A 144,179-nucleotide genomic window follows, 5' to 3' on the forward strand; every position below is an offset into this window, starting at 1 on the left:
ATTATTAGTATGGCTATATAGATTGATTTATGAGGACATGATTGGATTCCACCATGAGTCCGCTTATCATTTGATGAGCAAAATTGAAAGTTTTATGTATTTTCAAAAAAGTTAGTACATTTTTTTCTTTACACTTAATACCACAACAACATGCAATATCAATGATATAATCAAAGAGTGTCATGTTATCCGAGAATTAGGGTAGATGGTCAACAATAAAAAAATTAGAAACACGATGTTTGATTTGGAAGAAAAAAACAGAATGTAAAAGTTGGAATAAAAATATAAAATATAATGTCTTTTATAATATTCACGTTGTGTTTAATGTTCATATTTGCAAATGATACTTCTAATTGGAATTAATATTATTTTTTAATATCCCTGCTTATTCTATTCATATGAAAAATGAAGCTTTACTGAAATAAAATACTTTATTATAAAACTCTGTTTGCGTATTAGTTGAAAAGCTAATTGTTAGCTGAAGAACTAGTTGCTAACTTATAAGGTAATTGATAAAAAAAATAACGTTTGGTAAAAACTAGTTGATAAACGACTAAAAGATATAAAATGACATAAAAGGTAATTGAAAAAAATATGATGTTTATAATTAATTAATGGTATATTTAGAAAAAGACCTATGAAAACTTAGTCTAAATAGTTTTTGAAAAGCTAGCTTTTGAGTTATTTTTTGACTTGTCAAATATAATATCTTAAAATAACTCAAAAATAAGTTAGCTTCTCAGATAGTATGACGTACCAAACATAGCCTAAATATCCAAACACTCCTTAAGGCTATAGGGAGTGGAGATGTTAATGGAGGTGCTAAGGATGCTACACAACTCCCTATCTTATGCTAAGGAAGGTGTTAAGAAAGAGTTGTTATAGGTGTAACAAGATGAGAGAGGAGAGAGAAAATATGAAGGTGTGTTGTGATCGGTTGATTTGTATTTCTTTATATATTTTATTTTTTTTCTTTAAATTAAACCTATTAAATTGTCACACTTCCACTTCCTACCTTTTTTATGCTAGACATAATAAGTCTGTGGCATAAAAAAAACTAAAAAAAATTTATGTGACAACATGTTAAGAGTGTTATCACCCTCTCCAGCCTAATAAATAAGAATACAATTGCTATATGTCATTCTTTCATTCAATTTGTCAAATGTCAATTTGTGGTAATTTAGAGATATTTGTTTTCCACTTGTCATTTAGTGGGAAAACAAGGTCTATCACTCCAAGTGAGCTTGCCCTGACATCTTTGTCAAGTGAATTCAAAACAATTAGAAAAAAAGCCCGTCTTAAAATGTTGAAAGTAAGGCTTTAAGCGAATTAAGATAGACAATACAATAGGTATACAGTTCGATAGATCAGTATTGAAGTGAGATATTCAATCATCTTTCTATTGAATGGTATTTCACTGCCTTTCATGTACAAGTATTGCAACTGAGACTGAGAGACAAGGGAGATCCCATTGAACTTTTATTTTTCATTTTCCAATTTTTAATATATTATTAATTTATTTTCCATAAATTAAATATACCATAATAAATATATTAATTTCAAATTTTAATTTATAATAAATTACAGTTTAAACTTTCATATTTTAACATTTTGTTATAATTAACCTATTACACGAGTCTGACAACTAAACATGTAATTTTAATTTATTTATTTTTCGCATGTTTATTTTTAAAATTTTTTTTTCTGATAATTTTCACTTATTTTAAATTTCAAATACAAAACAACTTCCGGTTTAATTATCGTATTTAACTAGATTATAGTCCGCGTTAAACGCGGGAAACGCATAAAAAAACATATAATCGTTTATAGATATTTTATAATGATTATAAAAAAAATATATGGTTATTGGTATTATTGAAATGTGTAGAAAATACATTGAACACGATAAATATATATAATCATTGAAAGATCTCTTTTTAGACATCATTTTTTGTTTTATTAGTTGAACGACTTTCCTCGTCTCATATAGTTATGATATTTATATATTTATAAGCATTTTAATTAGACGTTCCTTGCATAATAATGTTACCTAATTTAAACATATATTGACAACCAATATACTGTTTTTTCTATTGCATTAAATATTGACATGTATTTCATTTATTCAAATAAAGTTATGCAATATAATTTATAAAATGTTAAATGTTATATAGATTTAATTTTAGTATATCATCAATGAAGATTCTTTTCTAAATCATGATTGGTTTATTTTAAATTGATTATAAATATAAATGTTAGCTTTTATGTTTGTTCTTATTTATTTGGTGTTCGCAAAAATTTTGCATTAGTTTTTGCGCAACTTTGAATAATTTTAGTATATCATCAATGTAATTTGATATATCTTTCAATTATATGAAATATCAAATAATGACATTTCATTACTATTGTGATAATTTAGTTTATATATTGTATTTTCAATAATCTTAACGGTCTTATTTTTTCTAATAACCGTAACGCTTTTAGTAAATGTACTTTTTACAAATCTCCTAATATCTTATAATTTTTATCTTACTTTATAATTTTTCATAACTATGTTATTTTCAAGATTGACTGCTTTAATAGTGTTTTTTTTCAGTCTATTCAATTTTATATTTCATTATACAACATCATCGTTTGTATTTATTCTGAAATTTCACTTTAAAAATGTGTAATGTTTACACTTTGATATTAATTTTTTTAATAAACTCATGTAATAATTATGGAACATATATCTCATTTTAATTAACATTCACTTCCTTTATTATATCAAATTCCTCATTAAACGGATATACTTTTGGAAAAAAATAATTATAACAGGGCAGCATTATTTAAGACGTAAATGTTTGATATACTTTTGAAGAAAAAAAATCAGGATCATTAAAAAAAATTTATATAAAGAAAATACAAATTTAAATTTGTTGAAATTATGGATGAAATTACTGACGAAAATTTATTTTGGAGGGAATTGTATTTTGTAAGGTATAATAATATTACAAAATTTGAAATATCTATATTTGTTGTGTAAATTAATAAATTTCATTGTTACTATACAAAGATAAAAAAAGTAGGTTGATATGATATATACAAAAACATAATAATTTCAATGATATTTTAAAATCATGCCAAAATTAACCGGATTCTTATGACATAAAAATTAAAAAAAAATCATAATCATCTCTAATATATAAAAGTAACATTTTCGTAATTAATGTCAGTTCCCAAGATAGTTAATTTTTGTTTTGTTAAAGGTACATAATATCTTTTCATGTTTATTTGAAAAGTTTCAGAAAAGTAGTTAACTGATTTCATGTAATTTGTGACAAAGAAAATCGAAATATATGAATACATACATTTGATATAGGAACAAAAAATAATCGAAAAAAATATAAAAAGCGAAAGAATGTACCGACCTTCTAGCGCACAAGAGCGAATGTTTATAGCAGAGAATGATGATGGAAGTTATAAGCAATATTAACGATGTTGTAGGAGAAGGTTTGAAGAAAAGAAACGATTGAAAATAAATGTGAGTCGCAGATTCAATGATGAATCGTATATGTAATAATTTGAATATGATTTTTCGGTATTAATGATTTCCTAATAAAAAAAAATTTTATATTAATGGTTTACTAATATAAACGGATTTATATTAATGGTTGATATTAAGGCCTTGATTGAAATGATTTGTTAGTAATATGTTTTTAAAATTGACCATATTAAAATCTTCATAACTGAAAATTCAAGATGTAAAATATGGAAAACTTTTACTGGAATTAAATACATTCCATTTCAACGAATGTAAGTTATTGATTCATGATTGGAAAACATTTATTGGAATTAAATACATTCCATATGGGGTGGAAAAATAAGATAAAAATACAATAAATGGTCCAGATTATTTAAGATGATGTCATAAGATTTCTCTTTTAGTAATATTTAAGATAGTAGTTATGTAAAATATCGAACGATTTTTATTTAAAATCGGATCCCCTATTTGATAATGAAAATATCATATGGTTTTTTTGAAATAAAAAATGCTACTTCTTGGATATCGGCGATAGTTTATAAATATGAAGCTAAAATCGTTCAAATGATGGTTTGGAAATAACCCTAAAAATCAACCCTAACTCCACTGCGGCAAGAAGGGCATCTCTATTCCCTCCGTCTCTTCTCTCGCGCGCCTACAAAACCATCGTAACGGTGATTATTCCGGTGCCCAACTATTGATTTCGATGAATTGAATTGACATAGAATTCTAATTCTGTGAAAGAAGCCCGACGAATTGTAACGATCTTGTTGAAACCCTCGTGGTGGTAGTACTATCAGGATCTAATGGAAGACGATGACGAATTCGGGGATCTGTACACCGATGTACTCCAGCCCCTTCAGATGTCGTCTGCACCTCCTCAACAGCCGATACAATCAATACCGCAGCCGCCTAGCCGTTCGATCGATCTCAACGATAGAATTCCCAGCGATGATGAGGAGATTCTCTATGGCGCTAAGAATTCTGGGAAGTTGAAATGCGATCAACCTAGTCCAAATCTGAATTTGAATAAAAGAGATGGAGCTGCTGAGAAAAATGAAAAGTATTGGGGGGAGGAGGCTGCGCCGCCGGCGGATTCAGGAGGCAGGGTTTTTGGGGGTAGTAGTGGTTTGGTGAAAGTAGAAGATAAGGGTTTTGAACAAGATCCAAATTTTTTGGATGATGTTAAAGGCGAATTTTCGCAGATTAAGGAGGAGAGGCTGGAGGAAAATTTTGGGATTGAAGATGCCGGGGAGGAGGATGAGTTTTTGATTCCGGGTTTATCATCTTCTGGAGCTAGGGTTTTGGAACGCAGTGGCACAGAAGGGGGCGGTGGCGACGACTGGGATGATAGTGACAGCGAGGATGATTTACAAATTGTGTTGAACGATAACACCGGAGGTGGGATCATGGGAATGGACGTCGGTGGTGGTCAAGATGAAGAAGATGATGAAGACGGAGACAATTTGGTGATTGTTACTGGTAATGCTGATCCAAATCATCATCATCATCCACCAATGGATGATCTTCAAGATTGGGGCGAAGATCCTAGTCAGGCTGCTGAAGGGGCGGGAGAAAGAAAAGATTTACTGGGGGGTGAGGCTGGGAGACCTGAAGTAGGCGGAGCTACGGCTGCTCAGAAGGTTGGATACGGAAGTCATGGGTATCATCCGTTTCATTCTCAGTTCAAGGTCAGTGATAACTGTAATACATGTAGGGTGATCCTCACATGTAACTTATTGTACCATAGATTTGTATTTAGCTAGAAAAAGATGGTAAATGTACTTCTTTTTTGACACATTAGTATCAAGGATTAAATCAGGACTGCCACTAAAAGTGGTTATATTGTTGTACTGACACTTTACATTGATCAATGAAAATACTTTCTTCCTTGATGGAAATTTCTTCATACTTTATGCATTCTAATCTTGTTTATCACCATGCAACTGCAAGTATCTGTAGAGAGTGTCAATTTCTTGATATATTATAATCTTCTGTTCACAAAATTTGTAGTATGTGAGACCTGGTGCTGCACCAATGCCTGGAGCAGGTCCTGTAGCAAGTGGAGGAGTCCCAGGGCAAATTCGTCCACCTGCAAATATGTTACCTTTTGCTGGTCGAGGTAGGGCTGAATGGCGTCCACCTGGCATAAAAAATGCTGCCCCCATGCAGAAAAATTTCCATCCAGGTTATGGGGCCCAGGGTTGGGGAAACAATGGAGGAGCAGGGCGTGGATTTGGCAGTGGACTCGATTTCACACTTCCTTCACATAAGTAAATGACCATATTAACCTTTTAGAATAAACATCACATATAAGTTATAACTAGAGTTATAAGTTTATGCTTTTATACTAAGTTCTACCATTCTTTTGTCTTTAGGACTATATTTGAAGTGGACATTGATGGGTTTGAGGAAAAGCCTTGGAGACTTCAAGGTATTGATGTATCAGACTTTTTCAATTTTGGTATGAATGAGGAAAGCTGGAAGGAATATTGCAAACAGCTGGTGGGTATTTGTCCTTTTTTTTTTTCTGAAAGCTTTGGTTACATGAACATATATGGAGCTTAATAGGTAGTATGCAATGTATAATTTAAACAATGGTTATATTTTTGTTTGTAGGAACAACATAGGCTGGAGGCTACAATGCAAAGCAAAATTCGTGTCTATGAAAGTGGGAGGACTGAACAGGTATGTGATGCTTCTGAAACATACTAGCATGCAGTTTATATAAGTCAAGATGATAAAGAAATAATAAAGAAACAATTTTTTAATCTTATTTTATGGTTTTTTTAGGAGTATGATCCGGATCTTCCACCAGAACTAGCAGCAGCAGCAGGTCATGACATATCTGAAAACCGTAACATGGGAAAAACTGATTTGCAAAATGACTTAGCTAAGGGATCTGCACGTGGTCGAATGCAATTGGTATGGGTTAATAATATTTTTTGATTTTTCTAATTGAAGATCCTTAAAGGATCATACTTTAAAATGTCACCTTCATAAAACAAAAACAGAAGTCTATAACTAATTGACATTGTTGGAAACTACAGCCAACTGGAAAAGCAATACAAGTGGAAACTGGTTTTGGAGAAAGACTTCCATCCATTGATACAAGGCCACCACGTGTTCGTGATTCTGATGCAATCATCGAGGCAAGTGGTCAAATTTAGTCAAATCTACTTTTCAGTTTCTCAATATCGGAATCTGAATCTGACTTTGTTTGTAAACAGATTGTGTTGCAGAGATCTCCAGAGCCTGAATCTGTTCCAGAACATGATGATGAGCCTGAAGAAGATGATGTCAGAGAATCCCTTGAGGTTGAAGATGACATTGTATCTGAAAATGATCATTTTGATAATAGACCACAATCACAACCACAAGCTTATAACAGTAGGAAACGAGAATCTTCGGGAAGACCACCTTCCATGGTAGGTGCAATAGATAAAAGGGTATCCTCACATTACTCAGAACAAGAAGCTGAAGATCATCAAGATTCAAGAGGCAAGAAGGTCAACTCTCTTCCTTCATCTCCTCCTACAAGCTTTGACCAAACCGATGCCATCAAAGATGAGACTGCAGCTGTTGACCGAAAGTCAACGGAAAGAGAAGGAAGAGGTTTAGATACAAACATGAATGATAATAATACCAAAAGTAGACGTACAATGAAAAAACAAAAACATTCTTCTGTTGAAAGAGACGATTCAAAAGCTGGAAAAAGCAGTGAAAACAGCAAAGCAAGATCAGATCAAAACATGAGAGATAGTGTGGAGCAAGAAGTCATTCAAGGTGGAGACGATCGAATGGTTAGAAGACAAGATAAGGAAAGACACCAAAGTGATCAGTATTCTCATAGAAAGTGGGACCCGAATACCCATCGGCCACATGTGAAATCCGAAAACTTTGATAGGAAAAAAGGGAGAGAATCTGAAGGAGGAGGGGTATGGCAAGATGAAGATCCACATATTGGAAGAATGAGAATTGAAGATGTAAGGAAACGGAATCATGATGAACACCGGAATAAAGTTCGGGAAAATGAAAGAATCGATAAAAACGAACACCGGTCAAGAAAAGCATCAGAAAACGGATTAAAAACTCGGCATGACATTTCAGACAAAAGAGAAGAAGTTTCACATGTTCATAGAGAAAGCACTACAAGTAGACGCAAGAGAGAAAGAGATGATAATTTAGATCAACATAAAAGAGACGATGAACCACAAGCACAACACTCTTTTAGGTATAAAGAAGAGGGTAATGCTAATAATCGGTTGCAAAAACGGGAACGAGATGAGTGGAAAGAAAGAGATGGGCATAGAGGAGGAATCGGAATGGGGCATTCCAGAGTAAAGGAGGATTACAGAAGTTCAGAAAAAGAATATCAGTTCAAAGAACAAAGTAGTAGAAGAGATAGAGGAGTTGAAAATGAAAGTGTTTCCAGACATCGTGGGGGACGTGAAGATCCATATGCACATGGAAATAAAGTTAATAATAATAATAGTAATGAAGAAAGAATAATATCAAGGCATGAAAGAGGGTATACTGGTAAAGACGTGCAAGATAAGAAGCAGAAGGAAAGTGTAAGGAAAGGAAAGGAAAGTGATGGTGGAATCCACAATTCCGTTTCCGTTGCTAGTTCAAGACGGAATCGAGAAGATCATAGCAGTCAGAGAAGTGAGCGGGTACGTAAATCACTGGACACCATAGTATAAATATACCTACTTTTTTTAGAAAAGAAAAAAACATAAAAAGGACCTTATGTTAATGTTACTTAGCCTCTAATTGGTTGTCTCGGACTGTGGGAAGCCAACAAATATGTGTCATCCATATAAAATTCCTCTCTTATTATTATTTTTTTCCCTCCATTTCCATGAGTAGATAACTTTTGCATATTTTCAAGATAATCTAGTTTCAGTTTTCGTTATGTATAAAATTTTCTTATAAAAATTAAAGAAATCTAAATTTCCAGAGTGTTTTACTTTTTTGAGCCATTTTGGGCATCAAATCTACATTTTATTTCATATTTTTTTTTTGACATAAGCATTCAATTTCGATCCTGTCCTATTCTTCGATGTTTTATTCAACATATTCACTTTCTCATTTATTAACAAAATTGTTGCATCCTTACCTGTTTAAATAGTTAATAGTAGTTTCAGTTGACATTATGTTTGTTTGATGCCACAAAGTAAGTAAACATGAGCATAGTGCGTATACACTCAAGGATTTGATTTAACTACCATTTGCTGGATGTGGCTGGTAATTGCTATTGCTAGTTATTATTAAACTTACCAAACATGTGCATGATATGATCTTCAAAGGAGTTGAAGAGGAGAGGGTAAAACCGTAACAAAAAAAAAAAGAACATACGCTATCAACTTAACTATCTATTTTGCTCAAAAATTATATTTCCATTTGGTTTGATTAGGCGAGGCTTGAGCAAAACCAACCATTGGTGACACGAAGATCTTCAAAAAAACACAACGCCAACGCCTCATCAGAAGACGAACAACAAGAATCAAGAAAAGGCCGCTCAAAACTCGAAAGATGGACAAGCCACAAAGATCGCGATTTCGGTGTAATAAAAGAACCCGACAACAACAACAACGGGGCCCACACAAAAATTCCCGAAATACCCTCCTCAAAGCCTCCTCCTCCTCCTCCTCAAGAAACCACCATTGATAATTCTTCAAAACCAGAAGAAGACAAAGAAACGAGCGAGGATCCAAATAAGCATTTGGATACGGTTGAGAAGTTGAAGAAACGAAGCGAGCGCTTCAAACTCCCGATGCCGAGTGAGAAAGAAGCTTTGGCCATCAAAAAGATGGAAAACGAACCGTTGCCGGGCCCGCCTGAAGCCCGACCCGACTCCGAGGCCAAACCGGAGCGGCCCGCCCGGAAACGCCGGTGGACAAGTGGCTGAAATGTTATATTTTACAGGTTTATGAATGTAACGGAATGTGTAACAATGATGTAGTGGGATTTATGGTTTGTTTTTGTTTTTTTGTTTTTTTTTTTTTGTTATAAAGGTGCGGAAATTGTAACGATATAGTTTGACACAGAACATGTTATATCAAGTGACAGTTATTATAGTTGTTGATCTTGCAACAACTTTGTTCCACCAGTGCGGTGGCAGGAGATGGTGGTGATCGGTTGCTTTTATAGTTTTACTTGTTGTATATTGAATTGAATTCTTGATCAAGTAAAAGCCTCCAAAAGACGTATAGGTTTTACCTTTTTTTGTTACAGGAACATTTAGTTTTAATAGTTTCGATTTGAAGTTATTTGATAGAGAATTTGAATCCATGTGATATTTTTATGGATCTCATTGTTTTGACTTGCAACTGTTCAGAAACTGGCAGTTGTACAACTAATACGACCTGAATTAAAAACTTATCCTTCAAATATATAAGAGGAACTACAAAGGAAAATTGTTTGACAACCTTAACCAATTTTATTTTATTTTTATTTTTATTAATTTTTTTGAAAGAGAACCTCGACCAATCTTGTTTATGACATCATAAATAAAATTCCTCATGTAAACACTTCAAAATGGAGTGATATTAGGCTCGGAGCGCATAAAATTCAACCTCGAGTATCTCGTCGTTCAAAAAAAGTCATCATTTCCAAAAGTTGATCTTCATAGTCAAATACATAAATGCTAAAGAAAGAGTATTACATGGAAAAATAGAGAGAATATGCACAAAATGACAGCTTTTGTTTTTATAAACAAGTTTGAGACATTTTAAAACATGACCATCATGTATGTATGAAATGAAAATTTTTGGATGAACGTTATGTCTCTTTAAAATACATATACCTAACAAAAATTACATTTTGGGATTGCAGACAACCAATCTCAAACACTTATTCAGAAGAATAATGGCGATGAACTATTCTCCCAAACTCACACATTTAAACAAATAAATCAACCATTTCATATATGCAACTATGCCATTCAAGCTAATTTTTAGTTTTTTAGATTGATAAAACCCATTTAGGCATTACTTTTGTTGTCCCTATTTTTCATATAATGATCAAGATTGAGGGTATTTTGAGTGGTGTGATGAAAAATTACTGTAAGTCCCTAATCTGTCTGTGTATCAATCAAATCCGTTTGATGGTGCGGAATTCCAATCAAACGGATGATGTCAGATCAAATAGAAGAGAAGGAGAAGAAGGATAGTATGAATCTTCGTATGAATTGATATGAATTAACGTTCCAGATACAAAAGATTCACACACATACGCTCCTTATTCTCTCTGGCCGAAAACTCTCTACTGTTCATCAATCTCTACTCCTCACCCTAACACCTCTATTTATACAAGGGAACATGGGCCGGAAACAAATGGGCCGTAAATGAGTTTACGACCGTAAGGTGTTTACGGCCGTAAACTCAGCCGTAAACTAGACCATAAATTCATAAAATATTACACAAAAATACAACTGCCCAGAAAAGTAAAGTATAAACTATATTTTGACCCAACAATCTCCCCTTTGGTTTATAGCTTTCTTTTCTTAATTGACCCAACAAGCTCCCCCTAAAAAGTAGTTGGCTTTCTTGATAATCTTCATTGGGAACTTGGCTTCAGCATTAATCTTCAAATTCTTCACGACTTCAAGATGAACTTGATGAATCTTCAATGAATGACTTCATCTTGAGCAGTTGGGCTATTCTTCATAATTTGGCATTGAACGCACGTTGGGTGAGGAAGCTTGATGTACTGATTCTTGAAAGATAGCGCTTTCAGCTTGAGAATCTTTAGAGAGAACAAATCTTCTGGATCATTTCAGCAGGTACAAAGATAGCAGCAGACTGATTGAGGAGGCTTCAATGCAATCCGTCACATAATCTTCAATTTCAGCTTCACCTTGCTTCTGGGGTTGAAAGATTGAATGTCGAAAGAATAATATTCATTTCTTGCTCCTTCGAATGAGAATTCTTCGATGCTCACGGACGAGGCTTTGGCTCAGAAATCTTCAACACAAACTCCATGAGTCTTATCTATACCTGAAATCACTTTTCAAGACAAAACAAAACTAAAAGAAAACTTAGCACACAAACAGAAACAGAAATATTTTTTGGATTTTTTTTTATTTTTCTGAACAAGAAATAAAACAGAAATAACACTATTTTTGGATTTTTTATTAATTTTTTTTATTTTTCTTTGATTTTTGAATTTTTTATTTTTAATTTTTAATTCTCCCCTAATATTTAAATTAGAAGAAACTATGACAAATTTAACAAAAATAAAAATGATATCTAACTTTAAGAGTGATTTGGGATCAAAGTTTTTAGACAACCTTTATCCACTTGTCGGTACCTTTCATATTCACATCTTTGTCTAGTCGATCGTCGGTATTGTTGTCCACTTAAACACGAAAAATTGTGACAAATTTAGGACATACTATTTGTTACAAGACAAGGTGAACTTAAGTTCCTAGATATTATATCTGATCCTAATTTCTTAGATACTATATCTTAAGGACCATTCAACTGACGACGACCAGGGATATTGTTGTCCACCTAAATTGAGCAGCGAGATCTACAGACAATCTGTATGTGTTCAATTTTTAAGTGTACTAGAACGTGTTTCCCGCTTCCTGATATGCCCCAACCATCAAGAACTTCCAGAGTACTCCTTACACCGGGTGAGCAGACAACCATTCAGAGAGAGAAGAGATTCAGAATTCTCTTGCTAACTACTGCAGAGGGGTTGAGAAGAAGAAGGTTGCATATGCTATGTACCAGGTCGGATTAGAAGTCGCACAAAGGAGACAACATATGGCTAACAGATAAGAAGTATTTCACACACACACACACACACACATATATATATATATATATATATATATATATATATATATATATATATATATATATATATATATATATATATATATATAGCCTGCAGAGAAATAGAGTTGCATATGTTGTGTACCAGGTCGGATTGGAAGTCACGCAAAGGAGACAACATATGACTAACAAACAGAAAGAAAGAAAATGATATTCTACAGACCTAATTTATCAGAATTTACCAGTCGCCCCATCCAACCGGAATTAAGGACATAATCTGTACATCGAGGAAAAGCTAAACCACGGTTCCAAGTACGGGTTCAATTAATGTGATGAGTAGATTCCCATATATATCTCCCTGCTCAACCTATCCGAGCGTCATATTGTCAGGCTGAACGTATCTAACTAGGTCAAGATTTGTCAAGTCTATAAATTTCCTAAGTTCAACTCTGCCTAGTCATGTCCATTTAAAATTTTTCGTGCCTACTGACGCATCAAACCAGAGCATAAACCCTTCAACTTCGGGTACGTTACGCAAACTCAGGTTGCCTGTTATCACTTGATAATATCACTTCCCAAAACATCTCCCTCAAGCAGCACATTTCATAACCAACAATTTTTTTTTTGATTTTTTGATTTTCTAATGTTTTTGGATTTTGAAAATTTTCTAATTTTTGTTTTGTTTTTATTTCTCCCCCTAAATTTGTGCATAGGAGAGAAACAAAAATAAATGCGCAAATTTAAACTATCCTAAAACAAAAATTAGTCTTTAAAACGAATCAGAGTAAGATAAACTCAAGAGTATAGAGAAGAAAACGCAAACCGTAAGTCACTGATTGAATTTGCATTCAGAAGGTCTGAGAACAACAAGCATAATCTCAGAACACATCCGAAAATTCTTCATATCATTAAGCACTAACCCCATGTGATCCTTTCTTTTCTTCGTTTCCCGCAACAAGACACATACTCTCAAACAAAGGTCTGAATGTTGTACAGTTGAGAGATGTCCCCTATCATGTACCTGGAACAGCCACTACCAACAAATCGAAGTTTGATGATATGCCTCCATAGCTGCTCCGACACAAAGCGGGATTAGTTGGTCTTTGGAACCCAGTCCATTTTAAAACTGGGTCGACCTTTGTCATCCTTGCACGTTACTCTCTCCCATGACATGTCCTGTTTATCACAAACAGAATACATAGAAATATTAGAATTGTTAGTTGATTTGGGAGATTGAGCATTCGGAACCCATTTGTAGTTGGGTTTAACCCATTTCTTGTTCGATCCAATGGGTGCCTTGGCACTTGCTTTGGAACTTGAATCCAACTGCCGAGATGACTTTGACCTAACCGGTCTTGGCTTCACAGGAGCATCTCTTGAACTGGGCTTGTTGGCTGACATTTCCTTCTTGCCCTTTGGATTTGGATGCTTAGCCTTGTGTGCATTCCAGTCATCATGGTCTGAACGTGACCTTGAGGGGTTTCTTTTGGAGTATCTCCCTCTTGGTGCGTTCTGCCACCCTTGTGCATATTAGGGAACGTATGCGCAATTAGGACAATTTCTGGCAATGTGTCCAGGTGTTCCACAGTGAAAACAAGTCCTTTTCTTCACTGTGAAGTTGTTTCTTCCTGCCCCTGGTGGCGTATCCTTTCCTTGTCTCTTGTTGTTCCCACATGCACAGTTGCAACAGGCACTCTGTTTAGCTTGAAATGGTGGCCTGTATTTACCAACGACGGGTTGATTAGAAGCAACAAATTTAGAGTTCAAGGGGTCGTTTGTTTGTTCAGAAGAACTCTCATTGTTCTCATCCTCTGCTACTTTACCTGCACATGTAACAGAAGCATCAATATTTTCAACATTAATAACTCCTCCTGACACAAATCTAGCTCGTTTGCCATATCGAAGATGTGGCTCCCTGTCAGTTTCGTCCTGTGTTATAGGGATGGATGTGTAGTTATGATTATAAGGAGGAGGTACACTATCATACCCTAGACCCTTGTTTTGATTTTCTTTGAATCTTAACTGGGTTTCATATAAGGACTCGACTGTCTGACTTGACGCAATATAATTTTTGAAACTGACATCAGTTTTTCCACACTTAATTTTTAAAGCGTCAAGTTCTTCAATTACAACAACAAGTTGTCTCTTAACATGATCATAATTTTCACACTTGTTGCTGTACTCTTCCTGAAGTTTCCTAAAGTCCTTGGTTTTTGCTTCCAACTCAGCCTTCAGGGGTTTCTGTCCTTTCTTGAGTTGATATCCTTCATATCGCAGGTCCTCAACTTCTCTTTTAAATAAATCAATTTGATCCCGAAGAAATTTAATTGTATCTTCACATGATTGAGAACATGAAACTTCACATGAATGAGAACATGACACTTCATTGACCGGAAGGTTTACAGAACTCTTTAAAGCGTCAAGCTCTTCAATTACTTCAGCAGTACTAAGACGATTGAGATCTTTTGTCTTCTTGATGACAACTACATTCATATCCCACGATTTTGGAAGTGAATTCAATAGCCTTTTGTTTATCTCAGATTTGGTCAAAAAGATCCCAACAATATTCATCTCAGTAGTGAGTGTGGTAAATCGCTGCAACTGAGCTTCCAGGGTTTCTCCAGGGATATAATCGAACATGTTGAAATTTTGTCTTAAGATATCCTGACGACTCTCTTTCATGTTTTCAACTCCCTCGTAGATCTTAAAATCAATTAAAAAACACAACTAGAAGATAAGATAAAAATTAAACGTCAAATTTAAAATGCCTTTTTTTTTAAAGTTAACCTTAAAAGTCAAATTTAAAAAATCAAACTCAAAAGTCAAACTTGAAAAGTCAAACTGAAAAGCTAAATTTGAAATTTTAAAAGTTAAACGAAAAAGTCAAAGCTTAATATCACACCCCAAAACCGGAACGGCGGAAACGTTCTGGGGTGGATGACGTCATGTCAAGTATCACAACACATGAATATAGTAATCAAAGTACAGCAAAACATTGCATTAATAGTAATAATTTTACATGGTTACATTACATAATAACAAAGTAATACAAGCAAAATATATAAAGTGCAGCAAGGTACTTAAGCCATCTTCATCAGCAGTTCCGGGGATGTACCTGTCTAATTGCTGACCTGAGATTACAAGTTATTTGAAAAGCGAGTATCAGCATTTTTTACAAATGCTGGTGAGTTCATAAGTATTTAATGTCATTTAGTCAAATAACTTTAATAAGTAGTTGTTTAAGTGTTTTCGTTGCTTCAGTGTTCCTTCCAGAAAATCCTATATTTTCTTTAAAAAAAACAGCCTTCTACCAAGACTGTTTCAGTGTATTGTGGTAAGAGGTAGTTTTCCCTTAATTGCTATTGTTATCAAAATACTGAATTTGATTATTAAAGAAGCAGGAGACATCAGGGAATAACGTATGCCTCAGCAGTGAGGACTGCTGACTAAGGCAAAGAGTCATAGACTCCAGGAGGGTATCGAACTGACGACACGCCTGGTTCAGTCTAACTAAGGGGAGGCATAGACCCCAGGAGGTACCAAATGAAAGGTAAAGTCTAAAACGGTGAATATAGACCGAAGACGATACTAAATGAAAAGTACATCTCGCAGGGTCAAAACAAAGACTACAGACCCCAGACAGTATCCAACGAAAGATACAGCTAGCAAGGTCGAAACAGAGACTATAGACCCCAGACAGTATCAAATGAAAGATACAGCTAGCAAGGTCGAAATAGAGACTATAGACCCCAGACAGTATCGAATGAAAGATACAGCTAGCAAGGTCGAAACAGAGACTATAGACCCCATACAGTATCAAATGAAAGATACAGCTAGCAAGGTCGAAACAGAGACTATAGACCCCAGACAGTATCAAATGAAAGATACAGCTAGCAAGGTCGAAACAGAGACTATAGACCCCAGACAGTATCAAATGGAAGATACAGCTAGCAAGGTCAAAACAGTGTGAATCTGAAAAGTGACATCAGCATACAGTGTAAATTGCTGACGAAATACCGTTACCTTAAAGCCATGAATTATAAGGCAACCCAGGATACTCGTAACCATACTGACTAGAGTTCCAGACGCCCTACAAGCATCTATATAATGTGACATTTGTCACCCCTTGGCTTGGTGGGCCGTGGACTGTAGCTAGCAGTCAGGGTGCGGGGTTGTCAATCCCGTATAGGCCTATACACATAATGTCCGCTCTCCCTACAGGAGACTCTGGTTACCAACTAGACGACGGAGAAGGCCGCATCCCGAAGATGCATCCCAAATAGAGGATAGTGTTTTTCTAGAGGGGAGTGGGTTTCTAATGTAAGTGATATTCTAGAGGTAAAGACTTTCAAACAGTGGGTATTGTGTTTCTAAAGTAAGTGTAGAATGGAGGTTGAGATTCTTAACTGACTTGACTAGAGAATTTTCATGTATGTCCATACTCATATACATAGTATTTAACTAATGAACCAAACGACCTTCGGACGGCTACCCGATCCCACCAGACCACATCTCAACGAAGAAAAGGAAATAGGGCCGACGAGCCTTCCTAAGTCTTTCAATCATTACTTATATATACCTATATAAGCACGGACATACCTCTAATTATGACTGAGTGCGTTTTAAGTAGAAGTGATCCTTGTGAAGTAGTAGCGCCTAATAAGTGAAGTAAAAGCGTTCGCAAGTGAAGTAGAAGTGTCGCACAAGTATAAGCGTATCATGAAGTAGAGGCGACAATAAGTGAAGCGAAAGCGTATCAAGTATAAGTGAAGTATAGTTGTTATCAAGTATAAGCGAAGAAGAAATCGTATCACTAAGTAAGAGCATGAATAAGTATAAGCGTCATCAGGTATAAGCGACTATCAGTATAAGTGGAAGCATTACAGAGTAGGAATATGGAATAAGTATAAGCGAATCAGCAATAACTTCCAATAAAAATATATGTAAAAAGGAATCTTAATGAAAAGCCTTTATGAACAGAAAATTTCACACTTAGTATTCTTTTATAAAATATGCTTGAAAATCTTGGGAAAATCTTTCACAAACCAGTTTAGAATGAATTTAGTTTAAAAGGGTATAAGTAAAAGTTTTGAAACAATTGAAAAGCGTTATAGCGTCCTACTCGGTAAAAACAGTGTATAGTGGCAAAATCTTGTGCATGCGGGTTATCAACCACATGTGGTTGATATGATAACTGGCATGTTTAACTTGTAATCCCCCCCTATAAAACATTTAAAAGCATTTAAAAGGTTCATTCAGGGGTATGAACTCACCTGGTGTAAGTAGGTCCGACGGTAGTGCCGTTTAGGCGTTCGGGGTCACGCAAGGACTTGAACACACACAAGGACCTATTTTAACATATGATAACATATGTTCACATACAATTAGCATATAATATACTAATTAAACAATTATACACACTCAAAGGAGTGGAAAACACTCCCGGTTGAGTGTTTGGGGTCCCGGGTAGCGTTTAAGGGTGCTAAGGGTCTCCTATCAGCTGTGGGACTTTGCTATACTCACATATCTAGTGTGTAAAGGGGTTTAAAGCATCAATATGGACCAAACAAGGAGTTTACGGCCCAACCTAAGGGAGTTTACGACCGTAAACTCCCAAGGTCAATTTCTTGGGTGTTTGATGCTTCTAGCTTGTTCATAGAATTATTCTAAGCACTTTTCCTCAAAGGCATGATTGGATTTGAGGCTTCTAAGGGTACTTTATAGGAGTTTACGGCCTAGGAACTCTCCCAAGGGAGTTCACGGCCGTAAACTCTCAATCTTTGAGTTTAGTGAAGTTTTAAGCCCCTAATGCCTTTCTAGTGATTTCTAATGAAGTGTGATGCCATTTTGGGTGATTAAAACCAATATTTGAGGGGGGTTTTTGGGGAGTTTACGGCCTAGATAATGCTTGGGCCGTAAACTCCAAGAAATCCCTCATTTTTCTTGTGTTTAAGCCCTTAATTCCATTCTAGCATTTTATAGAAATAGCCTATGGTCATTTGGGGGGCAAAAACTACAATTTTGGGCATGAATTAGGGTGTTTACGGCCTTGACCATGTCTGGGCCGTAAACTCCTTTCTTTAATTCATTTTGGAGTGTTTCAAGGGTCTAAACTCAAAGGAATAAGTCCCTAAATTATGTAATAAGCCCTAGGATGAGTTTGGTGCACATTTGGGACCATGACTTGTGGAGTTTACGGCCTAAGCATGTGCTTGGGCCGTAAACTCTTCTTTGAGTCCTAAATCCATGCATTTTAGTGTTTAAACACCCCTAGGCTATATCCCCTAATAGTTTCTAAGCTTATGGTCAAGTTTAAAGGCATATTTGGCACCTTTTTAGGGGTTTACGGCCCTAGAATGTTCTTGGGCCGTAAACTCCTTATCCTATGCCTTCTTGGATGGTTTTTGGGCTTTAAACATAAATCAATACGCTTAGAATAAGCTAGGGTAAGCGGACTTACAATATGGAAGCGTTTGGTTGCGAATTCGGGGCGAAAACGGGTCTAGAGAGAGAGTTTAGAGAGAGAGAGTGTAAAAAGTCTCCAATGGACTCCACTCATCCATATATAGGTTTCACAGTCAGGGCTCAGTGAAATGTTACCCGATACTGCCGTTAAACGGGGCTTTTGGTCGCACCCGATTTAGGGGTCGTAATATTAATACTTGACATTTTCCAATTGAATGAAAATGTGTGTCCTGTGTTTTTATTTCCTTTTATTACGACTTAACGGCATGTTAAAGGTAATCAAATGGAATTTTTATTAAATTGATGCCCTCTAATTAACGGAACTTTTATACAGTGGAATATTCCGTTAACGGTAACGGGGAAATGTAACGGGGCAACTTGGGTTGTCACATCATCCCCCCGTTAGAGGGAATTTCGTCCCGAAATTCAAGTCTAGACAAGGAAGTAGGCTTGAATGGCCAAGTAGAGATGAGGGAGTACTTCCTATACGGTTTCCCTTGCATTCCCAAGTGATTTCTAGTCTGTGTTTGTCATTCTCACAGATCTTCACATACGGGATGCGCATTTCGTCTAGTGTAGCTAGCAGTTTCCGACTGGTGTATCTATGAAGTCAGGGTTCTCGATGGATTCTATCAAGATGAGTGAGGTACGAAAAGTGTTGTCGGATAATCGCATATCAAGTCTAAGAAGTGGATCGATCGGGTGTGAATCTGGTGGCATATCCGAAGGTAGTGGCAGCCTGGAAAGGGTTGGACCAAGTCTCCATGAGTATTCTCGGATGGTCCTACGCTCCCTGAAGGGTAGAGCCTTTCAGTACTTAGAACATAGTGTACTTCTATGGCAAGATCATCACTGGCGTGATCGCCATTCCGAAGTTCCTAACGTTCTCTCTCGTACTGGTAGTGTAGTCCTTCGGGTTGGTTCTTAGGAATCTCAAGTGGTCTTCAGTTTCGTGTTTTCTGCCAACTGGCTGATAGAGGCTTCCTAGATCGTCAAGTAGGTTGAGCGATTATGGTTATCGGTTTGGTATAGAGTGTCTATCCCAAGCTTGTGCAAAATGGACCTGCACCAACGACGCTTGAGATACGGAACCCTGAGAATCGGGGAGATAGGGTTTCACCAGACGAGTGTTGGACTATCTCCGGAGGTGGTTCTACTATCTCTGCTTGAGATAGTATTCGGGGAACACCTATTAGTCCAAGGAATCTCTAAGACTGTGGTTTATTCTAGCGTGGAAAGTGCGTGCTCCTGCGTAATCTCTCGACTAACACCAAGGCTGGTGTCGAGTCTATAATTCTTTCGGGATCCGGGTCATGAGATTTAATGCAACTACCTTCGCACTTGACCAAGTATTCTTGGCTGCGAAGGTTACCCTGTGGTTCTCGGTATCCTAGTGTTTACTTCGGAAAATATAATTCATCGTCTATAGGGCGACGACGATTTCCTCCTTGCGAGAGGGTGGAGGATGATAAGCACCACTTGTCTATAACTGGGTGGACAAGGTGCCTGAGTAGTTAGAGCATCAGTTGCAACTACTCTTCCGAAGGTTCTAAGTTTTCTCGGCTTAAGTCAAATCTAGTAGGTATAGGGTCTTCATCACTCGGGACTTTACTAGTTCATCCCGCAGTGTTTCTCTCGACTCCGGCTCCTATGTTATGAAATAGGGTGAAAGCGTTTTGCGAAGAGGTTCGTGGTAGAGTTCATGCTTGGCTTAACCGTTAATACTTGATGGATGCCAGCAGTATACCTGGTTATAGTGGTCAGCCTCATGAGTTCTATTCTCTGGGTTCACGAACCTGAGGTGTGAGGTGAGAAGGGTCACCCAGGGGACTCTACGGAGTACGCCTCGGATAGTTGTCATTTTCTGAGGTATCTGCAGTGCCTTTCACTTCGGTGTTCATCTGACTACGAGGGGTCGGTCCACAGCACGGGGTACCCTCACTTGGGTACTTCGGAAAGTTTGAGATAAGAGGGACGATTGACGGATTGCATTAGATGCGATTATTTGTGTTAGGTTCGAGTTCGGAGGAACCTTTATTTGCCGATATGGCTATGGAGGAAGCTCACAGCACTAAGAATGTACACATGGTTGCACGAAGTCTAACCATGATCAATAGAGTCGTCGAAGTTGGCACACTCCGACATGATATAATGTGAAGATTGGTAGAGTCATGTGCCGAACAGGCACACAAGTTCTAGGTGTCTCGAGTTTCGTCCTATATATCGCTACCGCAGATACTTGGACCGATAGAGTCGACGCGGAACTATAGAGAGTTCTAAGTGTTTCCGAATAGAGTATCTTTTCTTGAATGGATTCTCACGAGGCATTTCTACAATCGCCTCACATATACTAGTCATGTATATTTAAGGTGGGCAGGACTGTTGACTGAGCGACCCCGCCCTAAATCCACAACCAAACGAGGAACAGGAAATGAGGCGGCATTCGCTCACTCTAGGTCTGTCCATCTCAAATATACATGGCCGTAACGTATATGTTTAGCCATCATAGTTTTACCTAATGAATTTTAAATTTTATAGCAGTGCTGCGACTTTCGCCTTACTGGAAAGAATTTATACTTGAATTAGTCTTTTATTGTTCTTAGCTTAGTTATCCGGGATCGAGAGACGTACCAAAAATCTAACGAGTTTCCTTGCTGCTTCTTCCTAAGCAGTAGTGTCAGGCTCCTTCTGTGTCTTTGTCTTTCTCTTTAGTTGGGCAGTCCCTCTTAAAGTGTCCCATTTTACCACATAGGTGGCAAGCTCTACGGGTCGCCACATTGGTGGTTGGTGTAATGAACTCAACCGGGGTTCTGCAGACACGAGCAGTATGCCCCAGCATGTGGCACCTAGCACAATAGAGTTCCCTGCAGGTACCATGATGATGGTAGCTACACTTGCTGCAGTGGGGAAGGTCTCCTAGGTATGGTCTTCTTGAGGTCGGGGGGGGGGGGGGGGGAAGGATTGACAGGGGTATAGACCGCCTCGGCTCGTTGCCCTTCGAAAGGTCCTTGAGCTGAGGTACTTCCCTCCTCCAACTTGAGTTTTCTCTTTAGTGGGTTCAGTGGAGGTTCTTGGGTGGCTGAGTGTGGAAGAGTGGGTTGCTGCCGTCCATTGCCAGAATTGGAAATCCCGACAGGGCCCTTGCTAACATTGGCGTTGTTAGCATTCAGGTGAGCCATGACAACTGCTACGGCTGCTGAGACCGCAGCTTGGAACGTAGCTTCATCGAATAAGAGAGTAGGTTTCTTGCTTGGGGGCTGATTGCGCTTCTTCGGTGGCATGGTTTTCCTACATGGAAAAGAATACAAGATGATAAGAGGCTATAGCTAACCCTGGACATTTCTGTCCTAAATGGGTCAGGCCTAAATTTTCCCGTGCCTCGGGTACTGGTTGTTTGAACGTTGACCTACATCCCTATGATGTAGTCCTGGTAATCGAGGTAGGAGTATGAGTATCGGAAAAAGGCCATAAGATGCGAGTCGTTCCTACTAAGTTACCTTTTATACTGGGATAAGTTTCACTCTCCGGCCTGGAGAGATATGAGAACAGTTCGGAACGAAACTTGCGGAAGGAGAGACTCTCAAGGGCAGATGGCTAAAATTCTCTCATTAGAGATGCGGGGATCTGCCCTATTCGTGTAACTGGCAACGGGAAACAGTGATTTACCTAACACATAGCGTGAGTAGTGTAGACACTAACTCACTAATTTATATTATTTTAAGGGTGTATTAGCGTGAGGAACACGAGGAAAAGACAATTCCCGGGTTCCATTTACTGGCTCCCTCGGTCTGCCTCGTGTTTTTGAATGGAATCGGCGTTGGTTTCCTCCGGGTAGTTTCCTAGGGTTCTCTTCTCGTATGGACATATTGAACTTCTATTCCGCCTTCCTTCTAATTCCAACTGCGGGTGTCATCACTTCATGATGGATGACTGGGAATCTCCGAAGTTTAGGCAAATCTCTTACCACTGTCCCTAAGAGGATATGGGCACTTGATGCATTCAATAGTCTCGACCCAGTTCATTCATTTCCGAATAGGAAATCTTCTCAATGAATCTTCTCGAGGTCGGAATTAACTCTTCTGTCAAGCACTGGAGTGGGTAGGGTTTTCTACAGGGCTCGCGCGAGAATGGAAATGTCTAAGGAATCCTAAGGGATTATTAACATTTCACTGTATGATCCATATCGAGTCCTGCTACGATTACACAGGGTATACAAATCATATATAGCTTAGACCTGATAGGCCTTCGAATATGTGATACTACTCCAGAACCACATCCCAACGAGGAAAAGGAAATAGAGCGAAACCACACATTCTCAGCCTATGGGGTCCTTATTATATATAACCTTGGGAGTACACCCTCTGTAGTTGTAGGTATATCGATAAGGATCTTTTTAGTTATTCACGCAAGGTTGCTTATGTAATCTAAAATACCCATATGGTATTTTAACTCTTGTTTGTGTTCTTATCTTCTGAATATGACTTCTGGGATTAGTGTGGATCTTTTAGCGTTCCAAAATACTCCTATCGTATTTTAACTTTATGTTTGGCTCTAGCATTCCTAGTTGGTAAGTTTCAGACCTGCTGCACACCACTATCACTCCCGAGCACACGTTCATCGGATCTCGGATAAATGTAGTTGATCAGGTTACATTTATCCCAGCTTACGATTACATAACTGCCCAGGTTTGACTGTAGTGCTCAACATCCGAAGAATTTTATTATTGTTCTTCTTGTGATACTTTTGTTCGAGTGTTTAGATTCTGGATGTTATTATACTTTGGTAAAATATGGTTATATTTTAAAGTATAATTCTTGGTCAGAGTGTTTTATCCCATTGTATTTATAGGCTGTATATCTTTTATGAATTGATATACTTAGCTCACTATAAACAATGCTCTGATACCAATCTATCACACCCCAAAACCGGAACGGCGGAAACGTTCTGGGGTGGATGACGTCATGTCAAGTATCACAACACATGAATATAGTAATCAAAGTACAGCAAAACATTGCATTAATAGTAATAATTTTACATGGTTACATTACATAATAACAAAGTAATACAAGCAAAATATATAAAGTGCAGCAAGGTACTTAAGCCATCTTCATCAGCAGTTCCGGGGATGTACCTGTCTAATTGCTGACCTGAGATTACAAGTTATTTGAAAAGCGAGTATCAGCATTTTTTACAAATGCTGGTGAGTTCATAAGTATTTAATGTCATTTAGTCAAATAACTTTAATAAGTAGTTGTTTAAGTGTTTTCGTTGCTTCAGTGTTCCTTCCAGAAAATCCTATATTTTCTTTAAAAAAAACAGCCTTCTACCAAGACTGTTTCAGTGTATTGTGGTAAGAGGTAGTTTTCCCTTAATTGCTATTGTTATCAAAATACTGAATTTGATTATTAAAGAAGCAGGAGACATCAGGGAATAACCTATGCCTCAGCAGTGAGGACTGCTGACTAAGGCAAAGAGTCATAGACTCCAGGAGGGTATCGAACTGACGACACGCCTGGTTCAGTCTAACTAAGGGGAGGCATAGACCCCAGGAGGTACCAAATGAAAGGTAAAGTCTAAAACAGTGAATATAGACCGAAGACGATACTAAATGAAAAGTACATCTCGCAGGGTCAAAACAAAGACTACAGACCCCAGACAGTATCCAACGAAAGATACAGCTAGCAAGGTCGAAACAGAGACTATAGACCCCAGACAGTATCAAATGAAAGATACAGCTAGCAAGGTCGAAATAGAGACTATAGACCCCAGACAGTATCGAATGAAAGATACAGCTAGCAAGGTCGAAACAGAGACTATAGACCCCATACAGTATCAAATGAAAGATACAGCTAGCAAGGTCGAAACAGAGACTATAGACCCCAGACAGTATCAAATGAAAGATACAGCTAGCAAGGTCGAAACAGAGACTATAGACCCCAGACAGTATCAAATGGAAGATACAGCTAGCAAGGTCAAAACAGTGTGAATCTGAAAAGTGACATCAGCATACAGTGTAAATTGCTGACGAAATACCGTTACCTTAAAGCCATGAATTATAAGGCAACCCAGGATACTCGTAACCATACTGACTAGAGTTCCAGACGCCCTACAAGCATCTATATAATGTGACATTTGTCACCCCTTGGCTTGGTGGGCCGTGGACTGTAGCTAGCAGTCAGGGTGCGGGGTTGTCAATCCCGTATAGGCCTATACACATAATGTCCGCTCTCCCTACAGGAGACTCTGGTTACCAACTAGACGACGGAGAAGGCCGCATCCCGAAGATGCATCCCAAATAGAGGATAATGTTTTTCTAGAGGGGAGGGGTTTCTAATGTAAGTGATATTCTAGAGGTAAAGACTTTCAAACAATGGGTATTGTGTTTCTAAAGTAAGTGTAGAATGGAGGTTGAGATTCTTAACTGACTTGACTAGAGAATTTTCATGTATGTCCATACTCATATACATAGTATTTAACTAATGAACCAAACGACCTTCGGACGGCTACCCGATCCCACCAGACCAAATCTCAACGAAGAAAAGGAAATAGGGCCGACGAGCCTTCCTAAGTCTTTCAATCATTACTTATATATACCTATATAAGCACGGACATACCTCTAATTATGACTGAGTGCGTTTTAAGTAGAAGTGATCCTTGTGAAGTAGTAGCGCCTAATAAGTGAAGTAAAAGCGTTCGCAAGTGAAGTAGAAGTGTCGCACAAGTATAAGCGTATCATGAAGTAGAGGCGACAATAAGTGAAGCGAAAGCGTATCAAGTATAAGTGAAGTATAGTTGTTATCAAGTATAAGCGAAGAAGAAATCGTATCACTAAGTAAGAGCATGAATAAGTATAAGCGTCATCAGGTATAAGCGACTATCAGTATAAGTGGAAGCATTACAGAGTAGGAATATGGAATAAGTATAAGCGAATCAGCAATAACTTCCAATAAAAATATATGTAAAAAGGAATCTTAATGAAAAGCCTTTATGAACAGAAAATTTCACACTTAGTATTCTTTTATAAAATATGCTTGAAAATCTTGGGAAAATCTTTCACAAACCAGTTTAGAATGAATTTAGTTTAAAAGGGTATAAGTAAAAGTTTTGAAACAATTGAAAAGCGTTATAGCGTCCTACTCGGTAAAAACAGTGTATAGTGGCAAAATCTTGTGCATGCGGGTTATCAATCACATGTGGTTGATATGATAACTGGCATGTTTAACTTGTAATCCCCCCTATAAAACATTTAAAAGCATTTAAAAGGTTCATTCAGGGGTATGAACTCACCTGGTGTAAGTAGGTCCGACGGTAGTGCCGTTTAGGCGTTCGGGGTCACGCAAGGACTTGAACACACACAAGGACCTATTTTAACATATGATAACATATGTTCACATACAATTAGCATATAATATACTAATTAAACAATTATACACACTCAAAGGAGTGGAAAACACTCCCGGTTGAGTGTTTGGGGTCCCGGGTAGCGTTTAAGGGTGCTAAGGGTCTCCTATCAGCTGTGGGACTTTGCTATACTCACATATCTAGTGTGTAAAGGGGTTTAAAGCATCAATATGGACCAAACAAGGAGTTTACGGCCCAACCTAAGGGAGTTTACGACCGTAAACTCCCAAGGTCAATTTCTTGGGTGTTTGATGCTTCTAGCTTGTTCATAGAATTATTCTAAGCACTTTTCCTCAAAGGCATGATTGGATTTGAGGCTTCTAAGGGTACTTTATAGGAGTTTACGGCCTAGGAACTCTCCCAAGGGAGTTCACGGCCGTAAACTCTCAATCTTTGAGTTTAGTGAAGTTTTAAGCCCCTAATGCCTTTCTAGTGATTTCTAATGAAGTGTGATGCCATTTTGGGTGATTAAAACCAATATTTGAGGGGGGTTTTTGGGGAGTTTACGGCCTAGATAATGCTTGGGCCGTAAACTCCAAGAAATCCCTCATTTTTCTTGTGTTTAAGCCCTTAATTCCATTCTAGCATTTTATAGAAATAGCCTATGGTCATTTGGGGGGCAAAAACTACAATTTTGGGCATGAATTAGGGTGTTTACGGCCTTGACCATGTCTGGGCCGTAAACTCCTTTCTTTAATTCATTTTGGAGTGTTTCAAGGGTCTAAACTCAAAGGAATAAGTCCCTAAATTATGTAATAAGCCCTAGGATGAGTTTGGTGCACATTTGGGACCATGACTTGTGGAGTTTACGGCCTAAGCATGTGCTTGGGCCGTAAACTCTTCTTTGAGTCCTAAATCCATGCATTTTAGTGTTTAAACACCCCTAGGCTATATCCCCTAATAGTTTCTAAGCTTATGGTCAAGTTTAAAGGCATATTTGGCACCTTTTTAGGGGTTTACGGCCCTAGAATGTTCTTGGGCCGTAAACTCCTTATCCTATGCCTTCTTGGATGGTTTTTGGGCTTTAAACATAAATCAATACGCTTAGAATAAGCTAGGGTAAGCGGACTTACAATATGGAAGCGTTTGGTTGCGAATTCGGGGCGAAAACGGGTCTAGAGAGAGAGTTTAGAGAGAGAGAGTGTAAAAAGTCTCCAATGGACTCCACTCATCCATATATAGGTTTCACAGTCAGGGCTCAGTGAAATTTTACCCGATACTGCCGTTAAACGGGGCTTTTGGTCGCACCCGATTTAGGGGTCGTAATATTAATACTTGACATTTTCCAATTGAATGAAAATGTGTGTCCTGTGTTTTTATTTCCTTTTATTACGACTTAACGGCATGTTAAAGGTAATCAAATGGAATTTTTATTAAATTGATGCCCTCTAATTAACGGAACTTTTATACAGTGGAATATTCCGTTAACGGTAACGGAGAAAGGTAACGGGGCAACTTGGGTTGTCACACTTAAAATCAAAGGTCAAACCTGAAAGTCAAAATCAAAATTTGAAATAAAAAGTCAAAAATAAAAGAAAAAAAATAAAAACAATTTATTATTATTATTATTATTTTATTATATATATATATATTTTTATTTTATTATAGAATTTAAAAATTCAAAAATTTAAAAATTAAAATTTTTGGTTTAAAAAGAACTTTAAAAATGAATGAACTTGATAGGGTTAAAAGTGTTAAAATGCGAAATTTGGTGCGACTGGGAGTGATTAAGTTTAATATTTCGGGGATAAGTCACAAAGGATTTGATGGTGGAGTTGGCAATCTGCGCTCTCTGATGAACGGAAAGACGTGGGTTCGATCCCCGCCTCCTCCTTACTTCGCGTCCCCCCCCCCCCTTTTTTTTTAATTTGAAACGCGCCTACTGATGCTACCGAGCCGAGCCAAGCCGTGATTCACCAAGCCACAAGCTCGGAAACCTTAGCCGCAAACACGAACTCCGCCGCCGGCCGTGAACAGTTTTCGGCCGTAAACTGTTTCCGGCAGTAAGCTCCGGCCGAAAACCCTTCAACGATTACGTGAAAAACAACAATTTTTCGACTTTGAAGCTCCAAAACTCGATCAAAAACCTTTTTTTATGAAAAACACGAAGAATAAACCCCCCTTATTTTTGCGAGATCTATCGAAAAACGCAAAAATATTTCGAAAATAAGATCAAATAATGCCCCAAAATAGGGTTTACGGCCCAAGAACTCGGTGTTTACGGCCGTAAGCTTGGACCGGAAACACCAATTATTCAGATTCCAGACGAAACAATAAATCCTTTTGACTGATACAACCAGGCTCTGATACCAATTGTAAGTCCCTAATCTGCCTGTGTATCAATCAAATCCGTTTGATGGTGCGGAATCCCAATCAAACGGATGATGTCAGATCAAATAGAAGAGAAGGAGAAGAAGGATAATATGAATCTTTGTATGAATTGATATGGATTAACGTTCCAGATACAAAAGATTTACACACATACGCTCCTTATTCTCTCTGGCCGAAAACTCTCTATTGTTCATCAATCTCTACTCCTCACCCTAACACCTCTATTTATACAAGGGAACATGGGCCGGAAACAAATGGGCAGTAAATGAGTTTATGGCCGTAAACTCAGCCGTAAACTAGACCATAAATTCATAAAATATTACACAAAAATACAACTGCCCAGAAAAGTAAAGTATAAACTATATTTTGACCCAACAATTACCTAGCAATTGGTACAAAGAGAGTTTACTGAAAAGATTTTATAACCTAGCAATTACCTAGCAAATGTGTAACACCCTAAAAATTTTAAACTTTTTCAAAGCTATGGTTATAGAATCTTTTCGGGATTTAACTTGCATTTAATAAAAACTCGGTCTCATAAAAACATTTACAATTAAACACATTGGGTGTTATAATTAAGCATCAATATAACCATAGTTAGCAAAAATAATTACATCAATATAACTATTAAGGAGCTTAACAAGTTCCACTCAATTCTCTATCTCTTGACTTTTAACTTCCATCTATCATATTTTCTCCTTAAGCGCAATGTCACACCCCCAAACCGGAACGGCGGAAACGTTCGGGGGTGGTTGACGTCACGCGTAGTATCACAACAGTTGTATCATAGAAAACATAGTAAACACAACCAAACATTGAATACATATATGAAAAAGGTTTACATTCTCTTAATACAAAGTTTTGTTCTTATCAAAAAGTAAAATGGAAAGACGTGACTCTAACATGCCGACTTCTCCAAAATCCTGGAAGTACCTGTCTACTAAATCCCTGAGAATACAAACAGTTTTGAAAGAATATCAACATAAAGCTGGTGAGTTCATAATCATTTAGTTTTGATGGAAAATGTTTCCTTGAATCCTTTTGAAAAGTGTTCCTCAAGAAAATCTTATATTTTCTTATGAAAAGCGTGTTTGAAAAACCATTCCTTCCATGACTTCCAGATTCTTACAAGGTATGTACAATCCAAGGAGTCGTGGAATAAATATGAATATCCGTTAGTTACATGTAAAAACAATGTTAGGAGTGTCAAACCCAACAAATAATAGGGGTACAATAGACTCCAAATACACTGCTTTAATGCACTAAAAAGTAGTACAAGGCAAGCAGGGTCGAACCACAGAGACACGGGACAAAAGTCTATACCTTTTTGCACAAGGTACTTTGGTCACAAAGGGGGGGTTTGTTTGCAAAAGTAAATAACTAAATAACAATCTACTTTAAAAGCATGCACAAAATGAAATAAATTTGTAAACAAATTGTTTGAATGGTTCTAGTTCTAGTTCTCAATGTTGTTGTTCAACTTGATTATGACTTGATGTAATTCAAGATTGCTATTCTATGTTGGCACTGAAAGATATTAACACGCTCTAATAACTCTCGCTTGCCAAATTATCTAACCAAAACACGCTCTTTGATTGGACTTAGCTTTACTAATTCAACCTAAACACGCTCTTAGATTGTATTGAAAAACTGCATTAAGTTTTGTACAAGCTTCCCAACAATGTTCATTTCTTCTCATACGCTCGGAAGTGTGAAAACATGTGATATATGTTTTACAATAAGAAAACTTATTGCTTGTTACCAATTATTAACTCAATAGAACGATTAGGTGCCCTAAAAGTTAATTAACTGCACAAAAATTCAATTCATGAAAGTGGTCAATCAAACACAAATCAAATTCAAGGATTCTAGTTAAACAAAAACATAATCATTAGAATAGAATCACAAATCAAACATCAAATCATATGCTTCAAGTCAAGCAATCAACATGTTTTTAACAAGAACTAGAAACTAGGGTTTCTTAGCCACACATGGCTAAGAACAAATCAAACAAGAATAAAGATGGAATTGGAATGTTTAATCCTTACAAAAATGAAATCCAAATGTTTGCAATTATTAAGTCTTCTCAAAAGCTCCAAGAATTCTCCCAAAATTGCCCTAGATCGCCAGAAACTACTCCCAAAACCGTTCTGTTTTCAAATTGACGTCTCCTGCTCTTTTATTAAAGTTCACGTGACATGCCATAAGGCCATGCGTTTTTAGCATGGCCATGCCTTTTGCCCATGTGTTTTTTTTGGCAAGGCCATTTGTCTTGACCATGTGTTTTTTTGGCATGGCCCATGCTTTTTGCTAAAATTCCAAAAAGTCTTCACTGTTGGCTCCATCTTCAGTCCAGCTTCACCACGCGTCATGTTGCTCAAATATGAGATGATAAAGGACAAACACGACCCGTGTCAAAGTGACAAGAACCGCATTTCAAACGTAATCCTTTGCTATGAAGATAATGCAACAACGACTCGGGTTATGTCTTCATGCTTTCCTCCATGGAATGACCGATTCATCTTCTCTGCATGCTCCAAAGCTCCAAGAATCCAAACTCCATGCATCCATGCATCCAAGATCCACGTTCCATGCTCCATAATGCCTGCAAAATAAATCAAAAATAGTGAAGTACCAGACATTCTTAACGAAATATGCAACTACCCTAATAATCAACTAAATGCAAGAATTATGAAGTAGAATGCTATAAAAAGACGGAAATAAACATGCAAAATAGGTGCATAAAATGCACCTATCAAACAATCCATTTATAAATAGCTGAGTTATCCCGGGAAAATCCTATATTTTCCCTAAAACTAGTTATCCGTCCTTGAAGTAGAGATGCAAGTTTAGAAATCCGTGATTTCTATCAGTACATATATAAAAGTAGTTTTATTACTTAAAATAAAATAAATGAAGGGTAGAGTCCGTAAACCAAAGTTAGTTTATACTTATTTGCGAGTCGTATAACCATACTTGATATAACCGAGAAACCTTTATAACATTCTTCAGGCGTTAAACTAAATGACATTTGTTTACCCCAGGCATGCCTGCCTAACTGTAGCTAGCAGTTCAGGTGTGATATTGTCAGTCCCAAATAGATCTATTTAAAAATCGCACGCTCTCCCTCCAGGAGACTCTGATTATACTAAAAGGATTTATCCCTGTACACCTAAGGGTGTAATATTGAAGTCGTGCCTCACAATTCTGTATAATCTAGTTTACAAGCTAGAGACAGTATAAAACAGTATTTATCCTTGAATAAATGTACTTTATACTCCTGAGAAAATATATAACATAAACTAAATCTGCCATAGTTTATACATATTCATCCATGAAATCTGATTTGGTAGTAATTTCCTAGAGGGTTATCCCAAACTATACCCATTATAGTTTATTAGAGTTGATATGGAAAATGCTTTGTGAAAACCTTTATGAAAGTCATGAAGTTAGATTTCCAAATTAAAAGTTTCCCTTATGCTCAACATATTACAAAAAGGAATAAAATATCCGAATATGTTATTAAACATGGAAATCATTGGACTGTATTAATTAGTTTAAAACTTAATAAAATACTCTGAGTTTGGCTTGTATTCACCCCCTGAAAACATTAAAAACACGGAAAATGTAGGGGTATGAACTCACCTCGGGCGATTTGAATGAAGGATCGATACGAATGCGGGATGTTCAAGTGAAGCCTTGAACATGATTTGATCCTAATTAACATGTAATGACACATAAAGGAGTCAAATGAAGGTATTTACTTACTAAATGTGATGGAGAACCCCTATAAGAACTTGGGACTACTTACACTAGGTGCTAGGACCTTAAAGGATTGCATGAGGGAGGTGTATGGCCACCTTAAAGGTGTGTACGGTCATAGGTGTACGGTCCATGAGTGTACGGCCGTACACTCATGATGAGAGGTGTTTTTGAGGTGTTTCCAAGGTTCTACAAGCATCCAAGGAGTGTTCTAGGTCCCATACTTAGTGGTTTTGCAAGTTTAAGGCCAAATATGAACATCAAAGCAGGTGTAAGGCCATAAGAGTATGTGTGCGGCCGTACATAGGAGTGTGTGGCCGTACAGAGTGTGTATGCGGCCGTACATAGGGGTGTGCGGCCGTACACTCTTCATTTAAGCCCAACATGTCGATTTTCAGGTATTTCAAGGTTAATACCAAGTCCAAGCTACTAGATGAGGGCTAAACTCTCACTTTGGAGAGTCTTTTAAGTGTGTACGGCCACCTTATGAAGGTGTGCGACCGTACACCTTCAAAGGATGAAGATCATGATGAATTAAAGCTTAAATCAAGATATCTTACAAGTATATCAAGTTAGATGATATAATACTCACGTTTTTGAAGCCTTTGAAGTGTTCTTGGATGAAGATTCTAGAGAGAGAAAGTAGAGTGCAGCCAAAGAGGGAAAAGAATGAGTGAAGGGTCTCCCTTATTTATAGGGGTGAGTGTGCGACTTGGGGGGGGGGGGGGGGTTGGGTGTGCATCCGCACACCCATGTGTACGGCCGTACACTCCACCTAAGAGTGTGTATGGCCTGATTTTGCTACTATACGACTTGATAGCTCATCCCTAATCTCGACCTTGGTTGTATTCAAGCTTAGAACGCTTAAACGAACCCTTAATCAATGCTAGGAGTTAACAGAAATGAGTTTAACTTAGACTAACTGACTAGATGTACCAGGTAGAAGTTTCGGGTTGTCACATGTAACTTGGAATACATGACACTAAAAAGATATACGTAAGACAAAATGTCTCGTGAGATACGTAGATTTGTGACCCAAAACCTTTATCACATTTTTATCAAAAAACATTTCAAATGTTTTCATGAAAATCATTTCATACATATCATAACACATCATATCATATGACTTCATAAGACATTTATCCACATTCCATTTTCTTTTATCATTAAGGGCTAATTCTGGTATAAAACACATTGCCATTTTTATACTTAGGTTCTACTTCTAATAAAGAAACCACTCCAAAGTCTAAACCAATATGGAAATAACAAATCAATCTATCAATGCATCATTTCCATTATGACATCTATCTTGCTAACGAGAGGCACCATCCTGATATATTCCTCCAGATCCCGTTACGGGGACATCATGGCTCGAGCAATATATATTCTTGTCTTTACTTTCTGTTTCTTATCACTACTTTCCATGTTTCACATATTTCATATGTTAGTATCAAAATACTCATTTCAAACGTAAAATATATATATCCCAAAACATTTCAAACATGTTATCAAAACATTCATTCTTTCAAAACATTATTTACTTTCAAAACATTTTTGTTTTCAAAACATTCTTTTCAAAAATATTTAAAACATTCATCTCAAAACATTTCATATATCAAATTATTGATATTACATTATCATAAAATCATTTTTCCATGTACCCCAAAGTGGAAAAATGTCAACACATACTCACCTAATTCTCCAATGTAGATTGCTACCCCCTTCAAATCAACTTAACAAGCAATTACGCCTTAGAGAAAACCTATACAATGTAGGTGGAGGTAAAAAATGACCAAAATACCCTTAAGGGTCTTAAAAAGTATAAACTACTCTAAAAATCATTATTTAATCATCCCTAACTAATGTAACTAGAACTAGGTCAAAACGATGAACCAAGTTCAAGTTAGAAAATTATGTGGATCCTTAACAGTGAATTCCACGACCATGTTTATTAATGCATGTAAAAAAACAGTCGTGTTTTCATGCCTGCACACACACAACTCGTTTTTTTTCTCAAAACAACAGTCTACTTTGCATAGTTCTTGAAGACCCTTTCCAATTCACTTCGTGTCATTTATATAGGTTCTCACACATGATCAAGAGTTTTTTAATCATTAAATAATATCCCACTTAATCCATTAAGTTCTCATTCACCCTCTATTTGTTTACTTTATTAATTTAATAATCTATTCTTAAATTTAGGATATTATACAATGCATATGTAACTACTCCCAAATCCAAGTAAATCTTGAGTCAACCTGAAATGACCCAAAATACGACCCAAAAAAATTGTTTAATCATTACTAAAATCATGAGTTCAATACCATAAAATAAAAACCCATACGACAATATCTCAAACCATAACAACGTATCAAGAGAAAACTGTATCAAGACTGTATCAAATCATATCTATGAAAAGCTAAATCGACTCCCAAGACAAAAACTGAAGCTGTGGTGTGTGCGATGCCATCATCCCGAGCTCTTCCCTTTACTTGCAGAAGTACCTGAAACCAAAACTGAAACTGTAAGCACGAAGCTTAGTGAGCTCCCACAAACTACCACATACCATACAATAACATATAAACACATACTGGGCCTTGCCCACTGCATCGGACCGAAGTCCGGAAACTGCATCGGACCGAAGTCCGGAACTAACCAGGGCCTTGCCCTCTGCATCGGACCGTGGTCCGGAATCTGCATCGGACCGAAGTCTGAAACTGACTGGGACCTTGTCCCTTGCATCGGACCGTAGTCCGGAACTAACTGCATCAGACTGAAGTCCGGAACTGACTGGGACCTTGTCCCTTGCATCGGACCGAAGTCCGGAACTGACTGAACATAGCATAGCATAAACATATATCAACTAGCATAAACACATATACTGCATACTTCATTAGACTGAAGTCCGGAACACATAACACATATACATGCTTGAATCACAAAGACATCAAACACCCTGAACTACTGCATCGGACCGAAGTCCGGAACTAACTGCTAACTTAAACGGGCCGACATTGTGGCTGTAGACCCGTTCCTACTGGAAGGAAACTCACCTTGTGATGCTGACGGCTGAACTCCTGAATGAGAAATCCCTGACTGCTGCTCCGACTGCTTCCCGGCTATCAAGGGTAATAAAATACTAAATCAGAATAAGGATTCTCCTATGGGTAAAATGACCATTTTTACCCCTGCTATGGCATGGGTCACAACATGGCCCAAACCCTCAATTCCTTCCAAGTCCATCCATGGCCCCACTATAGGCCCACTAATGGCCCAATTTTTCTAGATTGGGCCTATGTCCTCGTATGGGCCCTACCAGCCCACAATAATCTTGGCCCATAATCTAACTTCTGAAGATCCAACAACAAGATAGGCTTTCCAAGCTTACTGTTGGCCCATTAATGGCCCAACTTGCTATATTGGGCCCAAAGCCCTTTATTGGGCCTTACTCAAGTCCAATACTAAATCCTTGGTCCTTAGTAACTGAATTCTGATGGACCATTAAGGCCCAAGGACCCTAAGTATGGAACTCAGCCCACACCGAGGCCCAAAACACTCGAAGCCCAAACTAGCAGCGTATGTGGGGCGTACACCAAGGTACGCTGAGCGTACAAACTGCTGGCTTGTACGCGGCACGTACCTCCTTGTACGCCCAACGTACAACCCTGTTAAGCCAAAATCTCAATAAGTGCTTAATAATCCGATCCAGAAGCTACAAATCTAGATCCTAAGCTTGTTCCATGTCTTAAGCCATAAAGTTGCCTACTTGATGGCTTACAAGTCTCATAAAGGCTCAAACTTCCATAAATAACATTCTACTTCCTTGGAGCTAACTAGATCTCATGCATGGTTCCATATAAGCCACAAAGATTGCAACTTTATTACTAGGAAGATGTTTCTGAGCCTTAAGGATGGCAACCCAAGCTCCAAAACCGACTTACAAGATCAAGACTCAACCTTTGGACTTAAAAAGGTCCAAACTTCCATAACCTAGATCTAGAAGGAAAGAGGAAGAAAGTTCAGAACTTTATACCTTCCTTTGCTGACCAAGAGGGTGCTAAGTCCAGATCCCTGAGCTCAAGCTTCTTCTCTAACTTCTTCCCTTTTTTCTTCACTACTTCCTTTCCTTGAAACACTCACAAAAACTTCTTCACACACAAAGAGAGGATAAGAACGGATTAGGGTTTTCTTGAGAGTGAGGAGGTTGATGGGAAAACAGGGAAGGAGGCTATAATGGGGTTTATATAGCCTTAAACCCCTAAAATTAGGGTTTTTCCTCTGGCCGCGTACGCTGGGCGTACCATATGGTACGCTGCGCGTACGCTTCTCCTCCCCGCGCTTCATTTAATCAATACGCCCAGCGTACAACGGGTTACGCCCCGCGTACGACTTATGGGCAGACTATGACTCGGCCCAAAACAAAGAGGCCCACTTCAATATACAATTCTATTATAGCCCAAAATAAAACTTGAGAATTCAAATAAATTTATACCTCGGAAGATGATCGTTACACAACCTTTAAAACAATGGCAATGATATATATATATATATATATATATATATATATATATATATATATATATATATATATATATATATATATATATATATATATCATAATTTAGTTTTTTTTATCATTCACCCTCTATTTGTAATACATAATTCAGTTAGTATATATTATAATACATAACTTTTGCCTATATCCAAATCTATGCACTAGTTGTCATCACACTAGAACACATGTAAGTTAGTAGGACCACACATACACATGGGAACATTCTAGAATGCTACTTATAAAAACAACCTTGTTATAGGCAAAACAAACACTAAATTATAGGGCAACTAAAACTTAAGGATCCCAAAGACAAGTGCCACCCTTAAGTCAATCCATCCTTGAATTCTCAACCGCCTCTTTTCCTTTCCATCGACACATCATATGGCTTTTGAACCCTCACCTTCTAACCACTCATGCCCTTTGTCGACTCCACCCTCCGATGAGCGTATCAATGTAAAACTACCTGCTAATAGCATTGAGGTAAATGATACTTTGTTTTTTTTATCTTGTTGTATTATTTTTGATTAAATAGATAGAGATCGTGATACCTTACTTTACAATTTTTAGTTTTTCATTTTATTTTGATCTTGCTTTCCGGTTTTAAGAACATGAGTTGATGTTGTTATGCGATTAAGTGTAAAATGGTCCTTTCGTTATTCAACAAAACATTTAAAGGTCTAACCAAACAACATGTATTCATTAAGCCTCTAAATTATTCATACATTTGAATTATTTAGAGATTGTGAAAAAGTTGTTTAGTTAATGAAATTTATTACATATTTTTATTATAATATTTAATCATTTTTTACAAGTCTTTTTATGTCATTTATATTTTACAGTTAGATTGTCAACTATTTTTTTTTTTTTACCAACTGTGACTATTTTAAGTTATTTTCAACTATCAATTAGTTTGTCCAATATAACCAATAATATGATAATGTTACACTAATGTCATACATATAACTTATAAATCATAAAATACCCACCAAAATAGTTAGTAATTTTAAACATTTAATCTTCACTGTTAGAAACTCTAACATATAATGAACACTTATATAATATTGATTTGACATGATCTCAATTTTCTAATGAATAAAACTAGGATTGTTATAATAAAAAACCTCGCTAGCAATTGGGGATGAATTACGTATCAGAAAAAAGAATATCCTTTACTTGTTTTAAGCCGTTGTATAAGTTATAGGCTTATAGCATTATTTTTAATATTTATATATGAATATATTGTTGTAAATTATCCTAAGAAAATATATGTTTATTATCTCACTCATTCGACACCCCACGTTCTTTTCGCAAAGTCATCACTCATTAGACACTTGGAACACGAAATTCCCAAGTTCCCCTGCAAAAAGTTTCATTCCTCTTACCTCCTTCAATCACCCCTTTCACATCCCAAAAAACCTGAAACTAATTGATCAAAAATGGCAAAGCTTATAGAGACGTACGCCTGCGTACCATCGACGGAGCGCGGCCGAGGAATATTAATATCCGGTGATCCGAAAACAAATGCATTTATGTACTGTAATGGCCGATCGGTGATTATCCGGTACCTCGACAGACCATTGGATGTCGAGGTGTACGCAGAACATGCTTATCAAACCACCGTTGCGAGGTTCTCGCCTAACGGAGAGTGGATCGCTTCCGCTGACGTGTCCGGGACGATAAGGATCTACGGTACCCACAACGGATTCGTGTTGAAAAATGAGTTTCGGGTCTTGTCGGGTCGAATTGATGATATCCAGTGGTCTGCTGATGGGATGAGGATCGTGGCTTCGGGTGATGGCAAGGGCAAGTCGTTCGTTCGAGCTTTCATGTGGGTTTGTTTTTCTCGATCACAACTGTTTGTTGAAATGCGCCAATGACATCTTTTCAACTTTTCCCTTTCTCTACCTTATTTACACAATTTGGGGATATTGGTCTAAAATCTGTCCAAATCATACAAACACTTTTGATTTTGATGATTTCTCGTCATTTTCAAATCAGAAATCATTTGGGGGTGAGGCAGGGCCCCATGACATCCTTGCTTCATTGTCACCCCTAAGTCCAATTATTCAAAATCGACATCTTTCTTTATCTGGAAAAATTATGAAAATGTCAACCTTTTGATCTTCTACCATTATAGACACTCATTTCAACAGTCTTATACAGGTGGGATTCTGGAAGCAATGTTGGAGAATTTGATGGGCATTCAAGGAGAGTTCTAAGCTGTGCATTCAAACCCACAAGACCATTTCGCATAGTCTCATGTGGAGAGGACTTCTTGGTCAACTTCTATGAAGGACCACCATTCAAGTTCAAGCAATCACATAGGTCTGTAACAGATAACAGATTCCATCAAACACATAAACTTTCTACTCAAATAAACTTACAGTATCACATGACACAAATCCTTATGTCACATTTATTTAGTACAATTCTAGTGTTCATTGGTATTCTCACATGCAGGGATCACTCGAATTTTGTCAACTGTGTAAGGTTTTCACCTGATGGCAACAAATTCATCACTGTAAGCTCTGACAAAAGAGGGCTGTTATATGATGGAAAAACTGCAGAGGTCAAGGGTGAATTGTCTAAAGAGGACGCCCACACAGGTAGTATATATGCTGTAAGCTGGAGTCCCGATAGCAAACAGGTAGTTAATCTTCTTTTCTTTTCTAAATTCCACAAAAAATGCTCATTTATCTATGCTTTGAGTTCAAATTTAGGGTTCTTTTTATTTCCTTTATAATTGTAGGTGCTAACTGTATCTGCTGACAAAACTGCAAAAATATGGACAATATCAGATGATTTCAATGGAACACTCTCAAAGACTTTAACTTGTCCAGGATCTGGTGGAGTTGAGGACATGTTAGTTGGGTGTCTATGGCAAAATGATTATATAGTTACTGTTTCTCTTGGTGGGACCATATATTTATACTCTGCAAGTGATCTTGATAAAGATCCAACAATTCTTTGTGGACACATGAAGAATGTTAATTCACTAGCTGTGCTTACAAAAGGCCCAGAAAAAGCCATTCTTTCTAGCAGCTATGATGGCTTAATATTCAAATGGCTTCGAGGATTTGGCTACAATGGTAAGTTAGAAAGAGGCGACAAAAATCAAATCAAATGTCTCGCTGCTGTTGATGAAGAAATCATGTCTTCTGGATTCGACAATAAGGTAATTCAATTTCTTTCAAGATTTAGGATTTAGGGTTTAGGGTTTGTTATCTGACAAGATGTTGTAACGAACAGATATGGAGGATTCCGTTAAATGGAGAAGAATGTTCAGAAGCAGATATTATTGACATCGGGAGTCAACCGAAGGATTTGAGTTTGGCTATTAATAATCATGAACTTGCATTGATTTCAATTGAGACAGGTGTCGTTCTTCTGAAAGGTACGCAGGTGTTGGCAAGTGTTGAGCTTGGATTTACTGTGAGTGCATGCGCTATTTCGCCTGATGGAGATGAAGCGATTGTGGGAGGGCAAGATGGTAAATTGCACATGTATTCAGTGAAGGGAGATACTCTTTCAGAAGAAGCTGTTCTTGAGAAACATCGAGGGGCTATTACTGTGATTCGTTACTCTCCTGATGTTTCCATGTTTGCGTCTGCTGATGCAAATAGAGAAGCTGTTGTATGGGATCGGGCCTCCAGAGAGGTACTAGAAATTCCAATTTACAAATTCTAATTTACTAAATTGAAAGAAGAAAAAAAAACGTTTATGATTTATTATGAACTTATGATGTTGTTATAAATAGGTGAAGCTGAAGAACATGTTATATCATACAGCTCGTATAAACAGCTTAGCGTGGTCTCCTGATAACAAAATGGTGGCAACAGGATCTCTTGACACGTGTGTAATTGTTTATGAAATAGATAAGCCAGCTTCAAGCAGAACAACTGTAAAAGGAGCTAACCTTGGTGGGGTCTACTCAGTGGCATTTGTTGATGAAAAAACTGTCATAAGTTCTGGTGAAGACGCGTGTATTCGTTTATGGGAGATAACTCCACAATAAATAAACAATCAAAAACTTACAAACAAACGTTTCTTCATGTCTTTTTCTTCTACTTTTTGTGAAGCTGGTTTTGCAAGTAGGCCAAGGTTTTTAGTGGAGGACTTATTGGATTAAAAGTAAGGTTTTGGTGGACAAATTCGTATGTTTTGCTAAGAGCTTTCAGGGAAATGGAGGATTGGGTCGAATGGAAAAGAGATGCTTCTTGGAAGCTTGATGATCGAAATCTTTTTTTTTTTTTTTTTTTTAAAATGTAATAAATGTGTTTTGGGTGTGTTTTTTATGATGAATGATGAAACCTTTTGGTTTGATTCTCAAGTGGTTTAAGTTGTGTTTTGAGACTTGAGTTTCCACTTTGTTTATGAAATATCATTTGGTGTTTTGAGTTTCCACTTTTCCACCAATTGAACACAACTTTAAAATTGTGTTTCATCTTTTCAACTTTCATTATGGTTATACGCTTCCATAATAAACCCATGACATAAATGATAAATTGTTTATATAGAATACAAACACATACATGAATTTGGACCCAATTTACTTTCATTCAGATTCAGTATGTAGTTTATCAAGTTCATCTTGAACTTTAACATACACACCAGCGTTAGGTGTATCACATGTAACTTCTACAATCCATATAAAACGTCGCCATCACTTGTAAGAGAGCTACAAGACATTTTGTTTGTAACCTTTTTTGATTTTGTCTTTATTAAAATACAAATTAAACATTTAGTTAATAATCAAATAGTTTAGTTTAATTATGGAAATATATAATCACATGCTCCAGTTTTAAATGGAGTAGTAAATTTGAGTAAGTTGTAAACATGAAGTCCACGACCCAAATCCTAATAGTCACCAAGTCAGTGTCTCAAGTAGCAAAATTGCAAGTTGGAGGTAGAAAATGAGATACTTGAAAGTACAAGGTTGGTGAAGTATCAACTTTTAAAAGTAAATTCCCCATTTTCTCTAAACTCTGTATCTCGGAAATCATGTTGATCCATCCGTTACTTGTTTGATTTCCCGTCGCCGCTGCGGCCTTCTTCCGCCGGGACGCTGCCGCAGTCACTGTTCATCAGAAACTCCTCCATTTTGCTTGACTTCTGAAGAATAAGGTGTGCTTACTGTTCTATGTTTCATGATTTCGATGCCGTTATCTGTTGACCTTTCACTAATTGCCATCTGAATACCTGATTGACTGAAACTGCACAAACAATAACAAGTAAAAAAAACTATGTGTCTGTTAAGAAAAAATCGTTGTGTGTTCTTACTGTGTAAAGTCATGCAGTCTATCTGTTTGATCAAATGCCTCTGAGAACTTTTCGTAGCGTATGCAGCTTTTCGATCTAAGAAAATAGAAAACGCTTTGATTCTTCCATGGCAGGTTTTTTCTCTTGAACGACCTTCAATGTCTTTACGCAGACCTCCACTTCCTCGATTACTTCTCAACAACGTTTCTTGCATGAGAAACGCTCAACAAATCTTACGCCATACAAACATCTCAATTCACGATGGTGGAGCCCTAGTACTCACCGGAGCAAATGGCTCCGGCAAGTCTACCTTCTTACGAATGCTGGCCGGATTCTCCAAACCATCAGCCGGTGAGATCCTATGGAATGGCCATGACATAACTGAGTCAGGAGTTTTCCACCAATACAAACTTCAACTCAACTGGCTCTCACTCAAAGAAGCCATTAAATCCAACTTCACTGTTCTTGACAATGTTCAATGGTTTGAAGTTCTTGAAAGTAAACAAGGAAAATCTTTACCTGCTCTTGAGTTCATGGGGCTTGGAAGACTTGCCAATGAGAAAGCACGGATGCTTTCAATGGGTCAAAGAAAAAGATTGCAGCTTGCAAGAGTTATGGCCATGGATAGACCGATTTGGCTGCTTGATGAACCTTCTGTTGCTTTAGATGATGAAGGTGTGAAGCTTTTGGAACAGATGATTGCAGATCATAGGAGCCAGGGTGGAATAGTCATTGTAGCTACACATCTCCCCATTGAGATTCAAGATGCTATGATCTTGAGATTGCCTCCCAGGTTTCCAAGAAGGATAACTTTAGTAGACATGCTTCCTCATTGAGGTGAGTTGACGAATTTACCCTTTTGAGCTTTACATTATTTCATGCAATTGTTTCTCATAATGATATCATAGGTCAATCACTTCTCTTCATGCCTCTATTGTTTGATTCCATGAAGTAGAAACTGAAAAAAAAAAATACTAGTATTCCTCCATGACTCTTGTGTTTCATAATGATAGATGAATAGCAATCGATTTTAGAGTCTCATATGGCTTCTAGCATTATCTTTAAATAGGTGATGATGTTGTGAGTTGTGACTTAAATTAAGCAAATAGGAAAGTTTCCATTATATTATATAATGAAAGGTTTCTTATTATTGTTTGATTAGGATGGTTTCAAATACTATTGTTTTTTCTTTACTATGAAGCCTTTTGGGTTCATTGTTTTATTTTTAACATCCATAAATCAAGATTATATGTTTTAGCCTTACAGTGAATAAATACTTATTCTTATTATTAAATTAATTTATGGTGTTATTTGGTTTTTTGGATGTAGGTAATTAATCAATGATGTTAGTGATTTGAGGGGATAATATCCCTAGTCGTAAACTTTAATAAGGTATGACGAAAAACCTAAGCTATTTTAGAGTTTTTGTCCTTAATTGGTGAATTTATGTCATTGGAGTTAATTGGCACTTATGACCATTCGGATGGGTTTTGGTGGAAATTGAGGATTTAAGCAACTATATTATTAAATAAATTAATTGGTAATAGAAGTTATAATTAAAGACATTAAAACCCTAATTGGCTTCCTTTGTCAAAATCAAATTTAGAGGGAAGAAAGCTTACGATTTTAAGTTCACGGTGGAGGAAGGTTTCACTTTTGCTTGGCGATCGTTCATGTGGCGGCGATTAAGAACACATATCATCGGCTTAAACATAGTTTTGAAAACCATTTACATAGTAAATTGTGGATAAAGTCCCATAAACTTCAAAGTCAATTAACAAATTGAAAAATAAGTTGTCAAAAGAGTATTCAAGGGCATCACAATCCAAAAAAAGAAAAATAAATAAGTTGTCTAAACTATATCAAAATAGTGTATTAGGATTGGGAAACATGATGAGTAATGATGAAGTTAGACTTACACAAGTAGAAATAGAAGTAGGTTCATTCAAGAACACCAAAAAGGTTTGAAGAACCGAGCTATTTTTAAGATGTCATTTGTGTAAAGTTTAAAACTAAAATAATTAATTTGTTATTTTTAAATTAATGTTAATTGTTAAGGGTATTGAAGTAATTTTATTTTTATTTGTTTCCATGAAATCATGTAATTTAATTAAGATTAAACTATAATCCCATATATATATATATATATATATATATATATATATATATATATATATATATATATATATATATAGCATTTAATCTAGAACATTTCTTATCTCGAGAACATTTGAGAACAAATTTGGACCACACAATTTCTTAATTAAAATTATAAAATAATATTCATATAAATCAAAAAATTGTTACAAACAATTAAAAAATCCACTAACTAACATCACTCACCACCCAACACCACCCACCACCACCACTACCCACCACCAATCACTACCCACCATCCACCACCAATCACCACCAATCACTACCCACCATCCACCATCAATCACTACCCATCACCCACCATCACCAGCCACCACCCGCCACTACCATCACCACCCACCAACACCGCCCTTACCCCACTTACAAAAACCATCACCATCCACCAACCACCACCAAACATCACCACATGCCACTACTAACCATCATCACCGCCGCCACCACCTACCCATCAACACCACCACCACCTACCACCCACCAACCACACAATTAGATACATATAATCACATATGATTATATGTATATAATCACATATAATTTATGTGGACAAAATTTGCGGACTCAATTATATATCTGCGCTTGTTTACTTAATCATCGACTATAATAAATGAAGGTTTTTTTTGCCACATGTTACACTCTCATTCAATTTGTCAAATATCATTTTTTGGTTATTTTGAATTAATTTTTTTTCCACATGTCATTTTATGAGTTTTTCTATTTTAATAAATTCCACTTAATATTTTAATATAATAATTATATTAAATATAGTAATAAATGATATCAATTTAATTAATGGACTTACCTTTTATTTCAAAATTAAAGTTCATTAGTTTATTTTGTTAAATTATTTAAATTTAAAAGAAAAATCAATTTTAATAATTCATTATTTTTCTTATTTTATTATAAATTCAAAGTTCTTAAATATTTAGATTTTTATATTTACTTTTTTTTAATTAACCCATGTGATACATGGGTCTTACACCTAGTATATGATTATATGTATCTAATCATAAATGAGTTATATGGACAAGATTCGTTTTCGTATTTTCTATTCAATAAATTTTCTCATGTATTTATTAATATATGATTGTATGTATTTAATCACATATGATTCAATATTTGTTCTCGTATATACAATCACATGTGATTATATGTATCTAATCACATATGATTTATATGGACAATATTCTTTTTTGTCCATATATATCACATGTGATTAGATACATATAATCACATGTGATTAGATATATTTAATCACATATGATTAAAGTTGAGAAAAAACAATAATTGAATCGACAACATGATAACGAATCTTGTCCATATAAATCATATGTGATTGGATACCTATAATCACATGTGATTATATGTATATAATCACATATGATTTGAGATGAACAAGATTCATTTTTGCCTTCTCAATTCAATAGTTGTGCTCATGTACTTAATCACATACGATTATACATATAATCACATGTGATAAAATAAATGAGAACAACTATTGAATCGACAAAGCAAAAATGAATTGTGTCCACATAAATCATATGTGATTAGATTCATATAATCACATGTGATTATATATATTTAATCACATATGATTAATTTGGATAAATATTTGTTTTCGTGTTCTTGGTTCAATATTTGTTATCGTGTATATAATCACATGTGATTATATGTATATAATCACATATAATTTTTACAGACAAGATTTGTTTTTTCCAAATAAAATCATATGTGATTAGAAACATATAATCACATCCGATTAACACCCCGCTCCCGAGTTGAGGCAAAGAAAAGAAGAGAAGAGAAAAGAAAGTAAGGAGAGAAAAAAAGAGAAAAGAAAGGAAAACAAATTTGTCTTTTGTGCTCCCGAGTTGGAGAGAAATGGAAGGAAAGTTAAACATTTTATTCTTTCTTTTCAAATACTCCCAAATCGGAAGGAAAGTTAGGAGGGAAAGTGATCCTTCCATTTCCTTCCACTTCCTTACTTTAATGAAACTCGGGAGCATCAATCTCTCTTACTTTCCTCTCATTTCTGCCCATTAACTTTCTTTTCTCTCCTTAAGTTGAACTCGGGAGTGGGGTGTAAATGTATTTAATCACATATGATTAAAGTGGGAAAAAAAACAATTAGTGAAACTTGTGTGGCACCTATTATCTTAAGTAGACTCGAGTGGAGTCTCGGGCTTGGTTTGTTGGGATCCTGGTTACGAAGGGTTGCATATGATTCATAGATGTAGTGTGTGTTGCATTTCATATACGATGTATCTCTTTGCATAACATGACATTACATTCACATTATGAGTACATTATTTATACTTAATGTAATATTGAGGATTAAATCTTCTTATTAGATATTATCATTGTTACTCACTAATCTATATGCTTGTTGTTCCTATGTTGAAATGTGGTGTAGGAACGAGGCTTGGTATGAAAGGGAAGGGGTCGGCTTGGACCAAGAGTAAAAGATTTATAATGTTTATCTTTTATGTTCATCTTGGTAGCTTGACTCATGCTCTTAGTAATGTTTTTGTATGTATGTGTTGAGCATGTGGTACAAATATGTAGTCTCTTATGAGGAAAAGTTCAATATATTTGAGAATGATTTACTATATATTGTAACCTTATCAAAGAATTTTTTTGGATGTATTTTTCGATTATTGTGGTGTTATGTGTTCTTTAGTTTCTTGTGATAGTTTATCATGTAATAAACTTCATTTCATTGAATTGATGTCATGTTTGTCAATTAGGAAAATGTGTTTGTTTACCTTTTTATACTTATGATTCTTATTCATGTTCCCTTTGATGCTATTCATCCGATTATGGACTTCATGGATTTTTAGTTTTAGTCGCATTAAAATTGTGTTTTATTTCTTGATCACCTCTCCCATTTTTTTGTGGGTATACCCATCACGCAATAAAATATACACTACAAACATATACATTTTTGCCCCTTTATCCAAAAACAATTTAACCTTGACATTTAAAAGTTCCAATATGTGACCATGGTGGTGAATTTAACAATTTGTTATTTTGTTTTTTTTATGCCAATGATATTCAATTTTATTTTTCATATCCTCAAACCTCTCAACAAAATGGTAAATTCAATCCCATAACTTCCTATATTGATCTATGTCATGTTGTTCCATGCACACATGCCTCCCGAATATTGGGTCAAGGCATTCCATATGACCACCTACTTACTATCTTCTACCATTAATAAATCCACCATGTTTCACCGCGTTGCCAAGGGTAAACCATAATGCTCTCACTTATGAGTTTTTAGGTGCCTATGCTACCCTCACGTCTCGAACCCACATAAACTTGCCCCTCGTTCCACCCTATGTGCCTTTCTTGGCTACCATTCCCAACACAAAGTCTTTCGATGACTTCATCTCTAATCCAAGAAAATCATTCTCTCGTGACATGTTGTCATTGACAAGACCATGTCCCTCTTTGGCTCCATGCCCCCATCACTCTCCCCATCCCAGATCAAATCGCCTCCTTTTTACTCGTTCTCGCACACGTTTGAGCCTACCATCCGCCACCCTTCTCCTTTGACCCATTCGCCTACCTTGACCCGACAACCCATCCCTCATCTCTAACGACCCAAACACAACCCCATTCTATTTTAGCATATTTGTCTCGAAATTACAAATTGACCCTCTTTATGCCCCTAGTCTGTAACTTTTTAACCCACACCGACCCCTATCCGACCCCATTCAACCCATGCAAACATGTTCAAAGCATGACATTTATAAACCAATTCAACAACTTAAGATTATACTAAAGTCGAGTCACATATTCCAAAGTCCTACCTATAAGCCTTTGAAAATCCAGATTGGTCCACTTCCATAAAAGAAGAATATAATGCCCTTATCAACAATAGTACATGGGTACTTGTACCTCAACCAATAACAATAATATTATTTGCTCTAGTTGGTTATTTAAAAAGAAAGTTAATGCGGACGACTCTCTCGCTTGCTAGAAGTGAGACTTGTTGCCAACGGGAGGATTTAATGTTTGGGAATTAATTGCTATGAAGCATTTAGTCCTATTGTTAAACTGACAACCGTTTGTGTGATCTTTAGTTTGGTCATATATTGCCATTGGATGGTCCACTAGTTGGATGTCAAGAATTATTTTTTTCATGGGGATCTTAGCGAGATCGTTTACATGCACTAGCCTTTGGGTTCTCTTTACGCCACCCACCTTGATTTCACATGTCACCCAAGTAAGTCCCTCTAGGGACTAAAGTAGGCCACTCGAGCATGATTTCACAAGTTTCCCCTCTTTGTGTCATGAATCAGGTTTAAACATAGAAGATATGCTTCTTCTCTTTTAATCTATAAACTTGGCTTATCAGTTTCCCACCTTCTTTTCTACATGGATGATATTGTTCTTGTAAGTCCCAAATTTTGCCTGATGTATCAATCAGATCCACTTGATGGTGCGGAGTCCCAATCAAGTAGATAATGCAAGATCAAATGGAGAAGAAGAAGAAGAAGAATAAGAAGAATATGAATCTATGATGCATTGATGATAAGATTGATGCTCCAACACAAGATTCACACACACATACACTCTTCTTCTCTCTAACTTTCTCTCTCTAGAACACCTTGATTTACACACACTTAGCACATACTCTTGTGTTCTCCCCTCAAGGCCTACAACCACTCCTCACCCCTACTTCTATATAAATATGGACCGCAAACCCAAGGCCCAAACCTAATGCTAGACCAAAACACATGGGTTTTCGGTCCAAGCTATAATTAAACACAAAACTATTTTCGCCCAAGACTAAAAACACTAAATGCTTAGAAAAGCAAAGTATAAACCATATTTTTGACCCAACAATCTCCCCCTTGGTTTATAGCTTTCTTTTCTTTTACCCAACAAACTCCCCCTAGGATTGTAGCTTGCCTTTCTTGTCAATATTCAATATGAGCTTGGCTTCGATTTCTTCACAGCTTCAAAATGAACAAATGAATCTTCTAAGTGAGTGACTTCATCTTGAATAGTCGGGCATTTCTTCAAAATTTGACATTGAACGCACGTTGGGTGTGGAGGATTTATGTAGAGATTCTTGAAAATCAATAGTTTCAGCTTGAGAATCCTCAGAGAGAATATCAGAGAGAACGAATCTTCTAGATCACTTCAGCATGTACATAGATAGCAGCATGAATGAGGAAGCTTCAACGCAATCTGTCAGATAATCTTCAAGTACAACTTCACCTTGCTTCTGGGGTTGAAAGATTGAATGTTGAAAGAATAATCTTCATTTCTTGTTCCTTCGAATGAGAATTCTTCGACAATCATGGATGAAGCTTTGACTCAAAAAATCTCGATATAGTCTCTATGAGTCCCATCTACATCTGAATTCACTTTTCGAGATAAATAAATTTGAGATAAAAACAAATATAAAAAACAAACTTAGCACACAATATTTTTGGATTTTTCATATTTTCTGAAAAAAATAAAACAGTAACAAAAATATTTTTGGATTTTTGATTTTTCTGAAAAAGAAATAAAACAGAAATAACAATATTTTTGAATTTTTGGTTTTCTGATTTTTTTAAAAAATTTTAATTATCCCCCTAAATTTGTGCATAGAGGAAAACTACGAAAAAATTTAACAAAAACAAAAATATTTGGGATCAAAGCTGTAAGGCAATCCAATATCGTTTATCAGCACACGCCTGCATGTCTAGATCTGGTCAATCACCGGTATTATGATCCACTTAAACAGAAAGGATATTGAGAAATTGGACATATTATGAGTGACAAATCATTACTCTTAAAATCTTAAATGGATCACTTAACTGACGACGACCAAGGATATTGTTGTCCACTTAAATTAAGCAGTAAGATATACAGACAACCTATTAAATGATTCAATTTAGATGCACTAGAATGTATTTCCCACTTCCCGATATACCCCGGTAATCAAGAACTTCCAAAGAACTCCTTACTTTAGGGGAATATTCAATCATTAAGAAAGAAGTCAGATATAGAAGTGCATATGTTGTATCCCAGGTCAGATGTTTTCCAATCACACAGAGGGAACAACATATGACTAACATAGATAGAGGGTTAGAGAGATAGTAGGGTACATATGCTATGTCCCAGGTCGGATCTTTCGATCATGCAGAGGGGACAACATATGACTAACAGATAGAAAGAATTTCATAGATAAGGGGAAGCATAGAGATAGATTTGCATATGTTGCATTTATAACATCCATAAATTTTACGCCAAATTTAAACTTTTTCAATCATAACTAAAACCCAATGGTATTGTTTACAGAAAATTTTTTCAAATTATTATTCAATCAGAGTGCCCCAAAAGCCAGATCATAAGGATGAAGAGCGGTACGGTCATGCCTTCGCCTTGCCATGATCTCCTGAAGTACCTGAAACAATAACTGAAAACTATAAGCCCGAGGGCTTAGTGAGCTACCCCTAAAATACCAATACCACACTGAAAATACCATATCACTAATAATCAATCAATCAACATGCATACTGGGCCATCGGCCTGACTGGACCGCCCTACAGGGCCTAAAGTCTAACTGAATCTATACTGAGCCTTCGACATGACTGGACCTCCACGTGGGCCTACAGTCTCCTCGGACTGCTCATAGGGTATGTTGACCTTCAGCACAAAGCAGGACCGCCTCAACCCAACCAACGAGCAAATAATCATGTGCGCATAACTAACATATACCGCCATATACAGACATAAAATATATCTATCTTACTGATCATCAATCATAGCAATCTATCATAACTAGAGTACCAACCTAGCAGGCCACTAACATACCAATCCCTAAGGATCATAAAAACATAATATACTGTCTATCCTGATTCTGATCTATCAGATCATAACCACATATATCATATCATAACCATAACATCTAAAGGGCCGATCTTGGTGCCTTAGACCATTTTGATATAGTGAGGATAACTCACCTTGCAGATGTCGACTTGGTAGATAAACTCCAACTCTCGGATCACTTGCCAAAGACTCCACCACCTATTACCATAATACAAATATACCCATAAGTCCTCAACCTTACAAGGTACTCCATAAACCAACTAGTCAACCCTTGGTTAAAGTCAAAGTACTCAGTCAAGGTTAATAGTCCATGTTGACCCTAACTCGTCGAGTACCCTCGGCTACTCGCCGAGTTCCTTGAAGTACTTGCCCACTCGCCAAGTCACCGGGGTGACTCGTCGAGTTCCTTTGGTTTACAATCAAAACTCTACGGCCACTCGTCGAGTTTTCTTCATGAAACTCGACGGATACGCGCGCATACATAACTTAGGGAAATCTCATCCGACTCGCCGAGCTGTTCATACAACTCGTCGAATCTATGGCAATCTCCAACGGACTCGCCGAGTTGTTCTTCCAACTCATCGTGTTCATGCCTATCTTCATATGACTCTCCTAGTCGACCATGCGACTCGCCGAGTCCCTTCAATCCTTTTTGCCATACAGACTCATTTGAGCCATGCAGCGGCTCCAAACTACAGATCCAAGCTTCTAAGGCATGCTTTTCACATAAAGTTGTAAACTTTACGTGCATGCATAGCTATAAAGGCTCCAAATGTCTAATACAAGCCTGTAATGGGGTTTCCTACCAAAGGAAGGTTTCATTCATGCCCAAACAAGAAACTTTATGACTCTAAAGGGATAAGATGACAAAATGATGACTCAGGCGGGAGTCCAATCGCTCTGATTTCAAACGGTGCCACAGGGAAAAGCGTGCGAATAGGAACCGTTTCATCTCCAAACGGCGCCTGATGGGAAGGCGTGTGATTAGGGACTGACACTCTCTCTCCTGCGTGATCATCGGCACACCCAACTGTCACGCGTCAGTCACTTCCGAAAAACCCTTCGTTTTTCAATCGAAGATTTGGGAAAAATTTTTCTCTCTCCTTTACCCACAGTATAAAAGGCAATGTGATCCACCGTTTACCTCTTTACTGCACCTATATTCCCAGAGAGCAAGAAAATCCTCTAACCCTCTACTGTTCATCATCTCTCCCACTTTCATCTCAACAATGGCAGATTCTTCTTCTGTTCACGCAACTTCTCACATCTTGCCCATTCGTCCCCAGCAGAGTTTGATCATTGATCTCACTCCTCAGGCGTACGACGCTTTCATGTTTCCCATCATCGAATGCCTGAAGTTCTCGCCAATCGCTCCTGCTCTCACCAGGGCTGAAGCTGTTCCCATGGAGTTCCTGTCACAAATCTTTGCCATGGCTCACTACGACAAGGTCGTTGACAGAATTTTCTTCGATGTCTTTGAGCACAAGGCGTCGATTTCTAAGCAAAGGTTTTGTACGTTGTTAGGGTTTGAACCTGATTCTTCGAGGGTTAATCCGGAAACCATTCCAATGGGTCATCTGTTCAACATGTTCTACAACATGGGGTACACTTAGGTGCTCACTACTGTCACGAAATTTAAGAAGTCGTGCCTGCCCCCTCAGTGGAATGGGATGTTCACTGTTCTTTTCAAGGGCTTATCTGAACGAAGTGTTGGATCCGATGGGGCAAGTCGTTTATTTCTCTCCATCATGTACGGGATCTACAATGGCATCAATATGGACTACGGGTCGGTCCTATGGCAACAACTCATTCAGAGTCTCTCTTCTACTTCTCGACACTTAGAGATTTCTTATGCCCGGTTCTGGACTATTGTCACGAAATGGGTGATGGACAAGTACCACGTCCCCATTGTCACTGGTGCTCCAATGTCTTCGGTTGGTACTTTCCATACCATGAAGATCATTGTGTCGGATGCTTCGAAATTTCCCTTCAACGGGTCTATCCCGGAAACGATGTATGCTGACGTTCCTGCTGACAGCCGAATCATTCAAACGTACAAGGAGTTCAGACGTTCTGGTCCGAGGGATCTTACTCCAGAGATGTTGAAATCAATTCATGACGTCGACAAGCCTGCTCCTAGAGGCAAGAAGGCTGATAAGGGAAAACAGGTAGCAAAGGGAGAAAAATGCCCATCTCCCAAGAAAAGGAAAACCACTAAGGCTGCTCAGTCTCCACCACAGAAGAGGAGAAAAACCCAACCGAGACGAAAGCTGATTATCGCTTCATCCTCAAGCGAATATGAGGACGAGGGTTCTGATTCGGATGGATCTCAACGTGGCAACACTCCACCACGTTCGCCTACCCCAGAGATACATATTTCTACTTCTCCTATCTCTTCTCCACCCGTTACAATTCCTTTTTTTATTCCCCCCATAACCTCCACCACTCAAATACCACCTACTTCCATCCCAATACCGCCACCAATCTTTACCGAAGCAACAACCACCACCACTGTAGATGTTAGAACCAACGTATCTGATACGGGGGTTCATACTGACGCACCAAAATCCACCTCAGCACCCAGACCCACACCAACAACCAAACACACCACCCAACCCGAACCTACTACTACTGCTACCGAGCCTCCAGTTTCACCACCACCATCTTCTCCTGCTCATGCTTCAGAGGAAGAAGAACCTCTCCTTGGCGGGGAGAATTTGACTTTTGATTCAGTCTATTACAGTCTGTTTCAAGTTCAAAGTGACGACGATGATGATGCTCCTGTCACAAAGAGGCATCTCAAGGAGCTACATGACAAAATCGATTTGCTCATCGCTTCGTCTTCCACATCTCAGTCCTCCATATCTGAAGCTGCCATTCAGAAAATTGTTGAGGCTTTCTCCAAAGCTCATCAAGTTTCTATCGATTCCGCCACTGCAGCTATAGATGCCTCAACCAAAGCTTGTGAGGCAGCGACCGAAAAAGTCGATAAACTATTCACTGATGCTTCTTTCTTGTTGATATCTTTACAGGAAAGTGCTGAAGCCACCAAGACTACGCTGGAACCCATTATCAACCAGTTGGCTACATCAGTCGCTTCTGAGTTGAAGTCGTTCGCTTCACTTAGACAATCTATTTCTGATGACAACTCAGCTTTCAGAACAACCATTGAGGAACGTCTCTCCAAGCTTCAAGAAGACTTAGCTTCCGAGAACACTCTAATGGATGCTCTCGCAAGGAAGACTACCGCTCTGAAGGTCAAGAGTACTCAACTCTCCAACTGTCAACAGGAGATTGACTCTCTTCGATCTGAAAGAGAGGTGGTTAAATCGTGTGTTTCGGATGTCCACTCTGCTATCTCAAACATCCTTGAAGCACATGACCTAATCATCAATTATTCAGTACGCCGTACCCTTGCAGAGAAGCTTGCTCCCGGCCTTTCTCTACTGAGCAAACTTGAAGGGCTCCTTGATTTCGTGTCCATTCCGAAACAAGGGAGAGAAAAAAACAAGTGTCTCAACCACCTCCTACATCAACAGCAACTCACACAACCGAACCTCCTCCAGTAGGCCAAGCCTCAGGTTCCGGTGTGAAAGACAACGGCAAAAATATTGCTGAGGAGAGTGACGATGATGATAAAGAGACAATTGCCGACCTTCTGAAGCGTCAAGGTCGAGATAAAGAGGCTGACATCAGTGCTCGTGTGGCTAGAGAGGCTGAAGAAGCCGAAAGAAGACAAAAAGAAGCCCACGATCTTCTCGAGAGCAGGAAAACTCTTTTTCCTCCGTGGACTCTTGAGAGGCTGATTAAAGAAGCCATTGACACACCAAGTATCTTGTGGCTAGAACCTGTGATCTCTTTAGATCGTTCTAACACTGTCGACTCTCAGTTCGATATGCCACTGACCCGAAAGGCGTTTATGCCTTTGACAACATTGCAGAGTTCCCCCATCCTCATTCACAGGTTGATCGGGACTTAATCGAATTTTATCTGAAGGCAGCTCAACCCCAATACCAGACTTGGAGCGCTCATAAAATTGTCAATGTTCAGGTCCTGAAGCCGTATAGGGAAGGCAACTTCACCAACGTTCGGTTCAAGGTACTAAGGGGATCTGCCAAAGCCGAACATGCTATATCACTTGCAGATCTTCCCAAACTTAATCCCCATGATTGGATTATCTTGCACAACATCCTTCTTACAAACGAAGCTGAATATGGTCCGATCATTGACCACTTTAAGAGGATGCTTGTATGCTATATCATTGAAGTTGATCTGATGGATCAGGAGATTGCGAGCGTATTCAAGAAGAAGCCTACCATATCTCCTGTTGGCTCTGCCAGTGATCTCAATATGATCCAGATGGGGAAGATTGACCCAAAGAGAAACTCTGTCATGTTTACCAGGAACGAAGGACAAAAATGTCTTTTCGCCTTAGCAGACAAACATCTCTACACCACTACATGTTTGGAACACGTTTTAGGGATCATCCATCGATGCAAGCAGAACACAGCGGATGATGTAAAGTACTTTGATGATATGATTCAATGGTACATTCGGTTCAGACAGACTATCCTTGCTCTTATCATACGTTTGTTTGATACAGTAAAGAAGGCTCCCCCTGCTGGCCCAAGCAAGACGAAGAAGTAGTCTCGCTCCAATTTGACGCAAATGGGGAGATTGTTGGGTCGTATTTTGTGTTGCGTCTATTGGGCTCGTTAGCTAGTCCAATATGTATCTCCGGTATGGGCCTGTCCATCTGTGAGTTTTGTAGGGTTTAGTGTAAATAGATGCTTGCATGCATCCTAGAACGGGAGAATGATTAGAAACGATTAGAGATTTATTGTTCAACAAATTTATCATTCTTGTTTTGTAACCCTAGAATCCTCTACAATGGAAGTTCTTAGTCGAGCTCTGCTGAGGATCGAGTAATCTAATCATTCGACACATCTTGATTCATACCTGTATTTTGTTTACTGTTTTTACGTTCATCGCATACCTGTTACAAAGATCTAATCGATCAAAGAGTTGATTAATAACTCATCAGCCTTCCAAGTTCCTTCTCTCCAAATATCTTCCTCCCAAGCTTAATACACGTATAATAGAGCACCACACAAATTAGGGTTTCTTAAGAGCTCTTAAGAACTGTAAAGAGGCCAAAGGAGGCTTAAGCCTCTTTAAATAGGGTGCAAAACCCCAGGATTTAGGGTTTCAAATGCTAGCTCCTACTTGTCGAGTCCCTTCATGGACTCGGCGAGTAGGTCACTAAACACGCAAATGATGCAACATATGACTGACAGATAGAAAGCAAGAAAATAATTTCCTACAGACCGACTTTATCAGAACCCCCCAGTTGTCCTATAAGTACCAGAATTAAGGACATAAGTCTGTACATCGAAGAAGTGTTGAGCCACAGTTCTATATAATTAACTTTAATGTATCCTGCAAGTTCCCATGCTTATCTCACTACTCAATCTACCCAAGCGTCGTATGGTTAGTCCAAATGAAACTGTCTAAGTCCACACTGTCAAGTCCTTTCATTTTCAATCAATATCTAGTCCTTTTGAATCCTTTGTGCCTACCAGCACATTGAACACATAGTCCAGACAATTTGGATTCGGTGCATTACATGAATTTCATATTGCCATTTAGCACTAGACTTCATATCACTTCCCAATTAACTAAACTTTCAAATGAAAAACTAAAAAAAAATGTCCTTGAAACAAATCATTGTAAGAGAAAACTAAGGAGTATTGAGAAGAAAAAATCAAACTGTAAGTCATCGATTGAATTTGCATCCAGAAGGTTTGAGAATAGCACACATATTTCAATCTCAGAACAGATCCGAAAATTCTTCACATCGTTAAGCACAGACCACATGTATGATCCTTTCCTTTCTTCCTTTCCCGCAAAGGACACATACTCTCAAACAAAGTTCTGAGTGTTGTACAGTTGAGAGACGCCTCCTATCATGTGCCTGGAACAACCACTGCCAACAAACTGAAGTCTGATGATATTCCTCCATAGCTGTTCCGACACAGAGCGGGATCAGTTGGTCTATGGAACCTAGTTCATTTTGAAACTGGGTTGATATTTGTCATCTTTGCAAGGTACTCTATCCCGTGACATGTCCTGTTTATCACAAACAGAAGATGAAGAAATGTTAGAATCATTAGAAGATTTGGGAGATTAAACCTTTGGTACCAATCTGTAGTTGGGTTTAACCCATTTCTTGTTCGATCGGATGGGTGCCTTGTCACTTGCTTTTGAACTTGAAGCTGGTTGTCGAGATGGATTTTTCCTAACTGGTCTTGGTTTTACTAGAGCATCTTTTGAATTTTTCTTCTTGGCCGACATTTCCTTCTTGACCTTGGGAGTTGGATTCTTGGCCTTTGTCGCATTCCAGTCGCCATTGTTTGAACGTGACCTCGAAGGATTTCTTTTGATCTCCCTCTTTTCGTATTCTGCCAACCTTGTGCATAGTAGGGAACGTATGCGCGATTTGGACAATTTATGGCAATGTGTCAAGGTGTTTCACAGTGAAAACATGTCTTTTTCTTCACGTAGGTATTGTTTCTTCATGCCCTTGGTGGCGTGCCATTGCCTTGTTTCTTATTGTTCCTGCATGCACACATATAACAGGCACTTTGATTCTCTTGTTTTGTCGGCTTGTATTTATGAACAACAGGTTGATTAGAAGCAACTGAGTTAGAAGCAACATATTCAAAGTTCAAGGATATATTGGTTTGTTCAATAGTGTCCTGCTTGTTCCCATCTTCCGCTATTTTACCTGCACATGAAGTAGAATCATCAAAAACGTTCACCTCAACATCCTCAGTTGGCTCAGATTGTTTAGTATTAACTGAAGCTTGTTTAGGGAGTGGGCCAAACTGAGCAGGAATTTCTTCCTCATTGGTCTCAAGGGGTGAGTTATAGTTGTCATTGAAGGAAGGTGGTATACTGTGATACCCTAGACCCTTAGTTTGATTATCTTTAAATGTTAATTGTTTCTCTATCATGGATGCAACTACCTCACTCGACACATCGAATTTCTTAAAGTTGAATTCATCATCTTTATATTTAGCTTTTAATGCATGAAGTTCGGTAGTCAAGTTAGCAAGTTGTTCCTTAACATAGTCGTAATTCACACATTTATTACTGTATTCTTCCTGAAGTTTCCTAAAGTCCTTTGTTTTGGACTCTAGTTGTGCTTTTAAGGGTTTTTGACCTTTCCTAAGGGTATATCCTTCATATTTAAGGTCCTTATTTTCTTTTGTTAATAAATCGATTTGATCTCGGAGAAATTTAATAGTAGTTTCACAAGATTGAGAGCATGAAACTTCATTGACCGGGATGTTTGCGGAACTTATTGTTTACCAAAAAAAACCCTTTGACTATAAACAATCAAGATTAAAAAGTCGAACTTAAAAGTCAAGCCTGAAAAAGTCAAACTTAGAAGTCAAACCGAAAAGCTAAAAGTGAAAATTTGAAGGTAAAACAAGAAAGTCAAAGGTCAAACTTGAAAGTTAAAGTCAATTTTTAGGGTCAAAAGTCAATTTAAAAAGCCAAAAATTAAAAGTCAAGGTTTTGGGTTGAAAATGAAATTTTAAAATAAAAAAAGTTTACTTTTGGGCTAAAAATGTCAAAATTCCGAAAATAAGATCGAAATCGCGAGGCTATATGAACTAAAACGGGAAGACGTATAACATGTGGCTTGCTAGATGGATTGGTAAGGGCGTGGGTTGTGTGCGTGAGAGATCCAGGTTCGAACCTTATTCCACCTTGAATTTTTGAATATAGCTGCTGACCGAGAACTCCAACACGCGAGGACTGCAAACGAAGACAGCCGAACACGTGCGAGACGAAAACTTGCGAACCGAAAATCTTCCGAGGCTGAACACGTGCGCGACCTCGCACCGCAAACGGCTTGCGACTGTAAACACCTCAGACTGCAAACCCTGCTGACTGCAAATCGTTTCCGACTGTAAACGCTTCGGAAACCCTAGCTGCTGACCGAAAACCGCCGCCACACCCTCGTAGATTACGACCAAAAACAACGTTTTTCTCACTTTTTATCCCCAAAACTCGATCAAAACTCATTTTTATGAAAAACACGAAGAACAAACCCCCAATATTTTGTCAAAAACTATCCAAAAATACAAAATTCTTCAAGAAAAATGCAAAAAACAATCCAAACTCTGATACCAATTGTAAGTCCCAAATTTTGTCTGATGTATCAATCAGATCCACTTGATGGTGCGGAATCCCAATCAAGTGGATGATACAAGATCAAATGAAGAAGAAGAAGAAGAAGAATATGAATGTATGATGTATTTGTTGGATTAGGTGTCTAAGCCCATAACTATAATTGGTATGTACTTGAATTGATAGCAACACAGTCCTTTTGGGTTGCCCTCAAACCTAGCAACCAGACAAGGAAATTATGAAAGGAGAGATATTGATTTATTATAAGATTAATAAAGTAATATAAATGATTTATTAATATGTTAAAAGATTAATATATTGGTTAGAAATCATAATGTTTAATTAATAGTTAGTCAGAAATTAATTAGAATTAATTTTAGGGTTAACTGTATTAATTATAAAGTGCAGGGACTAGTTTGAAATTATCTAATAGTTGAGTGGAAGGTTCCAGAACCTTCTTGGGAGGGGGTGGACGAAATCTATAGGGGAAACCCTAATGATTTCGTCCAAGGGGCTTGGATAAGGCCTTTAGAAAAGCTTAGGCCCCAAGCAAAGGAACATTAGGGTTTTCCCTAAACCCTAGATCCCTCAGCTATATAAGGAGCCTCCTGGCTCTCAACCTACCTTGGAAGAAACCCTAGGCCGATTTTTGCACACCCTACCCTCTTTCCTTCAAGTTTCCTTCTTGCTAGTTCTTGGGTGTGATTCCATTAGAGGCATTGCATTTATGGTGCTAGGCTTCCAAGAAGATCAAGTTCAAGAGGATTATCAATTGTTTACTATAACAATTGAAAGGTATGTAACTCTTAAACCATAGTTAGTTATTTTCGAAAATAGCCTCTCTCCTCTAGGGCTCTTGTTTGCAATTCAAAGTTATATGTTCAATAGTTAAAACATAGATCCAAAGTAGGTTGTATGTGAACTTAGGAATTGTTTTCTAGTTTATTTGTTTTACCTAAAACCCATCAGTATTGATGATAAGATTGATGCTCCAACACAAGATTCACACACACACACACACACACACACACTCTCTCTCTCTCTCTCCCTCTCTCTTCTTCTCTCTAACTTTCTCTCTCTAGAACACCTTGATTTACACACACTTAGCACCTACTCTTGTGTTCTCCCGTGAAGGCCTACACCCACTCCTCACCCCTACTTCTGTATAAACATGGACTGCAAACCCAAGGCCCAAACCCAATACTAGACCGAAAACACATGGGTTTTCGGTCCAAGCTACAACTAAACCTAAAACTATTTTTGTCCAAGACTAAAAACAATAAATGCTTAGAAAATCAAAGTATAAAACATATTTTTGACCCAACAGTTCACATTGTCTTGTATCATGCTCTTTTGTAGCACATGATTCAATCTCTCAGCGGTGAGTTCGTCATGATCGATCTTGGTCGGTTGACATATTTTCTTGGCATCTTCACTACTAGAATGACTCGCTGCATGTTTTATTTCAAAAAAAGTACACCCTCGAAATTCTTGACCGGGATTATATGAATGCTTAGAAGTCGATTACAACTCCGATTTACACACATCTCAAACTCGGCCTTGACAAGCCTCTTGGCAAGATTGCCACTCTTTTTCATAGATTGAAAGATGGATTACATACGCGGACGTGGACGCGAACTGGGCATATGTCCTGTCCTGTTCATCCACAAAAATGTCTACATTGGTGTATTGTGTTTACCTTGGAGGCGATCTTCTTTATTGGTTGTCTAAGAGACAACTCTGGATCTCCCCGATTAAGTGTTTAGGGAGAATATAGAGTGGGTTGTTGCTAAGACTTCTTGGAAATAGAAATCTTTTTGTGAATTCCTTTCTCCGATCTCTAAATCCACCATTGTATATTACGATACTATTAGTATGATTTATCTCTCCTTCAGTTGATGAAACACATAGAGATCGACATCCATTTTGTTTGAGACAATTTTGATATCGGTGATATTCGAGTACTTCAAGTTCTGCCCTCCATGAAATATGTTAATATCCACACCAAAGGCCTTTCCTCACGTTTATTTAGACCACCGATCCATTTTGAGCGTTTGGTCCCTACCCCATGCTCAAAGTTCAAACAGTGCGGGAATATTAATGTATAGTTATATGACAAAATTGCAAAAATGGTCCTTGTGGTATGCATTTTTTGGGGTTTTAGTCCAAACCCTGACTTTTTTGGATTAGTGGTCATTTTGAGTTAGTTTCGTTGCGGATTTGGTCCCTTGGTAAACTGTAATGACTGTAATGCCCTTAGGATTTATTTATTTTTTATGTTTTTTTTTCTATTTAATTTAAATAAAAAAAAAGTAATTAATTAATTTGGGCCTTGCTCTCTCTCTCTCTCTCTCTCTCTCTCTCTCTCTCTTTTACCAGCCACACCTGTCAGTGAGGCTACCACCAAACACCATCATCGGTTTCTATTATTCATCTTCTTCCCCTTTCACCAAATATCATATCCAAATTTGATGAACACCCAAAAACAAAAATCGTATCCAGATCTGATTAACCCAAAGCAAAAATCGTATCAATTTTGATTTTGTTCTTGAAGAGAAGAAAGAGAGTTCGATTTCACACACCTACACACAACTACGATTTCATCTGAAGAGAGAGAAAAGAGCTCAAGAACATACCAACATATCTGCAACCACAAGTTCATATTTGCTTAAGTTTGTAGATTCAAGTTCCTATTTGATTTCGGGGTTTATTCTTGAGAGTTAAAAGTAAGAAAACCCAACCCCACATATCTGCAACTATCAATTTGTGTGTGTGTGCGAGTTCGTTTATGAACAAAAAAAACCATGATTCACCTGAAGAAGAAGAAAATATGGTGATACAGGTGTGAGTTCTTTGAAGACGAAGATGGAATCAAGGTGCGTTTTTTTTTTTTTTTTTTTTTTTTATACTTTTATATCTGTTGAGAGATGAGAAGGAGGGCATGAGTGGTGATTTTTGTGTGTTTCTTATCTGTTACGATGTCAGATACACATGTATGTGTGAACATTCATGTGACCAACCTAGGATTTAAACAGATACGAGATGAACAAATTTGAGAAGGGTTTTTCAGATCCATAAATGGGGAGGGAGAGTCTTAAGATTTGGCGATGGATGTGAAGTGGTAGAAAAAATTTAGGTGGAGATGGAAGTAGCAGACGGTGGTGGTGGTGGTGGAAGATGTTCTTGAGTTCATGAATATGTTTTTGACGTGATGAAGATGTTCTTGGGTGATTATGAGAGAGAGAGAGAGAGAGAGAGAGAGATAGAGAGAGAGAGGGAGGTGGGCCCTCCATTATTTTTTAAATGTTAAAATAAATAAATAAATATTAAATTTAAAAAAATGAAAGAAAAACGAAAAATAAATACCCCAAGGATATTATAGTCATTTCAATTTTCGAAGGGACTATTTTCACATACAAACTAGTCCAAAAGAATCACGAAGCCAAAAAAGTCGTGGTTTCAACTAAAACCCCAAAAAAATACATACCAAAGAGACCATTTTTGCAGTTTTGTCTAGTTATATATTGTGCATACAGTCCCAGTGTTGCTCTGTATTATTCTTAGTTCGATGCCCTGTATCAGTTTAGGTCCAATTTTTCTGTTCCATTATCTTTAATTTTTCAATTACGGCTCAGGCATGATAAGCATACCTAATTATGGCAACTTATAATTAGATGCTCTTAAAAATCAAATTAAATTCTATCTCCGGATATAATTGCAGTATTTGCTACCTATAAATTCGTTTAATCTGTGGGTACAATTTATTAGCAATCGTCTTCTCTTTCCATTTTCTATACCTCCATTTTCTTCCATTACCTTCTTCCCACTCCCTTAGAGAGTTTCTTGATTTCTGAAACTCCACAAGGGAAATCATGTTTTAAATCAAATTTCTTTTATCAAATAAGTCCTTTTTTTCATACGGTTTATTCAAGTCAAAACCTATTTGAAAAGAAACCATGCACACAATCCTTCTTTTAATGTGTTTCAAAGAATCTAACCCATAAAACGACACATATTCCTTGATATACGTGTTGTTGATTGATTTTCTTCCATGCAAGATTAAACAAGATATGATCAGGGAGTTACTCTTTGGTTTCCTGTTGATTCATTCATCTCTCGCCAAACATTTACATGTTCATCCCGGCAATAACAAACCCACACGTCGGACCCGGTTAGAAGCTATCACTGGTCCTGGTCCTGGTCCTGGCAAGAAATGGCTAACATTGCATGGTATTATTTTGATTCATTTACTTCCTTTTTATGCCATAATAACACATCATTATATATAACATCATGATTATATGTGTTAAATGATGGTTTTGCATTGGGTTATTTATGTATTTATGTTTAGGTAGGGAGCCATTGGTGATAGCCCAAGGTGGGTTTCCTGGTTTATTCCCGGACTCTTCTGGGGCGGGTTATGCTGCGGCTATAGCAATGGGTGTTATTGGAACCCTAAAGTATTGTAACTTGCAACTAACCAAAGATAATTTAGGAGTTTGTCTTCCGAATGTAAAGCTTGATAACTGCACCAATGCAGCTACCAGATTCCCGAAGCACCAACGAAGGTATAGCGTGAATGGGCGTGATATTGATGGTTGGTTCCCTCTGGATTTCACTATCGACGAGATAATGAAGGAGATACGTTGTAAGTGGCACGGGTAACGGTCTATTTTTCATTATGTCTTTTAATTTGATAGATAATTAAAAATAAAGTAAAAATGACGACATATTTTGGTAAAGAGAGGAGACTTAATAAGGAAGCCTATTTTGCCTGGTTTCAATTGATGTTTTTATGTTAACTTAGAAAGAAACACGTAAACGATTAATTAAATTAGTTAAAACTTAAATTAGACCTCTAGTGCAAAAGGTTAGTTTTTTTTTTCTTCTTGCTGATGTTTTGTCACAGTGATACAGAATATTTACTCAAGAGCAAGTGTTTTCGATTTCGTATACCCTTTGCTGCAACCCGATAGCGTTTTCGGCATGGAGCCGAAAGGCCACCTCTGGTTGAATGTTCAGGTGTGTTACATACGTGGGACCCACAAACTTACATGGGTCCCACATAATTACTAACATAGCTTATACTATTATACATCTTATTATAAACACAACTCATTGTTTTCATATGCTTGTAGAACGATGCTTTCTGGAGCTCACATCAGTTAAACGTAATACGATACATCGATGAGTCCAAACAATACTTTGTGGCGGATTATATCTCGTCACCGGAGATTGGTTTCTTGAAAGCCATGGCAGCAAGCAAAACATTCGATCGGATAAAAACAAAGCTTGTTTTCCGGTTCCTAACTGTCGTTGAGGTCGAGCCTACTTACAAAGAAACATATGGCGCACTCCTAAAGAAGCTAGCTATGATCAAGACATTTGCATCGGGGATTTTTGTCCCAAAAAACTACGTATGGCCCATCGGTAAAGATGGATACCTACAACCCGCAACCACTCTCGTTGCCGATGCTCATCGAGAAGGCCTTGAAGTGTATGTCGCAGGGTTTGCATCTGATACATTTTCGAGTTATAATTACAGCTATGATCCTGAGGTTGAGTACTTGCAATTCATCGATAATTCACAGTTCTCCGTTGATGGGGTTGTTACTGAATTCCCAGGATCTGCTTCGAACGCCATCGGTAAGAAGTCATGATCCTCGACATTAGTGACAAATAAATTTTGTCACTAATGTCTTACAGCAACGGAAATATGAAAATTTCCGTTGCTGATGTTAGTGATCCAATATCATTGATATCAGATGATGACTGCATCTCTAGCATTTAGCAACAAAACTTTTTTCCTGATACTTTCTAAATTGTAAGAAAACTTATTGCGGTTACATGAACTGAAATGCCAAATGATTGCAGCATGCTTAGCTCAAAGTCCAAAACCAACCAAGAAGGTGGTGGATGCTTTGATCATATCTCACAATGGAGCAAGTATCGATTACCCGGGGTGCACTGATCTCGCGTATAAGAAGGCTATCAATGATGGCGCGGATATAATCGATTGCAATGTCCAAATGACAAAAGATGGTGTTGCGTTTTGCCTTGATTCGGCTGATCTCTTGGGAAAAACTAACGCGGCAATGGCTTTCATGGATCGGTCTACCTCAGTGCCAGAAATCCAACCGAAAAATGGTGTTTTTACATTTGATGTGACGTGGACTGAGATCAAATCTGTTAAGCGTAAGTTTAGCCTTCTTTTATCTTGGGCTACGATGAAATGCAAGTTTTGTTTCTTTTACTTATTTTCACTTGGTTGTAGCATTAATTCAGAACCCGTTTCAGTCTGGCGGATTGTTACGAAATCCTAAATCAAAGAACGCCGGAACATTTTTAAAAGTCCCCGAGTTTTTGGAGCTTGCCAAGAAGAATGCATCGACCGGTATTCTGATCGGAATCCAAGTGAGTTTTATGTTTTACTTATTAGAATCAGGGTTAATGTCACAAAAATGGCCCATATTTTAATCATGCTTTAATACACCAATAAACTTTTTCTCTGTTTACAATATGTTATGCCGAAATTTTATTATATTATCTATATATTTCTTTGTTTTTATAATTATTTGTAGATTTATAACATAATTACTAAATCATGTGTGAATTTTACAATGTAAGTTGTAACGTTTACAAACTAATGGTATACATTTTTCTATTTTATCCATTTTAATGGCAATTCATAATAGTACATGAAAATGGCGACCAGTCTGGACCATAGTCTTTCATTGGTCCACATATAATCTTGAACATAGACCGGGTTTCTTTCAAACTGACGTTGACTTAGACTTTGATAGGGCCGGGTGTCTTGAACCCGGTCCATGTGCACCTATAGGTGTTCCTTCCAATAACATCATTACTCGATCATATCCCAGAATGCTGCTTACCTAGCATCCAAGAAGGGTCTTGACATCCTCCAATCAGTCAATGAAGCCCTGAAGAACGCGAAATTGAACCCGAAACAACAAATTTTAATCCAATCAGATGACACCTCTATCCTGGAAAAGTTCAAGAACTCAAACCCGACTTACCAACGAATTCTATTGTTCAGCAAGCCGATCAGCGATGCACCAAAGCCAGTTACCGATAACATCAAGAAATATGCCGATGCAGTCAATGTAGTGAAGAAGTCAATAATGCCAGAGAGCAAGATTTACATTACAAACGGAGCCACAAAAATTGTAGAACAAATGCATGCTGCAAACATCTCGGTGTACGTCTCGGGATTCTCAACGGAAACTTTAAGTATGCAGCTCGATTTCTATAGTGATCCGTACATTGAGCTTGTTTCATTCATTGCAGAGAGTATTGATGGTGTGATCACCGATAACCCGAAAACCGCAAGTGCATTCTTGAGTAAGTTTAGCTAATACAGTTAGTTCTTTTAGGCACTGTTTGTTATATATATGACATGACATATACGTATTTGACATGCATAGAAGTCATTGTGACGTGTACAAATTGTGTCAAATGCATCATTAATATCAATAATTTATATCTTATTGTGGCTTATGTGGCAGGGAGTCCATGTGTTGACCCAAACAGCAAGGCTGCATTTGTTTTCCAACCGATTAAACCCGGTGATTATCTCGCTCAAGTTGAACCCACGGTTTTGCCACCGGCTTCAACACCAATTCCTCCTCTGCGGGTGACGGATGTTGTCGACCCGCCATTGCCTCCCGTGAATGCTGCTGCACGCAAAGAAGCTGACTCTGACAAGAGTGGTGGTGATGGTGGTGGTGGATCGGAATCTGGCCAACGGAGAATGGCCGTGGATGTGGTGGCAACAATGTTATTGTTGATTGTGGTGTTCTTTCTAATGGGGTGTTGATTTTGGTAATATTTGGTTTGGTTTGGGATTAAACGAGAGTTGTATTTGTACCACGGGAAACTACCAAATTGTTGTAAGAACTCGTTAGTGTTGATTACTTTATTCATTTTTGGTAGATAAATTAATATAGTTTTATTTTAGATTTGGTAAAATATGTATCTGATACTTTTTTAAATTATGTTTCAATTGCATTTATATGTTTTTAAAAATGACCAAACAATGGGTTAATCAACATTGCCAAGTCACCCCCTAAGATGCCCAAACCCTTCGCTCCCAAAAAATCAAGGCATTCAAGCAAAGCAACCAAACAAGAATAGATAGATAACGTTTAAATGGCACCCCAAACGAACAACGAAATTATAATCAACCAAATAACCGGGGAATTTAAAGTGGCACATAATGATTGTGTACATCTATGTAGAACTAAATATCTATGTAATTGTTTCAAGAAATAATATAAACATTGGTTATGTTATATGATGTGTTAAGTTGTTATATGATTTTTTTTGTGTGGTGATTTGGAGAACTGAGAAGTAATATTTGGGACAAGTATGACTAGGTGTGAAAGGTAGTAGATGTCTATACTACCAGAAGCACATGACTCGCACTTGGATCAGAGAAAGTCACAAAGTTCCCAAGACGTTAGTAATTGATTTCGTTTTGTTCACGTCTGTTGTTACCATCGTTTCGGTATGACTAAGACGATGACTATTATTCCGACCTTGGTGGTCATATCAAATTGAGACCGGCTAAGATGAGTATTGTATGTGGTTCAGAGAACCAAGTTCAATGTAGCATCCGACTTAAGTTGAAAGATTGAATTGAAAGATAATCATAGCGATCAATAGAAGTATCACAATCACCGTGAAAGTAAGAATCTTGTAGCTAGAAGTCTTACATGCTAGAATGTGATTATACCATATTAGAACATGAAGGAAGGTATCTTTCATTATGGAATCTGACTCAAAAAGACCCGAGTCTAAGCGTTCCATCATACGATGAGAGGTCATTAGAACATGACCCATCGATATGTTACAGTAATTGAAGTAAATAACTTATCTTAAGTTAAGTATGTTTAAGAAGGAGCGGGAGTCTCCAATAAGGATCAAGTTTTTCACTCAAAGGTTACGATCGAAATTCCAACATAGTACGAAGAGCAGATGCAAGATTGAGCACCGTCAATAGTTAAGAAGTCCAAGAGTTAGATACTCATTTAAAAGGACATGAGAGTTACGATTATTACCTATGATGAAAAGATAACATATGGAGTCATTATACAAGCTATGTTTTGTTGATGATTCCGGGACGTAATCATCCTAAGAGGGGTATAATTGTAACGCCTGCAGATTCGGGCTAGTCAATTTAGAGATAATAAACATTAAAATGACTTTTTGATAGAAGATTATCTAGAATAAATATTCTTAACCAAAGTTATAGTATATGTCAAAAGGATTCTGTACATATAAAGAACACTGAAATCCAACTTATAACGAAGAAGTTATGACCCGTCGAAGTTTCACAATTAAACCGACATGGCTCCGCGTATCGTAAAAAGTAAATTTTTGAAAAAAAAAATACTTTTTAGCCTTAGTGACCTAAACAAAACTCATAGTAGACGTTAAACCAAGAGCACGCATATAGAGAACATCCAAATCTGACTTCGTTAGAGGAAATTATGATTTTTCTAAGATTTAGCGTATCAGTACAAAGCCCGAAAATCGAATTTTAGATTGATCGATTATTAGCCGACACAATCTACACAAGAATTGAAGATCTCGTCAATAGGAGCCTATCGATATAAAGACAGTCGAAAATGGACGTCGGATGATAAAGTTATGAATTTTTAACGGACTTTAACTGTCTGAACCTATTAAAATATAACTTTTAAAATAAATTCAACATTAGCCGATGGAGTCTAAACGAAAGTTGTAGATCTCGTCGTTACCTGCGCGTGGATATAAAGAGCTTAAAAAACGGAGCTTGTATGCGAAAGTTACAGATTTTAGAAGATAATTAATTTTTGGGTTAACTAGCGAGTGACACATGGCGCGATCTGGGCCGCACCTTCCTCCCCATGGCTTGCCACCAGATGGTGACATGTGGCACATTATGCCCAATGTAATTTTGATTTCACCCAACATAACCGTCAAAAAGCCATTACGCCCAGCGTAATTCTTGAGTACGCTCAGCATACTTGGGCGCTGGCAACTATAAATATAGTTCATTTCTCACTCTTTGCTTCACACCTCTTCAACCAATTCTCTCCCAAACCTCCCAAGGTCTTAAGACCTTTTCTCTAGCCCTCCCTAGCAGTTAGTAGTGAGCCCTAGAGCGCCAAAAGGCTCCGAGAAGAAGAGCTTTTGGCTCAGAAGTTCTGCCCGCGCAGAGTCCGGTTTCTCGCTAAATCACCTGTAAGTTGAGTTATGCTTACCGTAGTTTAAGTATAACTTGTGTTTAAATTCATTATCATTATTATGAACCTATAAACAAGATTTATCAGTGATTACAAGTCGTTATATTGTTTGATCTACTTATGGGGATGATGTCTAGGTTGGATTTAGTGAGGTGTTTATAGTGGGATTTCCAAACAGTACGCTTCGTATACCAAACAGACCCTACCTCCGATATGATCCTACCTGGTTGTTTCTTACTTGATAGATCTTGAAGCAGACTTTGAGTTAATGATGAATCTAGACTAATAATTAGTTGCAATAAATATTAGACTAAAACTTAGCAATAATAATACTAGGTTTTGTCAATAGAAAAGACAATTGTTAGAAGCGAGGCGCTGCCCGAATTTTGAGACATCACTTATAACACCCGAAATCAGAAAGGTCAAGAAAGGAAAGGAAAAACCCTAAGTTAAAGAGGGTTGACTCGTCGAGTCCAGGGAGGAACTCGGCGAGTCGGAGCGGGATCCGGGTGTAAAGCAAGTGACCGACTCGGCGAGTCGGCAAGTGGACTCGGTGAGTCAGTTCTGGGTTGGGAAATCCTAATTTCGGGACTTGGTACCCTATTTAAGTATCTTAATATCTTCCCTAGGGCTCATTTGCGGCCCTATAGTCTAGAACCAGAAACCCTAAGCCTCCATTGTTGCTCAATCAAGCTTTCTTGCCAATTTGGGTGATTTGAAGGAAGAAGGAGGAAGGCACACATTGGGGATTCAAGAATTGGCAGTAGATCCAGAGTTTGTGAGGTCTTCCAGAGCTTTTGAAGGTAATGAGTCGCTACCTTCCCTCTTTTGCATATAGATCAACCTTTATCATGGGATTTGGGGCTTTTAGGACAAGTTTATGAACCATTTCGAGTTAGAAGCCCAGATCTGAAGTTGCTACTTCAGATCTATGTGTATCTTGGCCTAGAGAATCATAAAGCATCAGTCTATGGGTTGATTGTTGAGCCCCTTTGTCTCAAACCCTAGTTTATAGTGATTTGAGCCTAGATCTCGTTAGCTACACGTAAAGTTTGCCACTTTACGTAAGGAATAGGCTTTAGAAGAGTGGATCTACAGTTTGGAGTCCATGCATGACTCAAAAGTCCTCTGCATGTATGTAGATATGAATGGACTCGGCGAGTCCTTCAATTGGACTTGGCGAGTAGCATGAAGATGAGGAGGAACTCGACGAGTGGGATGAACAGCTCGTCGAGTCGGATGAAGTTAAGCATGAACTCGGCGAGTTGGAAGAACAACTCGACGAGTTGGTTGAAGATTGCCTTGGACTCAGCGAGTTTATTAGTGGACTCGGCGAGTCAGGTCGCGAAACGCCAATCCCTTCGAGTTGAGATTCGAATCAGTGAGTCGGGTGGAGACTCAGCGAGTTGGACAGGTCAGGACTCGGAAATAGTTGGACTCGGCGAGTCATGGACTGACTCGGCAAGTCGAGTCGCGAATAGAAAGACCCTGAGCATATGAACTCGGCGAGTCATTAGGTGGACTCGCCGAGTAGGGTTGACCTGGAAGGTTGACTTTGACCAGGACTTTGACTTTGACCAGAGTTGACCTTGTTGACTTTTAGAGGATTGTCAGACTAAGTGTCATATTGATATTGGTAGCTCGGAGAGCTGGAGGAGCAGCGGCTCAGGGGATTGTCGATTAGCAGCCAGAGGATTATCGGCGGAGCTCAGCAGTTCAGGTGAGTTTCCTTCCAGTAGGAACGGGTCTAATGCCACAATGCCGACCCGTTTAGCTAGTAGTAGTTTCCGAATTTTAGTCCGATGCAGTATTTAGTATGTTTGATGCCTTCGTGGCTCAGACAGGATTTATGTGTTATGTGTTCCGGGTTACGACCCGATGCAGTATGCAGTATATGTGTGTTCATGCTAGTTGATATGTTTATGTTATGTTCTGTTTAGTTAGTTCCGGACTTCGGTCCGATGCAGGGGGAAAGGCCCCAGTTAGTCCGAACTTCGGTCCGATGCAGGGGACAAGGTCCCGGTCAGTTAGTCCGAACTTCGGTCCGATGCAGGGGCAAGGCCCCAGTTAGTCCGGACTTTGGTCCGATGCAGGGGACAAGGTCCCAGTCAGTTTCCGGACTTCAGTCCGATGCAGGGGGCAAGGCCCCAGATAGCCCGGACCTTGGTCCGATGCAGTGGGCAAGGCCCAGTATGTGTTTTATATGTTATTGTTCGGTATGTGGTAGTTTGGGGGAGCTCACTAAGCTTCGTGCTTATGGTTTTCAGTTTTGGTTTCAGGTACTCAGTTTTCAAAAGAGGAGCTCGGAGAGATTGCAGTGCACACACCATAGTCAGTTAGCCTGGGAAATGTTTTACTCTAATAATGAGATTATGTTTTGAATCTAATACTCGAAAGTTATGTTATGACTTATGATACATTTTTATAAATATGGTTTTAGTAATGTTTAAAAAGAAATTTTTAGTTATGATTTTGGGTCGTTACGAGTTGGTATCAGAGCCTTGGTTTGAGGGATTCGGGCGCACTCCCGAGTATGTCTGAACTCAAACTAAGGAAGAGGTATAAAGTTTTCAAGAGAAAAACCATGGTTACAAAAGAATTTTGAGAAAAGAAAACAATTTTATAAAAAGTATGAAGAAAAGAGTTTTAGAAAAAGCGAAAAGAATTTTAAAAAGAGAAAAGGGTGTGGTGTATGCAATCAGCCGAGCTCAAGTAAGTACTCCCAAATTACCCATACAAGTTTATGTTATCAGTTTCAGTTTCAGATCAGTTCAGTTTCAGTTTCAGTAGAACAGCATGCTAGAATAGGACTAAGGATCTAGGATGATGCCTTATGTGCCTGCTTTATGTGTTTCAGCTTGATACGAATTTCATGCTAGTATTGAGTAGACAGTAGTAGGATAGCCTGTGTAGGTTATGCCTGATAGTATGAGCTTAGCATTGTATGCTAGTACAGTTTCTTGTTATGAGAATAGTTTTGCCTGAGTATGTTTCCTTTATCCGAATGCTGCTTGCTTTGAGGAAAGTACAGATAGATGTGGAAGGTAGTATGGGCCCGTACTACTGAAAGCACAGGATCCGTACTCGATTCAAGAGGGGCCAAGGCAAAACCAGGGAACTAGTAGAGTGTGTGAGAGATCCCTCAGCAGTAGTGTGTAAATTGATCAGGAATTGTTATATTTTCAGCATGGTGACGTTGCGCGAGATATCAGTTGGCAGTTCAAGTGCCGGGGAGGGATCTGGCTCAGGCTCTAGAGTCGGGTAGCTTGAGGATCAGATGAGAGATTTCATTTCCGCAGAGATCATGCGCAACATCATTAATCAGACTCCAGTGATTTTCAGTTCGGTTAGAGTGGCCATTGTGGAGCTCATGGATAGTCATCTTGAGGCCTTTAAGGCCGGGATAGTTTCAGGATAGATTAGGGCTCGTCTAGACCCCGATTCTTATGGAGTTCAGGGGACAGGAGTGAGTGGGGCACCCTGTCTCCAAGAGAGACCCTTGCATGATTGGATAGTTGAAGAGGTTACGCGAGCCATTCGCGAGGATCTGCCCGACATGGTTGCGAGGATCACTGATAGGTTGATTGCGAAGCTCCAGGATCAGACAACTGTTGTTCAATCGACGGGCGGTGTCGACTAGGGAACGCAGGAACGAGAGACGGGCAGGGAATCGGAAAGGAAGAGGAAAACGGATGAGACTCAGGAAGCCGCAGGTTCGGGCAAGAGGCCCAAGGGGTCGGATTTGAGGACGAGGAACTATCAGAGCCGCAGTCGATGCGGGAAGTGTGGTAGGACGCACATGGGTACATGCAGGCGTAGAAGTGGTGGTGATGCTGGATGTTTCATGTGCGGCCAGATTGGCCATTTTAGCAGAGATTGTACTGTTACCATCGCCCATGGACTTGATCCGATATGTTTCCATTGCAGTTAGAGGGGCCACAAGAAGGCCTACTGTCCGAGTTTGTATACAGCAGGGCAGATGCCAGCTCCTGCCCTTGGGACTTCAAGTACCGCCAGTGGTTGCCGAGGCCGGGCAAGGGCGCCCACGGCTCAGAGTTGAGTTTTCCGGTTGATTTCAGCAGCGCTGAGTGATGGAGGTATGTATCTCTTACCTCCCTGTCAATTATTATTCATGTTATTATTTGTTATGTTGTTGCATTGATATCAATAAGTATATGTGTTGGGGGTATTATATTACCTACTTGTGACGGAGTGTTATGCCATCTGCATACCATGGGATTAGAATGGTGAATTGGAGGTCGTTCCCTCTAGATCAGGTTACTTCAGATGCGGTGACTGTAACATGTATGTGTAAGATTTAGTAGTGCCTTACTACTTGCGGAAGGCGTTAGTCGAGTAATGATCAGTTATATTCTCAGTAGTGATAATCCAAAGTTTTTAGTGAAGTAGCTAGCGGTCAGTACGGAAGTGGGTTGGGGATGTACAACCCAAACGCAGGTTCTCGGGATGTAGTCCCTAAAGCAAATACAGTTAAGGATTGAAGGGTGCTCAGTCAGAAAGCAAGAAGGGTGCGGATCTGATAAGAGTTAGTTGGAGCGCTGGCAAGGGTAAACGTTGGCGGACAGCATATCACCCTTTTAATGGAAGGAAGGTTGGGAATCCTTTCGACCAGTGAGCAGTAAGGAATTAGCCGAATCCAAGTGGGGGAGAACCCTCCGGGTATACAAGGATAAGAGCCACGTAGACCCAGAATGAGTGCGCGGCCCCTGAGAAGAAAAGATAGTTGCACAGTGATTGATGGATTGAGAAGTTCAGAATTGGGAGTTCGAGGACCTTCCCAGCAGTTAGTTCATGTAATCGAGATGGTTAGAAGCTGGTTGGGAATCCAGGAGTGGAGGACCACCTATAGGGCTCAAGTGAGTCGGAATGAGGATCCTGAGAACGGTTAGCAAGAGATGCTTTCGTATTAGTAGCCAGTGACAGATTCAGCATGCAGAATTGTGTAGATTCAGGAGTTGGGAGTTTGGAAACTTCCTAACAATAGCTTCTTGTATCCGGATTAGTAGACGGTTGGTTTGGGAACCAAGCAAAAGAATTCCTCGACGAAGCGCTAAGTATATCAAGGATATAAGATGTCGAGGTTGATGCAATATTCAAAGACTGAGGGCTGGTTTTGAGAAATCAGGATGAGAAATCACTAGCAGGACTAGGGATAGTCAGGATGTCCTCAGATAGTAGTAGAGTGTTGTAAGTCTGCGGGGGTAGCCGTAGCATTCACTAGCAGTCAGATAGTAGTAGTAGTGTTGTAAGTCTGCGGGGGTAGCCGTAGCATTCACTAGCAGTCAGATAGTAGTAGTAGTGTTGTAAGTCTGCGGGGGTAGCCGTAGCATTCACTAGCAGTCAGATAGTAGTAGTGGTGTTGTAAGTCTACGGGGGTAGCCGTAGCATTCACTAGCAGTCAGATAGTAGTGGAGTGTTGTAAGTCTACGGGGGTAGCCGTAGCATTCACTAGCAGTCAGATAGTAGTGGAGTGTTGTAAGTCTATGGGGGTAGTCGTAGCATTCATTAGCAGCCAGATAGTATTAGAGAGTTGTAAGTCCGCGGGTGTAGCCGTGGCCTTTATCAGATTGGTAGGCAGCATGAGCGCGTTGTTGGACACGGGAAAGTAGTAGTTCCCACCCGTTCGGGTGCAGCAGTGAGGATATGGGAATCCACGGGTTAGATTTCGGATTTCCCAAATGGTTCAGTTATGGCTAAGTCAACAATTTGGCTATAGATCGTCACATCAGTTACGAGATCAGAGTAGCAGTGGACCGTTGGGGTTCAGGTATGTTAAGGGCTACCGTCAGTCTAGGAGCCATCATGTTGTTAGTCGTGGAATTGATGATATCAAAATGTGACGTATGGACCCCATCGGTTGGATCGGAAGGTTGTTAGAGCCACAGTGACAGGATAACTAGTGGAAACTAGTTCCAGAGAAAGATTTCGTTCAGAAGTCGTTGGAGCGACTAAGTGAGGAGTCCTTTGAATCCACAGTTGAGATGGAACTCAGTGTTGCAAATAACCGACGAATGATTGGTAACCAGGAAGGTCTTGAGATAATTGGGAAGCAGTGTTTCAGGCGTATTCAGAGTTTCAGGCATGTTCAGTGTTTCATGCAGTTCAGTGTTTCGGGCAGCTCAGTGTTTCAGGCGTATTCAGAGTTTCAGGCATGTTCAGTGTTTCATGCAGTTTAGAGTTTCAGGCATGTTCAGTACTGCAGGCAGTTCAGTGTTTGGATAGTTTCAGAGTTTTGGACAGTATTAGTATTTGTGTTAGAATGCAAGTGCTGACGGTATAGTTGGTTGATTTGGAAATGGCAAGTCCCTCTCAGCAGGATCAGTTGAGCCTTCTGCTAAGTATAAGTGATCTGTAAGGATAGCTAGGCAGGTAGCTTTTCTTTCAGGATGGAAGGCTCGAGTTAGTAGGAATTGAGTAGTCAAATGAGAGATAAGTAGGATGGTTCCAGCAGCATCGATTTAGTATGGATGGCAGAATGGATAGAACAATTATAGATAGTCGGAGTATCTTCAGGAGTCGCTGGGAGCGACTAGGAGATTGCGATGGAGTGTAGTGACCGGTGGGAGTCCGGTAACTCAGATATCGGCAGATTAGTTAGACCTGGGTAGTCTCAGTGTATCCGGTAGGCGGATGAGGGGCAACAGGATTTTCAGTCGGAGGAAATAACGTTGAGGAAATTATGGAAAAGAGAAGGATTCAGTATGTACCAACAGTAGTGACCAGCACTATGAGTGGCTAGAGTGATGGACAAAAGGGTGTTAGTTTTCCCAGACAGAGAGTTGGAGGCAGTTCGCGGGACAGTTGGCCATAGCAAACTTCGAGGACGAAGTTTACTTTAAGTGGGGGAGAGTTGTAACACCCGAAATCAGAAAGGTCAAGAAAGGAAAGGAAAAACCCTAAGTTAAAGAGGGTTGACTCGTCGAGTCCAGGGAGGAACTCGGCGAGTCGGAGCGGGATCCGGGTGTAAAGCAAGTGACCGACTCGGCGAGTCGGCAAGTGGACTCGGCGAGTCAGGTCTGGGTTGGGAAACCCTAATTTCGGGACTTGGTACCCAATTTAAGCATCTTCATCTCTTCCCTAGGGCTCATTTGCGGCCCTATAGTCCAGAACCAGAAACCCTAAGCCTCCATTGTTGCTCAATCAAGCTTTCTTGCCAATTTGGGTGATTTGAAGGAAGAAGGAGGAAGACACACATTGGGGATTCAAGAATTGGCAGTAGATCCAGAGTTTGTGAGGTCTTCCAGAGCTTTTGAAGGTAATGAGTCGCTACCTTCCCTCTTTTGCATATAGATCAACCTTTATCATGGGATTTGGGGCTTTTAGGACAAGTTTATGAACCATTTCGAGTTAGAAGCCCAGATCTAAAGTTGCTACTTCAGATCTATGTGTATCTTGGCCTAGAGAATCATAAAGCATCAGTCTATGGGTTGATTGTTGAGCCCCTTTGTCTCAAACCCTAGTTTATAGTGATTTGAGCCTAGATCTCGTTAGCTACACGTAAAGTTTGCCACTTTACGTAAGGAATAGGCTTTAGAAGAGTGGATCTACAGTTTGGAGTCCATGCATGACTCAAAAGTCCTCTGCATGTATGTAGATTTGAATGGACTCGACGAGTCCTTCGAGTGGACTCAGCGAGTAGCATGAAGATGAGGAGGAACTCGACGAGTGGGATGAACAGCTCGTCGAGTCGGATGAAGTTAAGCATGAACTCGGCGAGTTGGAAGAACAACTCGACGAGTTGGTTGAAGATTGCCTTGGACTCGGCGAGTCTATTAGTGGACTCGGCGAGTCAGGTCGCGAAACCCCAATCCCTTCGAGTTGAGATTCGAATCAGTGAGTCGGGTGGAGACTCAGCGAGTTGGACAGGTCGGGACTCGGAAATAGTTGGACTCGGCGAGTCATGGACTGACTCGGCGAGTCGAGTCGCAAATAGAAAGACCCTGAGCATATGAACTCGGCGAGTCATTAGGTGGACTCGGCGAGTAGGGTTGACCTGGAAGGTTGACTTTGACCAGGACTTTGACTTTGACCAGAGTTGACCTTGTTGACTTTTATAGGATTGTCAGACTAAGTGTCATATTGATATTGGTAGCTCGGAGAGCTGGAGGAGCAGCGGCTCAGGGGATTGTCGATCAGCAGCCAGAGGATTATCGGCGGAGCTCAGCAGCTCAGATGAGTTTCCTTCCAGTAGGAACGGGTCTAAGGCCACATTGCCGGCCCGTTTAGCTAGCAGTAGTTTCCGGATTTTAGTCGGATGCAGTATTTAGTATGTTTGATGCCTTCGTGGCTCAGACAGGATTTATGTGTTATGTGTTCCGGGTTACGGCCCGATGCAGTATGCAGTATATGTGTGTTCATGCTAGTTGATATGTTTATGTTATGTTCTGTGTAGTTAGTTCCGGACTTTGGTCCGATGCAGGGGGCAAGACCCCAGTTAGTCCGGACTTCGGTCCGATGCAAGGGACAAGGTCCCAGTCAGTTAGTCCGAACTTCGGTCCGATGCAGGGGGCAAGGCCCCAGTTAGTCCGGACTTTGGTCCGACGCAGGGGACAAGGTCCCAGTCAGTTTCCGGATTTCGGTCCGATGTAGGGGGCAAGGCCGTAGATAGTCCGGACCTCGGTCCGATGCAGTGGGCAAGGCCCAGTATGTGTTTTATATGTTATTGTTCGGTATGTGGTAGTTTGGGGGAGCTCACTAAGCTTCGTGCTTAAGGTTTTCAGTTTTGGTTTCAGGTACTCAGTTTTCAAAAGAGGAGCTCGGAGAGATTGCAGTGCACACACCATAGTCAGTTAGCCTGGGAAATGTTTTACTCTGATAATGAGATTATGTTTTGAATCTAATACTCGAAAGTTATGTTATGACTTATGATACATTTTTATAAATATGGTTTTAGTAATGTTTAAAAAGAAATTTTTAGTTATGATTTTGGGTCGTTACATCACTTTAACAGGTGAGTGCATAGTTATTTTCATCTTACATATGGATATGATTTATCTGGATAATTACATGCTTATGTGCTTATTATCTATGCCGAGAATATTATGTGTTATATAAGATATTATGAGATGATGTTTAACTGATTTAATCATATAAGTATTATATACTTATAAATATGTATTGGGTAGCAACGGGTGATGAGTATATGTAATGATAGAAAGGTGATGATAACTATGTGATGATAAATAGATGATACGAGATGAGAGATGATTAGGAGATGCCATAACCTTGACGTGCAATGTTGCAATGTAGTCATCTACCACAGTATAGATGAGGACCACTGACTAATCTAAACAAGTCATGCGGAAACACCAGCAAACTCATAACCTGTAGGTGATGAATTATGAGTTCAGGCAATGTAGTAACTGTGATCCCCAAATTCACGGTCATTTAAAATTTTTATTTATGCTTATTCAAAAATCAGAGTATTCATTTTAAAGAATAATATTGCAGAATTTGTTCCCAAAAAACATGATAAATATATTATCAAAACATTTCTGAAGAAATGTATTTTTGTTTATATTAAAACTTTGGGATGTCATCGTTAATACAGAAACATAAGCATAAACAGACCTTACATTTGTTTACACGAATGATTTACATCTCCTTTAATCTCTCAGTGTAATGTGTCTTCGTATCGATACCTGTGAGACAAATAAATTGAGTGGGTCAGGTTAGGAAACTTGGTGATTACATAGGGTTTTCAACCCACAATAATAAAGTTATTATGTTTCATCATCAAATAATTAACCCAATTACCCATCCCCTTTATCTTCTTTATTCTTAAGTATCTTCCCTAAGAATCATATATTCCTCAATATTTATTCCTAAGGATTGTCTTAAGGAATAGGCACGAAGTTCATCGCTGCCAGGGTTTATATAACATGCACTAAGTCCATAGTTGCTGATGTTATTTGTTAGGCACTAAGTCCATAGTTGTTAATGTTCATCTATAGGGCACCAAATCTATAGCTGCCAACGTTTATTTGTAAGACACTAAGTCCATAGCTGCCAACATTCATTTGTAAGGCACTAAGTCCATAACTGCTAATGTTCATATATAGGGCACTAAATCCATAGCTGCCAACGTTTATTTGTAAGGCACTAAGTCCATAGCTGCCAACGTTCATTTGTAAGGCACTAAGTCCATAGCTGCCAGGGTTTTTTTAGAGTACATCTGGTGAACACATTGTTCACAACACCTACAGGTTGCGAGCCTTCTAGCCTTCCACTGGGCTATATATAATAGTCTGTGGTTGTCATCTATACTCTGCTAGATGATTGGGACATCGCTTGGGTCAAGGCTTTTCATCATCTTTCACCTCTCATCATTTATATCATCTTTCTTTTCTCATCATTCATCTCATTTTTCATCTCTCATCTCATTTTTCATCTACCCATCTTTACCCATCATAATTATAGGTATAAAAATACGTATATAGTTTAAATCGAATAAAACATGTATATTTTGTTCATCCAGCATATATATCAAGAACATAAATAATATGAACACATAAAACTTAATTTAAATTAAATACTTCATATCTATGTGTAAGATGAAAGTAACTATGCACTCACTTGTTAAAGTGATGACTCGAAATTCAGACAGCGCTTCGCTTCTAACAATCGTCTTTTCCTTCGACAAAACATAACATTATTATTGCTAAGTTTTAATCTAATATTTATTGCGACTAATTAACTCAAGGTCTATGAGAATTGTTTTTTTTATAAGTGTTAAACAATACTTTTCAACTACTATGTACAGACAGGGGCCAGACATGAAACACCGGAGGGCAGGACCATTTTGGCATTTAAGTTGTTCTGAAATCCAATAACTCTATGCGACCCTTCAAACCAGATTCCCCATACCGCGAGCAGTTAAAAGGTATTATAATAACACTTTTCTTAATTTATACTTAGCACATATATTGCTTATCGGTTTATAATAACAATAATGAACTTAAATATAAGTTGTACATAAGAAAGGTAAGCATAACTCACTTACAATGGAGTTTAGCGAATAACTAGACTCTGTACGGGCAGAACTTCTGAGCCGAAAGCTCTTCTTCTCGGATCTTTCTGGCACTCCGGGACTCGCTACTAACTCCTAAGAAGGGCTAGAGAAAAGCCTTGAGGCTTTGGGAGTGTTTGGGAGAAGAGAAGTGGAAAGGTGTGAAGAAATTGGATGATTTGCGCCTCTATTTATAGGTTGTAAATGGCTCAACACAGTGCGTTACTGAACCCAACACGTCGTGTTGGGGTGCCAAGTGTCACCATCTGGTGGCAAGGCGTGGGGAAGAAGCAGTGGTCAAGATTGTGTCACGTGTCACTCGCAGATTACTCCAAAAACTAATTATCTTCTAAAATCCGTAACTTACGCATACGAGCTCCGTTTTTGACATTCTTTATATCCACGTTTAGGTGGTGACGTAATTTACAACTTTCATTTAGACTCCGTTAGCTAATTTTGATTTATTTTTAAAGTTATATTTTAACAGACTTAGATAGATACAGTCCGTTAAACATTCATAACTTTGTCACCTGAAGTCTGTTTTCGTCTGTATTTATATCGTTGAGTTCATATTAACGAGATCTTCAATTTTCGTTTAGATTGTGTCGGCTAAAAATTGATCGATTTAAAATTCGATTTCCGGGTTGTGCACTGCTATGCTAAATCGTAGAAAAATCTACACTTCCTCATACGAAGTCAGATTTGGGCGTTCTCTACATGCACGATTTAGGCTTAACTTCTACTAAAACTTTTAGTTAGATCACTATGTCTAAAAAGTAATTTATCAAAATATCACTTTTTTGTTTACGTGGTGTCGTGCCGGTTTAGTCGCAAAACTTCGACGGGTCATAACTTCTTCGTTATAACTCGAATTTCAGTGTTCTTTATATGTACAGAATCCTTGTGACATATAATATACTTTGGCTAAGATTGTTTATTCTAAATAACCTTCTATAAAAAAAAGTCATTTTTGACGCTCATTGTCTCTAAATTGACTAGCCCGAATATGCGGGCGTTACAATAACTATGTATTCATGCGATGATACTCTAACCCTTACTGGACACGTATTGGGGGAGTAATCCCCGAATCGGTACTGTCCATGCGATGATCGTTAGCAAAAGTCCTTAAGAACAAACATATACGGAAATGTGATGTAAGACGATGAAAGGTAAATATGATGTATGAGATGACCCTTAGGATAAATCTTTAGGGAAGAATAAATAAAAAAATGGGGATTGGTAATTGGGTTAATTGTTTGACATGAAATATGTGCATAAACAAATTAACTATATTATTGTGGGTTGAAAACCATATGTACTCACCAGGTTTCCCAACCTAACCCGCTCAGTTTCTTGTATCACAAGTAGCGATATTAAAGATACATTATGATGAAGGATTCAAGGAGTTGTAGATCATTAGTGTAAATTAATGTAAGATCTATTTATGCTTATGTTTCTGTATTGATAATGACATCTCAATGTTTTAATATAAATAAAAATATATTTCTTCGGAAATGCTTTGAGAACATCTTTATTATGTTTTCTGGGAACAAATTCCGCAATATTATTATTCAAAAAAAGATACTTTAATTTTAAAAGAAAGCATAAACAAATCGAATTTTTTTGGCCATGAAATTAGGGATGTCATAGTTGGTATCAAAGCATTAGTTTAAGCGAACTAGGAGTAAGGATTTATTTCTAAACTTAAACTTAGAATGCTAAGCGATGATTATGAGATGAGTGTTTGTTATATTTAGGAAATACGGCTGGATAGACACCAGCACTAGCTTATTCTAGGAAAGATGCCTAAATTGCTTTTATGTGCTAAATGTGTAATGCTATAAGATGCCTTATATGCTTTATGATGCTATCTTTTGATCGGATCCATGTTCTATTGCAGACCAGATCTGTAAATTTTATGTGTTCAGATTTCTAAACGTTTAATTAGGATATTAGAACTGACATGTAACTTTTCGGAGTGATAAGGAGATTTATACATCTATTGTAAATAAAGCTTACCTATCTTAATTCTCTTCACTGCATACTAAACGTCTGATTTGGCATATAGATCGACATAGTGAGAACTCGAAGCGGCTTTGGAAACGGTAATCAGCAGCCTGAGCCATGAGTGATTGAGCATGCACCAGTGGTAGCAACTACACCCGAGCTAATCACGATGACATCAGTCCAAGCAATGATTCGGGATATGGTGGTCGAACAAAGGGAGGATATGAGAAAATGTTGCTTAATAATAGGGATGAACCCATTATAACTGTTGTACAACCGGAACTGAACATAGAACAATCAGAGGAAGGAAACTATAATATGACTATTAGTTAAGCTGAGCCACATATGGTTAGAAGAAACCATGCCAATGGAGGAAATGGTGGACGTGGATGCAAGTACAAGGATTTCATGGCATCCAAGCCACCAAGTCTTTTTGGAAGCCCAACACCGGTTTATGACTTTGTTTCTGGGATACTCTAATATGGAACTATTTTTAAAACAAATTTGTAATAGCTGTTAGTTTTTGAATAATTTAAAAAGTTTTAAATTGGCATGATTTTTATGGATGTTACATTTTGTTTCTTAATTAATCTCATATAATAAATGCTATTTATAATTGTAGGCTATCAATTCGATTATCTATTTGATTGGACTATATCTCCAAAGGACGACTAGTCATTACAAAACTGTTTAGTTATCTTTTTATTATATATATTTAATATCACATGCTAAAATTTATTTATATTTTTTTAGCATGGGCATCGAGTTGGGAACATCTCTTGAAAAGCCTAGTATCGATTTTGAAAAACTCCGGTCATCGGCAAAACGAGTCGCCATTGTGGGCGGCTGACGGCGACGACGGCGGAGGTTGTCAAATAATCAGAGAGTTTCTATAGTTAGGAAGTGAAATAATCACCATATTTATTTTAGGTCTTGCAAAAATTGGATGATTTAGAATTAGATTGATCCTAAAGGATTTTCTGTGCTCTTGGCGTTTCGAATGTTGTAACAATGTTGATATTTAAGAAATTGCTAATGACTTATGGTTTATAAACATTTTATGTGTTAACCCAAGGGAATATCTATTAATAGCATGGGAGTTTTATAGTTTTGAATGGGTTTTTTTAACTTGGTAAATGTTTAGAAAAAGGTTGGTTTTTTATTCTCAACCAAAATATTTTGGATTTTCGCTTCATAAATGTATATAATAATTCTTTACATTATTGTTGACGGTGAGTGAAAAACCTTCAGATCAATCTCAATCCTTAAAACTCCTCAAACTTTCAATCTCAGTCGTAATAACTCAACATTTACGGTTAATCGAAGGTTTCTTTCGTCTTAACACCCTGTTCCCGAGTTCAACTTAATGAAAGAAAGGAAAAGAAATGGGTGGAAATGAGAAGAAAATAAAAGAAAGTGTTGTTCACGAGTTTCATTAAAGGAAGGAAGTGGAGGGAAATGGAAGGATTACTTTCCCTCCTATCTTTCCTTCCGATTTGGGAGGATTTGGAAGGAAAGAAGAAAATGATTAATTTTCCTTCCACTTCTCTCCAACTCAGGAACACAAAAGAAAATTTTGTTTTCCTTTCCTTTCTCTTCTTTTCTCTCATGACTTTCTTTTCTCTTCTTTTATTTTCTTTTGATAAACTCGGGAACGGGGTGTAAGTCTTCCCCACGACTCCATTCTTCTCGATTTGCTTTAAGAACCGAAATCGTTTTCCTTCAACAATTACAACACACGATTTACAGTTTTCCGGTGGTTCCTCTCATATATCTCAACCTCTCTCTACCATGTTCTCACCACCCACGATCGCATACGACTCATCTTCAACCTTCGACCATACTACTCTATCTCCAACTCCCCCACTTCCAAATGCCCCCACTCTATCGGACCTCTGTATATAAACATAGCCATCATACCTAATTATCAACAAATCCATCCCAAAAAAGCCTACATATCGGTTCTCTCAATTCCTTGAACTCGAGAATGAACTTTGGGCACAACCTTTATTGATTTCTCCTGATTAGGTATTGATTTCTCTTTTTCTTTTCTTTGTTGCGCTCCATTCTCATCTTCTCTCGTAAATTTCAAAATTTTGTTTGTCAAGTTTCAATTTTTGTTTATGTATCTCAATACATTTATGAACATAACATTGAAGAGTCGGATTAAGGAACCAAGCGGCCTATTTCCCCTAAAACCAACCATTTTCCCTGCCAAATTTGCCCTAATTTCTATTTATCGATTAATTTTTTACACAATCAAAGGAATTTGATTACAGATTCCATTATGCAGCGTGTTGAAGGTAATGGTTTTCGTGTTCCATAGTTTCTTATCATGATTATTACCAATCTATAGCTTTATATATTGTTGGGTTTTTGGTTGTTATAATTGTAGTTGTGAGGTATCAAAATAAGAGTGTCAAATTGATGAAATTAGACCTGACTGCTTTTAAAAGTTGGCACTACTAAACTCATTTATCCATAATCAATGGATGATTGTCATGTATCAGATCAAAACAACTTTGATAATGACGGTGAAATACCTTACTTTTCTTATGTTGAAGTTATTGTAAAATCTTGGGACCCTAATTGTTTTTTTTTTCGCTTCTATTGATTAATAGTCGATGTGTTGTTTTAGATACATGAAATGAACTTGACCCATGATCAAGAGTCTTTCTTAACAAGTGAAGGTAATGGTTTTGGTGTTCCATGGTTTATTGTCATGACTATTGTGAATCTGTATTTTTATATATTCATAGGGTTCTTTGTTGTTATAATTGTAGTTAATAGGCATCAAAATTAGGGTACTAATAGGATGAGTATTAGGCTGGAAGAAGTTGTTCGCTCTTCATTTCAATGATTCATGCAGGGAGCCCTAACTATCTTTTATGTTTGTCATTTATAGCACTGCATCAAGAAAATTGAGGTATAATTTTGATGGAAGTTGCAGATTAGTTCTTTTTAGAAGGAATTTTATTACATAATAGTTGTGTTTTACTGGCAGGTTACAATTGTAATATCAGTAGGGGGAAGAGAGGATGGTCATTTGTGATAATTGCCCAGGATCATCACTTTGGTGATACTTTCTTCACTTTATTTGCTTAATTTTCTATATTCCATATATATCATGTTGGCAACTGTGAAATTGGAGCATTAAGTTGCTGACTTTGTATTTTTCATTGTGGCATTTGTCTGAACATGAAGTAGATAGAAAGTTGTAATTTTTGTAGGTAAAAAGGTACATCTGAAATTGACTTCTGGTATGCAAATGCCATAAATTGGAAAAATATGTTTATTTTATATAGAACTTCACTTTTGATGTTTATGAATGATTCTCACATATTGCATGGTTCAACTTACAACAATATACGGTGATATTGACAATTTGACATAAGTAAAAAGATGCATGAGTCAAACATTGATGCTTAAATTAACAAAGGACTCCAATCATTGGATTGTACTTCGGAAAATATATCCAAATTACAATGATGTGATTGTAATTTTACTCTATTTTTATGTTGCGTGTAGATGGTGTAAATCAAACGATTATTATCAGGTTTGCAACTTTCAATTTTGTATCATTTTCTGCATTAATTTATTTTTTTATAAAGTGGAATTCCTTTTAATGTAGTATGGAAAATTGAGCTGGAAAGTGTAACAACAAAATTAGGTATGAAATATTTGATAGAAGTTTGGTTGTGGAATCAACATGGCTGCAAAAATCAACTTGGCTCTAGGAATCAACTTGATTGTAGTTTTAACCTTTACTTATTAGGACATCATTCTTTGAAAAGTCTACTTAATTATGTTAGTGAAAATTCATTTGTATTTGAATGACATTGCTATGATTGGTAGATTTTCAAAGTAAAAAGATGTAATAGGAAGAAATGAGAGTGAGATGTTATGATAAACAAATCAATGAAAGAACATGGTTGTTCTTGCATATAACCATTGTCTAAGGAGGGTGTGTCTCTCACATTTAAGCATGTGACATAAACTTAATAAATCAGATCTAGAGTGCCTTAAATTGCAGGAGAGTAATATGGCTTTAGCCAAAGAACTTGTTGCATTAATGTTGTAAGTGGAAGAAACAAACCTTCAGTTGTTAGTTTTTTTTCTTCAGTTTTGACTTTTTTCTGGATTAATGATTAGGGTTTTATGAAGCGAAACACTTTGGGGAGAGATGAAGTGTGTGCACATAAAAAGCTTGAAAAAGCCAAAGATGTTAGAAAAATTAAGTGTGCCTCCATTCCAAATATATCATGTTCATTTTCCAATCTTTTTGAATAAATAATCTAACTTTTTATAGTTGTCACACAAAATTCCAAGAAATGGAGACAACCAATGAAATCAAAGATAACGAAATGTTGAGATCTCTAAAAGCTTAAAAGAACACAAAAAATTCTTCAAATGTCTTAAATGCCCCTGACCTGACCCATATCAACCCATGTACACCACAAAGTACAATAAACGAACTGTACTCATCAGAGGCAACCATAGATGATGCATCAGAGGTCTCAAGATCACATGAGAAACTAAAAGATGTTGTGGTGACTACTAATGAGATTACATTTTATATGGGCATAATTTTTTTTAAAGAATGTGGGCTGCCACTTTTTACATTATGTTTGCAAATAATTAGCATTGTAGGCTCTTAAATGGCTTGTAGGTTACACTATTTGCTCTAAATGGTCCGGCGCTCTTAAATGACTTGTAGGTTATACTATTTGCTCTAAATGGTCTGCTAAATAAAGAACCAAATAGCCATTTTATGAAGCTTTTGTTAGTGATATTTTACAATTTTTGTTGTTGTAATAGGCTCTAGATAGCCATTTTTCTATTTTTGTTAGTGTATTTTTTTAAACATTTATGTTTCAACAAATTAGGAATGTGAATGTGTGCTGTTAGCACTCTACTTATATTATTTAATCAATTCAAACGGTTATAGTAACGTGCTAATATTATTTTACCTAATAATAAACAGATACTTAAAAATCGTAAGTTTTGTTTTAAAATACAATAATAATCTAAAATATCTTTTTAATCTAGAATAGCAACATACTTATCATTTTAACCAATAATAGCAACACATTAAACTTTTTAACCGGTAATAGCATGATATTTCTCTTTATATCCAATAATGTCCATGTACTTCTTATTTTAGCCAATAATAACAATGTATTTATTTTTAACCAATAAAAACAACACATTTTTGAAACATAGTGCATATAATAAACGGGTTATGATGTTTATACATTCAACTACTTTTTTACATCATATCTCAAAAAATTAGACAAAAGAATTGTGAGAAGCAATGAAAGAAAGATACTATAGAAGAACTTGTCAACCTGTGTAACACTAGTTGTTAATATAAACAATAAATGAAATTTTTTATAAGCCGGTAAATGTTTATGACAATGCATGTTTTATTGATTGTAAATGTTGTTATTTACTTGAAACTTTCTTTAACAATCAAGCAAAGAAAAAAGTAAAATTACAAATACATAATTTAAACCCACAATTTACTTTTTCTTATTTTTCGAAAAACTTATCATTTCTATTTTTACATCATCTCACTCTCATTGAGTTTCCTTTATGCAAAATGGTATTATATTTTAATGTGTATCTAGAGCATGACCTTATATCATATTCTTTAACCCATTTTTAGAAGTCGTAAATCATAAGATATATCATCACAAATCTTGAACATCAAAGTAGTGTATTTAAATTATGACATCATGTTTAATTACTTGTGTGATAAATCATCTTTAGTTCTCTCTTAGTTACAAGACAATACTCTAAATAACAATAAAAACCAAATTAGATACATGAAAATAACAAACAAGAATGAGCACAAGCATGCGCCTTTTTGTCTATCTAAAGCATGTATAAATCCCCGAAAATTCATATCTTTGGTGAATCATATATAGTCTGTAAAAACTTTATGCAGCTTTCACAAAATAGTACAACATTGATTGGATTTCTTTGCTTGCTTATAGAACATCTGTTTCACAATCATTCAATAGAATTTTGTCAGATGATTCTTTTTTACTTAATAGACTTAAACAGGAGACAAAACTTAATGCAAAAAGAACGACTTAACATAGAAAAGTCAAGAAAATGAGACTTTCCCATCAAGTCCTAACCTTTTACAAATTTTCCCTCATTAAAATCATGCATAATGATGGGAAAAGATTAAAGATGAACCTGTGAAGCTGCACTAAGATCTGAACTCTTCTCAACTAAGCTATCCAGCTTTTCACCTCTTTCAAGGACACTATCAATGGTTTTATGCTGTGAACAATAAATTATTTACCACAGTTAATAACAAAAACTCATTTCCAAAATAAGGAATTTGATGCTTACAAGGATAATTTTGGTTTCATCCAATTCCCTTTGAATTTTCAACAGCTTGTCAGCCTGAGCAGGATCCTTTCATAGTTTCAAAAAAAGATTTAAAGATGATATCAGGTATCAGATATAAAAGATCGCATTAACTGCAATGTCAATGAAGGTTAGATGTTAACTCGTACCTGAAACCTGGTTAAAGCATCATTAAGATATGGCCATTGATCAGTGATATCTGCTTGTATGTTGTGCCATGAATTTCCATGCTTCTTTTGGTACTCATCTATAACCTAATCAAAATGTAGCATCAAGTCATTTATAGAAAGCTTGTAGGCTGTGATATGATTGATCATATGATCATTTGTTTGTTAAAGTTCTTAATAATATGAGCTTACCTGATTCAGCACAGAGAAGGCGCTCCTAACTGGATAGTGATCATCCATGAAGCCCACCACACAGAGACCGTTTCTGTTATATGAATGCACCTTGTACTCTATCACAAAGAAAAAGAAATGTGATTAGCTAGAAGCATAACATGTATGCACGGATAACATTCTATCACTTTAATTTAGGGAAAAATTTCACAATCTTAGATGGTTGTCATATGAACATCAATAACTTATGCTTCAATCTATGGTCATTTGAATCAACAGATGATTCGTTTCAAGATATGAAATTCGAATCGTTCCCAATGTAATTGGTTTAAAATTTACGATTGAAACCCCATATCCAATAATCACCGCGGTGATAAGATTTTGGAATCAATGACATGATTCAAGGAAAAATGATAGAAGGAAAACTGAGGTGGTTTATGTAACCTTCGTGTTGGACGGAGTGGCGTTGGTCAGGCGGGGTTCGTTTGGCGACGGTCCTACCAACAAACACGATGAACTGCCGGACGGTGACCCTCTGGAAATACCCAAAATGACTCACGTCCATCGCGTTCGCTAGAATCACTGGATCAGAACCGTCTGGAATCGGGTGACATTTCAGCACGAGTAACGCCGTGATCTTCATCCTCTTCTCCCCCTCCTCCTATTCAATCTCAAAAAACATTAAAAATTAGAGATTAGGGTTAGGTTTCCGACGACAAATTCTTGATGATGCTTGTACGAATTGGAAACGAACGAAATGGATGAATTCTAGGTCAAAAAGACGATGATCAATAGAATTAACCACTGGTCCATAATCAGTTAAGTGCATTACCCTTGCGATCGAAGAAAATTTTCACGCTTTTGCTTTATGAAGAATCAGAATTCAGAAGGCGTTTTGGGATCAAATTTCGAACCATGACAATGCCTACCAACCTTTACTTGTAAATATTCCGTTGCCATAACTTCCAGCTGTCACTAATGTTTTGACAAAAAAGTATTATGTTCTACGATTTAAATCAAACAAAAATATGATTATTTTCATAACTCAATTTCCTACACATAAGGAAGAGGAAATTTATATTTTTGGTTTATGATATTACTTGATTTTTTCGGTTTTAATTTAGATTATTATTTTGATATTTTATAACAACTTTGATCAATTTTACAATTAAAATATTGTACTCCTTTAATAAGATTATAATAAATGTTAGTTATTTATTTAAACTTGTTTAATATCGTGTTGACCCATTATACCTTTAATTTAATTTAAACTAGGTTGTGTGTTCACTTTTGGACCCATAAAAATAAAATAAAATAAAAAACAAAAAAGTTGATTTCTTGCACCAAGGGCCTCTTTGGTAGGAATCATATCATATTCACAAAATAAACCTATTCCATAACCCAAATAATATTTACATTACAACTATAAAAATGTATATTTTATTATTCTTGTGAGCTTATGATTCCATTACAAAACTTCTAAAATAACAAATTTGTTGGTTAAAAATAATGAAAGTATACATAATTGTTTCAAAGATACAAAAATATGTTAAAATTTGCATAGTAAACATGCAAAGTAAAGACAAACATATACTTATACGCTTACATGTAAACACAAGTTATATTATTGTAATGTTTTGTTCTTAAATTAACAGACCAAATATTTGATATACATTGAAAATGATTTTACTTGTTCTTTAAATTTGTTGTAATCACGAATTAACTATTCTTGAGATATACGAATGTAAAATCCAAACACTAAAATCAAGAAAATCAGACAAATAACGAAGACACTATGACAGTTCATAGTTGTCTAAATTTCTACAAACATGTTGAAACAGAAAACTAAGCTTTAATACCCCATGTTTATGGGTTTGTTTCTCATTGAATATATAACAAAAAATAGCATATAAACTATATAAACAATAATTAAAATTATCAACAACAAGCTGGAAAAAAAATCAGGTAAATCGGTCAAATTACGAAGATGCTATGACAGTTTAAAGTTGCCTAAATTTCTGCAAACATGCTGAAATTTCGGGTCGGATATTTAGAACCGAATAAGCTCTTATTTGAGTAACTCGGACAGAAAAAACCCAAGAACAAAATAAGATTAATATAGATACCCAAAACTCGAACCGAATTTGCTTATTCAGGCCAAATTTGGTTCGAGTTTTCGGTCCAAATACCCTAACTGGAACATCTGAATCATTGTGTTAAATGATAAAAATAATCATTCTACCCTTATGTATTATTTTTTGTTTGATTCAACATTTTTGTTTTATAAAATAATTGAACTAACTTCTTGAATAATTACAAATATATATATATATATATATATATATATATATATATATATATATATATATATATATATATCATTATCATATCATATTAAACTATATTATAAAAGAAACATTTTTTTCTTTTACAACATTCATTTCAAACTCTCATGCATTTTTCCTTTCACCACATTCATCTAAAACTTCTATCACTTTTCAATTTCTTTCTAATAATAATTATAAGTTACTTAATAAGGTTAAATAAATATCAAACCTAAAATGTAATCATATATAAATTAAATTTCAATATTAAAATAATATGTTTACTTCTACTTATAAAGTTATGTTTTTTAACTTTTAACATATTATACTTAATTTATTAGTTTTAATATATTGTTGGATATAAACCATTACCATTTTAAAAGATAAAATTTTGGAACAATTTGTATAAAATATTTAAATTATTAATTTGAATATAACATTAAAGGGTCAACTTAAATATAAATTTTAGTTTAACTTAAACAACCCAAAGAATATTTTGTAAATAGTTAAAAACGATTAATTATAGTGTATTTCTAATAATGATTATAAGTTAGTTAATAAAGTTAAATAAATATCAAACCTAAAGTGTAATTATAAATATACTAGATTTCAATTTTAAAATAATATTTTTACTTATACTTATAAATTTATGTCCTTAACTTTTAACATATTATATTTAATTTATTAGATTTAATATGTTGTTGTATGTAAACCATTATTAGTTTAAATCTAGAACTTTGGAATAATTTGGACAAAATACTTAAATTGTTAATTTCAATATAACATTACAATGTTAACTTAAATATAAATTTCAGTTCCACTTAACAAACCAAAGAATATTTTGTAAATAGTTAAAAGTGATAAATGCAAAACTAAATTGTAATCTCAATTTAACTAAAATATTTTCTAAGATATTTTTATAATCGTGACAAGTTTTCAAATAAGTGGCTTAAAATAACTTATAATAACAATAGTTAAAAACAACTTTATATAATTGATTATATTGTTACCTTTAAAATCAAAAAACAATGTCTAATGTTTTAAATAATTATAATGATAGAAATTAAAACGTTAAGAAAATAAATTTTAAAAAATTAATTAACAATAACAAAAACTATAAATAACATTAAGCCATATATTATATTTAATTTCTTCGTAACTCGTGGGTAGAATATTTAAACGGTTGAGATTATACACTTGTAATAGATGTATATATTATCATATAATTCAAAATAATCAATATATTATATCAATTTAGTATACGAATTATTATATCAAATTTAATAACAACGTAATTGTTATATTTAAAATAACATATATTTGTAAAGATTTCAACTACATAGGTATTTATGTGCAACGCGCTGACATTCGCCTAGTATACTTATAAATGAAGCATTTTTCATTTCACCACATTCATTTGAAACTCTCATTCATTTTTCCTTTCACCGCATTCATTTGAAACTCGCATGACTTTTCAATTTCTTTCTAATAATGATTATAAGTTGCTTAATAAAGTTAAATAAATATAAAACCTAAAGTTATGTTTTTAACTTTTAACATATTATACTTAATTTATTAGGTCTAATATGTTGTTGTACGTAAACCATTTTAAAGCTACAACTTTTGAACAATTTGTATAGAATACTTAAATTGTTAATTTAAATATAATCTTATAGGATCAATTTAAATATAAATTTTGGTTTAACTTAAACAACCAAAAAAATATTTTGTAAATAGTTAAAAGTGATATATTGTAGTGTCTTTCTAATAATGATTATAATTTGGTTAATAAGGTAAAATAAATATCAAACCTAAAGTGTAACCATAAATAAACTAAATTTCAATATTAAAATAATATATTTACTTCTACTTATAAAATTATGACTTTAACTTTTAACATGTTATACTTAATTTATTAAATTTAATAGTTGTTGTATGTAAACCATTATCAGTGTATAACTACAACTTTTGAACAGTTTGAACAAAATACTTAACTTATTAATTTAAATATAACATTACAATGTCAACTTAAATATAAATTTCAGTTCCACATAAAAACCCAATGAATATTTTGTGAATAGTTAAAAGTGATAAATTGTAGTGCTAAATTAAAAAACTAAATTGTTATCTCAATTTAACTAAAATATTTCCTAAATATATTTTTATAATCATTAAAAGTTTTCAAATAAGTAGCTTAAAATAACTTATAATAACAATAGTTAAAAATAACTATATATAAATGATTATATTGTTACCTTTAAAATCAAAAAACAATGTTTGATATTTTAAATAATTATAATGATAGAAATTAAAACGTTAAACAAATAAATTTTAAAAAATTAATTAACAATAACAACAACTATAAATAACATTAAACCATATATTATATTTAATTTTATTCAAGAGTAACTCGCAGGTAAAACCCATTCTAACGATTGAGATTATATAGTTATAATAGATGTATATATTATCATACTAGTTTATAACCCGTGGAAACCACGGTTAACAAATTAATTAATATTTTATAGTAAAAACTTAAAATTATTAATTAATTAGTTTAATTAAATTATTAATTAAGAGATTTTTATAGTTATACAAATTTAATCATTGATTTAAATAAATATATAAAGTTATATCATTTTATAATTTGTATTAATTTTATTCTAATATTATTAATTTATTATTAATTTAATATAATTAGAGTTGAAAATTTAAAATTTAAAATTTGAAATGAACTTGACAAGTGGATGCATTAATTATGAGATATAATAAGGTGACACATGATAAAAGGAGAATAAAATATGCATTAATTAGGAGACCTAATAAGATGACACTTGTCAAAAGAACAATAAAACTATTTTTTTATTAGAATAGGGATAATTCAAAATAATCAATATATTATATCAATTTAATATCAAATTTAACAACAATGTTATTGTTATATTTTAAAAAACATATATTTGGAAAGATTTCAACTATATAGGTCTTTCAACGCAATGCGCGAACATTCGCCTAGGATCGTACATACTTATAAATCTATCATTTTTTCTTGAATCTCATGCATTTGAAATCCCCATAAAATTTTGTCAACACCTCATGCATTTGAAACCTCCACACCTTTTCACCTTTAAAGTAATTAATCACACATAATCTTATTTCAAGAAAATCATACACTCTATAAGCTCAACACCTCATATATCATACATACTTATAAAGCTAGCATTTTTTCTTGAATCATGCATTTGAAACCCCCTTTTTGAGAAGACATGCATACAAATCATATACAATTTTCATAAAGAAAAATAAACTTAAAAGTTTTTGTGTTGGGTCGAGGTATTATGACCACTTTTGGAGATATGCTATTATATTATAGCTTTTAATTTGTAATTCTATTAGACTAATTCGTTTTTATATTTTCTTCCTTTTTGGATTATGTAATACAGTTGTTATATATTGTGGTTTAATCGTTAATCAATTGATCATATGTTATATAGGGTGATGTTGAAAATATTTAATTAAATATTTTAAATATGTTTATTTTGTTTTGTAATTGTACCGTTTCAAAAAGATAGTTAATTAAAACTCATACATATGGTATACTTTCCATCTCTCTTTCTCTCTCTCTCTCTCTCTCTATATATATATATATATATATATATATACATATATATATATATATATATATATATATATATATATATATATATTATAATAGATGTTAAAACACTTCAACCAAAATTCATTTTAAAATCTAATTTTTCAAATGCTTTTTAATAATGATTGTAAAAATTTCAACATGTGTTACTTAATTGATTGATTAATAAAAATATTTTTCCTACATAAAGATAACATTTTTATGTTTGGTTACTCATATTTGTTTGTATAATTATAAAACAAGGTGTACATATAATGACTACTTTAATTTCACATAGGAATCGATACCACTAGAGATGTATGTTGTCTTTAACCGACAATAGGAGATCCACATACCCTTTTTAATTATTTATATTAATGCTTAGTAATATCTATTTTATACTCCTATTCATCTTAATTTTTTAGGTACAAATTAAGGAAGAGGATTCTCAGCGCACCAACATGAAGTCAAACGTATGCCTTGCAAAATATGTAATTAAAATTAAATATCATATTTACTAATCGACTTATTTTATAACTCTTGATGACATTTATGTATAATGATATATTTTTGATTGATTTCATTCTTAATTTCAATGTTTAATATTTGAAAATTCATATATGAAACCTATAATGTTTTGGTGTAATATAAATAGTGTAATACCAAGTTTATTAGTTCAATATTGTTTATTAATAGCTCATTTAAAACAACTTATTTCTTATTTTATCCAAAAAAAATATTATCAGGTATAAGAAAAAGTAGATTATATTAATGTTATACAAAAACTTAAAATACATATTGGATATTATAAAAGTAAAAGTAAAGTTTATAAGGTATGAACTATATTAGACAGTATCAAAATATAAGTTGATGAATTTTTATGTTATTTGATCATTCGGTTAATGACCAAAACATGACTAAAAATGTAAATTTCAACATATTTATATTTTTTCTCATAATTATTTTAACCACTTAAATGCATTCTTCCGCAACACACGAGGTTACGCCTAGTATACTTATAAATGAATCATTTTTCCTTTCATCACATTCATTTGAAACTCCCATTCATTTTTCCTTTAACCACATTCATTTGAAACTCCCATGAGTTTTCAATTTCTTTCTTATAATGATTATAAGTTGGTCAATAAGGTTAAATAAATATAAAACCTACAGTATAATCATATATAAACTAAATTTCAATATTATAAGAATATATTTTCTTCTACTTATAAAGTTATGTTTTTAACTTTTAACATATTATACTTAATTTATTATGTCTAATATGTTGTTGTATCTAAACCATTATCATTTTAAAGCTACAACTTTTGAACAATTTGTATAAAATACTTAAATTGTTAATTTAAACATAACCTTACAGGATCAACTTAAATATAAATTTTAGTTCAACTTAAACAACCTAAAAATATTTTGTAAATAGTTAAAAGTGATAATTGTAGTGTCTTTCTAATAATGATTATAAGTTGGTTAATAAGGTTAAATAAGTATCAAACCTTAAGTGTAATCATAAATAAACTAAATTTCAATATTAAAATAATATGTTTACTTCTACTTATAAAGTTATGTCTTTAACTTTTAACATATTATAATTAATTTATTAGATTTAATATGTTGTTGTATGTAGACTATTATCAGTTTAAAGCTACAACTTTTGAACAGTTTTGACTAAATACTTAAATTGTTAATTTAAATATAACATTACAAGGTCAACTTCAATATAAATTTCAGTTCCACTTAAAAACTCAAAGAATATTTTGTAAATAGTTAAAAGTGATAAATTGTAGTGCTAAATACAAAAACTAAAATGTAATATCAATTTAACTAAAGTATTTCCGAAAGATATTTTTATAATCGTTAAAAGTTTTCAAATAAGTAGCTTAAAATAACTTACAATAACAATAGTTAAAAATAACTCTATATAAATGATTATATTGTTATCTTTAAATTAAAAAAATATTTGATGTTTTAAATAATTACAATGATATAAATAAAAATGTTAAGCCAATAAATTTAGAAAAAAAAAATAATTAACAATAACAACAACTATAAATAACATTAAACCATATATTATATTTAATTTTATTCATGAGTAACCTGCGGGTAGAGGTCATTCAAAAAATTGAGATTATGAAGTTTTAATAGATTTAGATATTATCATATAATTCAAAATAATCAATATATTATATCAACTTAGTATACAAATTATTATATCAAATTTAGCAACAACATTATTGTTATATTTAAAACATATATTTGTAAAGATTTCAGCTATATAGATGCTTTTGCGCAATGCGCGTGCATTCGCCCAATATATATATATATATATATATATATATATATATATATATATATATATATATATATATATATATATATATATATATATATATATACTAGTGGTGTGCCTGCGTAAAGTGACGGGCGGAGAATAGTTTTTTCGGCAAATGGTTTATTTTCGGCTGTCGATAATTAGTTCACTTCAACGGTTAGTTTGGTTTTTCGTTTTTGTAAATGAGATTTTGTAAAAAAAATCATTATTTTTGGTTTTAAAATCGGTTCCTTTCATTTTTTTAGAAAACCAGTCTTCGATTTTTAAAAATGTTGGTCCCTAATCAGCGGCTCGGTTATAAAAAAAACATTTATAAAAATTTAAAATAATTGATTCTTGATAAACACCTCTAGTTACAATTGCCTAAAACTAATGTACCTAGACCATTCCAAAATTTTCCAATGCAACATTGAGGGTGTTATCGGTCAAGATAGCAAAATTTATTTTGGCGATTAGTGTTTTTGGCAGGCTGTTTCAAGGTAATAATAAAAGTATGGGATAAAAATATGGCATCTGGTGATTAGTTTCTTTTCAACAGCTAGTGAATACTTTATTTTATCGGATGACGAATAATTTATTTTCGACGATTAATTTTCTTTGTAAACATGTCAGACAGTTGAAAAAACCCTCTGATTATGGTCATTTTTGTTATTAACGTGAATGACTAGATACAAACCCAAGTTTTTTTCAATTAAAGTTTTAAGAATTAGTATCATAATTTATATACGTGTGACATTGTTTTACTTATAATATATTGGTCAATGTTCCATATAAACATGTTATATTTAAAAATAAATAAATAATAATAATAAATAAATAAATAAAAACAAACATTAAGACACATTGTTATCGTTTAGTTTTGCATTTGTTGGATTTGTGTAAAAAATAGATGTCATTTTTTTCCTAAATACAATAATTAGCAATATAATTTATTTATTTATTTTTTACAAAGTATAGTTTATTGCTATTAAACACATTTTTCCACTTTTGGTATCTATCTAGTTTTCATTTTAGTTTGTTCAATTACTTGTTGAAATAAGTTGTTCTTCATGTTTTAAATAGTTGAAGTTTTTTATTATAACAAAAAATAGTACCAATCTCTTATCAAGCGGATTATATAAGTGATGCATAAATATTTAAGGTTATTAACATAAGTTAAAAGAATAGTGAAATTTATTTCAAAGTATCAAACAAAACTACGGTGACTCAAGTCTCAAGGTTATATACAGAAAAATGAATAGTTGACAAAGATTAAACAGATCATTGGTTGGTAATTTTTATAGTTTTCTTCCGATTATGGGCTTTTGATTCTTTCATTTGTCATACACTGGAAACATACAAACATATTATATAAATATAATGTTTGGAGGCATACTACTATAAAAAGCAAATTACGATTACATTAAAAAAATTAAAGTACAATGATATATTTCGACAGAAATAACCAAATATGAAAGATATGGTTCAAATACTCTTTATCTAAAACATGGGCTTCAAGTTTATCAGAATAAAGACACAAGCATAAATATGAACCTGAAAAACTAATAAAAGACATATGTTAGAATTGTAAAGCTCTACTCATTCCTGAATTGGGGTCGGATTTTCTACTCTCATGAAGCAGAGAGAAGTAATTCAAGGGTATATACCATCTAAATCTCCAATAGTTTTCATAAATAAGTTTACCTTGGTAGCCTAAACCTTTTTAGTATCTTGCCTTTTATCTTATTTGTGATAATTTACAATTTGCAAGGATTTTGGGGGGCTTGGAAATTGAATGTGACCTGCAAATTCATATAAAATATATAAAAAAAACTAACACGTTTAAAAATAAGAGATAGGTAATTTCATCACAAAAGAGCCGTTTGCCAAGCCTGTTTTGCAAATTTATACACTAACATGTCCAAGCCATTGTCAATCAATACTTTGTATCAAGTAAAAGCAAATTACAATGGTTATGTATGTCATAATCAAGAACACTTTGAAATATAAAAGAAAGTCTCACCTCTCCATTAGCCTTCTATGGTTTCTTTGACTGAAAATAATCAAAGAAAGCAGGAAAAAAATAGGAGATCGGTAAGGTCTCCACTTTCAGGTTTAGGAATCTATATACAAACCTCTAAAACTATCACCTGATGCTCTTGAGTTGTAGTTTCTCTTAGAACCTACAGCTGTATCCAAGCGTTGTTTGAGTTTGAGTAAAAATTGTTACTTGCAATACAACTACAACTAATATTGACATTATAATCACAGAAGCACATGATATAAGAAAATATCCCAACATTTCAACATATATATCATCAATTTCAATCAAATGGGTTTTAATTTGATAGATTAAATAACACTTACATGATATCATGAGTTGTAGAGCTGCCAAGAACGCAAAGTCAGAGCATTATCTCGATTAATGAAGCCACAAAAGGACATAGATCTGAAACACATAAAACTTAGCATGAAGCGATTGTCATAAAAAAAACTAGAAGATCGAACCCAAAAATACATAGGGCTCATTTGTGTGAAAATATTAAAGATCTAAAATGTTGGTGTTAGCTAACAGAAAAAGTAATGGTGGTGTCAGTAGACAGAAGTAGTGAATCTAACCTCTTTTTACCCATCATGGTTCATCAAAAACCCTAAAAATTAAATCTTTTAAATAAACAAATTCCAAAACAAAAATCTTCCCAAAATAGAAATAGAAACATAGACGGTGGGTTTGGATATCTTTTACATGGGTTGGAAGCCTGTGGTGGAGGACTTTGCATCGATGGAGAAGGAGCAATAGAGTCAAACATAGATGCCTAATACCTTAAACCCTCAACATTGATACAAATATTGTTTAAACATCAAAGAGAAATTATTATAAGAATAGCATTTCATGTTAGCCTAGAACTTATGGATCTAATCATTCTCTAAAATATATTTTTAGAATAGATGTTCTAGTTCCCCTAAATATTACAGATTATATGACTTCTAATCCTCCTTTATCAGTTGCCGATAATTAAGAATCAAGTCATGTATAATCAAAAGACTCACCATCTAATCACCCCTCTACTCCCAAAACTCCCTTTACGCCCAAAACTGAAAAGAAAGAGAATTAAAGAGAGGTTAGGAATTTTATGAAATCGAGTATACATGTAATAAATCTTTTATCAGGAATTACAAAATCCGAATTACTGAGAGTTCAGTGGTGTTCAATTTTCATCGATAGTGAAAGCTTTGCCATCTTTATGTTCACTCAATTATGGTGAAAGCTTTAATATCTAGAGAGAATCAAGTTTAACTGAGCAATAATTTCAAGCCAAGCAGTCTCCACACAAACCCTACCATCCACAATGGATGATGGCAACGCGAGGAAAGGCATGAGAGGCAGCGTCAATTGCACTTTTCCTGACATTGATTTGGAATAAAAAATCGCAAAACTGAACTGATTTAGCTAGACAAAGAATTTCAAATTTAAGCTTTTTGTTTGACGATTACCTGCAATGTATCACATGAGATGAGATTTGGGTAGAAGGCGACGACAGATGAAGGTGAAGGTATGAAGAATGAAAAGGCATAGATTAGAAACCCTATAAAATAAAACATCGTTAGCAAGCTTTATGATATATCCATTAGAGGGGTTCTGACCTTGCGACCAGTGGCCATCCGAGAAAGTTCTTCGTCATCATCGATGTTAGGGTTTGCGTTGAGTGTGAGAAAGGCAAGCGAAAAGGAATCTGAATGAAATCTTCAAACTGATATTTTTTTTCGGAGATAAAGGGAGATGGAGGGATCAAATAAGGGAGATGGAAGGATCACATATGGGAGAGCTATATTGGGGCCGAGATTAGTGTGCGGGATTGAGGAAACCGTTTACTGAATCCAAACGTGTTTGACTAAGTTTTAAGTGGGAATTCAAATGAAAAATAAAGGCCAGGTCAAAAAAGATAAAAGGGTATATCGCCTATGGAGGAAACAATATGCGAGACTTAAGGGGGTCTTTGATACACATAAGATATATAATGCATTAGATATTGTACATTGTGTTTAAAAACTTGAACGTCTTAAATTTATTTTTAGAAATAGTAAATTTGTATAATAATATAGTAAGATATATATATATATATATATATATATATATATATATATATATATATATATATATAAACATCATATAAAATCCAAATTAAACATAAATCCAAATCAAACAAAAAACAATAAATAATAGAACCACAAATGTAATGCCCGTGTTTCTGGGCTTGCCGTTTTTAGCAATGTAATAGTCTAGGTTAACCCTTGTAACCCGTTTTGAAATAATATAAGTGTATTATTTGAGTATTATGTGTTGTGCGACTTAATTGAATTAAGAATAAAAATAAGCGTGAAAATGAAATGTTAGATAAGCTCTATATCTATGGATAATGTTGTAGTAGTTGAAACGAGGTTTCGGAATATATAGAGAATGCCGAAATCCAAGTTATAACGAAGAAGTTATTACCTGTCGAAGTTTCGCGACAAAACCGGTGTGGCACAATGTGACGTAAATAGTGAATTTACGAAGGAGTGATATTTAGCCTTAGCGATCTACGCAAAACTCGTAGAGTTCGTTAAACCAAGAGCGTGCATAAAAAGATCGTCCAAATCTGACTCCGTATGAGGAAGTTATGATTTTCTGAAGTTTCAGCTTAGCAGTATGCAGCCCGAATACTCGATCCGAGATCGAGTGATTGTTGGTCGAAACAATCTAAACGAGAATCGAAGATCTCGTTGATAGTAGTGCATTGGTGAAAAGACAGACGAAAACGAACATCAGATGAAGAAGTTATGAATTTCTAACGAAGTTTTTTTTTTGTCCCGGCCTACTAAAAATAAATAATAAAAAATAAACTCCAAATTAGCCGATGGGGTCTAAACGAAAGTTGTAGAGAATAGTCTCACCTACGCGTGGATATAAAGAACGTCGAAAACGGAGCTCGTATGTGAAAGTTACGCAATTTAGAAGTTTGACAAGTCAAATTACGCCGAACATAATTTGAGTATGCCTAGCCTACTCGGATGAGTGCAAGTTGCCTGACCTATACTCGAGTGCCACCAAATGACGCATGCAGTGATGTTGAGTATGCTTGGCGTAAGGCTTGGTACGCCCAGCGTACTTGGAGTTACGCCCAGCGTAATCCCAGACCCAGCACCCTATAAATAGAAACCGAGATCAGCCATTTTCCTTGCCATTTTTTCTTCCTTTCTCTTTAGTTGTTGCCTTGGTTTGCGTGTCAATTGTATTCCAAAGCCCCAGTATCATTTCCGAGTCCCGAAGCAAGTTCCAAAGTCCCAAAGATCCCGAGAAGTGAGATTCCCGAGCCGAAGCTCTGCCCGCAAGGAGCCCGGTTTTTGTGAAGATCTTCCAGATCTACCGAAGAAACACTACTTCGGCAAGCCGTAGTGCTGCCCGATCATCTTTTGATCAAGTGAGTGTATAGTCCCTTTCAATATACGATATTATACAAGTAATCGTTGAATGTATTTAAGAATACGGTTTGTGTGAGGGTATTATTATTACCTTCCAACACATAGACTTATATGCCTCTCCTTGAAATTTCTTGTTATGTGTTTACGTATTACTTGCTATTTGGATGGAGTATTGAAAGAGCATGCTATACAGTTTTTTTAAAATTATGTATAAAACATGTATATTTTTATCTACTAATATGTTGGGTAGAACATGGGTAGATAATTGGTGTGCAATGAAATAAATTGATGAGAGGCCTCGTTGTTGGTGTTATTCTAGTCATTCAGCAGAGTATGGATGACGACCACAGACTATTCTAGACTGTCCTGTTGGTGTTATTCTAGTCATTCAGCAGAGTATGGATGATGACCATAGACTATTCTAGACTGTCAAGTGGAACAATGGCAGGATCATAACATGTAGGTGTTGTGGGCTTGATGTCCACCGGTGTACTCTAATCCCCCACATGGTTGCCTTTAGGACACTTATTGTTGAGGAAGCCCCTCTGCAGTAATGTCCGCCCTGATGAAAATCCTAGATTAGGTCCCTTGAGATAGATGTCATTTTAGGGACGTAAAGTGAGGATAACAGGAATGTGTAATCGGGTTATTGTTTATTGTTGAATTAAATATAATTATTTATTGTGGGTTGAAAACCCTATATGCTCACCAGGCTCCCAAGCCTGACCCACTCAGTTTACTTGTATTACAGTAAGTGGCGCAAGGGCATAAGATGGATGAATCATCAAGTTGTTTTGTTTACAAGTCTGTATATGTATTTATTTTTTGAATGACTTGTAATGTTATCGTTTATGCTTTATGGTCTGTATCGGAACATGAAATCCCGATTTTTGATTATGAAATGAAATTATATTTCTTTATGAAATGTTTTGATAAAAATCCATTCTATCATGTTTTGTTTTTGGGAACAAATTCCGCACCTCTTTTAAAATCAAAAGGATTTACTCTGAAAATGTTCAAAAAGCATAAATGAAACCGGTCTTTTCTGGCCGAGATTTTGGGGATGTCACAGTTGGTATCAGTTTGTTTAAGCGAACTAGGAATTTGTAGGATTTCTAGACTTAAACTTAGAATGCTAAGTGGAGATTATGAGATGTGTGTGTTTGTTATATTATAGACACGAGCACTAGTTTATTTTAGGAAAGTTGTCTAAAATGCTTTTATGTGCTAAAATGTTATATGTTGCCATATAAGATATTATTTGTTCGGATATATGGTATTTTGCCGACCGGTTCTGGAAACCTTATGTGTTTAGGATTCTAAGCGTACGTCTACGATATTAGAACTAGCATGTAATCGTTTGGAGTAATAAGGATGAATTGAAATTTTATCGTGAAAGAGGATCTAATTTCACCTTATTCGGTGTAAAGATAAAAAATGGTGAGAACAAGAAGCGGAGTTGGAAACGCTGACCAAAACAAAATCAGTCGCCTTTAGTCGAGCAAGCGCCTGTGATTGACCAAATACCTGTCGTAGCAGAAGCACCAGAGCCAATGACAATGGCAAGAGTTCAAGTGATGATTCAGACAATGTTGGATCGTCAGATGGATGAAACCAGCCGTCTAATTAGGCAGAATCGCGAAGAATCATCAATTTGAGTTGAAGAGCCCGAAGTAAATGGAGGGCAATCCGAAGGAGAAAACCTCAGTGGGATAATTGGTCAAGAGAACCCACCTGTTAATAGACACAATAATCAAGATGGATTAGGGTGCAAGTACAAGGACTTTTTAACTTGCAAGCCGTCGACTTTTACTGGAAAGGAGGACCCGATCGGAGTAATGGATTGGATCTCCGAAATGGAGTTGGCCTTCATGACTTGTGGATGTAGAGGCAAGTTGCAGACCACGTTCACAATACATTAATTCAGGAGTAGAGCTGTTCGTTGGTGGAACACTCTGGGGAAGACCCTTAGCCCTAACGAGCCATTGCAATTGACTTGGGCCGAATTCTTGGTGTAGTTTAAACGCAAGTTCTTCTCAGCCCAAAATCTACTAGAATTGGAAAACAAGTTTCTGACGTTGACAAAAGGCAGCATGTCAGTCGATGAATACACAAACGCCTTCATAGACAAAATGGAGTTTGCCTTGCGCATCGTCCTGGATGAGCTAACAAAGGTGGACCGGTATGCGAAGGGACTCCCATGGGAGTACGAGGTGCCAGTGCATCAGGCATATACTCTTGAGCCAGCTATCTGGGCTGCCAAGTCTGTTGAAAATATGATTAAGGGGAGAACCGCCAACAAAGTTGAGGGTGGTGAAAAGAGGAAGTTCGAGGGATATTCAGGGTCCAACAAGAAAAGTAAATTCTCGAAATCTGGTTCGAGAGGAAGTGGAGGAAAGGTAGAGGCGAAATGGTGCGACAAGTGTAAGAAGAAGCATCATGGGAAATGTGACGGTGGAGTGGTCACATGCTTCAAGTGTGGAAAGCCAGGGCATTATTCCAACAAATGCACCCTCACCAAGAAAGTTTGCTATGGTTGCGGTGAGGAGGGGCGCATCTCGAGGGATTGTCCGAAGAAGAAGGAGGCAGCAAAACCCAACATTCCGCCAAAGCCAAAGGCGAGAGCATTCCAGATGACACTGGAAGCTGCTAAAGATGAAGCTGATGTCACTTCAGGTACCTTTCTCGTAAACAAATTGTCTGCCCAAATTTTATTTGATTTTGGAGCCAAATACTCCTTTATTTCGCATGAATTTGGTAGAAAACTAGCTTTGCCTGTCGATAGACTAGATAATGCTTTATTAGTCGAAGTTGCTAGTGGCAAGTTTGTACCTGTTAGCCATCGTATGAATAACATCTTAATTGACTTGAATGGGAATAAGTTCCACAAGGAATTATTGCCTATAGAACTTAATGGTTTCGACATTGTGTTGGGAATGGATTGGCTTAGCGCCAATGACGCCGAGATATTGTGCAGAAAGAAGATAGTCAAGGTAAACCCGCCAGAGAAAGAGTCATTTATGGTGTATGGGGACAAACGCAAAGTAAGTTTTAGGATCATTTCTCTAATGAAAGCCAGAAAGTGTTTGGCCAAAGGATGTACATCATATTTGGCATTTGTGATTAATGCAAAGAAGGAGAAAAAGGAGATGCAGAGCATTCCTGTGGTGTGTGATTATCTGGAAGTGTTTCCCGAAGATCTCCCTAGATTACCGCCTGATCGGCAACTAGAATTCCGTATCGACTTGTTACCAGGGACGACGCCAATAGCAAAAGCACCTTACCGACTAGCACTGACGGAGATGAAGGAGCTGATGATGCAACTTCAGGAGTTATTGGAAAAATGTTTCATTAGACCTAGTTCAACACCCTGGGGAGCTCCAGTGTTATTCGTGAAGAAGAAAGATGGAAGTATGAGAATGTGCATCGATTACAGAGAGCTGAACAAGGCAACAATAAAGAATAGATATCTGTTGCCGAGGATTGATGACCTGTTCGATCAACTACAAGGTTTAAGTTATTTTTCAAAGATCGACCTAAGGTCAGGATATCATCAGCTGAAGGTGAAAGAGCAGGATATAGAGAAGACTGCATTCAGAATGCGATATGGACACTACGAGTTTTTGGTTATGTCGTTTGGACTAACCGATGCTCCAGAAACATTCATGGATTTAATGAACAGGGTTTGTAATCTGTTCCTTGATAAATCGGTGATAGTGTTCATAGATGACATTCTGATTTACTCGAAAAGCCAAGAGGAGCATGGCAGACACTTGTGATAAGTGTTGGAAGTCTTGAAAAAGGAGAAGTTGTATGCAAAGTTCTCCAAATGTGATTTTTGGACTAGAGAAGTCCAATTCTTGGGTCACGTGGTCAACCAAGAAGGTATAATGGTCGATCTGACAAAGATTGAAGTTGTGACAAAGTGGGAGAAACCAAAGAGTCCCACGGAGATCCGAAGCTTTTTGGGATTAGTCGGATATTACTGAAGGTTTATCCAAGGATTTTCATCGATCACTAGTCCATTAACAGCTTTGAACCACAAAGGAGCCGTTTATGCTTGGAATGATAAGCACAGAGAAGATTTCGAGTTGCTAAAGAAGAATTTATGCGAGGCACCGATTTTATCTCTACCCGATGGAGTTGAAAACTTCACTGTTTATAGCGATGCGTCTGGGGTTAGATTGGGTTGTGTTTTGACCCAAAGAGATAAGGTGATCGCGTATGCATCTCGACAGCTGAAAGAGCATGAAAAGAACTACCTGACTCATGATTTGGAGTTGGCAGCGGTAGTATTCGCTCTGAAAATATGGAGGCATTACCTCTATGGCACGAAGTGCAAACTTTTCACTGATCATAAGAGTCTCCAATATCTCTTTAGTCAGAAGGAATTGAATATGAGGCAACGCCGCTGGCTAGAATTACTTAAAGACTATGACTGTGAGATACTTTACCATCCCGGTAAAGCTAATGTTGTTGCTGATGCTCTCATTCGGAAAGTCAATCTTGAAAGAAAGAGGCCAAGAGCGTTGAGAATAGAAGTTGTCTCGACCATTGTGGAAAGTATAAAGAAAGCTCAAGAGGAAGCTTCTGAGAAGAATGACCGAAAGGAGGAACGTTTGGGTAAAACGTTGGTGTTAGGTATAAACAGTCATGGACTGAAGGTGTTCCAAAAGCGGATTTGGATACCTAAGACAGGAGGAGTCAGAGATCTTCTGATGGAAGAAGCTCATAAGACCATGTACTCAATTCATCCCGGTAGCACTAAAATGTATAGGGACCTGCAACCCTACTACTAGTGGCCGATGATGAAGCTTGATGTTGCAAAGTATGTGGTCGAGTGTGTGACTTGTGCGAGAGTAAAGACACAACATCAGAAACCGTATGGGAGTTTAGAACCATTGCCTGTGCCTATGGGTAAGTGGGAAGACATTGCTATGGATTTTGTCACTAAACTGCCCAGAATGAAAAGTGGTCACGACATGATTTGGGTGGTCGTTGATCGATTCACTAAGAGTGCACATTTCATAGCAGCTGTTGGGTCGTGTTTTGTATTTAGTGTTGCGTCCATTGGGCTCGTTAGCTAGTCCGTTTTTGTATCTCCGGTATGGGCCTGTCCATCCGTGAGTTTAATAGGGTTTATTATAAATATAGGTGCTTGCATGCATCTTAGGTTAGCGATTGAAACGATAGTAACGATAGATCAGAGAATTATTCAGAAGTTTTATTATCGTTCTTGTAACGCTAAATCCTCTACAGTGGAAGTTCTTAGTCGAGCTCTGCTGAGGATTGTTTGAATCAATCATTCGACATATTTCGATCCATACCTGTCTTATTTACTGTTTTGTGTTCATCGTAATACCTGTTAAGAAGATCTAATCGATCTTAAAGTTTATTTAATAACTTATCAATTGGTATCAGAGCAGGAGGCTGTGTAATTCATACACTTCTTTTCTGTGAAAAAGGTTGCGATTAGGGTTATTCCGCATTTACTGATATTTATTGAGCCGTCATCCCATAATTGACGTAACTCAACATTTATTTGTGTTGCCCTAATTTAATATATTACAAGTCTGATCTTTTAAACAGGTTATTCGATCAAGCATGGACGAGTCACAATCCAATCCCATCAATATCTCAAACAACATTGGATCTACGACAAAGATTCCCATCCATTACACCCAAGATTACGAGGTCTGGGCACATCACTTTGAAGATTATGTCATCGGATCTGAGGACAATGGATATCTCATTTGGGAAGCAATCGTATCCGGACCATTCGCTCATTTAGCAACTTCAAGAATTATTAAAACTCAGAAGGAGTATAATGATCTTTTTAAAGATGTTAAAGATATTGCTCAAGACGAAAAAGATAAATTTCAGTGCAATATTAAAGCATTAAGACTAATCAGATTCGCTCTTCAATCTGACACTTTCAGGATATTGAGTTCTTGTAGCACTGCCAAAGAAATATGGGATAGGCTGCGAGAGTTATATTCTACAGACGAAGATCTCGAGCATTCCATTCAAACCTTGCTTCTGTCCAAATTTGGCGAATTCAAGCAGAGCCCTGAGGAAACTGTAACTCAGACGTTCGATCGCTTCTATCATCTTCTTAGTAAGATGATTAAACATGATATTGAAAGGAAGTTGATTGAACAAAAGGTTACATTTTTAAACGGTCTCAGATCTGAGTGGAGAGCGGTTGTGTCCACTGTTAAAGCGCATGAGCAATTCAAATCTTACTCTTTGGCGAAACTGGTAGGGATTTTGAAATCTCAAGAAAAGATTGTGTTACAGGAGAAAAATGTGGTTTCAAGCTTGGGATCATTGGCCCTTCTGTCCAAAAGCAAAGCTGTGATGGAAGATGAAGACCTCAACCTAGAGGATTATGACCTTACCTTTGAAGACTATACAATGATGGTCTCAAACCCAAAGAGGTTCATCAAGAAAAGGTTCCCTGCAAACAAGAACCGAAACTGGCAGGGAAGTTACAGTTCTGAAAAGGTCAGGGAAGAACCGAAAGTAGAAGAACCAAAGAAGGAACCGAAAGCTGAAGGAGATTCGGGTGTGAGCTGCTATTATTGTGGAGGAAAGAACCACTATGCTAAAGATTGTGTTCTCAAGAAAATGGCAGAAAAGGATGAAGAAAAAGACAAAGAAACTGTGCTGTTGAAAAAGCTGGAAGAGATCAAAAGAAAGAAATCCACTGCTAACCCCTCTATGAATGCTTTAATTGTGCAGGGTTCGGTAGCAGATGATGAGTTCGGTGGTGTGGAGGTCTGGTCAACCGATTATGAGGACGATGAAGTCAGGAATCCATCTCATGGAAAGGCCTTTGTCGCAAAAGGTGAAGGGAGCGGTGGAAAGTGTTTAATGGTGTCAGACGTGTCTCAGATGAGGGGATACAACACAGATGGTGGGAATGAAGACGCAAAAGAGCGAGAGGACTTGTGCTTCACAGCAAAACCTCTCAGCGTGCAGTTTAACGAGCTTGATGAATTAATCAAGAAGGTACAATCAGTTTTTGTTTCATTCAAAGTCCCACAAACTTCATATGAAAAGGAATTAAAAAATGTCAATTCAAGAATCTCTCATCTAGACAGCAGTTTAACTCAAACACGAGTCACCAATTCTAACCTAACTGACCAAACAAGCAAGGTATCTTCAAAGAGTGAGGAACGAAGGATGTGGATCGAGCTAAAGGAGTCAGAGTTAATCAAATCCAAGGATGAAAACATTTATTTACAAAGAGACAATTTAAAACTTTTAAAACAGAGAAATGTCTTTTGTTTAATTGCTAAGCGTCTTTACACTAATATTACTCAACTTCATTTAAACTGTGAAATAAGGCAGAAAATTCATCGCATGATTTTGCCCTTCCTTGAGTTTAAGGAGGATGAAATTGACGCTGAAGCATATAACTGTGAAAGTGTTGTTTCGTCTGAGGATGTTAATCCAACATATATGTATGGTCTAGACAAAATCGAATCTTTCATAAAGTCCAAGGACCATAAAGACATGCTGAAAAATCTTTTGGATGAAAATGATAAACTAAAACTAAGAACCGAAACCATACAAAAGTTTGACTCATTGAATGCCAACCTGAGCTCAGAAAATAAAATTGATGTTGAAAATGCATCTGAGCTCAATGAGGACGATGATATGAGTGAAAATTCTGTTGAAGACACAGTTGACTGTTCAGAGTTTGTCAAGAGCGAACCCAAAAACCACAAAAATCTTATTTCAGAAAATTCTGTGGAGTTCGCTCGTCTGTCCCAACAAAAGTCCCCGATCCTTGAAGAAAAGGCTGTTGTATACCAAAAGGTGAGAACAACTCCAAATCAGGTGTATAAAGTCACAGGCGTAACAGAACATCAGACAGCCGAACTCACAGCCATTGTAAACGAAGACAATGCTGATGGTTGTGATGAGTTCTTCTGGTCTGCTCCTATCGACAATGCTGACGAAACAGTTGGTCTGTCAGAAAGGACTTCAAGGAAAACCAAAGGCAGATATGTGCCAGAGCCTTTGAACAAGCCTGATAGCTTCGACGTGCCAAGTACTAGTGGTACAAAAGATGTTCCTGAAGAAAAAGGAGTTACTGCAAAAGAAGTCACTCCTTCAAGCGAAACTTCGTCAGTTCAAAGTGAACTTGCTGACCGAAAGCAAAAACAAAAAGCGAATATCCATCTTCAGCCGATGCAGGTGAGAAATCAGAAACAACAAAGGAATCAGAGATACAAGAAGAATCTCTCTGAAAGAAAACAGTTCTGGCGATCTCAAAATGCTCATTTCTCTTATCATGACAAAAATTTAAAGTCAGAGAAAAACACTGTTAGGTCACAAGAAAGTCATAACAACTGAAAGGAGAGGTTCGGTTATGAAGGTCAAAACAACCGAAAGGATACGTTCGGTTCTGAAAAATTTGACAACCGAAAGCAAAGGTTCGGTTCAGAAAACACTATCTACCGAAAGCAAAGGTTCGGTTCCGAGAGCAAAAGAGACCAAAGATCTAGGTTCGGTCCCACTAATAATAAAAAACAAAAGGGTCACTTAGAATCTCAAGCCAAGAACTCATCTCAGTCTAACTTCTCTCGTTCTACTTCTTCTAATTCTTCTAATTCCTCTCAACCTCATTCTAAATCCAACTCTGTTCGCACTCTAAAACCTAAATCATCAACAGATTTGAAAGGAAAATCGAAGGTTTCCTCAGTCAAAACCGATCAAAAGCATTCCAATGTCCCAGTGCCTAAATCTGAATCCAAACCGACTGTAACAAATCCCAATAAAATTAAGGTTTTCACCATTAAAAAGAAAGATGAAACAACGTTAATAAAAAGAACATATCTTGTTGACATCTCTCTTACTATTCCTGTTCCTATGAAAGGCTCACGTGGACCCAAGAAACTTTGGGTTCCTAAATCTGCTTAATTTTTGCAGGTTATCAGTGACGAGCAGTTTGACGAAGAATGGTATATTGACAGTGGCTGCTCACGTCACATGACAGGAAGGAAGGAAGAACTGAGGGAGTTTAGATCTCTTTCAAACGGTGGAAATGTCAAGTTCGGGAACAACTCCTTCGGCACCATAAAAGGCTATGGAATGATTACAAATGGTGATTTTACGATTAGGAAGGTTGCATACGTTGAAGGACTACAGCACAACCTCATCAGTGTATCTCAACTTGTTGGAGGCACCGGTCTCAAGGTTTCATTCGATGATGAGGGTTCGGAAATAATTGAGAAGAAAACGAAAAGAGTTATTCTCAAATCGGAGCGCAAAGGCGAAATGTTTCCTCTGAACCTCAAACCCATCAAAGGGAATCCAGCTATCTGCTTGTTATCCAAGGCACAATCTAACGAAAGATGGTTGTGGCACCAAAGGCTCTCTCATCTCAACTTCAAGGATATCAACAAACTTGTCACAGGTGGTCATGTTCGAGGTCTTCCATTGCTCAAATTCAATCGAGAACATTTATGTGCTGCGTGTGAAATGGGGAAGCAGAGTCGTCAAAGTCACCCATCGATTGTAAACACTAAAGTTGTTGAACCATTAGAGTTAATTCACATTGACTTGTGTGGTCCATCATCTATCGAAAGCATCGGCGGTAGCAAGTATATTCTTGTCATCGTTGATGATTTCTCACGTTTTACATGGGTGTTCTTTCTGAAGCACAAATCTGAAGCGACTCTCAAACTGAAGACGTTTATCAAGCAGATTGAAGTACAACTAAAGAAAGTCGTTCGCAACATCAGGAGCGATAATGGTCTAGAGTTCAAAAATAAAGAATTCGAAGAATTCTTAGCCAATAAAGGGACCAGTCATAACTTCTCAGCTCCCTACACTCCTCAACAAAACGGGATTGTCGAAAGACGAAACCGATCTTTGTGTGAGGCGACCCGAAGCATGCTAAGTTTTGCTTCTTTACCTTTATATTTTTGGGCTGATGCTATTGCTGCTGCTTGTTTTACGCAGAACAGGTCATATCTCAATAAGCGATTCACTCTTACTCCTTATGAGATCATCAACAACAGGAAGCCAAATGTCAAATTTTTCCATGTATTCGGCTCACGGTGCTTCATCTTCAATTCTACAGAACATCGTAACAAGTTCGATGTCAAAGTCGATGAAGGGATATTTCTGGGCTATTCTCTCACTTCTAAAGCCTACAGGGTATTAAACAAGCGCTCAAGGAAAATAGAAGAAACCTATTATGTGACTTTTGATGATAGCTATGTCAAAAAGCTTCAGGCCAAAGAAGACACAGTTGGAGAAATCTTTTCTCACACAGGCCAAGTCACAGCCTCGATTGCAAACCTATTTGAGAAGTTCGTCGAGTTATTTGATGAACTAGAGAAGGCAACTCTCTCAAAAGCGAGTGCAGCAGACAACAAAGTAGATCATCTGAAGCAACTCATCGAAGATACTGCAAAGAGAATGAATGAAGGAGGATCAAGTTCTGACGACCCTCCACAGCATGATACTTCAGTTGAGGGGGAGGGCACATCTTCGTCATCACAGGCGAGCTCACATGTTGAGGGGGAGAATTATTCTCCAGCTGCTCCCGAAAGCTCATCTGCACCCGAAAGTCCAGTGGTACCCGAAAGCTCAACACCGCACGAAACTCCTATAGCTCCAGAAACTCAAGACACACCAGAAAGCTTATCCGTCGAGGGGGAGAATGCAGATATGTCTTACGACTATGATAGTCAATCTGAACTAGAAGAGATGGTAAACGCTGAATTGGATCCATCTTATGATCCAAATTACCCTCCTCTTGTCAAATGGACCAGAGATCATCCTGTTTATCAGGTTGTTGGTAATGTCTCTAAAAAGGTCCTGACCCGATCACAACTAAAGGCAAAACAAACTTCCTTATATTCAAAAGTAGAATTCTGTATGTTTAACTCCTTCGTCTCAAAAGTTGAACCAAAGACAGTTAACACTACTCTTGATCACTCCGATTGGGTTCAAGCTATGCAAGATGAACTAAATGAATTCGAAAGGAATAAAGTTTGGCGTCTCATTCCAACTCCTCAAGATGCCTCAGTTGTTGGTCTCAAATGGGTCTTCAGAAACAAGATGGACAAGGAAGGCAACGTGATACGAAACAAAGCCCGTCTGGTAGTGAAAGGATACTGTCAGGAGGAAGGAATCGACTATGAAGAAACTTTCGCTCCTGTTGCTAGGCTGGAATCTGTTAGAATATTTCTTGCTTATGCTGCAAACAAAAACTTTGAGGTCTACCAAATGGATGTCAAGTGTGCATTTCTAAATGGAGAACTTGAAGAAACCGTGTACGTGGAGCAACCTCCTGGATTTGTCAATGAAAGGTACCCCAATCACTGTTACATTTTGGACAAAGCCGTATATGGACTGAAACAAGCTCCGAGGGCCTGGTATGAAACGCTGACCAAATTTTTAAAGATGTCCAAATTCAAACAAGGTTCGGTTGACCCAACCTTCTTTCGTAAGAAGGAAGTTAACCACCTTATGATTGTTCAAATTTATGTCGATGATATCATCTTTGGCTCAACGAATCCTAGCTTAACGGCTGAATTCAGAAAGCTGATGGAGACTAAATTTGAAATGAGCTCAATGGGTCCAATTAACTTTTTCCTTGGTTTAAATATTAGACAGGGACCCGAAGGCATCTTTATTAATCAGGAAGCTTACACAAAGACTCTCCTTGCAAAATTTGGCATGATGGGAGATTCAAAGGTTAAAGTTCCAATGGCGTTCGGCACCAAGCTTACTCCATCATTGGATAAGCCAGCAGTTGATATTACGCTATATCGCCAGATGATTGGTTCACTTATGTATCTTACTGCTAGCAGGCCTGATATCATGTTCTCTGTTTGTTACTGTGCTAGATTTCAGGCGAATCCACGTGAACCTCATATGCTTGTAGTGAAGAACATACTCCGTTATCTCAAGCGAACTACCTCTTTAGGCCTATGGTATCCATCCAACTCAGGCTTCTTCGCTCAAGCCTACTCAGATGTAGACCTTGGAGGCCGTGGACTAGACAGGAAAAGCACCACGGGAGGCTGCCAATTCCTAGACGGGAAGTTAGTTAGTTGGCAATCAAAGAAACAAACCTGTGTGTCTTTATCTACAGCTGAAGCGGAATACATTGCAGCTGCCTCCTGTACTTCTCAAGCGATTTGGATCCAAAGTCAACTCCGAGACTATGGACTCAATATGAAAAAGATCCCACTATATTGCGACTCAGAAAGTGCAATTAGGATCTGTCATAACCCAGTGCAACACTCGAAGACTAAGCACATAGCACTAAGGTATCACTTCATTAAAGATCATGTGGAAGATGGGAACGTCGAAATTCATTTTGTTCGAACCACTGATCAACTGGTTGAAATCTTCACCAAAGCTCTTCCTGAAGCATCGTTCAACAAAATTCTACAAGGGCTAGGTATGATGGAATCGGAGTCAGTACCAAACATTACCTCTCAAACTCAAAAGTAAGAAGTGAAATAGACCGAACGTTCGGGTTCGGGTCTTGTACTGATGTACCGAAATGAACCGAATGCTCAGGTTCGGTTGAATAATCTGCTTTTTGCTCATCAATCAAAGGTAGTTTTGTTGGTTGTAGATCTTATGTATAATTGATCCAATTGCATTTAGTTTATTATCAAAGTTATTCTCTTTTTGAAAATCTATTTTCTTTGGTAACTGAAATAGACCAAACGTTCGGGTTCGGTTCCAAAATTTTTCTTACCCGAAATAGACCGAACGCTCGGGTTCGGTTCCAAAGTTTTTTAATTTTTTTTTCTTTCTTATTTTCATTATTTTTTTTTCTTTTCTCAAAAATTCCAATTTTTTTTTCTCCGTAATTTTCTTTTGGTTTTTTTCATAAAAACTCCAAAAATATTTTTTTTTTATAAATTCAAAAACTCCAAAAATATTTTGTTCTTTATTTTCTTTTTGGCTTTAATTTTATGTGTGTGTTCGTTTATGGGGAAATCATTGAATTAGCTAAGTGTCCCTAGAAGCATGTTGATGTATGTGTCCAAAGCCTCACTTGATTCTGAATAATAGGCCTTACTGACTTGGTATAAACAAACCTTGTCTTCCCAATTAGGCTTCCTTATTTATTCTAATCATGAGCTACCTAACTCTCTTCTCACATGAGATAAGCGTTTTCTGCTTGGTCCAATTTTTCACAGCAGAGGTACTTTATTTTCTTACACCATCTAAATTGCATTTCTCCATCACTTTCGTTTCACAAAAGTAACCCTTGAGACTCTCAGAAATTACCACTGAGGTTTATGGTTACACAATAACTGTGTTCATGATCTTAGTTTCGTGTCACTACGAGCTAAGTGAAACCCAAAATTCAATACCCAATACGAATTGACGGTGACAGTTAATTTGATCTAGTTTTCACCATTGAATTGACGGATGTATCTCCTTGAAATCTCAAATTGTCTTTTGTGTGATTCCTATGAAATTGTTAACACCCATAACATTTCTTCCCTTGAGATCCAGTTTTAAATTTTTGTTGAGATTTTTTTAATGTCCTAGCCAGGTTAAATTATTCCCAACCTACTTGTTCAACAGACTACACCGGTCTCACAAGTACTTCGTTCACTTTCTATCTTATATCAAGCTTAGGAATGTTGAATCGAAGCAAAAGCCACCCTAATAAGCCTAAATTAAAAGAAGCCTTTCAACACTTCTTAACAAGTGTTTGATCGTCATCCAACGGGAAACCACACCAACACTTTAAGGTCTCTCTTGACTTTGAAGGACGAGATTCGTGCCCGGGATCATCTGTTTCGTGTCTTTATTGACATCACATTTTTCCCAAAAATTATTGCTTTATTTCTTTTTCTTTGACACCCTAAGCACGAAAATCTCTGATTTTCCAAAATTTAGGTTCTCTTAATTTCAAGGCATTTTTCTTGGATTGGAGTCGATTAAAGGATGTGGTTAATTTTAATCCACGTGGTGATATTTTTCAAAAGATGTCGTTACAATTTAAAGGGATAAGATGAAGACTTGCTGACTCAGGCGGGAGTCTAATCGATTTGATTTCAAACGGCGCTAAAAGGGAAAGCGTGCGGACAGGAAACGTTTAATCTCCAAACGACGCAAGAAAGGCGCATGTGAATCTGAAACGGTTCATATCCAAACGGCGCTTGATGGGAGGCGTGTTCTTTGGGATCTGACACTCTCTCTCATGCGTGATCATCGGCTACCCCAACTGTCACGCATCAGTCAACTCCGGAAAACTCTTCATTTTTCGATAGAAGATTTGGGAAGATCTTTCTCTCTCCTTACCCCACAGTATAAAAGGCAACATCCTCTACCGTTTACCTCTTTACTGCAATTAAAATTCCCAGAGCGCAAGAATTCCTTGAACCTTAACTGTTCATCATCTTCTCCACTTTCTTCAAGCAATGGCAGACTCATCTTCTGTTCACGCAACATCCCACATTCTGCCCATTCGCCCACAACAAAGCCTAATCATCGATTTATCCCCTCATGTTTACGATGCCTTCATGTTCCCCATTATCGAGTGCTTGAAGTATTCGCCGATTGCTCCTGCACTTACAAGAGCAGAATCCGTTCCGATGGAGTTCTTGTCGCAGATCTTTGCGACTGCTCACTACGACAAGGTCGTTGATAGAATCTTCTTCGACATTTTTCAGCACAAGGCCTCGATTTCAAAGCAAAGATTTTGCTCGTTGTTAGGGTTTGAACCTGATTCCTCGAGGGTTAACCCTGAAACGATTCCAATGGGGCATATGTTCAACATGTTTTATAACATGGGTTACACGGAGGTGCTTTCTTCAGTCGCCAAGTTCAAGAAGTCGTGCCTACCGCCACAGTGGAACGGGATGTTCACTGTTCTATTCAAAGGTTTATCTGAAAGAAGCACTGGATCTGATGGTGCTAGTCGGTTGTTCTTGTCAATAATGTATGGTGTCTACAATGGCATTAACATGGATTACGGGTCTATTTTGTGGCAACAACTCATTCAGAGTCTCTCCTCTACCTCCAGACATTCTGAAGTTTCATACGCTAGGTTCTGGACCTTGATCACGAAATGGGTGATGGACAAGTACCACGTCCCCATTGTCGCTGGTGCTCCAATGTCTTCGATTGGTACATTCCATACCACGAAGATCATTATCTAAGATGCTTCCAAGTTTCCATTCAACGGTTCGATTCCGGAAACTATGTATGGAGATGTTCCTGCTGATAGCCGGATTATCCAGACGTACAAAGGATTCAAGCGTTCTGGTCCGAGGGATCTCACACCGGAGATGTTGAAGTCTATTCATGATGCCGACAAGCCTGCTCCAAGAGGCAAAAAGGCTGAAAAAGGGAAACAAGTGGCGAAAGGGGCTAAAGGCCCTTCTCCAAAGAAGAGGAAACCGACCAAGGCTGCTCAGTCTCCACAACCAAAACGCCGAAAAACTCAGCCGAAGCGAAAGCTGATCATCGCTTCCTCCTCAAGCGAGTCTGAGGGTGAGAGTTCGGATTCTGAAGACTCTCCACGAGGCAACACTCCACCCAGATCTCCTACCCCAGAGATTCATATCTCTACTTCTCCCATTAATTCCCCACCTAGAACCATTCCTATTTCTATTCCCCTCATAACTTCCACTACTTCAATACCACCCACTTCAATCCCAATACCAACACCCATATTCACCGAAGCAACCACAACATCCACTGCAGATGTTAGAGCCAACGTATCTGATACGGGAGTTCATACTGATGCACCCGAAACCACCCCAGCACCCGAAACCACAAAAGCATCCGAAACTACACCTATACCCGAAACAACCCAACCTGAACCTACCCATACTTCAGCTCCACCAGCTTCACCACCACCACCTTCTCCTGATCATGTTTCAGAGCGTGATGAACCATTCCTTGGCGGGGGAAATATGACGTTTGACTCGGTCTACTATAGTCCGTTTCAAATTCAGAGTGATGATGATGACGATGCTCCCGTTACAAAACGACATCTCAAGGAGCTCCATGACAAAGTTGACTTGCTCATTGCCTCATCTTCCACCTCTCAGTCATCCCTTTCTGAAGATGCAGTTCAGAAGATTGTTGACGCTTTCTCTAAGGCTCAACAAGATTCTATTGCTTCTGCAACCTCCGCCATCGACGCCTCAACAAAAGCCTGTCAGGCTGCGACCGAAAAAGTCGATAAACTATTTTCTGATGCCTCTATCCTGTTAAAGTCTTTACAGGAGAGTGCAAATGTTGCTAAGACTACGTTGGAACCAATCGTTCAACAGTTGACAACGTCTGTCTCAACTGAGTTGAAGTCGTTTGCTTCATTTCATCAAACGCTTTCTGACGACAACTCAGCCTTTCGCACCACCATAGACGAGCGTCTCTCGAAGCTTCAAGAAGATTTGGCTGCTGAGAACTTGCTTATGGATGTTCTTGCAAAGAAGACCACTGCTCTGAAGGTTAAGAGTGTTCAACTCTCCCAGTCTCAACAGGAGATTGACTTTCTTCGGTCCGAAAGGGAGGTGATAAAGATGTGTGTTTCGGATGTCCACTCAGCCATCTCAAACATCCTCGAAGCACATGATCCTATCCTCAATTATTCTGTCAGGCGTACCCTTGCAGAAAAGCTCGCTCCCGCCCTTGCCATGTTAAGCAAAATCGAAGGGCTACTTGATTTTGTATCCATTCCGAAACAAGGGGGAGAAAAGGAGTCTGTATCCCAACCACCTCATTCCTCAAAGGAAACTCACACTAACGAACCTCCTCCGGTAGGCCAAGCCTCCGGTTCGGGTGTGAAAGACAAAGGCAAAAATGTTGCTGAGGAAGAAGAGGAAGAAGACAAAGAAATCATTGCCGACTTGTTGAAACGCAGAAGTCGACGCAATGAGGCTGATGTCAGTGCTCGTGTGGCAAAAAAGGCTGAAGAAGCTGAACGAAAACAGAAGGAAGCCCACGACCTTCTTGAGAGTAGGAAAACTCTTTTTCCTGCTTGGACTCTCGAGAGGATGATAAAAGAAGCCATCGACACACCGAGTATCTTGTGGCTGGAACCAGTAATTTCGTTTGACTGTTCCAATACTGTCGACTCTCAGTTTGACATGCCACTGACCCGAAAGGCGTTCATCTTTCATGCCTTCTCCAACGTTGCAGAGTTCCCTCATCCTCATTCACAGGTTGATCGGGACTTAATTGATTTCTATCTGAAAGCTGCTCAACCTCAGTATCAAACTTGGAGCGCTCAGAAGATTATCAACGTTCGGGTCTTGAAGCCGTACACTGAAGGGAACTTCATCAACGTTCGGTTCAAGGTACTTCGGGGATCTGCCAAAACCAAGCATGCCATTTCCCTTGCAGATCTTCCGAATCTCAATCCCCATGATTGGATAATTTTGCACAACATCCTTCTCACCAACGAAGCTGAATATGGTCCGATCATCGACCATATCAAGAGGATGCTGGTGTGCTACATCATGGAAGTTGCACTGATGGATCAGGAGATAGCAAACGTACTTAAGAAGAAACCAAAAATCTCTCCTGTTGGCTCTGCCAGTGATCTGAACCAAATGCAGATGGGCAGAATTGACTCAAGAAGAAATTCTGTCATGTTCACCAGAAACGAAGGACATAAATGTCTTTTCGCCTTGGCTGATAAACATCTGTACACAACTGCTTGTTTAGAGCAAGTTTTGGGGATCATCCACAGATGCAAGCAAAACTCAGCGGATGATGTCAAGTACTTCAATGACATGATACACTGGTACATTCGGTTCAGACAGACTATTCTCGCTCTTATCACTCGTCTGTTTGACACTGTAAAGAAGACACCCGCTGCTGGCCCAAGTAAGAAGAAGAAGTAGTCTCGCTCCAATTTGACGCAAAGGGGGAGATTGTTGGGTCGTGTTTTGTATTTAGTGTGGCGTCCATTGGGCTCGTTAGCTAGTCCGTTTTTGTATCTCCGGTATGGGCCTGTCCATCCGTGAGTTTAATAGGGTTTATTATAAATATAGGTGCTTGCATGCATCTTAGGTTAGCGATTGAAACGATAGTAATGATAGATCAGAGAATTATTCAGAAGTTTTATTATCGTTCTTGTAACACTAAATCCTCTACAGCGGAAGTTCTTAGTCGAGCTCTGCTGAGGATTGTTTGAATCAATCATTCGACATATTTCGATCCATACTTGTCTTATTTACTGTTTTGTGTTCATCGTAATACCTGTTAAGAAGATCTAATCGATCTTAAAGTTTATTTAATAACTTATCAGCAGCCAAGAAGAAATGGTCTATGGAGAAGCTTGCGAATTCTTACGTGAAGGAAATTGTCAGGCTTCACGGTGTTCCGCTAATGATTGTGTCGGATCGTGATAGTCGTTTCACCTCAAGGTTTTGGAAAAGTCTACAAGAGGAGATGGGTACCAATTTGTGTTTGAGTACAGCTTACCATCCACAGACTGATGGCCAGAGCGAACGAACGATACAAATGCTTGAAGATATGCTAAGAGCATGTACCCTAGAATTCCAAGGTAACTGGGATGAACATTTACCTTTGGTAGAATTTTCCTACAATAATAGTTTCCACTCGAGCATCAAGATGACACCTTATCAAGCTTTGTACGGACAGAAGTGTCGTACGCCGTCTTGTTGGCTTGAGGTTGGGGAAAAGCAGTTTATGGGACCAAAGATAGTCCATCAAACTGCTGAAAAGTTGAAAATAATTAGGGAGAGAATGTTAGCCGCTCAGGATCGTCAAAAGAGCTATGCTGACAACAAGCGAAGACCGATGACTTTCGAAGTTGGAGATTCGGTTTTGCTTAAAGTCTCACCGTGGAAGGGACTTATAAGATTTGGTAAAAGGGGAAAATTAAGTCCAAGGTTTATTGGACCGTTTAAAGTTCTTCATAGAATAGGGAACCAAGCTTACAAGCTCGAACTACCAGAAGAACTGAATAGGATTCATAACACATTTCACGTATGTTATTTAAGGAAGTTCACGGGAGAAGTTCCCGATATGATTCCACTTTTGGAGTTGAGAATCGATGAAAACAAAAGGTTGATTGAAGAACCAGAGTCAATCATTGACCGAAAGACTAAAAAGTTGCGACGTAAGATGGTTGAGTTAGTGCTTGTCCGTTGGAAACATGCGAATGGGCCAAATCTCACCTGGGAGACGGAGAGTGACATGATGAGTCACTACCCATATTTGTTTGTTGATGTGTGATTCCGGGGACAGAATCATCCTAAGGTGGGGAGAATTGTAACGCCCGTGTTTCTGGGCTTGCCGTTTTTAGAAATGTAATAGTCTAGGTTAACCCTTGTAACCCGTTTTGAAATAATATAAGTGTATTATTTGAATATTATGTGTTGTGTGACTTAAGAATTAAGAATAAAAATAAGCGTCAAAATGAAATGTTAGATAAGCTCGATATCTATGGATAATTTTGTAGTAGTTGAAACAAGGTTTCCGAATATATAAAGAATGCTGAAATCCGAGTTATAACGAAGAAGTTATGACCTGTCGAAGTTCCGCGACAAAATCGGTGTGACACAATGTGATGTAAATAGTGAATTTACGAAGGAGTGATATTTAGCCGTAGCGCTCTAAGCGAAAGTCATAGAGTTCGTTAAACCGAGAGCGTGCATCAAAAGATCGTCCAAATCTGACTTCGTATGAGGAAGTTATGATTTTCTGAAGTTTCAGCTTAGCAGTATACAACCCGAATACTCGATCCGAGATCGAGTGATTGTTGGTCGAAACAATCTAAATGAGAATCGAAGATCTCGTTGATAGTAGTGCATTGGTGAAAAGACAGACGAAAACGGATGTCAGATGAAGAAGTTATGAATTTCTAACGAAGTTTTTTTGTCCCGGCCTACTAAAAATAAATAATAAAAAATAAAATCAAAATTAGCAGACGGAGTCTAAACGAAAGTTGTAGAGCATAGTCTCACTTACGCGTGGATATAAAGAACATCGAAAATGGAGCTCGTATGCGAAAGTTACACAATTTAGAAGTTTGACGAGTCAAATTACGCCGAGCGTAATTTGAGTATGCCCAGCGTACTCGGATGAGTGCAAGTTGCCTGACCTATACTCGAGTGCCACCAAATGACGCATGCAGTGACGTTGAGTACGCCCAGCGTAAGGCTTGGTACGCCCGGCATACTGAGTACGCCCATCGTACTTGGAGTTACGCCCAACGTACTTGGAGTTACGCCCAGCGTAATCCCATACCCAACACCCTATAAATAGAAACCGAGATCAGCCATTTTCCTTGCCATTTTTTCTTCCTTTCTCTCTAGTTTTCGCCTTGGTTTGCGTGTCAATTATATCCCGAAGCCCCGATATCATTCCCGAGTCCCGAAGCAAGTTTCGAAGTCCCGAAGATCCCGAGAAGTGAGATTCCCGAGCCGAAGCTCTGCCCGCAAGGAGCCCGGTTTTTGTGAAGATCTTCCAGATCTTCCGAAGAAACACTACTTCCGCAAGCCGTAGTGCTGCCCGATCATCTTCTGATCAAGTGAGTGTATAGTCCCTTTCAATACACGATATTATACAAGTAATCGTTGAATGTATTTAAGAATACGGGTTGTGTGAGGGTATTATTATTACCTTCCAACACATAGACTTATATGACTCTCCTTGAAATTTCTTGTTATGTGTTTACGTGTTACTTGATATTTGGATGGAGTATTGAAAGAGCATGCTATACAGTTTTTTTTAAAATTATGTATAAAACATGTATATTTTTATCTACTAATATGTTGGGTAGAACATGGGTAGACAGTTGGTGTGCAATGAAATAAATTGATGAGAGGCCTCGTTGTTGGTGTTATTCTAGTCATTCAGCAGAGTATGGATGATGACCACAGACTATTCTAGACTGTCCCATGGAACACTGGTAGGATCATAACATGTAGGTGTTGTGGGCTTGATGTCCACCGCTGTACTCTAATCCCCCACATGGTTGCCTTTAGGACACCTATTGTTGAGGAAGCCCCTCTGCAGTAGTGTCCGTCCCGATGAAAATCCTAGATTAGGTCCCTTGAGATAGATGTTATTTTAGGGACGTAAAGTGAGGATAATGGGAATGGGTAATCGGGTTATTGTTGATTGTTGAATTAAATATAATTATTTATTGTGGGTTGAAAACCCTATATGCTCACTAGGCTCCCAAGCCTGACCCACTCAGTTTACTTGTATTACAGGAAGTGCCGCAAGTGCATAAGATGGATGAATCATCAAGTTGTTTTGTTTAAAATTCTGTATATGTATTTATTTATTGAATGACTTGTAATGTTATCGTTTATGTTTTATGGTCTGTATTGGAACATGACATCCCGATTTTTGATTATGAAATGAAATTATATTTCTTTATGAAATGTTTTGATAAAAATATATTTTATCATGTTTTGTTTTTGGGAACAAATTCCGCACCTCTTTTAGAATCAAAAGGATTTACTTTGAAAATGTTCAAAAAGCATAAATGAAACCGGTCTTTTCTGGCCGAGATTTTGGGGATGCCACAACAAAATAATAAAGAAGAAACTATAAAAATTGAATCAACAATCAATAAACAAATAAACAAATAAATAAGAAATCGTAAACAATTGAATCAATATTTTTTTGAACGAAAAAGATATAATAATGAAAGGTAGCAACCACTATGTGTAAATCATCAATCCAACATCCAACTTTCTAATGGCTCTCAATAAAATATTCAACAACATTATCGGGGCAATACCATGAGATTTAGATCCAAGAGTGAATAACATGAACTCACTATATTATGTGATAATTACCCATATAATAGAAACCAACTATACCAATGATTCTTAATAATAGCAACAGACATTTTCTTGCACAAAAAAGCAAACACCAAGATGTACATAACAACTTGATTTGTAGAAGAAGTTAAACAAGAAACAATAGAACTCCATAAAACAAAAACCAAATGAAATGAAACAAACCAAAATGAAAGAAAACACAAATTGCGAAGACATTAATTCATTAATTAAATAACATTTTCATAAGATCAAGTAACTCACATGGTATGAAACATTTAATCTCAACAAATGCATTTGCATTTGCGTTACAAAGGGTAGACTACACAAAATTATCCGGAATGCAAACCAAACCAAACATGCCTTTTGGGATCTCAATCAACCCTTCTGTAACTCCATTCTTTAATATCCATAAAAGGTAGTTTTCTTCTTTCGATCTTGTATTAGCCTTCACCATAGGTGTTGCAATTACAATCTAATCAGGGATCTATGTGCTATTGCCTCTTATAGATATCCACACCATATCGCTGCCAACAATAGAAGGATTCTCCCACATACTCGATATTAACCTTCGACCTCAATCTATATCTACCACAACTTAAACAAAGAACCTAAAAAAAACTTGATTGGTTCCATTGACTAAAAACACAACTTTTATGAGCAAAGGCGAAAAACATAAAAACGATTACAGAAGAAATCATTTTCAGTAAGGAAGCCTACCGGAGGGTGTTGTCGCTGGTGTAGGACGGCGACAGTGACAGCACTGCGAAAAAGAGCAAATATTCAGATTCAGTTGCTAAAATAAGTGGTAAACAAACACTCTAAATCGGACAAATTCAGAGTTATTTCTTAGTAAAAGGCAATAAGAACCAAACAAACAGCCTCTAAATTGTAAATGGTTTGTGGCTTTATGTACTCCTATGTGATAGTTACATTTTGATATAACATACATTTTAAACACAGTTTAAATGAATGAGATTATGATATGCCGATAATCTTTTCTTCATATTTCTCTTATGATAAGAACAAACTACATGCATGATGAATTTAGCAATAACAAGAATGTAACTCAATGGTCTAAAGTCTTTTGTAGCAAAATTATATGTAGAGTGTCATGATAATAAAACAACTAACATTATATTCAACCATTAATCAATATAATATAGTCTAATTTTTGGACTTGGGTTTATATTTGAACCCTATATCAAATTAGGGAAGAAAGTGAGAAGAAAACGACCTCTCAATATCTTAGATGATCATTAGCTCTCAGTTGTTTGCTTCTCCTTTAATTGATCCTTCAAAACCACCACGAGTTTCTTAGAATTCGGTCATGACAGCCCTCTTCCCTCGGATTGTGATTCTCCCCGCCATAGGAGAAAACCCTCAAGTGTTATGTATTCACCTATGTTACACTATGGACCATTGAGTTTAATTTCTATTAAATAGGCACCACAATGACTAGTATTTTAATGGTACTTTTTATTCGAACATTGGCCACGTAATCTTCCTTTCTTATCAATATGGTCTTGATTAATTACAATTAGTCCTTCAAGTTTGGTCTAGATGATAGTTTTGGATCTCAACTTCTTTAGCTTGCACCTAGACCATCCTTTTGATTTGAAAGAAAACTAATACATTAATACTTCCTTAAAAAAACCTTCTCATATATCTTATGACTTCTAAGTCCTATTTGGTCAATCAAGAGTCAATTTTCAACTTTCAATATTTGGTAACTGTTGTGAAAGGTTCAACAGGGGTTTGGATGCCCGATGATGGATTTGCCTTGAGAGTTTTCCTAGAACACAACACAGAGAAGAATGGTTAAAGGACGTTCGGGTGTTCTCTTGGGACGTCGCTCTGATGATCAAATTAGATTTCTGAGATAGGTAATTTTAGGGTAATCTTTTTTAGAGAGAAGATGGATCCTTTCCTTGAGGCGGAAGAGATCCTTTTATACCTGCTTTTAACGGATTGTGGGGACCTCGTCCGATGAGCGTGAGGCGTGGCCTCCTTTGACTGGGTGGATCATGCCCACGTTAACTAACTACCTGGTGACGTCAGTTCTTGTCACACCCCAAAACCAAGAATGGCTGAAACGTTCTGGGGCGAAGGACGTCATGTAAAGTATCACAACAATGCAAAGTAGTAAACAAGCAACAATATCATCCATTGCATTAATAGTATAATTTTAAATACAAGTGTATTCTTTCATAGAATAAAACAATATAATGAATATTCAAAATAAAAGATGAGTCTTGACTGCTCCGTCTTCACAAAACCTGGTCATCGTACCTGTCTATTGGTGACCTGAGAATACAAGTTATTTTGAAGGCGAGTATCAACATAAAGCTGGTGAATTCATAAGTATTTAATGTCATTATTTGTAAATAAAACTTGTAATAAAAGACTTGTAATTGTTTTGAGGAAAAGTTTGTATAAGTATAAAAACCCTAGAAAATCCCATATTTCCTACTAGTATAAAAAGTAGTCTTCTACCAAGACCCGAATGAAAGTAAGTAAATAGTCTTCTAACGAGACCCGCTGAAAGTAAGTAAGTAGTCTTCTCACAAGACCTGCTGAAAGTAAGTAAGTAGTCTTCTCACGAGACTCGCTGTAAGTAAGTAGTCTTCTTACGAGACCCGTTGAAAGTAAGTAATAATGTGATTGATAGTCCCCATACTAAAAGTTCTCCTTAGAGGAGATTCTGGGAAAATAAAGGTGACTTCCGCAATGAATCGCTAGGTCGAAATCCACATTTATGTTACGTAATCATATATATATATATATATATATATATATATATATATATATATATATATATATATATACCCAAAAACTATACCTATAATAGTTTACTAGAAATATATGAACGTATACCTTTGCTACCCAAAGGTACTAAACTGACATATTAGAACCTTTATATCTACATATGTATACATAATATATAAGTAAGATTTAGACGACCTTCAGACAAATAACCGATGCTTTAAGTACACATCCAAACAAGGAAAAGGAAACAAGGCGAGTTAGCAGTTCTAAGTCCTTCAAACATTATTTATATAACTATACATATATAGACATGCTTTTAACAATTGTACTAGGAATAGTAAATAGTATCTCCTAACTATACCTATTATAGTTACTAGTAATGTATGTGAATAACCGAAAGTATGCCTTTGCTACCCAAAGGTACTCAATTGACTGATAGAACTTTTATGTCTCTATATGTATACATAATATATAACTAATATTTAGATTACATTCGGACAACTAACCGATACCTTAAGTACACATCCAAACGAGGAAAAGGAAACAAGGTGAGTTAGCAGTTCTAAGTCCTTTAAACACTACTTATATAACTATACATATATAGGCATGCAATTGACAATATAAAAGTATAAAAGAAGTTTTGGTAAAACCTTTGAAAAGTTTAATAAATAAGAGTTCATGACTTGATGTCAGTTTATAAAACGATTTGAAAGTAGTTTGTTTGATAAGACAGTTTTAAGTATAAGAAAAACCTTTGTTTGAAACATAATTGTAACAGAGTTTGAAAGGAAACATACAGTATGTAAGACAATTTGATAAAGATTTTTAACAAGTAAAAACGTTTGAAAAAGTCATTTGGAGTAATGTGTTTGATAAAACAGCTAAAAGTGTAGTAAATCCATTTCTATGCTAGTTATTAATCACATGTGATTGATATAATAACTAGCATGATTCAACTTGTATTCCCCCCCCCCCCAATAAAAGCATTTACAAACATTTAAAAACATTTAAAAGGTTAGTTAAGGGGTACGAACTCACCTGTTGTGAGTGGATTGTATGGAAGTGTTGGACAAGGTGCTAGGTGTCAAGTGGAGACTTGAACACACACAAAGGTCCTAGTTAACATATAATGAAACACATATGTATCTAATTAGTCATTTAACAACTAATTAACCAAGTTGAGACACCCTAGGACATGGAAACACTTTGATTCAAGTGTTATAGGTACTGAAGGGTTGCATTTAAGGGTTGTATGGCATGACATTGGAGTTTATGGCCCAAGAACCACTCCTTATGGAGTTTACGGCCCATGGTCATTTCCCCATGAGTTTACGGCCGTAAACTCATGTTACTAAGTTCCATTTCGTGTTTTGAGGTCTTATAAGTCAATATTGAGCATCCAATGATCAAATCCAAGCCTTAGGAAAGCATTAGGGGCACAATAAGACTACTTTGTAGAGTTTACGGCCTAAGGACCATATCCTTATGTGTTTACAGCCATAAACTATTATGGGGACATGTTTTGATTGTTGTTTAAGGTCTTAAACACTTCTAGAAAGGATCAAGGCTAGCATCTAAGGCTTAGGAAGGGACTAGGGTCCATTTGACCCCACTTAGAAGGGTTTACGGTCCAAGAACATCCTTGGCCGTAAACTCCTTTGATCCTATGTTTCTTGGTGATTTTCAAGTGTAAACAAGTTCATATTAAGCACACAAGAAGCTAGGGCAAGTGTACTTACAAGATAGAAGCTTGATTGGGTGTTGAAGGTCCAAGAACACTAGTGTGTGTTTTTGGTGTTTTGAAGAATGCTTGATTATCTATCAAATGAAGAGACTTCATGGATGAAAATTATTCACAAACACTAGATAATGAAGTTTACTAACAAATCAAGGAAGAAAATACTTACTAATTTGAAGATCTTGAGATGATACTTGAGATAGAATGAGGTTAGGACTTGAAAATGGTTGAAAATGACAAAAATGGCTAAGTGCCACTTATATACCCCTTAGGTTTTACGGCCCCAATACCATTTGGGCCGTAAACTCCCTTTTCTTGGAGTGTTGGAACCTGAATTTTGCACACATTACCTTATAGTATCCTCTCTCCAGTTATCTCTTGCAGTACTAGGCTATAGAACACTCAAACTGACTCCAAAACTGCTAAAATTTGTCAATTGAAAGATTGACTTTGATTGAATGCAGGGATTGTTATAAGATAGAAATTTCGAGTTGTCACAGTTCTGGGTGTCACCTAAGCTTTCTGTCACGTCTTGATTGGTTGTGAGTAGGCCTGGCAATGGAGCGGGGTTTGACCCTGATCCGATCCAAACCCTTAAGAATTATATGGGTTTGGAGCATAGTTTTTGATTCGTTTACCCGTTAACAACCCATACCCGCTAACCCTTTTATTAAAAGGGTCGGGTATGGATCATCATTAATCTGCTCCGTGTATAACCCGTCCCATATAAATTTTGAATTATTGGTTTATATTTTATATTGCTTAAAGTTTAATTTTAATTCCAATAAAAAATCCAACGGGAAAATGCCAAAGTCCAAACTGTTTATACATAAGAATCAAGGAGTCGACTTCTAGACTTTCAGTCTTCTACTAAGAATTATGATGTCATTTCATTTATATTTCATCAAGCAATCATCATATTTCATTCATAAATCAATAAATTCATTCATCAACTAAAAGAAAGTTTGTCATTGCTATTTTCTATCACTACAATTGATAGTAAAAAATAAATCAAAAGTTACTACAATAGTGATTTTTAATTCCAATCGGAAGTCCTCAAGTACGTAATGTGTTTTCTGAATCAACATTTGTTTTATTTAAGAAATATTATTTTATGAATTAATTAAAATGTGTTTGACAATTCAAAAAGTCTATGGGTTATGGGACGGGTTTGGATATCCGTTGATTCGGTGGATAAGGGTATGGATTTGATTATTCAAAACCCTGCGGGTTACGGAGCGGGTTTGGATCGGATTTTGAAATTTGTTAAAAGGGTTTGGATCAAGGTCGATTCGCTCCAAACCCGCCCCATTGCCAGGTCTAGTTGTGAGTGAATGAGAAGATCGTGGGGGATATTCGTCCCTCGTGGAGGGAAACGAATTGCCACCCCAGTGTTAGACTGCCTTGGTCAAGACCAGGCCTTGACCAAAGTCCTGACGAGATAACATCTCGTTTATGATTTCCGTTACATTTAACAGGACCATTTATGGTAACGTTAACAAGTCCCTTAGACCAGTAGGCTTCTGCGTTCGTGACGTAGAAGAGTTATTATGGGCTACTCACAGACACGTGGCGGGCTGTTATTGATAGCTTATGCAGTTGGCAGGGCAAAATCGCCGTTGTTCGGTGGTTTCATCATGAAAACGGGTCGCTACCCTTTTGTGGTATTTAAGGCTCTGTTGTTCCTGACGTTTCTTCCTTACCTTCAACTTGTCTCTCTTTGACTTCTTATTCTTGAGAAAAACCCTTTGAACCCTTTCTTCATATTTTTTCATGGCCACCACTCGCGCTTTGGGGATAGATCTTACCACCAAAGAATGGGAATCTTTTGAGTTCTGATTTGGGTTTCTTCCCAAACACGGAGTGAAAATCCCCCTACTTGATGCATCAATTTACATTCCGCCAGAGGGAAAAGTCGGCATCCTAATCGCCTTGTTTGAGGCAGGTCTGCGCTTGCTCACCACTGATTTCTTTAACCTGATCATCCGGGAATACGGGTTTTCGGTGACAGAGTTAACCCATATCGCTATAAAAAAGATATTGGCTTGCTCACCACTGATTTCTTTAACCGATTGTTCTGGAGTTCAAGCACTTGTTTAATGCCTCTACCCAGTCGGGGACTCGAACTCTCTCTCGACGGCGGGGAGTCCATACTCTCATCCATGATAAGAAATCAAAGAAGAATTAGCCGGATAAGTTCTTGTGGGTGAACAACGATCCCGTGGTGCTCAGTTACCCAAGGGATATGGTGTATGTTGACCGTGCTCCGACACTTTTTGGTGCTGACAAGGAACTGGCTGATGTCCATGAGAAGATCAACATCAACGGTGAAGATTGTCTTGACTCCTTCTTGGCTGCCGGCGGAATAAGCGCCGCTTGGAGGGATTACGGGAAGATGCCTGAGTTTTTCGTTGAGAAAAGGGTATTTCTCTTGCTCCTCTTCCCCCCCCCCCCCCTTTTTTTTTTGAAAAATTGGCAAAGCATGTTTAAATTGGCATTCTGTTTAACCATCATTATCTTTTGTTTTGTTGTCAGGTGTGGAGGAAGTTGTTTCTTTAGAGAGAGCTCTTTAGGGTCTGTTCGACGGTGAGCTTCGGTGCCATGACATCGATCTTGTAGAGGCTCTTCCACCCCCTGTTTCTAGCCGAGGAATCGAGGCAACTATTGGTTCTGATAGTGTCACTGCGACTGACGAGGATCCAAATCTGCAGGACATTGTTGTCACTGGTGTTTCTCAGAAGGATCTGACACTGTCTGGGACCCCGAGGAGTCTTCGTTGTGTTAAGAGGCGTTTTGCTTTCCTGGAAGCCTCTTGCGGTGGTCGAACTGAGATAGCCAGCATCAGACCCCCTCTTCGTAAGAAACGTAATCTGAGTTTCTTGTTGGGGGGTACCAAGGATTCCAACCGTGCCCCCGATGAAAGTCCTCCGAAACTGCTGGAGGGGGCACAAATTAGGGCGACTGAGCCGCCTTGTCATATGGGAGAAGAAGATACTTACAAGACCAGCCCTATTCCCACGGCTGAAGGGGTGGAGGCAAAGACTGGATATTTGCCTTCCTAAGGTCTCGCATTAACCTCCTCCGGTAAAACCGCAACCATCCCCCTTCTTGTGGGTTCTCATTTGGATGCCTACAAGCCAGCCTGGAGGCTAACTTACCAAGACCTTGTCTCCAATCATAACACCTCTCTTAAGTGGTGTCGGCACGCTTTTCCTCCTACTACCACTGAGGCCTTAACTGTCCTGTCAGATGAGCACATGGTCGGCGATTTGCGTTACGCCGCCGCTGAATGTATCTCCGAGATGGAGACCATCCAGTCTGACTCTGACAAGAAAAGCATTGAATTGTGAAGGCCCAGGTGGCAAAGATAGAAGCCGACAGGTGCACCTGAGAGGCCAAGCAGGAGGAGGTACTGATCGAGAAGGCGAGCTTAGCAGATCAAGTGGCAAAGCTGGAGGAAGAGATGAGGCACCTGAATGATCGCGTGGGGGCCCTAAGTTTGGAGAACGCCAGTCTGAGTGGGCGGACGATGAAATTGGAGGTTGATATGGTTGGTGAGATCATCACAAGGAGATCACTGGAGAAGGATATTTCTTGGATCCTTAATGACGGACTCAGTCGGGTGGTGGAAAGGGTAATCAAGAGCCCCCTATTTCTCCAAGGTTTGGTTCAGGTGAGGGTAGCTTGTGTGGCAGCGGGAGTGGAGCAGGGAAAGGGGGTTTCTAAAGAGTTGATGATCGCCTGGGAGTGTAACCCATAGGTTGAGGTGGGCGTGGCCACCAAGGTGCAAGAGATGGAAGATGTCGTGGCTGCTTTTACTGAAACAGACTTTGTTGGCTATCTTTGCTTGGGTAATCTGGATATAGCTGGGCTTCGTGACCTTAGCCAAGATGCTCAGAGCGATGGATCAGGCCTTAGCCCAAGATCTTCCCTCGGTGATGGTAATACTCCTGCCCACAAGTAGTGTTGTTTCTTCGATTTGTTGTGGTGTAATCTCAGTGAACAATTTTTCTATTTCTTGTTTTGTTGTTTGTTTGTCTTTGCTGCCCTCAGGGGAAACCTAAAAGTCTAGGAGTCCGAAAATCTGACAATTTCTACTTTATATTTATGGGTATGAATGTTTGTTGCTACCACACATAGTCTCTTGTTTGGTTGCTTCATGTATGGTTTATGTTAGCCATCAAATGGTATTTACGCAGGGTTTGCTTGCACCCCTACTTTGAGTTCTGTTATTGGTGAACTCTTTATGCTTTAGCAAAGCTGATCTTTGAGAAATTTGTTCTAATTTGATGCTTAAAGACCCTAGGTGTAGCCAAGATCGTCATCTTGAGGCTCACCCGATTATGCTTTTCTTATTGGTGGAAGGTTATGACCCTTCTACACTAGATAATGATGTAAGAGGCAAGCCTTAAATGTTATATGATATTCCTTGTGATATTTGTAATTACATTTCTACTTGTAAAATTGCTAAACAATTATAGAATGCTATAAGCAGTTAGTTTGAAGGTTTAGAAAATTTATGGACAACAAAGTACTACTTCCTTATATGATTATGAAACTTTTTCATCCTCTCAAATGCAAATGAAACATTACAGAATGTGTATAATCGGTACATACTTTGTGTTAACACATTCCTTGAAATAATAATAGAAAATAATAAATTTTTTAACAGTTTTAGTGAAATTTAGATTACTATTGAGATCATTATTTAATAAAGAATTTTTTTTTAAAAAAATTATTCAGCATGACTTATATGGCGATATACAGGCACATTAGGGGATGGTGATGAAAAATGTACATAAATTATGTGGACCAGTTGCTTTAGTTTCATCAAATATTAGTCATTATCGAGGAAATTCAGTTTCACATCATTTAGTTACACGTTTTGGAACAACTGATTTATTAAAAACTAGCAAGTCACTAGTAAAGAGATTACATAAAGGATCATACGTTCAGATTGTGGAGCATCTTCCTTTTTCATGTACTTTGGCGACTTTCATTTTTTTGCAAGTGGCGTGTTATGGACACGCCAATCTTATAGAGCTTCATGGATGAGAAAATCAACTTAGACTTACCATGTTATAAAGAATATGTAACATCCCTAAAATTCAAGCCAATTTAAAACTTTTTCAAACATTCAAAAAGCATTATTTATTACAAAGTGTTTTCAAAATAGTTTCATATCAGAGTATCCCATAAATCAAATCATAAAAATGTGAGGTTGTGCACGATCATGCCTTCGCCTTCCCGCGATCATTTGAAGTGCCTAAAACAAAATCCAAAATTATAAACCTGAAGCTTAGTGAGTTCCCTCAAAATACCAACGCCATACAAACATAACCATATCATAGCAAACAAACAGCATGCATATTGAGCCATTAGCCTAACTGGACCGCCTCGTAGGGCCATCAGCCTATCCGGACCACTCTCCGAGCCATCGCCATGTTTGGACCGCCTTGCGGGCCTTTAGCCTATCCGGACTGCTTGTCAGGCCTCCGGTCTGACTAGTACGCCCTTACCGGGTTTGGAGTCTATCTGGTCCGCCCTGGGTATGTTGGCCTAGAGCACAAAGCAGAGATTGCCTCAACCCATCCCCAATCACACAATCAACACATAAATATCAAATGCTAGCATATACAAATAGTCAAACTGATCTAACAGATCACTAATCATAGTAGCATCCTATATACCAGGATACCGACCTAAGCGATCACTAACATAGCATCATCCTATATGCCATGATACTGACCGAACATGTCACTAAGCATATCAACATGTAATAAACTAATATAGAAACCCGAAAAGGGTCGACATTGGTGCCTTCGACCCTATTAGTATAGTGAGGACAACTCACCTCATTATGTTGATCGGAACTGAAATATCAAACTCCCGAAACACGGCTCCAACACCAACATCTACAACCACCATTGATCCAATTCCATAAATTACTAAATTACCAAAATACCCTCAGAAGTCAAACTGGTCAACTCTTGGTCAAAGTCAAAATTAATGGTCAAGGTCAATAGTCCATGTTAACCCAACTCATCGAGTGAAGCTTATAGACTCTTCGAGTTCCTTCATAACCTAGAAAGTCATGAAAACCTCAGTCAACTCGCCGAGTTACCAAGTAACTCGTCGAGTCCATGCAACATCCAGAATATCGGGAAAACCCTAATCAACTAGTCGAGTCACCTTGTTAACTCGTCGAGTTCATGCAGAAAGCAGAAAACCCTCATCTAACTCATCAAGTTGACTATGCAACTCATCGAGTTCCTTCAGCCATTTCACATTCATCTCATTCCAGTTAAGTTCATGGCTTCAAACTCCAGATCTGGCTTCTTAAGGTGAAGTTACCACGTAAAGTTGCTAACTTTACATGCATGCAAGGTCTCATGAGACTAAAATTGTCCAAACTAAGCTTAGGAAGAGTTTTAGGGAATAGAGGAGGGTCAAAGCTTCATAAAGCTTGAGGCTTTCTGTCAAAGAGGGCCTAGAGGAGTCTAGATATGAAGCCATATCCTTGTGATAAGTTCCAACCCGAGAATGATTGTAACATCCGAACTTTCAGGTATATTATTGTTGTGTGTTTATTTTTTTTATTTTTTTGAGATTTATGGAGTGACTAGACGAGTTGTAAGTCCAACTTGTCGAGTAGAGTCGAGTTGTCCGCGTAGGATTAATGAATGGACTCGACGAGTCAGAGAGTTGACTCGCCGAGTAGGTTCTGGGTAGAGAAACTCTAATTTCCCGGGGTTGGGGCCTATATAAGGGAACTTATGCCCCCATTTCAGCCTCACCAGCTGCCTAAACCTTATGTGTGAAACCCTAAGTGAGAGTAGTGAGCTAAAAGAGTCTCCAAGCTACCCTTGAAGGATTTTAGTGCATCTTTGAGGAGGAAGAGTATTTATTCAGCAAGGAACGAGAAAGAGCTGTTGGGGTTCAGGCCATTTTGTCCAGAGCTTCATGAGGAAGGTAAAAAGCTTGAACCTTTCCTTTTATTTGGTTAGATCTCATGAGTTGAGAAGCTAGGGTTTTTGTAGCACCCGGTTCCTGATACGTATTTTCATTCAAGTAATTATAACATTTTGGCATGGGACTCGGCGAGTTGAAGGTCCAACTCGTCGAGTAGAATCGACTTTGGACACGGGAGTTTAGTGACCTACTCAACGAGTTGGCAAACCGACTCGACAAGTAGGCGTTGTTTGAACAAAACCCTAATCTAAGGGATTGAACCCTATTTAAGCATCTCATTCAGCCTCCCTTCGTCCCTATTGCTCTCAGAACTCTCCATATCAAACCTTAATCGTTTGTGTAAAGATCTAAGGCCTTTGTGGTGGTTTTTGGTGATTTTGGAACATAAGAAGGAAGAGAAAGGCTTGAGGAATCAAGAGGAGGCCAGAGGAGTTCGAGTTTGTGCACCCTCTAAAGTTCTTTAGAGGTCTAAAGCTGATACCATGCTCTTTCATGTTTTAGATCCCTTTTTGGGGTGATTTAGGGCGTTTAGGAGCCATTCTTAGTGACCAATCATGAATGCAAGCATGGTTGGGGGCTAAGACTTCAGATCCAAGGTCTTTAAGGGGCTACAAGGCAGAAAGGGACTGATTTTGGAGCCTTAGAGAGCCCCATGCATCTTAAGAGTCTCATTTGGGCCATTTGAGCTCATAGTCCCATGCATGCATGTAAAGTTTGTAACTTTACGTGCTAGATTAATCTTAGAAGCCTATATATATCTTTTGGTCAAGTGTTGTACATCAGAAATCGAGAAATGAGACTTGGTCATTCTCGACTTGGCGAGTCGTTATTGGGACTCGGCGAGTCCATGGCTTGACTTCCCTTTTCTGTTATGGTTTGAAGGAACCCAGTGAGTGTTAGAGTGGTCTTAGAGGGGTCCGAGGGAGTGACCCAACGCATTGGACTTAGCCATAGACCTGGAAATCATAGGACTCGGTGAGTGTACGAACAGACTCGACGAGTCCAAGGCAATCTCCCAACTTTTGAAGATGAACTCGACAAGTTGTTCATACAACTAGGCGAGTCAAGGGCAGGACTTGTTCATAGGATGGAGATGAACTCGATGAGTTGTTCATACAACTCGGCGAGTCGGATGAAGGTTCATTAGGGGTTGTGTTAGAAGGAGAACTCGTTGAGTCGTTGCCAAACTCGATGAGTAGAGGCGTGAAGAAGGACAGATGAAAGGATAGGGACTCGACGAGTTGGCGGCCCAACTCGGCGAGTTGGGTCAACTGGAAGTTGACTTTGACTTGGTCAGGGGTAAAATAATCATTTTACACTAAGAGTGGTTATCGATGTCTGATTAAGTGTTTTATGGATTTATAGCCGGAGGATCACCGGAGCAGCTGTCAGACATCTGTCGATCAACTTTTCAGCAGTCAGCCTTACGAGGTGAGTTACCTTCCAGTAGCGGTGGGTCTACGGCCAAAATGTCGGCCCACCAGTAGGATTTGTATGTTAGATGATTGTCTTTGTGATATCATCTAGGTTTGCTACTACCTGATATGTTATATGCTGGCATGATATGTTATATGTGACAGTAGTAGAGTTCGGATGTTAGGACCGAAGGGTAGGTCAGGCACCCCAGATATGTCTGACAGTATGTGATGATATGTTTACATGCTGGCATGATATGTTATATGTGATAGTGTTAGTAAGAGGGGAATAGTCTCCAAGTTCGGTTGGTAGGACCGAAGGGTAGTTCGGACACCCCAGATATGCCTAATAGTATGTTTATGTTATGATATATGTGATGGTAGCAGTAGGGGTGGAATAGTCCTCGAGGTTCGGTTGTTAGGAACGATGGGTAGGTCAACACCCCAGAATGGCTTGACATGGGTAGGTCAGCACCCCAAAATGGCTTGACACGGGTAGGTCGGGCACCCCAGAATTTCCCGACAGTATGTATGTTATATGATTGTATGGTATGTGGTAGGATGGGGGAACTCACTAAGCTTTGTGATTACAGTTTTTAGTTTTTTTTTTCAGGTGCCTCTTCAACGAAGGGGAAGAAGCCGGCGCGGTAGCTGCACATCATACACACATTGGATTCCGTCTTATGAGATATCTTGGGATTGTACTCTGACATTGTTACCACTTTTATGATATGATTTTCAGACATGGGATTATGGTTTTATGAAATTATATGACATGGTGATGTTTTATTATAAATGTTTTCTAAATCGTTATATCAAAATTGAAATTTTTGGACTCGGAATTTGGGACGTTACAATTTTCATCACATATTATTTGGGACTTCGAGAATACTAAGTTATCTAGAGGTTTAAACCTCAGATATGGACCTTGTAAGGTCCCTAGAGCCTAAAAGTCCCAACTTTATTCATCCATATGAGGAGTATGGTGTTTAACACCTTATGAGAACATGTATCGGTAGTTTGGAGCAAAACCACCATGCATGAGTGTAAAGATCGAAGCTTTATGTGACAATCGAGCCTAAGGATGGTAGATCTAGTCTTTGGAGTGATAGATCTGCCTTAAATCGTCTGAATGAGAAATCAGATCGAAGGGACTCACCGAGTCCATGGCCTGACTCGACGAGTCTGTGAGGGTTTGTCCCGATAAGCTTGATTGTGTGATAACTCGACGAGTTGGGGGTCAACTCGTCGAGTAAATGAGGGGACTCGATGAGTCGCAAGAGTGCACTCGACGAGTCGGGTCAAACATGGACTGTTGACTCGAGTTTGACTTCTTTTGACTTTAGGGTTGGTCAACATGAGTAATGGAGACCATAGAGGGGTAAAATGGTCTTTTACCCAATTCAAGAGTTAGAGAGAGAAGAATAACATTTGGTTACTTAGATTCGAGAATCAAGTATTAATTAGAGATATTTACCCTATGTGTTAGGCGGTGGCTAGTTCGAGATTTGAGTTCGAGGATAATTGCTTGCGGTTTTGCAAGGTGAGTCTTCTCACTATACTTACCATGAGTGGTATCTTTGTATTACTGAGATGTCTTATGTGTTTATATTGAGTATTGTGATATCCTGCATTATGTCTATGTGATTTATTCCGAGTATTATTCTGTTCTTATTGAGTTAGGACCGGAGGGTCCACTCGAGTTATGGGACCGGAGGGTCCCACTGAGACACATTGACCGGAGGGTCTTATTGTGTTATAGCCTCGAGTGGCTAAGGAGATATGTGTGGTATTGTGGGGAACTCACTAAGCTTCGTGCTTACCGTGTTATGTGTTATGTGTTCCAGGTTCTCTCAGGATCGCGGGAAGGCATCGACTTGATTGTACACACTAGTGAAAGAGTTATGTTTTGAAGATCCTAGATTTTAAATCAAACAATTATGGAGTTGCAATTTGTAAATTAAATAAATGAGATTTTTGTGAAATGTGTTATGAGAATTATGCGATTTTAAATGAAAATTTTATTTGAAAATTTACGGTGTTACAATGACTACCATTTTGCACCAAAATGCCCATAAACTTGTATAAGAAGAGATCTAAGGGATGGAAAGTCAAGGTAAAGACATTTTTCCTCCAAATGAGTGCCAACATGATGTAGATGTTGCATCTACAAGCTTCTTCCCGTTCCAAGCCTCCAAATCTTCAAGTCTCCTTCAAGAAATGCACCAAACACACTCTTTTAGCCTCATACACAATCAAATAAGGTTTAGTTCGTTTATGGTTTGATCTCTAGACGTGAAAGTGGCAAGGGTGGCTGGGGGGGAAAGGACTTAAGGTCCTTTAAATAAGGTGCAAACCCAAAAAATTAGGGTTTTCATGCACAACCTCTACTTGTCGAGTTGGGTCCTCCAGCTCGTCGAGTAGATTCTAGAATCCACGTGACTTTATCAGTTTCTACATGACGAGTTGGGGAAACCAACTCGTCGAGTAGGTCCAAAATTTAGAATATGAAAGCTTTAAATAAATACCTAGGAATCGGGATGTTACATTATATTTTAGCAAAAATATAACGGTAATGCATGAAAGAACAAAAAATTGTTAAGTGGTATCAAGGATTGTGTTGAAATAAGCGTCCTTAAAAACAAACTTGTTTGTTATCGAGTGTTTGTTTCAAAAAATACAACAACTTTAAGCGTTTTTTTGAGACCGCCATAGTAGATTTGAAGTTTACCTTGAAACATAAAAAAGACATTAGTAGATGAGAGGAGGAGTGAATTTATGATATGTTTCTTATATGTCTAAGTGGTTGTATATATTAAGGTGTTGTTTGTTTTCTGGAAAAAACATCTTCAGACCTCTTATTGTTGCGCGGCGCAGCACACGCGCAACACTTTTCATCTCGTAACTGTTTGTTTTTCAGAAGTCTTCGGATTAAAAAACATTTGTGTGTGTTCTTCCTGACACAACACTTGTTTTGCCTCTTCCTACCTCTTTCAACGTCTTCTTCTTCTTTTTTTTTTGCTAAAATATTGATTATATATTGCTGAAATCTTATTTCATATTTTTTTTTTTCGTTTTTTTGTTTATTCTTGTTGAATTTTTTTATATTGAATAATAATAATTTGTTGATGAAATATCATTATTTTATGCTAAAATATATTTATTTTTTGTTAAAATATAATTATTTTTTGCTGAAATATCATAAATTTTTGGCGAAATGTCATATATTATTAAATTTTCGGTATTAAAAAACTATTTTCGGATTATAAAATCAGTTTATCTTAAATTTTTAATATTTGTAGCAACATGTAAATGTTAAAAAACAAACGCGCTTCTTATTACAGTCTGCAGCCGTTTGGTCCACCTCTTCTACTGCAGATGGTTGTAGAGGTGGTCTGCAGACTTTATGGATTTTTGCTTCAAAAAAACAAACAACACCTAAATCTTATTTGCATCATTTTTACTATAAGAGTGTTCGAAAAAACTAGTTGGAAGTTACTAGCTGCTAGCTGGAAGTTATAACTTTTATTTTTATATGAATGTTCGGAAAAATAGTTGGAAATTTTTAAAATATATATAAAATTACATAAAATGACTTATCCAAACATGTCATCGATTTAAAAATAAAAAAGGTAATTAAGTCAATTTGCAAAATTATAAAATAGCTTTTGGTTAAACGTTATTGAAGTGGTTTTTGTATTTTCAGCTTTTTGTTTTAGCTAAAAGTTAGAAGCTATTACTGTAATAAAACTTTTTTTTTTAGAGTTTTTTTTTAAAAGCTAAAATATGCATACCAACAAGCCTATTTAATATTGCAATTGAAAATAATAATAATTTGATAGAACTAATGATTTGAAACCTCACATAATTATATTTAAAAAAAAATTGACTTCTGGTTTGCATCTTGATAATTTGAACTTTGTATCTCAAACTGGTATCAAAACCGGAAAAAGGAACTAGCTAGACAACTCACTTATGAATCCATCAAAAATATAAAAATACGAGTTTTTATTAAAAACATCCATTGTATCGAATGTATGTCTTGTGAAAATAAATCTACAATTTGTTGTTGCCGTAGTCATCATCGTCTTCTTTCTTATCAAAATAAATAAATATAAAAAAAGGAGCAAGGGCAAACTTGTTTTTGAAGTAACTTTTATATTCCATAATCAACTACCTAGCTTGGTCACATTATACATACCAAATTTAGCCAATTCGCCTCAAAATATATATATATAAAATAAAAAATAAAAGACACTCATAAATCGAGTGTAGACAAGACATGACTAGAAATAATGATATACATAAATAAAGAAAGAGACATAATAAAAAGACAAGTTTAGTGGATTTACGATGGCTTCACATGAAATGTTAGCCAACCTACATTTATGTTTTCACCATATTCATCGAATCGGGTCGGGTCAGGGGTATGTTGTCGGTGATCATAATAATTCATATTTGATAGCACCCGTAACTTCCATGTGAAAACGCACATCGATAATTTTGACTTTTGTATACACACTCATGAATGCGAGATCCCAAATCTTCAACCGAACACAAAATTCCCTCACTCAGTAGATTCTCATCAAGCTGTTAAAAAACCATGATACTCCCCATTAGATCTCACATATGACATAACTACTCACTACTCACCCATTACTCGCACCCACAGAAGAATAGCGATCTATAGAGGGAGAGAGAGAGAGAGAGATGACAAGGAGATCTGGATCATGTTTAAGGTGTTGTCTGGTGATTTTCGCAGTAGCATCTGCACTTTGTGTATCTGGTCCAGCTCTTTATTCGAGGCTTATAAAGGGTTTTAATTTGAAAGGAGGTTCTTCGATTTCTTGTGCTCCATGCGTCTGTGATTGCCCTGCTCCTCTCTCCCTTCTCAACCTTGCTCCTGGTAATTAAACCATCAATTGTGCTACTTTTATTATCTGATTATCATGGTTTTATCAGTAATTTGAGTGTATTTTGATTTTAGGACCTTTAATTTCTACATGAATTAGCGAATATCCAATTCATCATTTGTGTAGTTGTTCATGTAATTAGGTTATTTGGAGAACAGTCGAACACCCGTCTTCGTTTTTCTACCACTTAATTCCAGATTTCCCTCTTTTGATCTAGTTCTCATCATTTTTTGTTCAATTAGACTGTTTTTGATCTGCGGTTTCTATATATTTGGAGTTATAGTGGAATCGAAGTATATCCAGTTCATATCCAAAGGAAGATCTCTGTTTTCAATGCTGTAGATTCTTTGTTTCTTGTTGAATGGAGTAAAAACTTTGAGGACTATGGACTCCATTATTCCGTAATCAATATGATTCATATCTTCCTGCCATTGTAGAAAGCTAGAATTTTGTGAAATGCCAAACATTCACTGAACTTTGATTATTATCAGTATAGAGAAATAATATTTAAACTTGATTTCAGCTACTGATTCTTATTTCTTGTCATATATTTCAGGGTTGGCTAATCTATCAGTTACAGGTAACTGTTTGTCCTTCAATTTTCTGCATTAAGTTAAAAAGACAAACGCATACCATATATAGCTTATCACATTAAATCTATTAAGTAAAAAAGAAACAACACTTAGCATATCAACAACAATATTTGCCACAATGACGATGCATAAAGATAATTGTATTTAAAGGTGTTTATCATGTAATGAAACTGGTTTTCAATTGTTTTCGGGTTCTAAATATCATGGATGATATGAGTCTGTACTCATCATTCAACAACACATTGTGTAGTTCACTTAAACTTTCATATACAATAGTTCTTGATGATAGTTTATAGGGTTAAAATGCATGAAGTAGCAACATACTTTTGTTTTCATGTCATGTTATGTCAAATAGGGTCTCAATAAACTATATATATGACGATTTTGTTACCCAAAATTCAGATTGTGGGAAAGATGATCCAGATTTGAAGGAAGAAATGGAAAAACAATTTGTGGATTTACTATCAGAAGAGCTAAAACTTCAAGAAATAGTTAGTGAAGAACACATGAGGCATATGAACATAACATTTGGTGAAGCAAGAAGAGTGGCAGCTCAATACCAAAAAGAAGCAGAAAAATGCAACACGGCTACTGAAACATGTGAACAAGCAAGAGAGCAAGCCGAGGCAAAAATGAGACAAGAAAAGAAGATAACTTCTTTATGGGAGAGAAGAGCAAGGCAACTTGGTTGGGAAGGCGAATAACTTCATTGCCAATTTTTGCGGATTTTTTTTACTTGAATTTGGTTTTTGGATCTATAAAAATGTTGTACTTTGTGAATCTTTATAGCTACTTATAGTAATTTTGTTGCAAGGGTGATCAATTTGCCCTTGAGTAATCATATAAATTGAATGATTCTTATTTGGTTGTCTTGATCTCAAATCTTATCTATATCTTTGTTATAAAAGTGACTTTTGAATCGTATGCATTTGAAATTTCCAAAACTATTCAACTTATTATCACG

At 37.2% G+C, this 144,179-nt stretch overlaps 6 protein-coding genes and 1 long non-coding RNA gene across 8 annotated transcripts; 6 read left to right on the plus strand and 1 right to left on the minus strand.

The window, feature by feature from the left end:
- The first annotated feature begins 4,079 nt into the window (after positions 1-4,079).
- Positions 4,080-9,749, plus strand: LOC111886596 (FIP1[V]-like protein). Its single transcript, XM_023882849.3, has 8 exons — positions 4,080-5,214; positions 5,537-5,796; positions 5,902-6,028; positions 6,143-6,211; positions 6,317-6,448; positions 6,574-6,675; positions 6,754-8,199; positions 8,943-9,749. The coding sequence occupies exons 1-8, from the start codon at positions 4,330-4,332 to the stop codon at positions 9,435-9,437; spliced, it is 3,516 nt and encodes a 1,171-aa protein (XP_023738617.1). The 5' UTR covers positions 4,080-4,329; the 3' UTR covers positions 9,438-9,749.
- A 28,358-nt stretch (positions 9,750-38,107) lies between these two features.
- On the plus strand, positions 38,108-41,230 carry LOC111886588 (actin-interacting protein 1-2). Its single transcript, XM_023882835.3, has 6 exons — positions 38,108-38,654; positions 38,990-39,151; positions 39,287-39,473; positions 39,576-40,001; positions 40,076-40,483; positions 40,584-41,230. Exons 1-6 carry the CDS (start codon positions 38,263-38,265, stop codon positions 40,839-40,841), a joined length of 1,833 nt encoding a protein of 610 aa, XP_023738603.1. The 5' UTR covers positions 38,108-38,262; the 3' UTR covers positions 40,842-41,230.
- Positions 41,231-41,761: 531 nt separating this feature from the next.
- On the plus strand, positions 41,762-47,003 carry LOC111886608 (ABC transporter I family member 1). 2 transcript variants are annotated; one of them, XR_006192629.2, is made up of 4 exons: positions 41,768-41,950; positions 42,220-42,922; positions 43,415-43,477; positions 46,653-47,003. XR_006192629.2 is itself a non-coding variant. In XM_023882869.3 (3 exons), exon 2 carries the CDS (start codon positions 42,244-42,246, stop codon positions 42,919-42,921), a length of 678 nt encoding a protein of 225 aa, XP_023738637.1. In that variant the 5' UTR covers positions 41,762-41,950; positions 42,220-42,243; the 3' UTR covers position 42,922; positions 46,653-47,003. The 2 variants fall into 2 exon arrangements, 1 of the variants encoding a protein (XP_023738637.1); XM_023882869.3 differs by lacking the exon at positions 43,415-43,477 and having other exon boundaries at positions 41,762-41,950.
- Positions 47,004-63,167: 16,164 nt separating this feature from the next.
- LOC111886622 (glycerophosphodiester phosphodiesterase GDPDL7) lies at positions 63,168-67,112 on the plus strand. The gene is made up of 8 exons (XM_023882884.2): positions 63,168-63,505; positions 63,627-63,923; positions 64,185-64,297; positions 64,414-64,921; positions 65,150-65,470; positions 65,550-65,689; positions 66,157-66,637; positions 66,802-67,112. Exons 1-8 carry the CDS (start codon positions 63,346-63,348, stop codon positions 67,110-67,112), a joined length of 2,331 nt encoding a protein of 776 aa, XP_023738652.1. The 5' UTR covers positions 63,168-63,345.
- A 17,029-nt stretch (positions 67,113-84,141) lies between these two features.
- On the plus strand, positions 84,142-86,497 carry LOC122198076 (uncharacterized). Its single transcript, XR_006191909.2, has 3 exons — positions 84,142-84,589; positions 86,090-86,117; positions 86,193-86,497. It is a non-coding gene; the product is annotated as an uncharacterized LOC122198076 (long non-coding RNA).
- Positions 86,498-88,295: 1,798 nt separating this feature from the next.
- Positions 88,296-89,926, minus strand: LOC111886612 (VAMP-like protein YKT61). Its single transcript, XM_023882875.3, has 6 exons — positions 89,728-89,926; positions 89,305-89,402; positions 89,095-89,199; positions 88,928-88,993; positions 88,769-88,855; positions 88,296-88,565 (listed from the first exon to the last, which is right to left on the minus strand). Exons 1-6 carry the CDS (start codon positions 89,924-89,926, stop codon positions 88,515-88,517), a joined length of 606 nt encoding a protein of 201 aa, XP_023738643.1. The 3' UTR covers positions 88,296-88,514.
- Positions 89,927-142,182: 52,256 nt separating this feature from the next.
- Positions 142,183-144,082, plus strand: LOC111886604 (uncharacterized). The gene is made up of 3 exons (XM_023882861.3): positions 142,183-142,615; positions 143,179-143,202; positions 143,618-144,082. Exons 1-3 carry the CDS (start codon positions 142,420-142,422, stop codon positions 143,917-143,919), a joined length of 522 nt encoding a protein of 173 aa, XP_023738629.1. The 5' UTR covers positions 142,183-142,419; the 3' UTR covers positions 143,920-144,082.
- Positions 144,083-144,179: the final 97 nt, after the last annotated feature.

The sequence above is a fragment of the Lactuca sativa genome, chromosome 5 (genome assembly GCF_002870075.4).
Source record: "Lactuca sativa cultivar Salinas chromosome 5, Lsat_Salinas_v11, whole genome shotgun sequence".
NCBI classification, from domain to species: Eukaryota; Viridiplantae; Streptophyta; class Magnoliopsida; order Asterales; family Asteraceae; genus Lactuca; species Lactuca sativa.

Excerpts from the sequence above, each read along its gene's own strand:
- LOC111886596 (XM_023882849.3), top strand. The coding sequence starts at position 4,330 with ATGGAAGACGATGACGAATTCGGGGATCTGTACACCGATGTACTCCAG. Across the intron at positions 6,029-6,142 it reads AGGAATATTGCAAACAGCTG|GAACAACATAGGCTGGAGGC; the intron begins GTGGGTATTTGT and ends TTTTGTTTGTAG. Across the intron at positions 6,676-6,753 it reads ATTCTGATGCAATCATCGAG|ATTGTGTTGCAGAGATCTCC; the intron begins GCAAGTGGTCAA and ends GTTTGTAAACAG.
- LOC111886588 (XM_023882835.3), top strand. The coding sequence starts at position 38,263 with ATGGCAAAGCTTATAGAGACGTACGCCTGCGTACCATCGACGGAGCGC. Across the intron at positions 39,474-39,575 it reads GGAGTCCCGATAGCAAACAG|GTGCTAACTGTATCTGCTGA; the intron begins GTAGTTAATCTT and ends TTATAATTGTAG. Across the intron at positions 40,484-40,583 it reads GGGATCGGGCCTCCAGAGAG|GTGAAGCTGAAGAACATGTT; the intron begins GTACTAGAAATT and ends TGTTATAAATAG.
- LOC111886608 (XM_023882869.3), top strand. The coding sequence starts at position 42,244 with ATGTCTTTACGCAGACCTCCACTTCCTCGATTACTTCTCAACAACGTT.
- LOC111886622 (XM_023882884.2), top strand. The coding sequence starts at position 63,346 with ATGATCAGGGAGTTACTCTTTGGTTTCCTGTTGATTCATTCATCTCTC. Across the intron at positions 64,298-64,413 it reads ACCTCTGGTTGAATGTTCAG|AACGATGCTTTCTGGAGCTC; the intron begins GTGTGTTACATA and ends ATATGCTTGTAG. Across the intron at positions 64,922-65,149 it reads ATCTGCTTCGAACGCCATCG|CATGCTTAGCTCAAAGTCCA; the intron begins GTAAGAAGTCAT and ends AAATGATTGCAG.
- LOC111886612 (XM_023882875.3), bottom strand. The coding sequence starts at position 89,926 with ATGAAGATCACGGCGTTACTCGTGCTGAAATGTCACCCGATTCCAGAC. Across the intron at positions 89,403-89,727 it reads CCACTCCGTCCAACACGAAG|AGTACAAGGTGCATTCATAT; the intron begins GTTACATAAACC and ends TCTTTGTGATAG. Across the intron at positions 88,994-89,094 it reads ATGCTTTAACCAGGTTTCAG|GATCCTGCTCAGGCTGACAA; the intron begins GTACGAGTTAAC and ends AAACTATGAAAG.
- LOC111886604 (XM_023882861.3), top strand. The coding sequence starts at position 142,420 with ATGACAAGGAGATCTGGATCATGTTTAAGGTGTTGTCTGGTGATTTTC. Across the intron at positions 142,616-143,178 it reads CCTTCTCAACCTTGCTCCTG|GGTTGGCTAATCTATCAGTT; the intron begins GTAATTAAACCA and ends CATATATTTCAG. Across the intron at positions 143,203-143,617 it reads GGCTAATCTATCAGTTACAG|ATTGTGGGAAAGATGATCCA; the intron begins GTAACTGTTTGT and ends CCCAAAATTCAG.